Source organism: Streptopelia decaocto, assembly GCF_964273445.1.
Source record: "Streptopelia decaocto genome assembly, chromosome: 5".
Classification (NCBI taxonomy): domain Eukaryota; kingdom Metazoa; phylum Chordata; class Aves; order Columbiformes; family Columbidae; genus Streptopelia; species Streptopelia decaocto.
In genome coordinates, this window is record NC_138659.1 from 22,300,993 (window position 1) to 22,445,171 (window position 144,179).

General features: G+C 38.3%; 3 protein-coding genes across 9 annotated transcripts; 1 reads left to right on the top strand and 2 right to left on the bottom strand.

Moving 5' to 3' along the window:
* Positions 1-13,625: 13,625 nt before the first annotated feature.
* Positions 13,626-49,035, bottom strand: AGL (amylo-alpha-1,6-glucosidase and 4-alpha-glucanotransferase). Of its 3 annotated transcripts, XM_082052914.1 has the most exons (35): positions 48,762-49,035; positions 48,181-48,330; positions 45,503-45,713; positions 44,435-44,601; positions 43,780-43,983; positions 39,169-39,350; positions 38,816-38,927; positions 38,390-38,510; positions 38,109-38,211; positions 37,921-38,018; positions 37,177-37,316; positions 34,563-34,750; positions 33,665-33,788; positions 33,179-33,367; positions 32,430-32,593; positions 31,777-31,878; positions 31,399-31,551; positions 31,168-31,318; positions 29,908-30,032; positions 29,685-29,797; positions 29,424-29,558; positions 28,813-28,943; positions 28,080-28,216; positions 26,310-26,443; positions 25,401-25,576; positions 22,922-23,024; positions 21,441-21,666; positions 20,885-20,996; positions 20,360-20,495; positions 20,111-20,223; positions 18,717-18,928; positions 18,061-18,158; positions 17,429-17,516; positions 17,204-17,337; positions 13,626-16,936 (listed from the first exon to the last, which is right to left on the bottom strand). In XM_082052914.1, the coding sequence occupies exons 2-35, from the start codon at positions 48,260-48,262 to the stop codon at positions 16,819-16,821; spliced, it is 4,782 nt and encodes a 1,593-aa protein (XP_081909040.1). In that variant the 5' UTR covers positions 48,263-48,330; positions 48,762-49,035; the 3' UTR covers positions 13,626-16,818. The 3 variants fall into 3 exon arrangements, with proteins under 3 accessions (XP_081909040.1, XP_081909038.1, XP_081909039.1); XM_082052912.1 differs by lacking the exon at positions 33,179-33,367 and having other exon boundaries at positions 48,762-49,034; XM_082052913.1 differs by lacking the exons at positions 33,179-33,367; positions 48,762-49,035 and adding an exon at positions 48,424-48,600.
* A 9,723-nt stretch (positions 49,036-58,758) lies between these two features.
* On the top strand, positions 58,759-77,271 carry FRRS1 (ferric chelate reductase 1). 5 transcript variants are annotated; one of them, XM_082054470.1, is made up of 16 exons: positions 58,759-58,938; positions 64,000-64,195; positions 64,418-64,554; positions 65,650-65,744; positions 66,437-66,587; positions 67,327-67,506; positions 68,403-68,501; positions 69,017-69,164; positions 69,716-69,832; positions 70,669-70,784; positions 71,073-71,159; positions 72,126-72,223; positions 72,402-72,460; positions 73,155-73,298; positions 74,210-74,271; positions 74,369-77,271. In XM_082054470.1, exons 2-16 carry the CDS (start codon positions 64,000-64,002, stop codon positions 74,459-74,461), a joined length of 1,782 nt encoding a protein of 593 aa, XP_081910596.1. In that variant the 5' UTR covers positions 58,759-58,938; the 3' UTR covers positions 74,462-77,271. The 5 variants fall into 5 exon arrangements, with proteins under 5 accessions (XP_081910596.1, XP_081910594.1, XP_081910598.1 ...); XM_082054468.1 differs by having other exon boundaries at positions 58,759-58,923; XM_082054472.1 differs by having other exon boundaries at positions 58,759-58,923; positions 70,702-70,784.
* Positions 77,272-80,236: 2,965 nt separating this feature from the next.
* PALMD (palmdelphin) lies at positions 80,237-104,355 on the bottom strand. Its single transcript, XM_082054473.1, has 8 exons — positions 104,138-104,355; positions 99,275-99,355; positions 94,705-94,835; positions 88,427-88,541; positions 87,540-87,573; positions 87,335-87,445; positions 85,507-86,604; positions 80,237-81,351 (listed from the first exon to the last, which is right to left on the bottom strand). Exons 1-8 carry the CDS (start codon positions 104,180-104,182, stop codon positions 81,308-81,310), a joined length of 1,659 nt encoding a protein of 552 aa, XP_081910599.1. The 5' UTR covers positions 104,183-104,355; the 3' UTR covers positions 80,237-81,307.
* Between the last annotated feature and the right edge of the window lie 39,824 nt (positions 104,356-144,179).

A 144,179-nucleotide genomic window follows, 5' to 3' on the forward strand; every position in this document is an offset into this window, starting at 1 on the left:
TTCCTCCAGATGCTAGGACTGGGATGTGTGTTTTGGCACTCAGGGCTTGCCAGTCAGAGTGTAGAGAGTTTCAAAGGTATTCGTTGACTGTTTCCCAAGCCAAGCCTGTCCTTTCACTCCGCATAGCAGTGAGAAGTCACCACAGGATGTGTCCTCATGATGCTAAGTCACCAAGGTTGCACTGAGTTTTCACTTTCAAACACAGAAGGAGGTAAAGTCCCACTCCTTCAGCAGCTATCACTAAAAGGAATACCCGGTTAACAACTTCTGTTCAGTATTCTTAACATTTTTTCACGGTGAATTCGAAAGCTCTTCACTGTAAGGAAAAAAACAGCTTACTTGCTATAGACAGTTAGATCCTCAAATCTCGAACAACGTTTTGCATTTAGTTTCAAAATAATAAGCATGCCCAGAATGATATCTGAAATAAATTAAAAATTAAACTGAGAAATGCACAACAGTTTTAACTCTAGCACACATTCATTTGGCTTAAAAACTCCCGTAGTGCACTCTGTCCTAGGATATGATGATATCTGTTATTTACCTAATATGACAGTACACACAATAAATACAAAAATACTTAATGCACCTAATCCTGGTGGGGTGGTGGTTTGTTTGTTTGTTTCTTTTAATCCCCATGGCAATAGTTAGAAGTGCAGTATATTTAGTATAGCTACATTTTCAGGAAAAGCTACACTCACCAGTCTGCAACTCTTCGACTGGGATAGACTCTGTCAATGTCTACCAACATTACCCTCAGAATGCCATCAACTCATCCTCAAAACAAAAGCATCTCACTTCTGTTTGGCACTCCCATTGCATGGCAATAGATACAAGTGCAGTAATGGATTAAATTTGTCATAGATAAAGCCTCAAAACAGCTGATGTATCATACATCCTCTGGTAATGCAAGTAGTTATAGAGCCCAGTTTGCAAAGACCACTCATTACAGATAGCATATCAGACAAAGGACCTAGAGGCTGAAGACAAAACATTTCTACCAAAGCCTCTTAACCTTTCCTTTTTGACCCTTATTTTTTTTCTTCACAATTAATCACTTTCCTGCAACATCACTGACTCCTCCATCAGACAGAACATGATCTTCCTGTGGGAGCTGTGGCTTACACCAACTCCCTGGCTTGCAAAGTCAGTTTATAAACTTTCACATCCTTCAGGCAAAATCTGCAGTCCTGGGGCGTGATTAACAAACCAGGCCTTGGAACATCTAAAATTCTCCATCCTATAGACCAAGCCAGAGATTACATAATTTTTACTAGACTACGGCATCTTTGTTTTCTTAAGTACTTGACTGTCGGGTACTTCGGTTTCCCATGCAGTATTCAAGGACTGGCAAAATGAGTGACATATCAGCAATTATGTGATTTCCTAGACAAAGTAATGACATGGGAATACACACAACTCCTAGGATTTTGAGGAGGAGAAACTGGTTCGGAGCACAGTGAAAACGGAATATACAGAGAAGCTGAATTCCCATCATTGTTTCATTATCATGTATCCCTGGGCATAGGGGGCACATAGAGACCTGAGCATAGAAGAGAATGCAGAAATTAAGACAGCATAGCAACAAAGAGCTCCAGACAGATGAGGGACAGCCATGGAAGCAAAGCCTGTTTGCAGGGAAGCACAACTCACAGGGTACCTCCCCATGAAATGGAAGAGAGGAGACCCTGGTGTGCACACAAGCCACTCAGTTTACAAGACTGAGAAGTGTACATGCTCTAGAAATTGGATAAATGCAGCTGCCCTCAAGATAACACATTTCTCTGAAATAAATAAATAAAACACTTCACGCTAGTAGTATTCGCTTCCATATACTAGTCATGAAAATACTTTGACCTCAAAGTTTACTTAATTACAAATACCTAGCTAGTTAACTAAGGCAAAGATCATGTGTTTTTTGAAGTGGTCACTCTTCTCCTTCTGTCTAATTGTCCCCTTGTCTCTTGCTATTAGTCATGATGTTAAGCCTTAATGTAAGATTATCACCTTTTGGAGGCGGAGACCAAATATCATGTCTTTGAAGCACAATGAATCCTAATTAGGTATAATCAATAATAATTATAGTTGTGTAATGGAAAATGGGAAGGTGAGGAAAAGGAAATAGCTGAGATCATAATAATTACTTTGTATTAGAACTGACAGGGAAAACTAGTGTGAGAAGCTGGCCACCTTAAGAAACAGATACCTATTTATTGGAGATTTCCTTAGAGCTGAAATAGTTAAAATGTACTAAGTGTCACAGTAAACATAACTTGAACATTAACAAGCCCTGGAAGTGAAGCTATATTTTCTTTCGACTTGAGGTATGTGTATCTCTGAGGGTTTTGCTGTGGTAACCTCTTTGGAATGAAGCAATTACCACCTACATGGCAAATTGGAAGTGTTACATTCCTCTGCTAGTAAACCACTCCTCATTTAGCCAGAGGACAGGGAGGAGGGGGTGACTCCAATGGAGAAAACAGTCAGAGCCACAGAGTATCCTACTGGGAAGACAAATAAGCCCAAGGTGTTAACCTCACAATGTAAGATTTACAAGCCCTCCACATGGAGTGTAAATCCCCTGTATACCCATGAGATACAAGGTAATTTGGATAAAAATGGAAATTGAGCTCCATGACACTTCTGATCTGATGCTTTATGTTCTTACTGACCATTGAACTCTGGCATTCCCAGGAATGTTGCTCAATGCTGTCTTGCTAACAATATTTTGTTTTCTGACAGGCTCACAGTTAAATGCTACACACTCCAATGATAACTTCATGCTACAGTTATTTTTTTGCTTTCCAATCCAAGGAGAAGTTATGCTACATCTGTGTAATGGTGTCAACATATATAAATGTATACATATGTAAATAAATGAATATTGGCATGTATCAGCATAATGCTACCACTTCAAGACTCAAGTTTTACAATTAAAATAAGGTTTTACCTTCCAAATAGTTGTGGATAAAAGGCAAGAACTTTAGAATGGGTATGTACTTTAAAGGAAGAGAAAGTAGCACTGCACGGACACAAGCTGCTTAAGTTTTTTAAGAACCATTGTGTTAGTCTGAACAAGATGGGAGAGCAGCAAAAATTTCACACATACTAGTGTTCTTCCTAGTCTGGCTAAAAAACAAAACAACCACAAAGCCAACCAACCCACAAAAAAAAAAAAAAAACAAACCAAAAACACAAAAAAACCCACCAAAGCCAAAACGCACAATTCTCAGCCTTTAAGTTGCAGTTCAACAACCTCAGGCAATCTCCAAGACCAGCCACAAATGCTCTTAGATCTCTAACTAATTTGACATCTATGTTTCAATCACCATACAAAAAAAAAAAAATCCTATGTAAACCCCATTTTTTCCTCAGTTGTCTTTGTTACTGTTGGCCCATAGCCAGTTCCTACACTAAGAGAGTGGTACTCATGTTGAATTGCACGAATTCCTGCTTTTGCTACAACCTGTAGGTTTATACTAATGCTAAACAAAGCACTTTGATGACCCCAAAATCATCAGATTCAGTTGTGAGTAGGTGTAAGATGACACAGCTTTTATTTATGACTACAAATGGTAGTAATACGGTGATGAAAACTCTTAGTAGTAAGTAGTGTAAATCAGGCTTTTTAGTGCCGCCTTAGATTGTGGCCTGAGTGCAGGTCACAGGCCACTTATGATCTTCAGTGCAATAAATCTGAATACAATTATATAACAACCCTTATGGAAACATTCATTTACTATAATCCGTTAATTTAAAGACTTTCAAGCTTAGTATGATACTATACACAGTATGAAAGAGACTGTCTGTTAACATCTTATCAGCCTTTCACAAAATAATAGCATCTTCATAGCAACTGTAATTATAGAGAAACAGTAATACAAATATCCTCAATACATCTTTTAATTAGGTTTGGCAAGTGAAAATATTTTGGAGAGTCAGCTCAAGGTCAGACATCTAAGGACCACAAAGCCCTGACTGAGGATTCCCACAGTAACTCAAGAAAATGCAGTATACTATCTGCTATAGCTGCATACTCATACTATTCTTGGTACTACCAATACATGAATGAGTGTGTCTGCTTTAAAAGGGTTAAACCACACCTATATCCAGAGTGTAAGATTAATTAGATACTTGAATCTAGGTCACTGTGTATAGTTTTCAACATTAATTAAAAAAAAAAAGTAATACAAATTGGAATAAAGAGAGAATAGAAGTGAAAAACAGCAAAGGAGAAGAGAAAAAGGAAAATACAAACACATCTCAAGTCAGGAAAAGTAGCTGAGGAAGAACATACATCTCCTAACTACATAGTCCACAGGTTTTAGATGTAGAGACAGATACTTTCAGCTTCTTGTCTAAGTTCACAGAAAGACAAGCTTCATCTTTAATTAAAGAATAGTTAAAGAATCTCTTCTTTTTACATTTCCAATGCTTTCTCCATCAATGTGAAAGTCAGGAGTGTGTGACTTCCAGTAGCAGTAACAGAAATGTGTGTTTCTATCATAGCCTGTAAACCTGTGGTCTACCCATCCAAAGATCTAAATTATGGAATAATCTTTTAAAAAACATTCAGCCTGCATTACAGTAATAAATAGATACAACTTTCATGTATGAGTTCTTCACATGCCATGTAATTTTCTACAAAATGCAGTATGGTAAATAACATCTCCAGAGGTATTCAATGGATATTTGAGCTGTTTCATTAAATAAAGACATATGATGATCCAAAGAAAGATCTGTCCCGGACTTTTTGAAACCTTTGTGACATGTTTCAGAAATCAGTTTGGAGATGACACCTGAAACAGCACCCAGAAAGCTGCATATAGTTAGGTCAGAGACTAGCAAAGGCTGTGAGGTTTCCTGATGGCTAAACATGATCTGACAGAATTGAGGAAAAAGGAGCTGTAAACTGTAGGAGATAAGGTGTTTGGTAAACTAAGTATTTAACTATAGGTAGTGCAATCTAAAGGCACAAACACCAGAGGATGTTCAGGCCTATTGCGAAGCATTGTGAGATTAGTCATGGTGTAAACTGCTGTATGATCCCTGGCACACGTACAGTAGGATTACATATCAAGCACATACGGAGGGTGAATCCAAGGTCTTGCCACTTTTCACGACAGCCCTCATGACAGGGCAGATAAAAGTAGCTCCTGATGAGTGCAGTGCTCAGACAAATGTTAGTATTACTGGTACGCTGTGGGAGTGACCTGAACAGGTGGAATTAACGCTGTATGGGTAGGAAACAAATTCTTGCCTTCCTGTTTTTAAATGTTTGTGTTCTACTGTACTTGACACTGTAAGATTATTGTCAGCTACCAGTCACCCTTCATCAATATGTTAGCAAGAAGAGGGGTTATTTTTCTGTTAATAGTACCACCAGCAATAGAAGCAGCAATTTTTAGAGATCACATCCAGTAACAGAGGCAAAATCGTTGATTCTTTGCTTAGAAGACACCTTCTCAGCTAAGTAGCAGTCTGGCTAGTAGCATTCTTGTTATCAGCAGAAAACAATTACTAATTACTGATTAACTGGGAGGGCAGTGAACGTGACAGAACAGGAAACCAAAAATCAAAAACCTTTCAGAAAAGCAGTGTGTTAACCAGCTAGCACCAGCCATCATCCACTTCCGCATGTCCTGAAGCTACCAAAAGTTCTCAGGGCACAGCAGTCACAGTTTTCCAAGAAAGGAAGTTTAGGCCACAGAGGCACCTACATATTATTCAGATGTCTCTTCAATTAATTCAGAGCAATCCTTAAATTCTTAGCATTGGACACAGACTAGTGTGACTGGTGTGTACTAATTACTGTCACAACTGCTTAGTATTTCAAAGCATTCTCACACCTGAGTTTCATATCAAAACTGTAATGTAATATAATAAGGCCTTAATAGTAAAAAATGCTAAAGATATAGTATTCTTGACTTCTACTGCTTTCCCCCATGTTTGAAAACATACATACATCAAACATATATACATGTTGAAAGAGTGTATTTATTAGCAGCACACTGAGTATATAATTTAGCAAATTAGAGAACGCTGAGAATTAACTTTATGAGACAAAAGTTACTATTATAGTAATTACTATTATAAGTTACTTTTGTTTATGATGTCAAAAGAAACGTGAATTTCAAGCACATAAAACCTTAGAGTCTGCTGCAGTACTTATGTTTCCAGTGATTCTGATGATTTCTGGGTGAAATTCACAGTAGTATTTTAGCTATACTGAAGAAGGGTGAAGTGAAGGACGGAGAAATTGGGAGTCCTCTTTAAGACACCACAGTGAACTGGCTGAAGAGCTAGAAATAGGGTTGCCAAAATAACACAGGATTTTGACTGCAGTCAGGTAGAAAAAGTTTTTTCAACCTGTACAGGAGTTCTTTTTACCCTGAGATTTCAATAACAAAAAAAGTATTTTTCAAAAGTGAAAACCAGATGACAATTGAAATTAGTTTGTAAATGCATCCATGGTGACAGTTAGTTCCTCAAGCCACTCTTCCCTTCTGTGGTCCATCCAGAACTCCTAGTCAGACTACTGTTCTGTTTTGGTATAACATCATTAGAGTCCTATGATTCTGATGCCTGTTAGGATATAGTATCCAGTTGGGGAGACAGAAAAATAGGACATAATGTACTAGGGAGTACAAATCTCACCAGGCAGTTGGCTGAATCTCCAAATCAAACTACATTTTGACCACCACTATCTCCTTCCCTCCATCTTCCAGGGTCTGGAAATACAGTCCATGGACAGCTGTGTCCAAAGGGACTCTTCAGTTGTTACGTTTACTAACATAGTGGTAAGAGACTGCAGATTACCTTAGCTGCACAGCCTCAGCCCAGACATTATGGCCACTCCATGAAAACTTGAGAATACTCTTCTTGTTCTTCATTTTGCTGACTTTTTCTTCAGTCTCACATATGTATTATTTCATTCCAGGCTGAATGGTGTGCTTTCTGTTGAACAAAACAGTATTTTTTATTTGCTTACAGTAAAACTAGAAACAAAACCAAAACCAACCAAACAAAAAACCAGAACTAAATTATCTTCAAATCTAATTGTTTTTTATTGTTGAAAAAAGTTTCTTTGCAAAGGCTTCTCATAAGCTGTAATGCAAATACCCACTTTTGGCATTCAGCTGCGTCATCTTGGAACTGATCTATTAAAAAAGATAAAAACAATTACTTCAGTGCAGCAATAATACAGGTAGTTTAGGCAACCTCAGTTTAATAATTTAAGTGAAATTATATAGGATTGCAGATCTGAAACTGATACAGTTGAAGAGCAAAGTATTAAAAGCTATTTTACTTGTCAAAAATCTTTCTGATTAAAGGCTTTGTAGCATGAAAACGGTTACAAACTGATCTCTTGTTAGTCTAACCAAAACTATTAAATTGTTTTTCTTTTGTAAAACATGAATATGAGGAGCTAAGATATTACTGTACAATGAAAAACTACAAATAATGCTTAAAATAAAATAAAATGCCTGTTCTTTTTCAAAGCTTGTACAACATAATAAACCTTTGTTATAATACTGTTGAACAGTAGGTTACTAAGTTACATTTGATAATTTGTTTCAGAGAGGACCATGAAAAAAAATCAAGGCAAATCATACAATCTAGAAAATATTCCCATTTATTCAAAAAATGGGAAAACAAAATTTCCAGAAATAAAAAAGAAGAATGTCAGCAATGTTCCCAAATCCATGCTCTGCTGGGCATCAGACGTTGTCTTTTAAAGAATATTGCCAACTTTCAACAACTTCCTCCTTTTGCCCTCCACTGAAACAGAGCATCGTACAGATCGTCCATAGGCCCAGACTGACGTTAAACTGCAGCTTCCCCCCCCATTATTTCTGCAGTAGTATGGCACACAGCCACACAACACACCAGAACTCCCTCTCTTTCCCGCCTCTTCCCCTCAAAACACTCCACAGCTGAGGAAATAGCCCCCTTGTCCCTCTGTGTCCTCATAAGAAGTCCTTCTCCCTCTCACACCCTCTCTTTAACCATCACCACATCTCTGACTGTCCTGAAGGACTCACCAACCACCAAGCAGTAGGATGCTCTATAGATGATCAGGCTGGAGTTAAAACTGAAGCTGAAACACAGAGGTTCCATCTTTCCAAGAGATTCTCTTCCCTAAGAACAATGCTACTTTTTAACTTCGACTCTGGCAACATAGAAACACCCACCCCCCACAATTAAATGGGGCCATTTATGTCCAAGGAAATGAGGGAGAAGGATAAGAAGCAAGATGATAACAGCAACATTCAGTTTAGAACAATTACTTCCTCACTGATAAAAAGTATGTGCTAAAATGTAGAAGAAAGGTTTAATTACTGACTGAAGGCTTCTCGTCTTATCTACTAAACTAATAAGCATTTACTTTTTGAACATTATAACTTTCAAACTTCTATAGGCATCTTCCAGCACATACAGAACAAAATTTTCTAACAATCTAGGAACCCTTCATGTTTTTAAGGAATTTTTGTGTAAAGGTCAGCTTTGAAACCATGGCAGAAATAACCAAAATAACACCTGTTTGCTCTTACTAACACATATACCTTATCACCACCTAGCTTTTATTTGCTTTTAATATTCTTGCAGAATGTTTTCTCCAATTTGATAAATCCAAAGTACAAAATTCCATTAGCTTTTTGGGAATACAGCAGAATTTAAAGTCAGTTCTGTTAGATTGTCACTGACTTTCATTTCAAGGAAGGCAAAAACTCCCTATGCATGACTATTTTAAATAATCTATTGCGACAATGTATCCAGTCACAGTGGTGTAGGCTCCTTACCTTGGAACAAACAAGTTTACAGTGTTAATACTTCTGACTTTTACCTGATGCTTGCAAAGGTGTATAAACCATTTAAATCCAAAATTATGCAAAAGTAAACCTGAAATTATTCAATGCATGGAAATGAAATTACCCTCTATTTACTCTAATCTAGCTGATAACAGAATCTGGTGCTTAAGTTTACTAGAAAGGTGCCAGGAGGCCTTGGGAAATCTCTGGAGTGACGTGACTGTACCAAACGTGCCGCTATGGCCCCAGAGGCCTGGGGAGAGACCTGGGGCAGTGTTGGCCAGATACCCATTACAAAATGAAACTACCTCTTTAATAGCTGTCACAGTAAGTCTGATTAAAGACTTTACAAATCACAAAATTATCTGGAAAATGTGGTGTTCCCACTCAGGTTCAGCAACTGGAATAACTGTTAGAAAACATAGCCCATTAAAAACGTGTGAAGCTGATGGCTGGAACTTAAAGCTGCAGGACAGCTGCACCTGCATTTTTTCAGCTACAGATTCTGTGTTGTTTGTTTGTTTGTTTGGATTTGTTTTGTTTTTTGGTTTTTTTTTAAATTATATATTATATAAAGCTGTTCTGAGCCACTTAAAATGATCTAGCAGTTCATATCACTACTTCTATTATTTTTTCTTATCATATCTCAAAGCCTGAGTCCATTTAGATTCTTTCCTACTGCTGGAATTCTTATCTGGACCTTCCCATTACTGGCTTTCATTCTTAGAGTACAGCCTTAAAATTATCTTTCACTAAAAAATCCCAACATAAATCTCAGGTCTATGAATCTTTTATGCCCTATGAGAACAAAGGCATTAAACACAAACTGCAACTAAACCTAAGCACTATGCAATTTTTCTGAGTCCCAAATTATTAATTTTCAATTACAGTTTCATCACCTCAGCCTCACTGTTTGCAGTTGATTGTCTGAGAAAAATACAGTGTGCAAGCTGAATGTCACTAGAAAAAATCCATGTAACGAAACACTTTGCTTAAAATAACCACAGTTATGGTGAAAGATTGCTCAGGCAGAATTATTTTCACTTTTCACATTAAGTTTATTTGTACATAAAACAGACAAGGAGGTAGATACAAATATGAGTAATCATTAGATGAACTATAACACAAATAATAAATAAATGCCTAACATAAACCTGGTTTCATATCCTAGCATTTCCCATTCTTTAGGAGATAAATGGATTATTGAACTTTGCAATAAAACAGATTAACAGATTCCTGAATTTTTTAATACCGAAATCTACTCATTAGCTTCAATTATCACCTTAAGACATCAAACTGTCAAAGATCTATCCCTTTTCTCTTCCCTTACCTGGGAATATATTACTGAAACATTTTCTAAACATCTAAAAGACTTATTACGATTTTTGACCTATAGGAATGGAGATTTCAACCTTTAAAACACAGACAAGCAAGTATGGCTGTACAGAAACACACAGACTTTCTCAGGAGGAAGAACCGCAGAACTGAATCACCCAGCCCAACACTAGCATGAGCCTGAATAACAGAAGGTGGCAAACCGGCGCCACCCTCTGCTATGAAGATGGAAACGTTAATTTTTCAGTTGTAATAAAAAGTTGCATTATTCTCACCCAATCTATCATCCCCAACTTTCTACTGAGATGTTCACCTCCAGCCAGCCCACAGTGCTCATCTCCATGTTACCATACATTCAAGTAAGATCTTTCCTAACATGTCACCCGTGACGTTTAAATCAATTGTTCACATCCACAGAATTTATATACCAACTTATTTCAAAATTCTACTCCAAACCCTCCTTAGGCATAACACTACATCTTGACAAGAACTAACCTACTAATGTCCTCCAGTGACGGCTCTTGCTAAGACAATGTTACCTCATTATTTTACAACTCTTCAGGGTGTTATGCAAGCAGCTGTGAGCCTTACTTTGGCATTTGGAACCAATGTTTCATTGCATATTATTAGAGAAGATACCACTTTCCAGGTCTAGGCTGTATCAGGACCTTCACAGACAACAGTCATAAGAAGAATGTGGAAGAAATTATTTAAATGCCTCCTAAATGTACCCCACAAAAGAACAGATACTTCATTTTGTAGAAACCTTTCCCTTAAAGATTTATTTTTGCAAGTAACATCTCCTTTCAGCTTTCCTGAATTTTTCTATGTGATCTGGACTTTAAAAAACACTTGGAAAAAAAAAAAACCAACTTAAATTATTATCATTTAACCCACTTTAGAGCATTATACTTTAAAATAACTGTACTTACAAGTCTGTGATTCCTAAGTGACTGCAAATATCTTTCCTTAGAATTACTTACAAGATGTCATCTTACGTTTCTCACCACAATACAAAATTAGGCTCTAGTTTATTTGCCAAAATCAGACTTAGAACTCAGAAATATAGGAGTCTATGTTTGTCAGAAAATTTAATACATGGAACTTACCTCTACTAGTACTTGAAGTCTGGGTCATCCAATTTAAGACCCTTGCCAGGCTGCATCACAATTCTCTTCTTTTGTGGCCACCTTTCATTCTCATTGCAAAACTACACTAAGGAGAATAGTGTCTCCATCTGGAAGTGTACCAGATGTGTATTGCTGGGGCACACACACATGGGGAAACACTCCTGGGTTTCACAAATTACATAAACTTACATGATTTGAGGTAAACAATTTTACTACTTGTCAAATACAGTAAGTGATACCAAACTTCATCTTTATAGTACTCAGAGATTATGATACGAGGTGAACAGCCACCTGGGAATGAAAGGTTGTGCACAGCATAGACATCACAAAGAGGTAAATATTTCTGAAAGAAACAGATTCAAGGAGGCATTACACAATGAGACAAACACATCACAGGCAACAGGACCGTGCAAGTGGTTACAGAAGCTCAAGAGATTGCAACAGCACAGACTGCTGATAGTGCCTTCTGACTAACCACCAGGGACACAGTTTTCTTTCTATATTGCTCTCAGGTTCATTTTCCTACCAACACAACTGCTGGCAAGTTTGCCTGCTAATTCTGCTTTGAAATTTGACCCTGTGAGAACTGGTGATTTGAACAAGTAACAAAGAAGTTGCACCTTGTTCAGGATTGTACATGCTGTTCACGCTCTGAAATTGACATTCCCTTTCCCAATTTTAAACGAACATTGCTCCACTTGGACAGCTGCACTTTTATGCAACACTCAGAACTAGGAAGCCTCTGCTTTAATTTGGTAAACACCTCTGTGAAAGATCAAATGCACAGGTAAGTCTCACAGACTGGGAAGAACTCTCAGGGCTGAGCTCTCCCTTATGCTGTTACATCAAAATGCCAGGTGTATAAGCTCCAAAGTTTGCAAAACAAACCAAATACTCATAGGCAAATCCATTTTTCTTCTTACTGTTTACAGGCACATTTGAAACATGTTTTCTTTCAATGAGGGCATGTTTCACCAGTTTTCCCAACAGAGGTGGAGCTCACCTATAATGAAACGCTCGTCACTCTGGATGGTGCTGCACCTGGTGGTGGTGTTGGTCAACGCCTCAAGCGGTCTCATGAGACACTTCTAATGACTGGGCTGATGATGTCCTAGCAGGGTTGTGTTTTGACAGTCATTGCTCCTGAATCATGAGGCGCTGCGCAACCCTGTGGCTGGCAGGAGGATACATGGGCTGTGTCTACAAAGGGCCGCTCGCTCAGGAAGAGAACTCAAATAACCTTTAAAAAGTGACCTAATGCACAGCAAGGCAGTACTCGCTGTAAATATCTGACACGCTTAAAGGCTAGTTTGAGCACGCGGTTACATTTAATTGCCTATTTACCCACCTGACCATCACCCAGTTGCACTGCTCAGCCCTGTGGCGCAGGTTCCCGCCCAGCAAGTGCCCCCAGCTCCCGCAGCTGCCGACCTGGCTCCCACACACAGGGTGCTGAACCCCATGCTGCCCAAGCAGCAGCCCTGCCCTGGGCAGCCTGTGTCCCCTCTGCAGGAAAGTGGACGCGGGGCCCCTCCCTCATCGGCCCCTCACCTTTCCCGCCACCAGGCAGGCGGTCAGGCCGGCACTGTGGAGATGGCCTGCAGGACCCCCTCAGGCATCCCCCGCAGCCTCCAGGGAAGGGGAAGCCCCTTCTCAGGTGATGAGATTACCTGTCATTCTGGGGTGACCTGCAGTAATATGGCAAATTTCCCACCTAAAGATGTTTCCCAAATTGCTATGTGCAATCCCAAAAGGGGCTGTCAGCAGAAAGCTGCCTGGTCACCACTAACCATCCATTTTCTCCTCAGTGGAGCTGCCTGAGGTGCCATGAGGTTTCAGAGGTGGCAGCTCTGAGGTCACCAGCTGCCCCTCTCCTTGGCAACTCAGCAACCAGTATTTTTACAGTTCTGTAATGTTTTTTCAATAGGATATTTTAAAATTAAAATATTATACAATAGAAAAACAAATTTCTCAAAGGAAATGCTTGAACAGAAGATTAGAAAAATCCTGATCTATAAAGCATGCAATGAACTGGGGTACTCACCAAACATGTTCTATCAGAGCCAGCTGTGCTGTGAGACCTTGATTTTACAAAGCAGAGCTGGAAAGTGGAATCCCTTCTCTATAGTGACAGAAATTTTGCACAGGAAGTTAACTAATAACTGCATATCACTTGGGCAGCTGTTACCAGTTTACCTTCGGACTGTTCTCTTTGGGAATTTGCAGTACCACGGCTTAAAAGTACATAATAACTTGCAGCAGAAGGGATATGCAGAGCTCTTCTAGTCCAACCCCACTCAAACACAGCTGAGACACTGACACACACATAAGAATCTGGGTACAGAGGTCAAATTGATGAGGTTTTATTTTAATTAGCTGATCGTTGTTAGCACTTTTAAAAATTAATATTTGACCTGAGGAGTTAATGATCTCTCTGATGTGTATAAAATAACAAACTGAACAAGCAGCATCGTCTCTAATACTTGACTTTTTTCCCAAACAACCAAGTGAAAAGGTTAATTTTGACTGAATTAAATGATTTTATTTTGTGCAGTTCAGAAATAAATGAATAATGACATTTTCTAAAAATCAGTTGTTGCTGTGCTAGACAGACATATGTAAAACTCATCTTTCCATTTTACATGACAACATGCAGTGCAAGAGTGATACATTATTTTACTTGAATACTCAAGTTAATAATCTGAATAAATCAAGAGTTATTAACTGTACGAACACTGGTAACAGATAAAATTATTTCAGTTGAGAGGAAGAAAAAGAAAAGTCTCAACACCATATAGATCAAGAAACGCCAACTGGAACACAATGGGATCACAGTTGTTACTAAGTTCTTTAGTTTATTTCTAAACCAGTTTTTACTGATTATAACTCTGCAGTAATAAAAGTTTTTGAGTGTACAATATAAATGATACTAATGAATGAAAATACAGTTCAGGATCAGTCAATGTAAGTCAGCTATTTTTAGGGGATTATGACTTACGTATAGAGTTCATTTAGATTAATATAAGCTCATATAAGTGTTAAATTTAACACTGCTTTCTTCCCTCTTAATTTTTAAACTATCCGTCTTGACGAAGTATTGAGTAGCTTTGTGATACAAAAACCAAACAAAATCCAAACAAACAAACCACCATTAACCCCCCCAGTTATAACCTCAAATCTTGCTTTTGTTGCTACTTCACAGAAAAGTCTATCAATATGATACATATTTTTTCCTATTTAAAACATCTGTCAAAAAAAACTATGCTCAACTAATCAGTGCAGAAGCAACACAATATATGGGCATGTTTATAAGTTCCATAACATACGTATTTTTGTGTACACAGTGATGATTTATCTTTAAAATTTTACTGTTAAATTAGAAAAAGAAACTAGCAGTGACAAATATGCAGTCTCTATCAGCAGTGCAGTTTACAAAACAGTGGAAAGTTATCTGTAATAACGTAGGAAGGTTTTGATGAATAATTTTCTCACTTTTTTTTTTTTTTCCCCCAACACTGGCAGTGTTATTGCCAATGTTTATAGTTTGACACCTTGTGGAAATCTTTTTCAACAGTCATCATAGCTCTTAAGCTGCAGTTCCAATTTTAAAGTGTTTTCATCAAGGAAGAATTTGTTCTGCCATATTGCTCCTGCTTTCTAAACCACAGGAGCTATAAGACATACCTTGAAATAATAAATAAGAAATAATTTTCTAGGAAAACACTAACAAGCTAGTGATACAGTAGGACATACACCTCAACATAATTAAAAATTTTGGCAAGTTCAGTACATTATGAAAAACATATGCTTCTTGCATATTAAAAAAAACCAAAAACCTGTGGCAGACATTTCAGTTACGTTTTTGATCCAATGACATCGGTCACACATTGTGTCAAGAAAATAAAAACTTCCCAACCCATGCACTGCAGCAGCTCAAAAGCTGAGGTATAATATAGACCTTCCCTAATCATAACTTCTAAGTACTGAACACTTCAGAAAGGGAGTTCAAATACTTGTTACCTTTCAAATACATAACATGAATATAGCCACTTGTTACAATTCATCTGTCTTCAGCCTATTAATTTGCCCTTCAGTGTATCTATCTGTAACACATCTCTGAACAAGACGGCACACTTGCACTGTACTTTAAACAGGGTACAGAAACTTGAAAATACAATAAAATCTTGACCTATGTGTTATTAGTGCATTATAATTACATCCTGCGTGTATTTTTTCAACATATATTGTCTGACATTAAGAAACGCGATACCAGTTTTGCTTTCTCTCCCTGTGATGTGGGAAGTGCTATCAGCCTCACTTTCTGCCTGTTTATTACACTAAAATGGGGAAAAAAAAAAACATTAAAAAAAAAAATCACATGAACAGAGACTCGAGAATTACCAACTGCTCTTTATGTCAGCCACCCTTCAGTTTGGGAACACCGAACGCACTTTGCATCACCTTCACTGGATGCAGTTCCCAAAGACCCCCACATAGAGGCAGCATGCTTATTCCTAGTGGGGTCACTTCAAAAAGGCCTAAAAGCCTCCTCTTCTCTGGTGGCAGGGTAGTGTCTCTTCCCACTGATGTTAAGTGTTTTGACCCACTTCACTGAAGCCAGGATTTTCTTAAGAATAAAGGGCTAAGGTGACCATACTACTTCAATAAATTAATTTAATTAAGCAGTCAAGCACATTGGCTTCTCTATCTTTGGACTCCCCTAACATATATGCACATGCACATGCTTCTTATGAACTCCTCACGGTGAAAAAAGATTTAAATGAAGAAATAAGTTTGCTACATGGCCCACACTATTTAAATAAATTCAAAAATTAATTACCATAGGATATTACCTCATTATTGCTAATAAGTTAACCCTCAAAGTAGCTTAAAGTTTTCAAAGATTTTATATATAATGTTGGTTTATTACCGTATTCGTAAACTTTATTTCTGTGGTTGCTTAACGGAGTGTTCAACTGAACACATACAAAAAATTCCTTATAACATAGTTCAACAGAGAGACAACATATTCTGCCTTCATTACTGTATGGTGCTATAGCAGAAAGCATAACAAATTCAGAAAGCTATAGGTTAGTCTACTCCTCTTTAAGCATGCATTTGCAAAATATCCATTTACTCTTAAAGAGACAAAGAAAAAACATAAGAGCTGTTCTTTGTATTTCTAGCTCAGGAAAGAGCCACTTAACTTTGCTACATTAAGATTTTGATTTGAAAAGCCTAAATAACCAAAACTACTTAAAATTAAGTTTGTGCATATTCTTAAAATCGCTCCTTACTAGAAGTTTCTGCATCATGTGTGCACTGCAGTTTTATTGTCATGGCCTGATTTTCAAAAAACAACCCAAGCCCCACACAGTCGTAGGGCACAGGAGCTGCCATTACTCAGCATCTTTGAAAGTCAGGACACAGCTTAAGTGATTGTGCGGAACAGGACATTTCCCTTGCAATATAAGCCAAGAGTCCATTTATGCCCAATAAGAAGACCACAGAAGTTTCATCAAATCAATCAAAATAAACTTTTACAAGTCATAAAGGATTTCAAGGATAACACCGATTGACCAGGCCTGAGTTTCACAGCTAAAAGGGCAATACTGTCCATTTTCATTGGTCAGTTCTGGAAGCCCTTTCCAGGATGATCTGATAAAAGAAAAAAAAAACAAACAAGTGTAGTTGTTAGATTATACCTTGAAATAAAAAGAACATTTCACTTCAAAACCTTTTAGAAGATTATTCCAGTAGGAAAATGAACTGACTTGAGATCTGCAATAGCACATATAGCAGTGAACTTTGTATGTAGAAAACAGACACTATTTATATGACAGATCTGTACTTTTACATGAAATTAGATAGTGGATACCGCTAGCTCGGATGAATATTTTGAATCTGTGTTAATTGGTGTCTTACCTTTCAAGGTGAACATAGTGGCGAGAAAGAACATTCTTAATCATAACTACAGTTTTTGCATATATCTCTGGACCAATCAACTTTGAGAAGTATAATTTGGCACGAAGAAAATATCCAATTGGCCACAGCCATTCCTAAGTAAAGAACAATATGAGATTAGTATTATAGCTGTCAGTTTGAAAAGGTGACAGCACTTTTTCTAAAATTGAAGAAACTGGTTCTTACAGGTCCTTGGTGATAATTAAATCCTTTGGCTACGTTATAGTTGTCGTTGTCAAGAGCATTATCATATACTCCACAGTAAACCATATCACTACAAGAAAGAAAAAATAAATTATGCAAACAAAGCCTTAACAAAAATGATACATAAACACAAAAGGCAGAAATGAATCACAAATCTGTCATGGCATCTACAATTAATGATGATTAAGTCACAGAGGTCTCCATCAGGTTCTGTATTTTATATAACAATGAATTCTAAATATGGTTTGAACTAGTGGGAAAATGGTTCAAGTCTTCAAATTATTTGAATTCATAATTTTGCCCTTATGCTTTTACACAAACTGTAGCACTGTGCACTATATCATATATAAGTATGTATCAAGATGAAAATTCAACATATTTTATGATACCAATTTTAACTTGCTTAATGTGTGGCATCCAAAGCCACCTGGTGACTGTGTACATAAATAAAATCAATTGCGTGGACTTTTAGAACAGCAAAATAATTGTTCTGGAAGTATTTACTGCAGCCTTTTCACAAGTACACATGAGCATTTTAACAAAAGAAATAGCACAAATAATACCCACTCTTATGTTTTCTAATTAACACTTATTCTTATCTCTTCTGTACTTACTCAGGGTCTAAGGTCTTCATGCCCAATGGACCAAGCAGTTTTTCCTCTGCTGTCTGCAGAGCTTTCCAAGCTTTCTCAGGTGTGAACAACTCAGGGGCCTAAAACAAACATTTAAGGAGTAAACTCTGTGCATGTACACACATAAGACTGTGTATACAAATGCAGATGATCTCAAAAAGCCTAAATTTCATTATTACTGAATCAACTTCTTGAACCTACAATTCAGCGTAAGCAAGAACACAGAAGCTATCCAGTGGTGGTTTTAAATTTTATTTTAAATACACTTGCCAAATATTATTGCTGAAGCTCTTTAAAAACCAAACAACCCACCCTTATCAGCTAAGTTGATGAGAAAAGTGGCCTCCCAGACCTAACCTTAAAAGACATTCTGAATACGGCAAACACTGCAAATTTATCCTGGCTATAAACTGGACAACAGCTTCATTTAGTTAAGTCCTGCCAAGGATGTATTTTTAGGACTTACGCCAAGATCGACCAATATTAAAGGCATGGAAAAGAGAAGCTTTCAAAAAGTTATTCTAAGCAGTGTATGGTCCTGATATAATGCCATGCAGATAAACCTTACAACGCAAGCTTAGAATTTTCATTATTATTGAATTAAGTGTGAATGCTTCTCCCCACTCCCCTTCACTTACCACAACCATTGCTATTGTAAAATTTGGCCTGAGTTGGTAATCACACCATGGACTTGAAGCTCCATAGCTGTCCTTATAAATTCCACGTTTATGAACAAGATTTGGATGTTTCTCATTAGGATCTGCTGGGTTCTCAGAGACAAAGAATAGCCTTTCAAAGTGTCCTTGAATTTTTCTGTTCCACTCATCATATGTGATAGTTTCCTCCTTTCCTGCAAGATGTTACATACAGGTTTTGTTTTCTGTAAACAGCCACGGTGGTAACACCAGAAGTATGCTTATGGCTATTTTTACTGGTTTGCATATTGAAGCTTTTTTAAGATACTTCTAACACAAAGGACATAATAGCATTGCAAAAAGTTATTATCCAGAAGTTGAATTATACTGCAGATCAACTTCAACACATCCACTTTTTTTTTTTTTTTTCCTTTTTTTTTGGTTTTCCCACACAACATTTTCTACCTAGCTGGGAGCAAACAGTATGCAGTACTGTGACCTGTAGTAAATATTTAATTGAATAAGTTTAAATTTGTAATTAACATGTCAGCATGGTAATGTGTCAGCTCTTTTATAGTACTTGATATACATATTCTTGCTGTTTTGGAGACTTCAAAGAGAGTGTCAAAACGTTAGGATAAGTGTCACTTTCGAAGCTTTCTCTTCCTGAACTCCTGACGCTTTACAGGAGAAGACCAAGGATCACCTCTCTCCATCTGGTGATTCTCACAAAAAACACCCAAAACCCCTAACCGCACACACACACGAAAAAAAAAACCCAACAAAACAAACTTAGTCACATTTTCTAAAATAGAACAAAAGAACCACTAAATTAATGGTTTTCCAATATTATCCTTTACTGAAGAGTAAAAAGGCTTTACAGGGCACATATATTCACTTTGGCTGGGTAAGCTCAAAGTAAAGTAACTTTGTACCCAGATTAGTAACCCTCTGAAATATGCGGGACATCTAAAGATACTTATATAAATATTCACAAAAAGTCATTTTCTGTATTGTGAATATTGAAAAAATAAAAAGAAGAAAAAAGAACAGAATAGTCTTGTGTCATTTTACTTATTCTTGTAATAAATAGATACATATCATAATACATAATAATCCTACCACTTACATCCATTTTGAGAAATGGTATTTAGTCTCCAAAATTCCTTAATGCATGGAATAAAATCTTTGAAATCTTGACAGGACAATAGCAACTCTTAATAAATTTCTGTAGTAACAAAAGGTTTTAATCATATAATTTCCCAAGTTTTTCCCCTTTTACCCGTATGCCTTTTCAGTAGTTTGATAATCATCCCTGGTGTTATATGGCTACCATTTCATTGTTTTAGTTATTTTTATACTCCAGTAATACAGTTATGAGATGTGCCTGTTTTTACCTTGTCTTTTTACAGTAACTCCACGGTATGGAAACACATTTTTCCCAGATAAATCCAGCAACCAGCGAACGGTTGACTTGCAGAGGCCAACAATTTCCACAGCAGAGCCATCTCTAAAACAATGATGATTTAAAAAAATCATACCTGCAGCAGTTTGCTAGCACATTGTAAAGAGCTTATTTTTAAAGTGATTAATCTCAACTAAAAATATAATTTAAAAACGTCCCCCCAAAAGCCTGGCTTTTGTACCTTGGAGTAGCTGGAATTCCTCTATTGCGAGCTCTGTCGCTCTCTCCCATTTTATCCATCCAAGTGCCACAATTGAAGCGGTTCCCTCCAAAGACAAAGCCCGTTTCACGGTCAACACCTGCAGTTACATTAAAACCTGCCAAGCAAGAATATCGTGTGTGAAGTTTATATCTTAAACAAAACCAAACCCCAACTGCCCAACCCAGCCCAAACCTCTAAACAAACACAAACCTCCTAAGTGAACAGCAAAGCCTCCAAACAAGAGATCTGAGGTTTCTGTTTCTGTAGGAAACTGTACTTCTTAAGTGAACTTAAGAAGTGCAAGATAACTTGCACCACAACATATAAACAGTTGCTGATAATAAATAATTAATTAGGCTTTTTTTTAAACATTGAGTGTATTTAAAGTACTATAGCTTAAGTTGCACTAAACAATTTTCAAAAACACACTCAATAGCTAGAGGAAAAGAAATATAAAATATAATCATCTTTTGACTTGCAAAGCTAGTATTCTATGTACGTTACCTTCATCTCTCATGTTTTGATCTATCTGTGGACCAGCATTCCTTTCTCGGAAATTTATGCCTTCCATGTGCCGTTGCATTGCTTCCTGTATTACTTCATAAAGTGGCTGATCCTAGATTGATCGCATGTTTGGATGGTATGTGAAAAGCAAGATGAAAAGTGAGTAGAAAGCTAATATCAACGTGCAAAGAGTAGTAATTCTTAGCCTCTAGAGTTTATGATGCTTCAAAATAAAAGCATCTAAAATTTCAGTAGCAGCTTTGTCAATGGCAACACATTGTATATAATTTTTAATATAAGCATTGTTTCAAGACAAAGAGCAAAGAAAAAAATTTAGAAGCTCATGGAATTTTTTTCTTCATTCCCACCTCCCTGCACCTGTCTAATCTTATGATGCACATGTAGTGAGATGTGCCTAAAATACAGAATACTTGTGCTGTAATCAGTTTTCACCATTAACAGCAGATAGTGACAGGTTCTTGTAGCCAGAAAAATTACATCCTTTCCTTAAAAGTTTGTAGTTGTGTTAAGTACTTAAATCAGAACTATTATTTACCACAGTGCCTGGAGGTTGAGGAGAAGAGTCATCTCTTGGATACATCCTGGAAACAGGACACCTGAGAATGTCTAATCCATTTGGAACAATTTTACAGTAGTCCTGGATACACTGAAGCCACCACCACACAGCATCACGGCAGTTGTATCTGGCATGTGTCCCCTGGCCAAGCAGATTGGGAATGAGACCATGCCTTAAAGTCCCACCAAATGCTAAAATGATGTTTCTAGAACAAAAGGAAAACATGGTCTTGACTAAGTTACTTTCAAGGCCATTATTGGACCAAGTATTAACTACAAAGCAGTCGAGTTTACCTTAATAGCAAGGTAAGTCAAGGAAACCAAAGGGATCTTAAAGACAGATGCCAAAAGTTTGTTGTTGAAAGCAATTAATGACTTCATACAGCATGAACTTATTTTACAATAAAAATTCATCTATTCCCTACAAATTCCCCGAAACGAATATATTAAATCAGTTTGTACAACTCATACATCTGCTAATATGTAAAAGCTAGTTGGCTTTTTCATACATAGTGTTACAGAGCCTAAATCCAAATTGCACCGAGGTTACAGGGAAGGTTTTTATTGACATTGTTTATGATTACCCTGGTATCCATTCTGATGGGTGGGGTGGAATGGGGACGGAGGGCAGGAGTAGATGGGAATTTCCTATTAAAATACAGAGAGGTGACAGCAACTGAGGTTATGAGAAGTTTCATTTGAGAACCGCTGCGCATATCTTGCAGAAAACATGGATTCCAACCAGCTTTAAAAGGGAATAGAACACACTAGTAGACTGCAGATCTTACTGCATGAGAAAGGTAATAGTTGGCCAAATGCACAACAGCATAAATACACTCTCAATTAAAACAACTAATTCTTATGCTTGTATCATGTGGTGAGCTTGATGCAAATTAAAAGATTAATGGAAATATCAGATCAATAGATCTGGCTTATATCTGGCTCATTTGTCAGGTTAAACATTTACATACAGATATCAGATTGTAACAATCCAAAATTAGTTGATTTCTAGTATTAATAGACAAATACTAGCACTTACCAAAATCAAACAACAAAAAACACCGGTATACATGAAATCATACTTTCTCCTTAAAGTAGTATTCTCTTGCTACTTCAAATTTGTAAAGAAATAATTTTGAAATTATTGCTCAGCAACAATGATGCAAGTATATAGGAAACACAATCACTTTAAGGACAAGCAGTAGTGTTACAGGGGTTAAAACTACCTTCTCAATAAAGAACATCAGCTTCATATGAGTGCTAAGAAAGCAAAACAAAATTATTTAAGTAGTGCTTTTAAATCTGCTTAGAGAGAACTCCCAAATCCATCTGGGTTCATTAAAGTTTTATACTGCACATGAACAGTTTCTAGCAGCTTGTGTGTCATCTCAGGTTTTGAGAGCCTGTCTTTTTCTTAAGTACCTGCAAAAGCAGTAAGAACTAAGAATAAGTCAGTCTTACCTTGCTTCTAGATAGCGCCCAGTAACTAACATTAGACCTCTCAGTGCAATAAAGGTATCCCTTCCCCAAGAGCGAAAAATGCCAGAAGAAAAGTGGGGTAAACCTAAAAAGAAATGTCATTGTTCATTTCATTTATTGACATGGTAGAAATCTCGAAGCACACATGTATGTGTAAAAATAACCAGACATAAACATATATTCACATTGATAATTTTTTTCCTAGCTTAAGTTAACAATCCTTTAGATCAAGTTCTTGATAAAATGAAATAAAACCTCATTTTAGAACCATTACCTCTAGAATTTCAAGACCACACAACAGAATTTCTCACATCAATAATAAAGTCACATTTTAATCTTTAATGAACCACTTTGTGCCATCCTTTAATTAAAAACGCAGAAATAAAACTATAAAACAAAAATCCAGAACTATGACTTACGTATGAGAGTTGTGTCAACTCAGTTGCATAACAGGGATAAGACTGGAGAGCTGAATTCCTTCAGCCCAAAATTGTTCTCAGCCACTATAAAGGAACCCTGTTTCTCTTTTCCAGCAGCTTCTAGTCCTACATCTTACTGCAGACATTGTAACTTGTAACCTTAAGAAGAATTCTGACTGATAAAGCCTAATAATTACAACAGTAAGGTCAATCCTTGTCTTTCCTTCCATTTATTAACTTTTTCAGTCTAACAAATAAAAGATTCCATATGGTAAAGTAAAAATTCCACATGGTGAAGTTTCAAAACAGTAGTCTCTCGGAACATTCTAACTTCTATAACTTTTCCAAAATACTTGTGAATACTCCAACACGGCCTCCACACTTCCACAGTCTTACAGTACATGGCAGCAGCACCTGTGAATCACAGTCTATGCACAAGTTACCAATCTCAGACATGAGTACCAGTGAATACGTGAAGGGAATATTTAAAACCAAACTCTCCAGTATAATTAATCTTTATGACCAGTTTCAGGGAACATTGTGCCTCTGTGCTTCTAGGTAACACTAAAGCAAGGAAATGGAATGTTACTAAAAGCAAGAAACTAAAAGCAATAAAATTCCATGAGAGAAAAACAGACAGCAAAAAGAAGAAAATGAACACCCTGGTGAGAGAGATGCCATAGAATCTGTGGATGTTAAGTTTCTGTGGTTTCAGAAAAGGAATGAGCCAACTTCAAACAAAAATAAATTAATTCCAAGCCACTAAACACAAAACATAATACTTCTGACACAGTAAAGTGCTCAATCCAAGGACTGCCAGAAGCTGGCAGAACATTCAGAGGTATAAACAGTATTTGCTGATTGCTTTTATGCTCTTTCCTTCTGGTGACTCTTTCAGATCAGGTGTTCTTCTGGTTTGCTAATGGTTCTTTTTCTGCAAACTTCTAAACACCAAATTCACCCTTGACCTCCATTACAATTCAGTTCTTAAATATACTTAGCATAATAAGTTTATCTTTTTTAAAGATGAATTTATCTCAAGCAAGTCCTCTGGAAAGAGAATGTACTTGTGGATCTCCATATGTGACAGAAGAAGATAAAACTAAAAAAACTTCTAAATAAAGTGCTTATGAAGTCCCCCCTTCCCAAAAGCAGTAATAAAAAGGTGGAGATTTTTTTATTTGTTTGTTTTTAAATCTTAAACACAAGTTAAAACACCGGTGTCCTGGTTTTGTTAAAAAGAAAACCAATTTCTCTTTTAGTGAATTTTCCTTTCAGCTAAGTTCTTAGTAACTGCACTTTTCTGAAGTTGGATACATCTTTTGGTAGACCAAGCAACGGTGTGCGAGGTCACTGATAAGAATGCACCTCAGGTATTTACAAGGTGGAGCGAATGGAACAGGTGACTGAAACTGACCCATTAAGTATTCCATCCCATCCATGTGATATTTCATATAAAAGTGGGAGATTACAAGGGTGTCATTCTCTTCGACTATGGCTGGCACCTGGGGAAGACCCTGCCTGCTGTCCCTGCAACCTGAGGCCTAGTGACAGACCCTGCATCCTTGAATCCAGTTCCGATTTGCTGCAGAGTCCAACCCAGGACTTCCAGGTGCCTGCCCTGAAGTTGCTGGAGCAGTACCGAGCTTTGCTGGGGAATTCAAGATTGGTTTTGTTTATTTTCTATTATTTTCTCTATTTTATTAGTAGTATTAGTAAAACATTTTCAACTTTTTCCAACTTGCAAGTTCTCTCTCTCTCTTTGCCCTCCTATTGCCTTTCCTTAGTGGGGAGGGAGGGAGGGAGGGTCACGGGGGGGAAAAAGTGGGGGGCGGTTAACAAGACATCTGCCATGGTTTATTGTCACCCTGCAATCAAATGGTGACAACAGGGGAAAAGTGAGGAAAACTGCTGCCTACACTGTACACACAGTTGCTGACATATGGATACCAGAAACAATCAAGACAATTTTAATACAGTTACTATAAACAGTTGAATTATTTTGAAAGACTTTTTAAAAAAATAACATTGTTGTCACTTACCAGCTGCCAAGGAAACACAACACTGTTCTTTCTCATTTGTAATCTCATTCAGCCGATAGGGAACATCATGTAAGGAAGGAGACAGATCTGGCAGACAAGAATATTTTCCTATCCCACACATCTGGATTGACCCCAAGGAAAGGTGTTTAACAAATGTTGATCCATTCTGCACAAAGCTGTAATTCAACATAATTAAATTAAAATAACTTTACATTCAGCAACACAGTCTATAAAATGTACTTTCGTTCATTTACAGAAGACTTGAGTATTATGCATAATAAAAATAATAATCAAGGAGTTAATTTTAATATTTTGCATTAACCAATTTTGTTTGTAAGCTTTAATTTGTAAATCACTTTTTTCTCCAAAAGTGGGTGCCCAATGTTAGTGTTAAATATTAATTTTTAATGCCAGTAGGAGTGTTTATGTCAAATACTTCCCTTTCCAGGACACAAAGGAGAAACAGAAACTAAAGATGAAACATATTTCAAGAACTAAGGAAAGAGCTCAGATAATGAAAGATATTTATCTGTGTTAATGAAGAAATGTTGAACAAAGCATCTGCATCATGTCTGATCTGTTGTATTTTTTTTTTCCCCTGAACTTTAAAAGAACAATTGCATTTGTATTAAAATAAGAGTAAAAAAAGTTTCTGAAGCCTGGCAAAGAAACAATGGCTTAAGGTTTCCTCCTCATACTGCACAATGCCATCAGTAACCCTGGGTAGATATCTGAACTCTCAGCCTTTCAAACCACCACCATTAGAAAATTGATTTGATATTCACTACCAATTTTAGCCTTCTACATTGGACGAGTATGAAAATATTCAAATTAGACTGTCCAGCAGATAAAACTTAAAAGGTGCAAACATACAGAGCTGCCTCTATAGCTCTGACACGCCAAGCATACCTAGACATCTGACGCCATCCCACATCCAGAAGCGTTGTGTATGCACCCACTAATATGGCATCAAAGTAACACGGGATGAGGTAACGTGGAATTCTCTTTAGGTAGACAAACATAGCCTTCAACCATTTACCAACCTATTAAAACACAATATTATTAGAACTTGATAACACTAGCATTCAAAACCCAGTGCTTTCAGGATCCACCTAGTTAAAGTATTTGTTGCAGGTTTTGTACATTTATTACACTCAGGTTGTGCCCGACCACCTCAAACATGAGGTGATCTTCAGTTATTAACACCACCACTAGCATGCAACCATTCATATCTAAGTTGTCCATGCTAGATAATTGTAGTAGAATTACTGTATCCTCCTGCTCCAAAATTTCAGCTGAGAAAGATGAACTTTAAGGAAAGTAGTAGTGAAAAATCTGTACTATGACATAAATGGACAAGAACATCAACTATAGAAAGAGATGAGACTTCACTAGTCTTGTAGCAAATATCTCAAGTTATTAAAATTGAGTAGCAAAGAAAAGCTGCAACTCAAAAGACATCACTAAAATCCACGTGCGGGTATGAGGTTTCTCTCTGCTTAAGAATGCAGGACTGAAGAGATGAAGCTTGAGACCAGAGACAGAAAAATTATCAGAAGGCTAAATTAAGTACAGCCACTAGTGAAAATGACTGCGGTCTAGGACTTAGAAGTCTGGAGCTTCACCAGTGACACCACCTTGTGATACTGCAAAATGTTTGACACCTGGGAAGTACTTAGCTTCATTCCTTCTCGTAGTGTTACAGAACATCATGGCCACCTACTAGAACATCATAAAAGAGTTAAATATTGCAGATGAAGAAAGTATGTATCCATATATTATGGAAAGTTACTTATGTAAACAGTGAAATTGTAAAGTTTAGTTTCATGTGACTTTAGTATAGCTATAGGTGCTTTATTTTCTGCAAAACAGAATGAGACACCACAAACTGAGAACTCAAAAAATACACAGAAAAGAAAAAGCAGCAGTCTTTGAAAAGCAATAAGTCTGGCAAGTATCAGACTAAGTTCCTTCCTAGAAAAGCTCGGTCTGAGGTCGGATTCAGCACTCACTTCAGTACATTAGACTGCTTTATATCACTACACTTGAATTCAGAAAAAAATGAAACAAGTATGCTAAAGCCTTTACTGTTATATCCATCATGTAAGCTACCCAAATCAGGTCTTCATCTGTGAAATTAATAAAGCAATTGCCATGCAGGAAAATAAAACATGACAATGAAAGAAAAGGAGTGTATTACAATGCAGTTACACAGGTAACTTGAATGTCAGTATTTCCTGTCTTCTCAGTGCACGACTGTGCAATCTTACTATAACTGTACCACAATTATACATGCCTCAGTAGTATTGAGGTCTCTTTTGAAAAAGTACTTACTTAAAAGAAATGGTCACCTCATTTTCATTTGAGGAAAAGTAACAAACAGGGAAGGATCCCTGCAGGCCTTTACGCAAGAGCTAACAACCCATTCATGCCGTACTTATTTTTCTCTTCACTTCTGCAGTCTATTCTTAAATAGAATTGAGGCATTAAAACATATTAACAGTTTAATCCCTTAGAAGAAATTGCCTAGACAAGAAATATGTTACAGACAGACTGAATTTAAAAAAAAAAAAAATAAAAAAAAAAAAATATATATATATATATATATATATATAATTGAAAAGGAAACAAACTAGTAATTTAAAACACCAAAGTCACCAAATAAATATTTTTACTCACTTCTGCACAGGCTCCTGAGCGTGAAATCAGACGATTACTGACATAATCAATCATCCAGTCTCCAGATCTTAAATTATCACAAAATGGATGACCCAAATCATTCTTTGGTCTGATGTCTGCCATCACTGACATTAACCCTGCAGACACAAACCCAACAGTGTATTAAAGGACACACCACTATCACAAGCATCAATTACAATTCAGGAGGAAAAGGTAGACAGCAATAGATGCTTTAGACTGGATTTAATTGTGTTACTTCTCCTGATTTGCAGAATTAGTTAGGGTACAACTCAGTTGTATTTTCCCCACCGTACATCCTAGACAGTTATGAAAATCATTGTTGAATAGCTAGCACGATGGAATTCATACATTTGGATAAGTGATCAACATTCCTCAATAATCTAGTAATGCTGAGGGTTTAATTAATGTGACTTTTCACTAAAGGTATATGCGTTTTCTTTTTATTTTAAAAGCAAGCACATTGGTGTTAAAATACATATTGAAACTTAATTTTGCAGCCCTGAGTATCAAGACAGAGGGTTCTTGTTTTAGTATGTGATCTCCTGGGTACAAGACCGACTAGTCTCAAGGTCAAGCAGAAAAAGCACCACCTTAGTGTTTTTTATCCAAACAATGTCACTAGCCATAAAACAGTACTAAGGTATCATCTAGACTGAGCAGCAGTACTTTACTTTTTTTCTTCACAAAAAAGAAAGGATGCTGTAACTATTACCTTGGAGGCCTGCGTACTTCAGCGGTGACCAGTTTGGTATATTGTAACAACCTCCACCGTCTTCTTGTTCTTCTGACTCACACCTATACAGTACTTGATTTAGGTCAGCCAAAGTTAGTTTAGATGCAATACTGAAAAAATAGTGGAGAAAAAAAATAAAATTCCAACCCGAAAAGCAGCATTAGCAAAGAAACAGCAAAAGGATTTCACAAACAATTCTAGTTTCAGATTTACATTAAAATAATCACATATACACAACTCTCTCACCACTTAATCTTGGAAATTAAGAGCCTGATTTTTCAGATGTTCTGCTCAGATGTTTCCCTATTTATAAACATAGTATTAAGTACAAACTCTGAACAATCATACCCCAACACTGACACGCACTCCATGTTAGTCTGTCTACTTTAAGCAGCAATTACACAGAACACAAACAAAAGAGCCTGGCAAGTTTAACTCTGCTTAGTATTATACGTATAAAGAGTATCTCAGAGGCTTTTATTGCACTCTGACAATGCAAATACATCTGTGGTAACAAAAAACCATCTGCCCTTAAAGTGGGTTCCCACTGTAGCTCTCGGTCCTACTTCAGAAACTTAAAGAATACTCACGAAGAAAATAACGTTTTTAATATAGGCGCTGAATGATCATCAGGAAGACTTCCAGATTTAAAATGAGGGCTGAACTGGATCAAATGATTGCGGAGTACACCAACAGCCTCTTGTGCCTTTGGGTCAAGGCTAACTCTGTAAATACAAATGCATAACTTGTAGAAATATAGCACTTAGAATAACTAGTCCCAAGTCTCAAACCAGAGAACCCTATCATTCTATTTTAACTAACACAACCATTTGAAAATTATAATAACGTACCTGAACACTATTATACTTCCTGGTGTTAATCTTTCGAATTCTATTTCTTGAACAAATTCATTTGGGCCTTTTATGGCAGTTCCTGCTTGCTTTATAATTTTACTGTCTTTAATCTGAGAAAAGAAAACACATTTGCAACTGAAATTCACTGTCTTTTTTCTAATATAAAATATCACGAATTACAAAATATTACATCAGAACATGGGTGAAGGAGGCTAATTACCTGGATATGCTCTCTGAGTTCCACTGTGAAATTAGGTAATCCATTTATAAAATGTTCATCTTTTTTGTAAGGACTAGCAGTTCTCTCAATAGTCCTAGCCTCAAGTACTACTTCTTCTATTTTTCCTAAGAAAAGTTAAATCATGTTGTAGCTGTTAATATACTTTAAATGAAAAGTGATTCTTTTGAAAACATGAAGCAAAACCTAGAACTAAAAGCCTAAATATTCAAGATACAAGTCTCTGTTGTACAGTTAAAGAACATCTAGAAGTGACAAAAACATGTGGGGAAGTGTTTTAAAATATCCTATAAACATTTCTTATCAGTTCATTTGCTGTATTGTATTTAAAACTGCAATTTTATTATTTTTTAATAAATTAACCATAAAATCAGTCAACAATTAGTGAATTACAACCTGTCTTTTACTCATCACCAGCACTGCTGGTTTCCTTGTTATCTTTTTGGAGACTGTATTAGATTGGCTTCCAAACTGCGGCTACGGATGGTTTATCTTCTAAGTGTGACAACTTATTAATGTTCAAATATTTTCTCTATCCTTTCAGTAATCTGCAAACTAAGGTATACAAGTCTTGCAGCCACTTGTGAACATCTTCACATATAACATGACTGACTTTAAAACAGGCACACACATGCACTGACAGAACTGAGTATGCCTAAAAAGCCAGTCTGGAAAGCTTCTCTTCAGAAATACATCCAGGTACTGTGTAGAAGTCATTATACTTTATTATTAAGCATAGTAAATACTTTGGATATTTGTTTAATAGTATGTATGTGTTACCTATATGTTATGTTTACATTACCTTACACAAAGTTGTTTCTCATTAAGATGTATTTTAAGCCCACAAAATAAGTCATATATAAGAACACACTGACAAATACAATGAGATTTTAGCCTTTTTTCCCCAGTATAGCACTTAATAAATAGTAATACCCCCAAACAATTAATCATCTTGCTGTCAACTATTTCTTACCAGGTCACAAACAAGGCAGTAAACAAAACCACAATCTAATGGGGAGCCTACAGCAGGAAGTATACTCAAGATGTATGTCTTTGAAAACGCTAAGCAAGATACATTTGCTATTGTTACTTCTGGTGCGTGCGTCTTAGTACAAATAATATGAGAGTTTTCAGTATATAACGCTTCTTTTGATTTTATGTGTTTTACGTTAAAACATACAGAATTAGAATAACTTGAGTTTTTTTGTACACCTGCCATCTCTTGAAGAGAAATCTGATTACCTGGGATACACATTTCAGGTACTTCTTTACTGTAGAAGGAAGTTTTAGGATCCCTGAAGGCAGTTCGACTTACAGCCACAACAGACTGGTGTGTGTTAGGGCAATGTCTTGTCACTGCCACTATATCTTCATCAACTTGATCTACGTACACCTAGAAAAGACACACCATTGCAACTGTGCTCACTCAGAACATAAATATGGAGAAATTGCAGTGTTACCCTCACTTCTTGCCTGATTAAAGCCTTTAGCCCCCAGCTCCTGATGCAGCCTGTTTATGGCCAGCCTTCCTGAAAGAATTCCTGTTTGGAAATTTACTTCACCAGAAGCCAGGTGTCCTGCTGGATTCCACTTTGCGTAAAACCTCTCTTCAGATACTACAGAGATCTGTAAAGAAATTAAGATTTAAGCAAATATGAGCTACTCCGCAAAAGAAAACCAGCTGGAGGTCTCAACTATATAATCAATTCAAATTTCATATGAACTTGGATAATCTGAAGTAATGCCAGCCAGTAAACTGCTTGAGATTTCAAATAAACAGTTAAAATCTATGTCCTAGGACAAAGTTTACATTTTAAAAATTAACTTGGGAGTTAAACTGTAGATACATACCTGGTGTGGCACTAGTTCGTCATAGCCTTTGGTGCTTCCTGTAGCACAGCATGCCATGGAAACAATCATTGCACTAGGAAGAGCATCATATGCTGATCGGTGCTACATTTAAAAATAAATAGGCAATAAACAGTGAAACAAAGATACAATTCATCCCTCCCCATTCAGCATACAGAACATATACTCAGTTTAACAGAGGAATTGCTATTCACATGATCATAATTTTCTCAATCACAAAAGAATTATTGAAAAATACACTACAAATGCACTAACAAAAGCAACCTCAGAGAAACCCTCAAAAATAAGCACTCCAATTCCCACCATTCTCTATCACTCGTTCCTGTAAAACAGGAGCTTAGGAGAACAGGTTAACAAGCAGAGACAGAACCACTTATAGTAGCTGGAATGAAAGAATCAATACAGCTTTAAGTAGCTTTACGTACTTTTTCCCTTGAAAGACAGAAGCTTGAACGTCAGAGGGAGTAGTTATAAAATTTTTTTCTGTGCATGAAAACTTGAAGATCTGAAATATGCTCTTCCTAAATATCACTCAGGAAGAACATCCAGATTGCACCAAGCCCTCCCATGGTTCAGAAATATCAATTCAGAAAACATTCAATGTAAACTTTGTTTTTTTTTGTTTAGGTGCTCACCTGAATTGGACATTCATTATCATGCGTAATATCCATAAACAGTGCATGAGCAATAGCTGGCATCAAAGGCCTCAAACGTGGCTGAACAAAAGAGCCAACAGGTTCACCTCCAAAACGATAAACTAACCTTCCCTCTTCATGGCTATTATAAGCAGTCATTGCCTCTAAAGAACAAAATACGTAAGTGTTTGCATAAGAATAACTACCATAGAGTACAGCATGCACAAAGATGTTAATGCAGCATTTGACAGTTGTTACTTTGCTCACTCACAAAAAAAAAAAAACAAAACCAAAAAACAATCACATAACTATATTCTCCAATGTGGATCCATAACCTTGGAGTATTCCATTTACTATAATATATTAAGGTATAAAAAGCTAAGGGAGGAAAAAAAAAAAGGAGAAGAAAAGCAGAGATCTAAAACTGTTTCTCGTAGGCTTTAAGAAACGTGACATAACTCAGACATGATGCATCACCTGCATAGTAGAACTGTGCTATAACTTTTTTCTCTCACTAGAATAAGAGTGAAATATTTAACCTGTAAACTAATGCAGGATGTCTCCTCTTATCTTACAGCTAGTACTGTATTTTTTGCTGAATATCAAAAAGTTGTAATACAAAACCTGTACTTCCCATTACACGGTGTATGAAATTAAGAGTGCATAATCCAGAAGAAACCTTTGGCTTGGAAAAAGCATGTCATCTATAATCTCTCTTTGGAAAGAGACCACACACGCAGCAAGCCTACCTCTTATTAAGGAGGTAATGCCCAGCCTATTCACAAAGATATTGTCCAGCTCCTCATTTCCCGTGAACAGTTCAGCCACTACATACAAATCGGCTCGCAATTTTCTAGCTGTGTCCAGCATGTACTGCAAAAAGCACAGCCAAAAAAGCCACAAAAAGGGGAAAGGCAGATATAAAAAAGGACAAGTTTCAAAGCTAGGCAAGGATTGGACAATAGGAAAATGCCATGCAGCAAGGACAAACAGAAAGCCAAAAGTAAGGAACAAAAAAGTTGTTACACAGAAGAGGACACACAAGCATAAGGAAAATCAAGAATCAGCACAGAACACAGGAGAAGTTAAACAGAAAACAAAGAAGAGATAATAGCATAAGCAAAGAACACAAATACGTAAGAAAAACAAAAAAAAAGCATAACAATGTTAGTTTCACATTAAAAACTCCAAACCACACACGACAATCCTACATAATTTTCAATTGCTTATTGTACCTCTAATCAGGCTCGTAATTCCCAGTCGGTTGACAAAAACATTGTCAATGTACTCACTGCCCGTGAAGAGTTCAGCTATCACATAAAGATTAGGTCTGACTGATCTGGCTGTTGCTAGCATCTCCTACAGATCATAATACATTTTTAATACAAGAAATCCATTGTCAGCTTTGTATATGCAATCATTAACATGTCTTAATCAAACATAAATGAGTTATTCATATATGCAGTTCATTAAAAAAATATCCATAACAGGTAAGATTCATAAAACCATCTTCATATTTTACAGAGATTATGTAAGGACTGAGAAATTCTCTGAAGACTTTAAGCTAATTACAACTTTGTTTTCAAACAAAATTGCAACTCAAAATGCAAGAACAAAGGTTGAATAAAAGAGATACCTCTTAAGGCAAGAAATCTGAGTAGGACTTCAGATTAAGCCTTTGAAGTTACTATTCCAAAAACAGTAGCAGTAAATAAAAAGACAGTAAAAGTTTTGAACTGGCTGCATTTAAGAGCCACTTTTTGTGGGCAAATCAACATGTTTTAGAGAGCTCTCCATAGATTCAGGTAAGCTCTGTAACCAAACTGAAACTAAGCACTAATGAGTTGCACTACTTGAATCTATTAAAAGCTAAATTTCTGGATGTAGTCAGCTCCATGGTAAACAATAAGCACTATTTCAGCTAAATTGGAGAAATAAAAGATACAATGGCTACACCACTCTAACTGAAACCCTATCTAAACATCACCAGTCAACACTTGGCTTATGCTAAGAGGAAGATTCATTCACACCTGAACTCTGCCATGTAGATCCTGCAGATTTTGTCACAACAATGTAAGAACTTATTTCACAGACAGAACCTGCTTTATAGCAAACATGATTAATTTTGCGTACCTCAGCTACATGAATTGGTGTTGAGTGGCAGTTGTCAAGACGAACACCATGGAAATATTTGGCAGTGATTTCAGTGTATTTCTTCATATGTGCCCAGAGGTATGGGCAGTCTTCAGGTTTATTACCATAACGCAGTTTCACACTGTCTCCCCAACAAATAAGCTCTCTTCTCAAGTAAACATTTGAACCTGTAAGAGAAATTCACTATAGTGTGTATATATATATATATACACATATATATATATATAGTATAGACCATGCACCAAAGTTAATAAGTGGTATTTCATCTTTTACTGCTGAAGAGCAAAAAGCCACTGTGACGAAGAGTAAAAACTGTAACAATAACCACATCAACTCAATCTATATGCCTTACGCTTATGTATAATTTCAAACTACTTCAAGGGAATATTTAACTTCTACAGTGATACCGAAATAATTCTTCAGATTGAAATAAAATTCCTTTTAATTCTTGAAAGTAGTATAAAAACTGTACTTGAGAAAAAGAAAAAAAAAACAGCAGCAAACAAAGGAACAAAATCAGCAGTCTCATTGTTTATCCTGGCCAAACTTAAAAAAGCATCTCACTGTGTTACCATTAATAAACTGCCACAGCTGCAATTTAAAATTTTATGTTCTGTTACCAGCCGACTGCAATGCTGTAAGGCAAGTTTCCAAAGTACCCATGCAGACAGGCCGCTTAATGGACAAAGTCTCTAAATAATTTTGTGTGTATGAAAATATTTATCCTCTATCTAATCTAGTTTTATATGCTATTTTTCGCCTTCTTTTTGATGCAATCGATAAAAAAAAGTTTAAATCTGAGTTTACCTGTAATACACTTACTGCACATAATATACTGAAGGAGATTTAACTGCGACAATCAGTAACATCTAAAAAGTTACTTCTGTCCTATATATATCACATATTTGGCAATGGTAGTAATATAATTTAAAAACCAACCAACCTCACCAAGCCCCCATGTTATTTGCAGTGTAGTGTTCAGGCACAACCATGGAATTGTGAATCATCAGACCCCACATAAGAGAAATACCTTTATCTTCAGCCATCAACCTTTTGAAGGTCTATTTATATTTCTGTTATGTAAACCTGATCAAAGCATAAACAGGCTCAGCATCACTCAGGACAGGCAATACAGAGCTACTCCATTGCTATCTGCTACTCCTAGACCAGCTATAATGATGCATCACCACAGTTATTTCAGTGGTTGAACCTTGAATTAGATCAGGAAACTGGTTCAGCCGAAAAGTAATCCTGCCTTAGCAAAGAGATTATTTTTCAGCCAGACTAATTTCCTAAGCTCACATTATGGACACTGAACTGATTTGGCCTACAAAATGAAAGACGTACAAGAGTGAGCAGCTAGTAAGCAAAGAGCAGGGATTTTAAGTCACCACTACTTCCAAAAACATTCACTTAAGCAGAGCCTAACTTTTATCTTTGCTAATGACAACATAGCTACATTGACAGAAAAATTGGCTTTGGATATACGCCATGATTTTTTTATGGGCCATTTACAGAACTGGCTGCATTTGTTTTGCAATTTATGTATTTGTGCCTTTATGTTTCACATTTTCACACTGTATTGTCAGCTACGATAACGTGTGGTATAAAACAAAGGTATAACACAAACATAAAGCACTCAAAAAGCTGTAGACAAATTAAGAGAGAAAACTCAGTAATGGAAGTTAAGTATGCTAACTGAAGCCAGTGACTGAAGGAAAAAATACAACAGTCTGCTGAGAAGAAATGGCAATTAGCTGAAAGGCAAATAAACAAAAACACCCTTGAAATATCTATTCTCTTCATCCGTGTGAAAGAGGAAAAAAAAAAAAAAAAAGTAAACAAATAGCAGCAAAAGGGCTGTAGACTGTTTTGGAGAAATCAGGTGTTTGCTAACTCCCAGTCACTCTGGAGCATCAATCAGGTTAGCGTCTAAATGAGATGCAACAAACTCTAAAATATACTTTTTAAATTAAAACGGAACTGGCCTTTGTTTGATTCAGTTTACAAAGTGAATAACTACTCTGAAAACAAGAGTTGTCAACCTTGCTTTTTTTTGGATATCAGCAGAGTTTGAATACAATATTTTAGTGAATGGTGAATTCATACGCTATCTTACTTTCACAAGTAATCTGCATACTTAGCTTGGATTAATTGCATGATCTCTTGACTGCCACTGGACCTCTCAAGGATCCAGTTTTTGCTCACTAATACATAAAATACTGTCCACCTTTTATTGCATTAGTTTTCTGCCACATTGTCATTGTCTTATGGAAATGCCACTGAGCAGTGGTATTGGAACAAAGCACAAAGTAAGCAAAGAGAATGACAGAAGTGAGGAAGCAGGATGCCCCCATTTCAGTGGCAGAAAGCTGATAATTTGCCTATCAAATCTTGCAAAACTAACTCAACTCCCAATTCTTACAGTTGTTCTGTATGCTGAAGGGCAGATAAAAGTGCTATGAACTGACTGTCTGCTGTTCTGCAGCTTCACAGAAATACAACTGGAAAAAAGACAGATTAAGTAAAATCTTTTTTGCTTTGGCTAGAATATCAAAAGGTTTATAAAATGATTCAAAGTTATTTTACAAACCTGGTTCTGCAAAATTTCTAAGAGGATCATCTCCCATAACCCAGCCATTATGAGCCATAAAATAACAGGCTTTATCTGGTTGATGTATCATAGTTTCTTCTTCCTGAACAGTCAGCTCTTTGAATGGGTAAGTAAAATACCTATGGAATAGACAAGCTATTAAAAAATGAAACAAAACAAACACATAATGTAACCTAAGCTGAAAATATCTGTCTTTGAAATTAAAATATCTGCTATGAAGTGACTTGTAGATAAAACAGCAATTAAAAAAAAGCAGCTGCTAGACTAGAAATGATGGGGAGTTTTCTACTTTATAGCATGCCTCGAAGGAGGAAGGACAGGTGTTGCCACTATTATCTTGGTGTCAGCTGGTAGTGTAAGATTAGAGTCCCAGCTCTTCAAATACATGAATGGCATCAAGTACATCAAACTTGAAAGGCACAAGCTTCCCTAGTTCCACCTCTCTTCCACCTACAAGAGCAATTTGCACTATGTAAGGCTTCCATGTGCTCTGAGCATTGTTTCATGCACTCCGGTCACATTTGTTTACTAAACAGTTATTGTTGTTTAAAAAAGATAATCAATGCATTGAGTGGCATTTGTACCCGAGAAAGAAACCACAGGCCTGTACAAATAAATGTATATTTTAACAAACTTTGGACTCACTTTACCTGGATAGGTTGTAATACTTTCAAAAAAAAGCCACAACCCAAACAGACAACAAGCAAAATTCAACAACAATACCTGGTAACTAAAGGATGTTTTCTACTGATAGGACCCTTCTTAGGACCATGACCAGCCAGTCGTTCATAAACCACAGTCCCCACAAGACAATTGACAGCCTAGAAATAATTAAACCATGCATTATCATAATGCCTTCATTTGTTTGCAATTTAAAAAAATTCAGCATTAAGACACAGAAATTATAAGACCTGCTCTTGATGGTGATTTGTTTGTCTGTACTGTTCAGCATTCAGTTCCTCAACCCTCTTGCGAAACCAGTTACAACATTCTTCTATTGCAGCTGGGCCATTACTTAGCAGGAGGACATTAAAAGCAGAGAACAATTAGAATAATTTATTTTTGAAACATGCAATATACCTAACTAAAAGAAATGAAAAATCAAACTTTTCCCATCTCTGAAAATAATTTCATTTATTTGGTTTTGCAAATTTAACTTCGTGATTTTAATTTGTAATCAATAGTACAATACCTGTGTGGTATGAATGTTGCCAATGCTATATTCATATCTACAGTACAACCAAGTCGTCTGTAATCAGGGTCCTGAACTATTTGAAGATGCTGATTTGGATCGGATTTAGTGCTCATTTTACCTAAGAAGAAGATAGAAAAGAGTATTCATAAAGTAAAAACAGGAATAACATTTAAAACATACACAACTTTTATGCTTCTAGCATAAGCAGCATATGGGTAGATAAAAGCTTTGAAGGGGTGCAAAATCTTCAAAGGCTTTACTAGCCCTCAAAGCATTCTTGTATGCTTAAATCATCATGGGAGATTTCTCACATAGCAAAAAATTGGATTATTTGGTTTTGCAGATCACTGTTAAGTGTACCTATAAGTTTCTTGAACTATAAATATATAATCCACATGCCTTGGCAACATACCCTTTCTTTACCTTGAGTTAGAAGGGCTTTAAATTGCTGCACAGCTTTGTTAACATCCACTTGGAAAAATTCCCATAGTTTAATTTTTGGATATATATCTTCCCAAATTATTTTACGGATGCACTGTAAAAAAAAAAATTATGTTAGATAATAACGTTGATGATTAATATAATTATGAAAACCTAAGTGCTTGTATTGGTTGTTCAGAAAAAAACCAAAATTTCAGGAGTAAAGTGTTATTTAATTAAATATATCTGCAAAGTATACATCATTTTTTGTGCGCTTCCACACCCTTAGAAATATTAAAGGTTTATTCAGCTATTTATAGCATGCATTAGTTTATACTTAGTTCTCATTCACTTACATTCAGGTGATTATCGTTTTCAATCAAGGGAGGGACCCCTTTGGCAATACACTTTCCATCAGCCACCATACAGGTCAGGTGCCACAGAGCTCTATCCAAGACCCACGCTGGCTTCAGGTGAGGAGAATTCACAAGGTTATAGCCACACTCCGGATGCATCCTGAGCCATTCACTGTTAGTGGCTTATTTGAGAAAGGGCATGGGAGGGGGGAAAAAAAGTAAGTACATAAGCTGAACACTCAGCTGTTTTGTACAAACATCTTAACACCAAGAATTTAAGGTACTATGTTATGTATAGCTAGTTCACATTTCGACTAAAGTTTTCCATACCAATAGAAAATCATGTCTTATGCAGAGGTGTACATCACTGATAGCCATTTGTTTTGCAACAAATAAAGTTGCAGAGAAACTTTTTGTTAGTTACATAAAAAAATGCAATAGTATGACCAGTTATAAGACACTAAATAAAACAAACAAAAAACCACAATGTACTTTTGTTGCAGGAAATACATCAAATAATGGACATTAAATGTTTTGTGTGTTGAAGGCCAAACATACATCTCAAAGCAACCTTTATAAAAAAAATAAACAGCTTAGGCTATCTTATTCTTCAACTCTATCAGATGCTAAGAATGTACAGCCAGAGAGCATGACTGCACACACACATAGACAAAAAATAATTAATGAAAAATGTAGTTAAATGGGTTTTAAGAAAGAATTAGTGGTGACACTGTTGTGTACATAACCAGAAGTGGTATCAGGGAGGCTCGCACAGGAAGATGAGTGCACTGCCTGGTGTGGGCAAATGGAACACTAGTTCACATCCAACACTGGCTCTAGTTTCTTAACTTTCCCTGTAGTATCAACAAGTACCAGAAGATATGCTGAACATTAAGAATAAACTCAAAGACGGTAAGGAACCTTCACCAGAAAATGAGTGTGATATTCTAATATAGACAATAGTGTGACTGCAGCAGTACAAGTAAACATATACATAGAAAGAATTTTTATTTTGGAAGTATGACAATGAAGAAAAAAAAAAATCCTCAAAAGTTAATTTCCATTTTTTGGAACTGTCCTAAACATTGTTTAACAGAAAATAGTCTTCATATATTCTTTTGAATGAATCTCAGCAATTGAAAAACTAAATGTTAAAAAAATAATGGCATGTATAAGAACAAGAAAAAATGTACTGAGGTTTTACAAGGTTCTTTAGAAACAGAACATATCTTATTATTCCAAACAGTGAAAAATATAAGTAGTACTTCACACAAGCAAAAAAAAACAAAAAACCAAATGATTATATTTGAAACATGAACAAAGAGCCATTAGTGTGTCCAAAATTAAAGCAGGACAATTAACACCTAAACCCCAAGTTTGTTTAGTTCAAAGAAATTCAAACAAAAACATCAAATGGAAAGAAATGAGTGTACTCTCTCAATCTGTAGTACGAACAGCTCTTCTGAACACCCTCTTACATTACATCTCAAGACCATCATTAACATGGCAAAATTCCATGTTTATAAGGTCAAACCATTTGTGGAAATTAATATCTTCATGGTATAAATGCCACCTACAACTAAAACCGCCATACTTATTTTGAAGTTACATAAAGCAATAAGCAGCTCAGACTGTTAAAGGCTGTTCTAGGCCAGCTAGATCCCCCTTCTCCCTTTTTAAAAATATATATACTACCTCTACTACTCCATTCATCTAGCAAGACCCATGATTTTCTATAAAGGACTTTCATGAGTAAATACAAGGAATTCTAAAGAGTCAATATATTATTTAAATCTAAGATGTTATCATGGAAAAAAAAAAAAAAAAAAGTCAACAGGCCTTCCCCTAATTCTGGTATGGAACAGAATGATGTTTTCTGATCAGAAGATAAGCTCCAATGATTCACAATATAACACACACACACAAAAATCTAATTCTGCCAAAAAAAAAAAAAAAAAAAAAGACTGAAATATCACTTGTGATTACATCTGTTACAGCTAGGGAGAAAATACAGGAAAGTATAAAAACATGGAAATATTATGATGAGGAGTGACAGAAAGCAATTTCTAAAATTTATTACATTCTCATTTAAAAGAATAATTTCACATTTTTCAAAGCACTAATTCATAGTTCTATAATTTAAACAGAAACTTGATATTAATATTATGATGCTCACTGCCCAGGACGTTTTTTTTCCCCTCTCCCCTTTATGAAGCTGAGAAAGGGTGGTGTTTGATGCGATTAGTCAAGTGCTTAGAAATGAGAGTTACTCAAGTGTTAAGTTGCAATTAGACAACAGTAGCCTTTTCTGAAAGATAAGGTAGATACAATTTATTTCTGTTCATTTTATTACTTTATATGATTTATTACAGCCACTGAAAGCTCAGAAAATAATAAAAACCCCTCAACTCTCCTATTTCTGTCTCCTGGTAAAAAGCAAATGCCAGCCAATACAGCATTTTTGGTTTTATAGCTGCACAAAGATGTTAACATCAAAACCTGATTCCCACCGTTCTCTACTATGCAAGTGGTCTGTTCTCCAGCCCGGTGTGAAAACCAAACACCTCCACTTGCCCATTTATTGCTGCACGCAAGCTGGCTGACTGTACCCAGGAACAGAGGGGAAGCATTGCCAGTTCTGTACAGTCGTCACAGCCAGAAAGCAGAAACTACCAACAGATACAACCACCATAAACTGAGGGGTCACGGGCTGTACAGTTCCCGGCATTAGAGGATTTACTGTGAGACACCTTAAGCTTTTAATGCAAACACACTGCAGAATTAATAACTATGTGCAAGTATCCATAATCTACTCACAACTGACTACACATTTTGTGTCTTTTATATTCAAATACTTCTATGAAACATGTTTTACAACTAAATCATTCTAATGTGCAGGAATTAACTAATTTAACTACTAGGAATTACTGTTCAATTAACATACAAAAAAAGAGGTAAATTGCCATCTAATCAAGATCCAGACAAAACTCCCCCTGAAAACTATTTGCCTATTTTCTTATTTCAAAAGCCCCCAAAAAAGCTCCACAGGCATATACAACTTTATTGTTTACTCAGATGTTTATCAATGTATCTTTCTGCTTATGCTATATTTGGTATTTAACAAAGTTTGGTGTCAGCTGTAAATCAAGAGTCTTGGTTATAAACCTAAAAGTGTTAGAGAAGTTCCAGGGCGGAAAGAGGAGGAATAGAGTTTGAAAGCAGGAAACAAAGCCGTCAAGGATACATTGCATAATGACACAAGTCAGTACCACGGCCATTTGAATATTTCTGTCCTGTTAAGAGACACTTCTAAACAGCCTTTCACCACAGTAAAAATGTTTAGTCATCCATCCCAGTAAAGATTACTTTGAACTCTGAATGTAAACTGAAAAAGTCCTTCTACAAATGTAGCTAATTAATGTGACATTTTCCTTCTCAAATATATTTTGGAGTCTAATAATTAGACTTTGGTATTTCCGTCCATAAAAACATCCTCCTTGGTAGCACACAAATATACACAGTAAAAAGATAACAGGATCTCAAGCACGTATGAGAGAAACTGAACACCCAGTTGGTAAAGTGCAAGAAATTTTTTGTCCAAAATTGGGAGAATGTTTAAAAGCCCAATTCCCTCAGACACGCAGCCAATAACTATACTTAGTAACTTTGCAACAAACAGACAGGACAAACAACAGGGCCCACACTGCATTGCAGACTGATTGGACAGGAATGTTTGGCAGCAGTCAACACCAAAGAACTAAAGCAAATAAAGCTTGAAACTCACAGATATCTGTGGTTAGGGTTTCTCAAAGGACTGTAACATCAAGATAATCATGTGTTGTATTCTCTGCTACAAGAATGCTAATTATTCTGATCATTAGGATTACAGCACAAGATGAAAACTGCACTGTAAACATAATCAAAGTAAACTCATCCCCCAAATAATCAGCAAAATTATGAATGATGAAGTACTATGATTTACATTTCATCAGATCATACTGAAGAAAAGCCACTGTCCCTCAAGCAATTAAGTAAAGCCTTCAATGCGTTGGCATTTTCTATGCTTAAAAAAAAAAAACCAAACAACCCACCCCAAACACAAAGCTATCTTTTTTCTTCTCCTTTCCCCAAAGACCGAGCTGTAACATTTCCTTCATTGCTTAATCCTACCCTCTTGTCCCTATTCTTTTTGTTGCCCAAATTAGAGCACTTTTAAGCAGCTACAGGAGTAACACCCTGTTTAACAATAAAATTCTCAGTTTATGTCCACCAAATGATTCATAATGCATATCCCATTCACTTATGTGGGAGCTGCACACTGCAGATCATAAAAATAAGCATATTATAAAAAAATAGACACATGCACAGTTCATTAATTCTAAGACTGGCTCTATTCACTCAGTAATAATACCAAATTCTTTTACATCTGTTATGGAAACACATCAGTTATAATTGTAAAGAGCTGTCCAAGATTTGAGAAATTCAAAGGCAAAGACAACTAAGTTGCTTAAAGCAGCTACTAAAAGATGGGTTCAAGAGGGAAAAGTTAAGGGAAATAATTAAATATAATCATGGGACCAATCTGGTAATTAATACACACAAAAATCATACCAGTATGATTGTAGACAACATCTGTGATACAAAGCATATTCCATTCATTTTTCATTTTTTCCACAAGCGCTCCTATATCACTCCAAGTGCACTTTTTATCACGGCTTGAAAATTCCGGATTTACTTCTAACTGATCAGCCAACGAATAACACGATCGAGACAGTCCAAGCTTCTGCAGTGGTGTAAAATGAATCATGTTGTAACCTAGGTAATAAGAAGCCATTTATTTAGTACTTAAAGCTAGTGTTTGAAATAACCAGTGTAAATTAATCTGAATTTCCCCCTTGAAATTCTACATAACACAAGCTTTAGGAAAAAAAAAATAAATAAATATATATATATATATATATATATATATATATATATAAAAATCACACTACACTGTCAGTTCTACAAACGTCCAAGTCTATCTGAAGTCAAAGCCATAGAACAGAAGTGGTTTCCTGTATTAGGAAATCCCTGTATTTTTGCACCTCTGCAAATATTTTAATAGTTTGACTAACTTAATCTGTTCACTAAATTTAATCTAGTGGAAGATATTTAGTTTACAAACTGAAGAACAAATGAGCTGTTTACACTGAAGCTCTTTAGTGTAACTTTGTTTTTTGATGATAAGGCAAAAACGTACATCCCTTTTTATGTGTGTTGGCATTACCTGTTTCTTTTGCAACTTTAAGCCTGTCTTCCCATTCATGAAACGGTCCCAGACACTTAGCAAGGAATGTCTGGAGTGTAACACAATCCAAAGGTAACACATGATTATCGGCTCCAACACGCAAAATAGGATCCACAACTATGTAACCTCCACCACTTTTTTCATTCCTAGGAAAAAATAATTTTCATTGGTATAGTAAACACCCAATGTACCATTCAGTTTCAGAAAGAGAATCGAACAAACACACCTCTTTCAAGAACACAGTAGCCCAGTACAGCAGTTGGGGGGAGGTGGGGAACAGGACAGCAGGACACCTGAAGAAATTAGGAGACTCTGAAGAGATGCTCACCTCTTAGGCATCATCTCTACCAGACTTACAAGAATATAACTGGGATACAGAGCTTTAAATGCTCTGCAAAAGTGAGATACTTTTGTTATTTTCTGAGACAGAGTACTGGTTCCTCTTAGGATATGGAAAGCAAGAAAGCAAGCATGACTCCCCATCTTTTATACAAACACCTCCATTTGGAGCACCCTCCTCCAGAAGAGACCTGAGCTAAGTGCCCTTTAAAGCCTAAGGGAATTTAACCACAGATCTTCCTGAAACTCGGAATACCACACTACAGTCAATCCAGGTACTGGCACTCACTTCTTGCACTTCTGTTGAAGCAAAGGAGGAAGTAAAAAATGTGAAGTAAAGAATGACAGAACTTCTGTGCTAGAAAGACAGAAAGCAATCTCCAAAGTTGATGAAGAAAGTAGAAATTAATCATTCAGATACTCAGGATGCTGATGACTTCAACTTGTAAAAATGGCTTGCCTTTCCAGCATTCACAGAAAACTGACCAACTTTGTCCTGGATATTCTCCAGAATATTTTTTGCATCAGAAAGTATTAAACAACCATCACAGCTACTGTCTTTCATTAGCAGGTTCAGATAGGCCCCACGGTAACAATTTGAAAAAATGCCTGGAAAAAGTGTGTTTATTCTTCACAGTGATTTCTTCGGGTTAAAATGTAAACCAAGGGACAGACTGCACTTGGCTGCAAGTATAGAATTTCACTTACCCAAGACTGAAATAGTACTGGTATGATCCAGAAATCTGGAGATCCAGCTTGCAGTATTTATCAGAGTCATCTTCTTTTCCTGTGGGATTGTGCCATGACAGCGTCCTGAACTTGTGGCGATCAAATACTTCTCCAGAAGCTGGATAATTTGTGTACACAGTAACGGGTTTGCCTTGAAGAGTTGGGCCCAAGCGGAACTGTAGCTCGAAACCTCAAGGAAGAAAGATAAAATCACGTTATCAGAAGAACTAGATATTTCTATTCTGTAATTACAAACCATATTTTGATATTGTGTTAAGAAGAAAGTGCATCAACATATCCACCAAGAGTTTGAGCAGAATGGTGTATTTCTATGGCATCATCTCTCCCTACTTTACTAACATTTTTCTTTGCACACTTTACATATAGTTTTCCTTTACTTACGTGGTACTATTCAACTCCTTTCCAATTTGTTCCTCTTTGCTATATAAGAGTCTTTAAATAAAACACAGCAAAGCACCAGGATCATCACACTACATACAATTTTATGCAGATTTTGGATTATGTACTATTAAAGTATTTAGGTTTACCAAGTGTATATATTAAACAGACCCATGAAAAATCTGGAAAATACAGAAATACATTTCAAAACAGGAAATATTTCAAATCCCTTCATTCTCCATTGAGAGTTCACTAAACAATGCTACATTCCTTACGCTTTTAACTGTAAAATGAAATGTACTTGTGTGTAATCTACAATGAACAAACAAATTGTTAAACTTTCAGAAAGCTCAACAAACCAAAGGAGTTTTGTATATGTGCTGCAGGTCGCATGCACATAGAAAGAACAGCATTTAGGCTTAAGATACCCATGATAATGAGAACAAAATTAAGTTGAAATATTAGGACCTGAAACCATACTGAAGTCTGTTCAGCTGGATATGAAAAATTCAGTTTAGTCAACAGGTTTCAAAATAGGTTTCTACTTGCATATATGAGGGCCACCATCATGTGCATGGCTAATTACAGGGTCCTTTCAAGTGACCAAAACAGGTGTAAGTGTTTGCACAATAACTTTTACTAAATTACATGCCAGTCATGTAGTTATCTGTGGTGAGATGCCCGCTGGCCCTAGCAGTCCACAAAATTTGGAGTAAAAGAAACCTGAATATTTGTAAAAAGAGAAAACTATTAAAAAACAGATAATTAAAGTGTGAAAAAAAACTGAACAATGACAAGTTCCAGTATCTTAAGCTGAAAAAAAGCCACTTGCTTATTAAGTAGAATCATGGGGACTCTAATAGCAGAATTCAATATCTGAGTACATTTAAATGCAAGTCTCACCGAGCTCAGAGTTTGTCTTATTAATATAATCACCACTGCACCAAACACCACTATATAAAGCATTGCTTTTAGGGTATGGATGTCTGTCTGGTAAACTGAAGCTCATTTGACTGAAACCAAAACAAAAAAACAACACAACTTTTATCAAAAATCAACACTTTTGGAAGGTTAAGTACACTCTCCTCAGCAGCATCCTGACATTACAGGGATTACTAAAATTAGAGCACAGGGATATATGCCATTGATATCTTATTTCCTGTAACAGTTATACTGACAACAGGAATGCTGTGCTCAAAATTAGCTATGCCCTCTCAGAGACTGTTACCAACAGAGGCACTTTAAATGTTTGATAGCCACACATTTCTGTGTGACTCCTTCCAATAAAATGTACACAACTGGAAGGATAAGTTATAAAAGGAGGTTAGGGTCAACTCTGCACTTGTTCACTAGTGACATTTTCTTAGATTACATTGTCAGAAAAAATTGAAATCAATATAGTTGAAGATAATTCTTTTTCTCAAAAATCAAAACCTTGTTCCTCTACCAAAGTACTTTGATATTAGGTTCCTAGATCAGTAGCAAAAAGTAATAAGACCCGTGAAATTTCATGAGTAATAAAAATTGTTGTATCATTCAAAATGGTTTCTAAAGACAGTGGCTTTAGTTTTATGGCCTGAATTTGCTGAGCAGCATAATAGTGGACCAATTAGTAGTCTGGGTTTGTTGTCTTTTTTTTTTTTTTTGGCAAATAAACTGAAGAACACTTTCAAATAGAAATAATGTCAAACTCTCAAAAACATGCAGCCAGAATACTAACATAGCACAGCTACAAGAAATCTGACAGGCAAGATAAGCTTCAGGAGGAGCTAAAGATACCGTATTCTAAAACATTATCTCAGAGTTTTCAAAATGTTACTGATACATCTCAAAATAATAACATTAAAGATAGGGTGCTGCATAACACATTGCAGATAAATACTAGAGAGCTTGACTTATGAGGACAGGTTATAAAAGGAAAGGGCCTAAAAATCGCTTGGCACTTTGTTCCCATGCAGACTGATGGCTCCCAGCCCATCTGCCCTCCATTTCTCAAGGGTTTTATCTGTCAGACCAAACTGCAACTGGAGCCTATAGAGCTCTGCAGTCGAAGCAAGCATGTCAGAAGTTATTAAACACTGAAACAAGAAAAATAAATTAAAATAAACAAACAAACAAACGACCACCACGGCAGGCTGAGCTCCCTTTCCACCGCTAGCCGAAGAGGGTGGCAAGCTCCCGGACATTCCCTCTCAGCCGGCCCCGAGGGTTCCTCGCCGAGGAGCAGGAGGCCGAGGAGGCCGCCGCCCCGAACCCACCTTGTTCCAGCCTGAAGAGGGTCTTGTCCAGCTTCTCCATCTCGCCGAGGTGCAGCAGCCGCGTCTCCTTACCGCTCGGCATGGCTGCGGCCGCCGGCCCGGCGCTGCTCCCGCGCCAGGAGACTCACTTCGGGGAGGGAGAAGCGAGCCCTGCCGTGAGGAACAGACAAAAACCCACAGGTCAGCGGGGACACCCGCAGACGGCGGCCGCTCGGAACGCCTCAAGCCGCCGGTCTCGCTTACATGTTCCGCAGCCCCAGGGGAGAGAGACGAGGCGCTGCAGAGCGGGGACACGGGTTCGAGGCAGCTGTCAGGAGGCGCCCGGCCCTCCCCCGGCCGGGGACCGCCGCCGGCAGCACCCTGGAGCAGCACCCGGAGCAGCTCCCCGTCCCACAGCGCGACCCGGCCCGCAGCCAGAGCGGCGGAGGTGCCCCCGGCCCGAGCCGCCCCGGGGGGGGGGAGCCTGACACCTGTCACTCTCCCGCTCGCCCCGGCGCTGCCGGGAGTCACCGCCAGGCCCCTCAACACCGCCCTGCCTCTGCGGGGAGCGCTGCCCGTCTCAGCCGCCCCACCATACTCACAAGCGGGCCCGGAGAGCGGCGGAGGCGCAGCTGCCCGCGGACGGTGACAACTGCCGAGGCCGAGCGCAGCCGGGGCGGGGGCTGGAGCAGCCTGTCTGTCCTCGCCTGCTGCGGCAGCCCCGCGCTGGGCCGACCAGGCAGGCGGGCAGCCACGCACTCGCCAGCAGCCGCGAGCCACTCGGCGGCACCGCTCTTTAACTCCCCTTTTCTTGCTTTTATCTGAAACAAACTTTATTGGTTCCGCCGCGGCCGCGCACGGAGACGGGCGGCGTCTGCTCAGCTCCCGCGAGAGCGCAGGGCCCGCCCGGGCCAGGATGGGCCTGCCCCGCCCCGCCCCTGCCGGGCACGCCCCGCCCCGGGAAGCGCCCCCTGAGGGAGCTGTCGCCTCGGAAACCACCGCTGTCCCCGGCGCTGTAGCGGCGCTGAGCGAGCCCCGAGTCCGGGCCCCGGACACCCCGGCTTTCGGGGAGCGCAGGGCGGGGGTGTCTTATTTCCTGCCTTTGCTATAGAACCCACCAGCGCCTTTACACACGGCTTGTGCGTGCCGGCACGAGAGGCCGCCCCTGAGGGAACCAGGCACCTGGAACTAGAGCTCCGTGTGATTTACCGGCCATTCCGCTGAGGAAAACGGGACTAAGGGCTGCCTGGACAGCCCGGCTGAGGCCTGCGGGCCCAGCCGCTCTTGGCGCGATGGGGACGCCGCTCCGCGGGCACAGGGGCCAGCGGGGCACCCGGCGCCAGGCAGCGGCTCCTGCCCCATGGGCTGCGCTGCAGAACAAACATGATGCCAGCCGGGCTTAAGTGCTATATATAGTGCGTGGACAAGGCTACAAGCTCAGGGGACCTGTCTTTGACCAAGAGGCAAGGTGGCTTAAAACAAACAAACCCCAAACAAAACCCAAACACCACCCCCATTCATTTGAAGCACGCTGTCATCTGAATCGCTGTCACCAGACAGCCCTTACCATTGCTTTACACTGCAGAATGCCTGGGACAGTTGCTCCAGGCCTCTCACCCCTGAAATCATGAACTGCACCCCACTGTAAAGGTCAGCCTTCCAGCTCTGGAAGGTCACTCTATTTTTATGGCCTAGAACTACGTCAAAAAAAAAACAACCCTGTACTTCTCAATTTACAGTCACTATGTTATAATGTTTATTATTTTTGTTTATTTTCAAAGGTGGTATATTTTGTGGAACTGGGAGGAGTCTGCAAAACTATTTAGGCTTTATTTCCAGTCATTCCATACATAAGCTTATAACATTGTCTTACTGCAATGTGTTCATCCAATTCTGATAAACTCAAGGGCAGCGCAAAGGCCTTGATATTCATGGAAACATTTCCACCCATTTCAAACTGAGCTTGCAATCTTTCGGTAGCTATTTTTTTTTCCTTCCTCCTTCATCCTCTCCTCCCTCTGAACATTTTAATAAATCTGTTTGTTCCTCATTACACTTAGTGGTTTTTTGTATTGTTGAGAAATGTTTTTCTGTTGGTGTAAGTAAATATGTCAACTTTTATGCCCCCTGAAAATATCAGGATCCCTAGATAGACTGGCGAAAAATTCCTAGTAAAAGCCTCCTGTGTGTTTGTGCAGCTCACTAACATTAACTTCAGTGAGACTCATTCAGATGTGGTTCAAATATGATACTTCCAATCTGGATTATTTTACACAGATATTTCTTGGGTGCCCAGCAGGATTGTCCTCTCTTCCTTGTCTTTCCTGAACTACTCATTCCTTACTCAGCTCGCTGGCCTGCGTGCTTTGTATACAGGACAGACTCGCACTTAGCAGAGGCCCAGCTCTCCTGACATGCTGTCTGTTTCCTCTGAATAGGACATGTCCTAGTAAAGGAGATACAACATAGGAATGGAAAATACAAGAAGCTCCCACAGCATGACAATCATAGGAACGAAACCAACAGACACATCATTGAAAGATCTGGACCATCTCTTTGCTATAGTCCTCAGCACGCTTTGGTATCCTGAAGTGACTTTGCAATCAGTCTGCCAGAGTCTCGCCTCTTCCCCCAGGTTTGCTGTTGTCCTGTCACAGACTGCAAATGGGGTGTGATTTAGAAATTTCATAAGCTGCTTATGCCATGAGGAAATAACACCTATGTAGCCAAGTCCTTTGCATAAATAGCTACCCCAAACCACATGCTGTGAAAAGCAAGAAAATACCAAACAGGTATTACTGAAGGCAATTTTACCACTACTACTAAGTTTTAAAATGTAACTGGTTTTCCCTATTTGATAGGGACACTCAGCCAATTCTGATTACTAGGTTTGTACTGCCACAGCTTCACTATACTATGCATTCAGACAGGTTTTGAAATGTATCCACATTTATGAACAAGGATTTTTAAGTTTCTCAAGACAAAAATCATTAGGACCCAAACTAGTGTACAACCTCCTCATTCCAAATCCTGAAGCAGTTATTTTGACCAACACTTGTGACTGTAGCTAAAACAGATGTTAACAGTGGAAATGAAGGACTTGATCAACTACACAGCAAACAAGCTCCTTAACTACTACTAAATCACTTACTAATTAGAACAGTATCACTTCATTTGCCTTCAATTCAATATAAAAAAACCCACTATTATAAACATACTGAATGAATATAGCAGGTCCCTTGATTAATTTTAATCAGGACAGCAGAGCAGACTGCTATTATCCTTCCTCCATTAACATCACCTTTACACTGGCACATCCCTTACAGACTTGGGGCCTGTGTTAATTTAGCAGACGCAAATTGAGCAGGTGTTCTGTATGTGGGAACCCCATGGGCAAAACATCAGTGCACAAGTGCTACCATTTAGCGTTGCAGATATTGTGTAGGACATGGCCAACAGCAATCACACACGGCATTTGCTGCACTGGCATCTAAGTGGTGGATTTCACAGTGCCATTTTATCCTCAGTTTGCAGTCTTTCTGTGTGTGATATGATATACCACAGCAGGAAAAGATCAATATAAGAGTGGATACCATATCAAAGTCATTATCAGGAAGTAATTTTCCAGCATTTTCAAATAAATTAACACCAGAATTCTTCAGTCCTTTTACAAACATTGTCCTAGTACTGTCTCCCTTCCGACCTTCTCTTTTGCAACACAGGATTACACAACACTCATCCTGGCAGTGGCCTCAATACACTCTGGAGAGCATGTTCACCGGGTGTCAGATCACACGTCATGTTGCTTATGTCTGTTGTAAAGGTTATGTGTAGTAACTTAGAAAACTTACAATGACAATACTATTTTTTTTTTTTAGTAGTAGAACAATAGCTCCCAATGACAACAACAGAAGCCAACTAGCACAGAGAGAACTTAACTGAACTTCTAACTAAAATTATAGGCAGATTCCTTTGGCCTGTATGCAGGAGATATGAGACCGTAAAATTTAAAGTGATAGCACAGTTTTTTCTCAATGCCCCACACTCATGACCTGTAAATTCATGAATTAACACTGTGCTATTGTTCAAACAATAGGAAGCTTCAGAGATGTTGAATCTTCTGTCAAGCTTTTGTCTTCTAATGGGGAGATCTCATCCAGAAATGCAAACCTGATTTTGAAAGAAAGCTGCTTTTCTTTAAAACTCTATGTCTGCAGTTTGATTAGACTGCAGTTTTTTTTCTGTGAGTTAGATCTTTGCTGTGCAGTGGCTGAAAACAAGTGCTGTTCTTAGGCACATTATGTGCCCAGCAGACATTTCCATATGGCCTTGGACATTAGAATCCAGTATTGAGAGAAAATATTGGTCAGAACATGGAAGTAATCACCTGCAGCCTATTTTTTTTTTTAATATCTTCTAAATAGCTAAACAGATTGCAATAGCCTCATAGGCAGGGAATAAATAGTAGGCTAGAATAAAAATGTCTGTATAAATAAGAAATCAAATGAGATAGAGAGGCTAAGACACTAGCCTATGCAGTTTGTTCTTACTGAACACGTAAACGCCCTTTCCTCTAATTTCTTGGCAGTGTTGTTTGACCTTTCAAAGATGAACCTGGTGTCATCATGAATTTTTGGATGGCAGAAACATTTATGGTTTGTTTTTAAACGCAGCTCAGCCATTCTTTTACTGTGTGGCCTCAAATAATCAATGCTCTCTGCTTTAACTTATGTATCAAGTTAGACTGCTGTTAATTTTTATAGAAAATTGTAGAACTCAATGCATTTATCTTTAAAGTAGTCTAAATTTTATTATAGTTACATGTAGCTTTTCTCGTAGTTGCTTAAGATACATTTAACTGTGCGTTAGCTAACAGCATCACATTAACTTGATATAAATAATCTTCTGCAAATGTGGTAACTTGGCAAACAAAAATTTAAATGAAGCCACTGAATGTTATTCTCATACCATTCAACTTAGCTAAGTGTAAAATAAATTCACACATACTGGGCCAAATTTTGTTTTACAAGGAGAACATATTGTACCAGTTTGCTGAATCACTACCAGCACTTTTATCTTCCTGTAAATTGTTCTTCTTTCTACTGTATCAAACTATAGTGAGAATACCATGGATGTTTTACCGGTCCATTAAAATAATCCTTAAATCTTATCTAGACAGCTCTTTAAGCTCAAATGATAAATAACTGAGTGGACCTGTGTCTGTTATATAAAATTGGCATCTGATTTTTAAGCAAAGAAATAACTATGTACTAGTCCCACACAGCCTGAGGTTATCTGAAAGCTAATACTGAGGTCTGTGGGCCGTAGTGATTTAAAGAGTCTGCCACGCTGTGGTATGTTGCAGATGTCACCAAATGTGTGACTACAACAAACATTTGTTTTAAAAGATAATTTTCATATTTTCCTCATCTTCATGCCTCGAAACAAACCTTATTTCTTACTGACAAATCACTTTCAGTCCCAGACCTCTTCTCAACCAGTTTTTATATTCTACCACCAAGTTAAACGTGAGCAGAAAGATCTTGCAAGGGTGGTTTGCACTAGAATGCTTCAAACCTAAAATTCAGACTGACAAATATTTTGCCATATAGAAATAATTTACAGTTGAATTATTACCAAAGGCTGCTACCAGAAATTCCAAGTCCTTACTTAATGTTTGTCTTATTCATATTATCAGATCTTCTGGCTAGCCATGAACTTGAGCTTAGGAGTGCTGCTCAGAAGTAGCTTGCCCATAACTGGGCAGCAGCTGCCAGGGGAACTCACAGGACGCAGGAATTACTGCTGTATGCTGGGGCAAAGTGCTGCTGCGTAGTTCTTTAGAGTATCTTACCTCTGTGCAACCTGCTGGCTCTCCATTCCAGCTGAATTCTTGTTGGAGGATGAATTGCTGTCTCATACAGTAGTGCAGTATTGATATTTTGCCTCTGAGTGTGTCAGTGACATATTTGCTGGGTCGCTGCAGGTGCTGTGCAGTAGGTTCCCCCAAAGTCTGGAACTTCCTTGGAGGTACCAACTTGCACAGATGATATACTAACCTGGCTCTGCAAGAGGCAGCTTTCCACACCATCCCTGGACCGAGTCACTTTACACCTCACTGTGCTCATCAAGTGAGGATTGCTGCTTATAGCACTTGAAAGCTGGTATGAAACCATCTAATCTCTTTTTGAAACTCTCCTATGTTGGATATGCCTTTTACCAGCTCTGTTATAGCCTGATCAGTTTATTAGCTTTTGGAAGTCTCTGCAAGCATTTAGGTGAGACTTGCTAAAGTAAGAGCTAAAATCCCCACAAGCATTCCTACCAAGCACACACAAACATCACCATACAGCTCCTACACAGGGGTACTGAGCATGTACTAACCAGCATGTTGCTCTAACCAACAGCATTGCACATCATGGATCACCCCTACAGAACCATTGCTTGTGCTTGAGCTCAGAGCAATCTCAAACTCCACAGTCTGAACAAAGAATGCAGTTGTAAGGCATGAAGGAGACAAATGGAGAGCTGCTGAGAAGAAGGTGAAAAACTGGAAGTGGGTTGTTTGTGAAAGGACCTCCGAGATGGAAAAGAGTGGGAAAATCAGTTCCTAGTCTGAAGGAAAGTTAGAAGGAAAAAAGCTGTGGAGCAGAGGTGGAATTGAGATTGGCTGCCAAAGAAACTGATCGGCACGCAGAAAGGCACTGTATGAGATTTGAATTAATCTTGTAGCTCTACATTATGAATTGTGTAATCAGGTTTAAAGTGCCTTAACCTGAAGCATTTACAGGTCAATGCTTTTGCCAGCAAGCTCTTTGCTCCCCGTGAAATGGAATAATAGCATCTCATCACGCCTTGCTGATATAATAAAATTAATAATTTTTAAAAGCACCACAGAAATTATGAAAAATATAGAAAACTCAAAGTTAATAATTCAGTACTTTTAGTAGTTTGCATCAGATAAAGCAATGTCCCACATCCCTTGAAGTCGGTAAAATTATTTTACCGCAGTCCTTTAACCATTGATTTAATTGTGCTGTGCACTGAATTAAGTGGAGCCTCTTTCAGAAAAGTGGCAGGTTGTCATTGCATCATAGCACCTACACAGGCATGGCTCAGATCATATCAGGGAACCAAATTAAATTCTTTCTTTTCAGTTAAGCAAGGAATTGTGGGGGTAGTTCAGCTACTGATGTGTCAGAATAGAGATACAAAAACAAGCGGGTTTCTATGTAGTCAAGAGCGGAAAACCTTATTTTACTTAGTGGCTACTGCCACCAGGTGGCTAGTTAGTGCAATTGACTGAAAGCCGTAAAATGCTTTTTTATTTTAAAATACCTCTGGGTAAACAAGCATTGTATAAATACATTTCCAAGTGTGAATTTTTATGTGTGACATAAAGTTTAAAAACAGTGAAAGTAAAAAAGGCTGATTAGTAAAGGGGAATATAGACAAAAGAGAAGCAGACATAAAAAGGATATTTCTGCAAGTCAGTGGAATACATTTATCTAGTTTGTAGGTTAAGACTAAGTCAGTTGATAAAACAAATTAGTATGAAACAGTGCCAAAGCTCAAGGGAAAATAATTAATTAATTATGGGAAAAATATGACATCCTACATTGTGACTTTTATCATCTTTTATTTCCTTTTAGATGGTCAGGATTCCTCCTTCTTTGGAGGAAAAAAGCATACTCATATTACTTTGGTAGGAAAAAAGTCTTCCTAAGATAATATTATTATTATTTCCTAATACATATTTAGTAAGATAATAATGCTGAAAAGCTTGAAAAATGCTGAAGTCTAGTCTTGTAAATGTGGGATACACAAGAGGGAGATGAATAAATACAGGTGTCAGAACTGTTCTCTTCACAGGAAGACCAGTATCCTGCATGTATTCGACAGAATCTAAATGCCCTTTTTCAAACACATGTGAATATATGAAAACAGAGGTAACAAAAACTTCTTAGATCCAAGTTATCCATCATCAAAACAATCTGATAGGTATTCAGTCTTTTTGCACATCAAGCATTTGAACTCAAGCAATATTTCACTGTGATAATGTTGCTAGTAGCATAAAGAAACCATTTGCTTAGTGAACACATATATGAAACTTGGGCAAGGGCTGACCTTCTAAAATAACACAGTTTTTGCTCTATAGTTAGCTTAATACCTAAGAGGAAATTTAATTACAAGGAACCATGTAACAACATGGGTTCTCTTCAGACCTAGCTTCAATGGCTTATTGTTTTTTATATTATGTTTGGCTTGAAAAATACCATTATATGCCTTGGACAGCACAATATTTAATTTCCAAAATTATATATATTCTACTTAATTGTTTCCTCAGTTCTTAAGCAACAGAAATTCCCCTTTATATACTCAGTGTGAAGTCTCCCTTATGAAAGTCCTGGTGCTTTCAAAATAACAAGCTGACACTTAGTTCCTTGAGATCCTGTAACAAACTATGCAAAAAAAGTCATCAGCTTCTTTTCATGTTAGATAATGTTCATTTGCCACTTGACATTGTCATCCTCTGACATAGTTCAATAGTTGGTTACACAACTTTATCTCTCCTCAGGCTTGCAGGAAGATTAAAAAACAACCACGAGCCCTCTATATCTCTGATCATTTGGTTAAGCTAGAAACTTCTGCTTTGCAATACATACAGAATTATTATGACCACACTAACAACTATAATTGCAGTACACCTTACAAATAAGATGCATCTGCAGACTTTTTATAGTTCATATATCCTAATGCATTTTATTTCTTTGATACATATTGGATATTGACACTTAACAAATTAGCATGCAGTACTCTTTCACAGAAATATTTTCATTAAAGCTGTAGAACTATTGAGTATTATTGTTTTTTTGTCGTTGTTGGGTTTTTTATTAAGGATACGAGTATGTTTGCAAACTGTGTCCTTCCAGACAGATTGGTGCTTGCATGTGCAGGAGGAATATGAGTACTTGTACTTAGTAGCTACAAAGTAATTTTGTTTTCCTGGGAGAGACAGGGGTTTTCTTCCCCCTCCCTCCCCCCCAGTTTTCTTGTTCTGTAGCTCTTTGGCAACAGCCAATACCTTCTAAAATAAGCAAAGCTATAAAATGTGAAGCAAAACAGTATTCCCTCCCTTATCTGGTTTACCTTTCACAGATAAATGTTTTCTTTTTTTCTCTTAAACATTGACTTCAGTTTCCAACAGGACTGTAGCTTGCATTTCCATCCCTTCTTGTGGGTCTTTATGAGGAAATTACTTCCGTATATTAATATATTTATAACAGCGTTTCAGAAGTATACACCTCATCTTGCCCATGAGCCAAGACCCTAAAATAAGATCTTAAAAATATTTGGATATTAATTCCATTATAACCTGTGCAAGTTATGAACCTAAGTATTGTGAAGAATATTGGTCACTGTGGTCACCAGAGTTTTCATACTATAAATGTATTTATGTTAGTATTTGTCATACTAATAATGTATCTGCAAGGAAGGCGTTTTTAATGAGCATAAACTAATTAGAGACACACAAGCACTTAAAGAAGCATGTATGTATTTGGGCTTATGATTTTATCAAACTCTCTCATATTTTGGGGACTTTATGAACAGCTGTTGCAAACTGATGTTCCCCCCCTCCAGCTAAGGGGAAATATCTGTATTTAATTTTAAGCTATTGATTATGCATGATCTTTCCTCAGGTGCTGTACACTTAGTGAGATATCAGCTTCCCAGTGACTTGCACAAGCAAGATAATACAAGTGTAACAGTCAAATAATTTGTCTGACTAGGCAAAATAGTTCATTATGGTTTTTCAAATTAAATATATCTTACAATATGCTATTGCAGAGTAACTCTAAGGTTAATGTTGCCTTTATAAAAACTGAGAAAACAGTAGAACGCTAACAGAGCATTTGTAAGCCTGCTAGATTTTAATACCTAGTGCTTTTCAATAAAATATGACTAAATTAATAGCATTGGGATGACTAGAACTGCTCAGACTTGTTAATAAGCAACTCAATTACCAGAGCCCTCCAGTCAAAGTGTTTGTTAACACAAACATCATGTTTCTATTATATGGGAGGACACTATTAAATATTTGCCTTTTTTTGTGCTACTTTGATTTACGAGCCATTGAGGACTTGGAATAAGAGAAAAACACAACTCTGAGAAGCCTGTGGAAGTAACCGCAGTTTCTGCCAGCAAAACCCACTTAGAGCCAGTACTTATTTGCTTTCTTGATAAGAAAAGCCTGATTTTGCAAACACCTTCAGGAACACGACTGGCCACGCAGATGAGTTCTGCAAGCTTTTACAAGGACAATCTCCCAGTAAAACCCCCAGCGCAAGGCTCCAGTTGCAAAACCAGGACCTTCACCAACACCTCCGAGGTCTGGAGGCTGTAAGGAAACTACGTGCCCTTAACACACGTCCCAGGACCCCGGTTCTGCTGGGGATTCACAACCGGCAGCAACTTACGCGAGAACACGGAGCGTCTCAGAGCGGCCGGCCCGCATAGCCCCGGGGGGGCCCGCAGCGCCCTCTCCCCGGCGGCCTCCGCCCAGCCCAGCCCAGCCCAGCCCAGCCCAGCCCAGCCCAGCCCGGCCCGCTCCTGCGCTCCCCGCGGGGAGAGGCTAGAGCGGCAGAAGGGGCGGGGCGGCCCGCCCGCTGCCGTTTCCTGCGGGAGCGGTGCCGGAGGGTAGAGCGGAGTTGCGGCAGCTGGGGCGCTGGTGGAGCTCAGAGCGTTTTGGTTACACCAGCGCCGGTGAGTGCTCAAAGTGTAGGTACTGCAAGCTTCTTGAAAACTACACGTTTAATAGAATATCTACAGCAGCTGTGAGGCAAATTAAATTCTGGTGAAGCTTTTGAAGCACCTTGTAGCTTCTTCCTTTCACACAAACGTTTCTATTGATATAGAAAAAACTCTTAAGCATGCTTGCCTGATTGAGTAAAGGTAAGTTATGACTTATATTATCTGGAAGCCAGGCCAACCGCGTTCCTCTTGTATCTTGTTTGTTTCTTAACATCATGTGAATATTACTTTTTTTTTTTTCTTTCATTAATGTGTGTAGGAGATAACAGTACATTAACTGTTACAGCAAATGTGTTGGATTTGCTTGTTTGGGTTACAAGCTGTCATTTTTAGGTCAGCCTGCAACTTGGGGTTCTTCATATGGGTAAAAGTTTGCAGGGTTGGGGCCTTAAAGATTATATGCATAAAAATTATACACATAAAGATTACATAGTGGGATATATGGAGAAAAAAAAGAGACTTATTGTATTCTTTGAGGTAGTTTATTCCTCTTCTAAAAGAGAGTGTCTCCTTGATGGGAGTAATTGCATAGCAAGCCTTGAAATCATGCTGCAAACTTGTACCAACTTGTGCTTTGACGAAAAAGGTATAAAAAATGGTGGCTTGCTTGGTGTTGTTCCCCCCCACCTTAGCTGCACCAGAAGATAATTAAATTAATTGCTTAATTTGAAACTCTCTTAGATCTGTGGAAGCACATGACTGACAAAGCAAAGGAAGCTTCAGGATTGGTGCTTCATTACAACTTAATGCACTTCAGCTGAAGTGTAGGGGCTGATATGCGCAGCCTGGGAAGCAGTATAAATCGTGTGCTCTTATAAATGTTTCCTTTTGTGTGTGTACTGTTTCTTCTTTCAGACAAACTTCCTCTGATCCTGGGTATGATAAAGGTTAATACTGTTAAATGCAAATCAAATAGGAGAGGTTACAATGTAAAGTGAGTTGTCTCATTATAAGTAGAAAGCTAATAGCAATTTTACTCGGACTTGATTGTTGTAACAGAAGGACTAGCTGTAAGGTAAGTACCTACACTTGAAGCGTTATAAAAACTCTTTGAAATGTATAAGCCTTGATGTTCTCTTCGAACATTTACTGAGTATGAAGACCCAAGTGCCTCAGGTGTGTCTATTTTGTTTTCTTGTGGGCATGAGGTTGTACAATCAGTCCTGTATGGCTGTGTTCTGACGATGGAGCCAATGTGCTCTGTAGCACATCCTTGTAACCCTGATGGGGGCATTTGCTGGTGCACCTATTGCATGGTGTGCAGCTGGCAGGCAGGGTGGAGGAAAGAGGTTGTTTGTACTCTCAGGCCTTTGGTTAACACAAGCATTTCAGTGTAATGCATTTATCTTGGAAAACAAGTCCCTGGATAGTGCAGAAATACTTCAACTCCCTGTTGCTCAAATGATAGTAAGTGAACAAAAACAGTGGAGAATTGCCAATTGAAAAATGCTGCAGGAATTGGCTTTTATGTTTTTTAACATCATTATGATTCAGTCCTAAAGTCAGTTATTCTTATTCTTCTTGACTACAGGGAACTTTACTGTCTGTTAATTAGTAGGCTGCCGCTGATGAGTTGCATTTCAAAGAGCTGTAAATAAACCACTACAGCCAAATCTTCTCAGTATAACTTGCAAGCAGAATCTGTCAAGAAGGACATATCTGTGACTTATACTAAGTTATAGTGGAAACTGAGAGTATTAGAATGTGAAGTAACTATGTGTTGGTTTTTTTTTTTTTTCTAATTCACCTGTGTGTGTGAGAGGAGTAGAATAATAGAGTAACAATTCTGTAAGATGCAATAGCTTTGGTCAGTCTCTCAGGTCCCTCTTGATACAGGCAGAGAACTGTTTTTATTTTTACTTTATTCTTTAAAAGTCATTTATTATTTTGTGGTGAGGTTAAGCATGTTTCACGTATTACACTTCAGCTTTCCTGAACTTAACCTCGCTGTAACAAATCCTTTTGCCATTAATCCTAATGCTTTTTATTTGGGGTTGTACGCTATTGTGGCTGTAGAACTGCAGTCAGAGAAAAGAGGAAACCATGTAATGGCCCAGAAGAAGAGGTGACTGTTTTATATGGGAGTGACTTGCTAGTGGTTGAGTTCTGTTGATTGGTTGGTTGTTTAGCGAAACAGATGATTTATTGTGCAAATACTTGGCTGAGAATGGATATAATTGCTTATTGATCTTCAGCTTGAGTATAGAGACAGTTTTTCTTTTCCCTTCTAAGAATTGCTTCTTGCTGATTCATTAGTTTAATTATGTGTCTTCCTTAGGTGCTTTTTTTAGCATTGTTCATTTTTGAACTACTAATGATGTGTGCTCAGCTTTCCAGACTAACTCCCTTTTTCCTTCTCTTGGCCCAGCTGTCAGATCCGTGAGGGCACGACATACTATTTTATTCTTTTGTAACAGGTACTTTTTTAGAGCCAAAGGAGACATCTTAACCTGCTTATATGAGGAAGTTATAGGCATCCCTTGGATTTCCCTTTTTTCTTCCTGTACATTCAGATTTTGTATCCTTGTCTTTCTTGCTGTGATTGGGATGGGGCTTGTTTTGAACAGGTGTTGGCTGAAGGCTGAGGTGGTGTGTGCATGTTGTAAAAGGGGGTGGGGAGGCACAGTGAGGTGCTAGCTGAATTGGGGGCAGCAGATGAGTGATTGTAAACTTCTGGTTTTGCTTATTGCAAACTGCAGTTTTAACTATATTCTCCCGTATTACGAAAAGGTTTTTACTATGGTATTTGAGTTAAAGTTTAGAATTCTTTAATTTGAAATTAAAGAATAATTTCTTAGAGTTTGACCTATTGTATTGTTTTGTTTACAATGACACTTTAGGAGATGTCTTCCTAAAAATACAAAATTAATCTTTAACCACAGAATGACTGATGTTATAAGAGTGCTTCCCATCTTCGTCTTTTGCTGTGTAAGTGGAACACATGGTGTTGTAGCATATTACCAGATTAAAGGAGGAAAGGGACTTTTCCAGGCAGCTGAGTAAGTGTTGTTTGAGGAGGGCTAAATTTTAATATAGAAATTACTATTCTTTATAGGATCTAGCCCCTATCATTGAACATGCATAGAGCAAGCTACTCTTCTACAATTAACCCTGTTTAAACAGGAAAAGGTGTTTTAAGAAATTCCTACTCAGTATGGTACTTCTTTCAGATTTGGGGCTTTTTCATTCTCTTCATCTCTGCTTCTTCCTATTCTGACAGCTTTTGAGTCAGCTGAGTCTGCCCAATAACATTTTGTTTCATTTTAAATCACTACCACATCCTCTGCTACTTAAACTAGAATACTAACCTACTCTTGTCTCTGCAGTATGCAGCCTTATCTCTTCTGGTAGCAACTTGTTTTGAAGATTTCACTGATATGTATTAAAGCTGTTTTGATGCCACTGTAGTGCTAAATCTTAGTCCTTATCTTCCTATAGGCTTCCTTAACTTATGAATAAAATCATGTGGATGTAAATTTGTGACAGTTTGGAGAAGTGTTGGAACTAGAAGGAAAGGCATACTTTAACGAGAAGTAAAAGATATTATCATAATGTTATCTTGAATATTTGGGAGGAGGAGTTGAATGTGGTGTGTGTGTGTTTTTTCCAGTTCAACCCCCTCTCATCTCTGATTTTCTTCTATTTACTGGTGTAAGTTTGCTGAGGAGCTGTTTTGTTGAAGTACAAGTGTGGCATCTTCCTGGATATTGTGGAGTTTTAGCACTAAATGTATGAGAACTTTGGAAAAGTTAAGATTGACTCTGAGAGTGTGCAAGACTAAGGACATGCCTTGTCTTCATTTGGCTTCTTTTTAGGTATCAGAGCTCAGTCTGAAGTGACTTTGTGCTTTTTCTATCTTTGCATCCATATGTGATGTTGGGGAACTTCATAACCTGATACTAGTTATCACTTGGTGCAAAGTGGGCATGGCTTTTCCAGAAGACAAACCTACTTGTCTGGTGTGTGTTCCATTAGAGCTGATAACCCACTTCTTGTGCCTAAGGATTGAAAGGAGGTTTATCTCTGTTCTACTGGCCTTTTGGACATGTAAACGCTTTTTCTTGCTGGCTAAGGTGTTCTGTAAACAACAATACAACTGTAAGCCCTGCATTCTGCTAAGGAGTGAAACAATTACCACAGCTTTTTTGAAGACAGGATTGTGGCAGAGCAAAACATTAAAAAAGAATGCTGAAATTAGGGCTCATTAACTGTTTGGGTCGTACTACCTACATATTTTTCATGTATGCTGTTCCCCTAATGAGTGTGTGACAAGCAGGGATATTGTTTGAATAATTGACTGGAAGTCCAATATCCAAATGGAAGAGTTCCAAGGAAGAGTCTTGTGCTTGTCTGCAACAAACATACATATTTATTTGTTTGTATCTTTATACCAAATTCCCACTCTTTTGCATGTATAAAATCTATTTCTGACATGTGACAACTTTAGCTTCCCTGCAGAAAGAAGAACTTGTTACTTGGGAATTACTTGTCATATGTGAAGAAATAGACACGAGTTGTGGAAACTGAAGGCAGTCTGTAATGATGCAGTTTGGAGCTGTGATTAATAAGAGTGGGCTTGGTACTGCTAGCTGTATAATTCCTAACTACTGTGGACCTTTATACATGAATGAAACATGTTTTAAGGTCAATCTGTCCTGTGCCAGGTATTTAAGGGACTTGGACTTTTTTTGGGGAGGTTGGCAGGGGGAAGAGAACAGGAGAGTTGTAAGCAAAAGAAATTTTAAAAGTGATGTCAAAATGTACTGAGAGAAGTAATCCTCCCCGGTGGATGGAGGCATCCATCTAGTGTCTATACTCTTGATGGCCTGAAACATGGTATCTGTGAACATTCTTGCAGAGTCTGGCAGTTATCAGAAGTACACCTTCCCTTTAGCTTCTGCAGCTGGGAATGCTGTCTTCTCATGCATGCCTTTAAATTTCAGTGTTCAACTAAATCTTCTACAGGTGAGTGGTGACCTGTAATGTAAATGTTTGTATTTAATTGTCTGTAACTCTTACTTTATATAGATGGAGCTGCCTGGTCTTGCTTTTGCTGTTTGGATGTTTATTTGCTTCTGTGCATCTGTGGATGGCTATCCGAATGGAAAAGTAAGAGAAGCCTGCACTAGCATGATACCTTGTCATGGTGGCTCTCCACAACTGTCACCTGAGCACACAATTACAGTGGATGAGACCAAATTTAAACCAGGGGACAACATAGAAGGTATTGTGTCAGTCATAGCTGAAGAGTTTAATTTACTGTTTCTTTGTGTTATAGTACGACTTCACTCAGCTATACTTGATTTATCTTGTTGAATCTTGTTCATGTGATCCATTTACCAGTCATTCAGTGCCTGAAAAATGAGTTTCTGGTGGTTATTGGAATATTCTGTTTTTTTTCTCTGGAGAATATTTCAACTTCCTTTTATTTTTCTTCTTACTTCAGTTCACCTGTCTGGGCCAGAATTTGAAGGATTTTTCATACAAGCCCGGGATGCAGATCACCTGGATAGGCCTGCAGTTGGTTCTTTTGTGTTAGCTGACCGGAGACTTTCTCAGCTTCTGACATGTGGCCGTACTAAGGTATAGTGTGGTGTCTGAAAATGGGACATCAGGCACCATGTCTGTAATAGGACAGAGCTAAGCAATGTAGTCTTCTTTGAGCTCAGGGCGTCTCTAAGGAAGTTGGTCTAACTTGAGGTATAGAGGCCTCAGTTCACTGCAGCTCTGTCAGACTATTCTTACATTCTTATGAATCATTTAAACTAGCCTGGTGGTAGAAGGCTATTGACTGCTGCAGGAAGATGCAGCATTCATAACATAACTTCTATTCGTGCACGATGAATATAGTGTATTCCTGGTTATTGTACTTAATATGACAAAAAGGAGGGCATGCTCTATTTACTCTGAGAAGAAGAGTCATCAATTATTTTCTCTGTCCTTAACAAGCATGAAAAATGTTTTACAGCAAGGAAAGTTTAGGTCAGTTATTGTGGTAAACAAACACTAGAATAGACTATTTTCTTTAGTGTTGCTCTGTCAGTTACTGTGAATGGAGCCTTCCTAGTAACAGGTTAGATCACAATCTTCAATATCCATTTTGCCTCGTGCAAGCAATGTGAACTGTGGGTGGTGTTTTAGCAACCCACTTGAACTTCGTGAACATGTATTGTCATCTGAGCTGGTGTGGAGAAAGTTCTCAATCTGCCTAGATGGGAACTTAATTCAGTGCTGTGTCTGATCTTTTTGTTTTGTGCAAATAAGTCACTGACCCCAAGACTGCTTTTGGGTTTTGTCCTCTGGAATAGTAGTTCTGTTCTCGCTGTACAGTCATTGTGCTGTCCTTTCATGCTTTTACTGTCAAAAAATAGGGCATCATCACACCATTTCTGCATAAATGCTGCAGGGACCTCTGTCTCATCATTGGAGTCTTCTGGATTGAAAGACCTCTAGTTGTTCCTTTGAGTCTTAAAGTTTGTTAGTATGTGTAAGTTTCAGTGGTAGATTTCATTGGAGTTAATGATGACTGACTGGGGAAGAGCCAGTTGGATTGTGTCTGTGCTGTTTAATGGGGCAGTGTCTGTTTAGGATTGAGCTGCAGCCTGTGATGGCTGCGTTAGCTGAAATCTCCTTAGTGCGTATACACTGTGTTGCTCTTGAATATGTGTGTGTTTTCAGAATTCAGCTGTCAGTCACACAAGTAAAGCAAAAAAGAAATACATAAAAGTTTATTGGATTGCTCCTGGAGATGCACCAAAACGTGTACAGTTTCTGTAAGTACACTTACCATTACTTCTAGTTTATTAAAATGCAAATAAAGCACACCTGTATGATCATCTATGTCAAATATTGGCCAGCAGCTGAAAAGTATGCTTGGTCTCATGGACTGAAAAGTTGACACTTCTTGCTTACTGCAGAAGTCTACATTAATGTAGTCTTTTTGTTTGTTTGTTTGCTTGTTTTGGAAATATTGGAGATCATTAGTTTGTGTGTTGTGGGTTTTTTTTGTTGTTTGTGGGTGGTGGGGAGTCGGTAGTAGAAGGGGATTCAGAGTCCAGCTTCTTAGTTCTAGTTAACTGCTCACTTGTCATGCCTATAATATAAAGTGTTAAGAATCTTATTCTGTGCTTGTACCTAACAAAATGGTATGTATACCCTCTTATTATACTTCTGCCTTTTTGGGAACTAATGGATAAAAGTTATGCAACTTTTCTCTGAGGTTGTAATCTGTGCCACAGGCATGAGTGTTCTTTATAAAGAGTAGAACATGCAGTAGTACATTTTCAAATGATTTTTCCACTGAAATTTCAGATAATATCCTACTTTATGCAGACCTTTAATACGTTTTATGTATCAAAGATGGTGGTTTACAAATAAGTTGCACAAACTATAGAAGTGGTTCCTTTCTTAAAGTAACAAGCAGCTCTTGATCTGTACAATAGTAACTGTGTGTGTTGTGTTTAAGAGCCACAGTTGTGAAGAAATACAGGACTTTCTGGGTGAAGATTCCTGGTCCCATTGTTTCTCAGCCTAATGCACCAACCCCAACAACACCCTTGGGTACAACATCAGAGGCTGTATCAACTTCACACCCTGTTTCCCACTTATCAAAGCCAGTAAGTAATTATAAACCTAAGTAATTCTGTCTTTAATGCTTGTGATCAATGGAATTTAATGAAATCGCATCGATACAGCCTATTGACAAAAGGGAGAGATGATGGGTGAGTAATTTGGATATCAAAGACCAAGAATATAGACAGCTACACTGTTGTGTTATTTGAGCTGCCTAAACTTGTGTGGGTTACATTAAATTTTGTGATAGCACGCATGGGTCAAAAGGTTGATACAACATTTAGAACTTAACGGTCAGAAAATATTATGTGTGTCTGGGAAGAGAAATAGGAAAAGATTTGCTCTGATCTTGACTAATAACTTCCTATTTAGTAACCGCAGGCTCAGAAACTTCCTTCAATGAGTTACTGTGTTACTGGCTTCCATTAATCATAGAATTGTAGAATGGTTTGGGTGGGAAGAGACCTTGAAGTTCATTTACTTCCAAATCATTGCCATGGGCAGGGACACCTTCCACTAGACCTGATTGCTCAAAGACCCAACCAGCCTGGCCTTGAACACTTCTGGGTGTTCAACTTGAGTAAAAGTACAGCTTGGAGCTTACCACTATTTTACCTGCCAGTCCTGGGGTAATTGTCAGGATGGGTTAAGAGATTGGCATGCAGACATAGATGGCATTTCTTTGCTGTTCCTTGTATGCTTTCTTCTAGAATGGGATAGAAAGGGAGGAAGAAGAGGGAAACTCTCATTGCTTCTGACTTATTTCTTTGCTTAATTATCTAGTTTAATACATCTGATTGTGGAAGTATGAAGTTCTGCATTAGGAACCCTTCAAACTGTGATCCTGGAAGTGCTTCCTGTTTTTTTCTGTCCTTCCAACAAGAGAAGAGTTCAGTACTTATTGAAATGAGTGGTCCAAGTGAAGGATATTTAGCATTTGCATTGTCCCATGACCAGTGGATGGTGAGTGTCCTATTCTACTGCTTTAGATGCTTTTGTGATATTAGTAAAGTTTTAATGGTACTCTAGCAAAAGATGCAAACAGAAAACTGAAATGCTGATAGATGTCAAACAAGGTAACGTTCCTCCCATAGTGCTGGGAGTGTTCCCAGGCTGCCTTTTATAGGTGGATATTCAGTTTTAGCTCAGGCCTCACTATTTGCAGTAGAATTTCCCTGGAGATATCCGTGTTGGCAGAATCCAACCTGTCTGCACCTGGTGGGAGGGAGCAGTCTTGCTTTGTTACCTAGACAAAAACTCTCGCCTATCAGAAGCCAAGTTGCTATACTTTCTGAAAACCATTTGCACTTCATCATTGTTTGTACAAGAGTGACTCCATTCTATCTTAAAGTGTTTAGAGATCCTTTTTTCTAATTGGTGTTAAAATGGACGATGCTGTTGACAAATGCATAATCCATAAAATAACTGTTACACAAAGGAGATGCTGTTTATATTAGTATTTATGTCCCTAGTGCAAGAACACTTGGTTCTTAACACTACTTGGTCTTTATAGCTATGAGGAAAGCCAATTTTTAACTAAAGAAGGTATTTAAATAGCATAAGTGTCCATGTGTATCTTGTCTGGCTAATTCAGTGCATTCTAAATAATTAAAAAAAAACTTCTGATAACATGGTTGTTACCTTTGGAGGGAGGGTAAATCATGATGTGCCTTACTGTGTGTCATCTCTTTGACTTAATGTGGTTCCACTGTAATACCAAAGTGTTTGAAAGCTGAGAAATAATAACTTAACAGCTAGAGAATTCTGTCTTGGGTCTTGTTGCATATATTAAATCAATAAATAAATTTGGAGACTGCTTTTTATTGCGCTACAAATATTTTTTCATTTAAACTCTCTAGGGTGGTGATGATGCATATGTGTGTGTTAGTGAGGACCACCATGTACATGTAAGCACTGCCTATTTGAAGCGGCGAAGTCCTCCTGTTCTGGATTCAGAGGTACATTGGAAAATAACTTAAGACACTTCCACAAATGTGGGTTTGAAGTAGTGAATGGCTGGCTGCTGCTTTGTGCTTTTATTTGCACAGCAGCTGTAAATGGTAAGATGAATCCATAATTCTTGAAGGTGAGATTAGTTGGGCTCTTTCTTCCCTGGAAATGTTACTTTTGGAAGTTTAAATTTGGTTTTTAAAAGTCACATTGAGGAACTTTTTGTCCATTATTACTCCATCCCTTTGGTAGGACTGCAGTTGCAATCAATATATCTTAAAGGCTGGAAGGGAAGGGGAGATTGTTATGAGCTGGGAAAGTTTGTGATAATGAGTCCAACGCTTATGTTACTGTGTTGACTTATTGACATACCTTCTAAGTTAGTATGCAAGAGATTTTCATCCCCCTCAATCATTGCTGGTTTTTTTTTGTGTATCACTGACACTCTTTTGCAGGGTGACTTTTAAGCCAATTACTCTCCCAGTCTGAAAACACTGGGTATTGAATGTTTTGTGTTTCACAGAATGCCCTTGAAGATGTATCATGGAGACTTGTGGATGGCGTTCTTCAATGCTCTTTCAGAAGGAGTATTCGTCTTCCTGCTTATAAAGGGAGATTTGATCTGGATGCGAGTTACTACATCTTTCTGGCAGATGGGGAAGCTAGTGATGGTAAATCTGACTTGCATCTGGTTGCCTTTCTTTGAACAGCTCTAAATGAGTTAGTAACCTGTATGTAAGAGATAGCTTAGCTGAAAATTAGTATGTGAACTAAGGACTCTGTTTTCCAAGTTTGAGGTGCTTAGTCCAGTCATCTTTACTACCTCTCTGGATCATGGATTTGCTTTTGGAAGTTCATCTTACTCCTATATGTGTGTTGCACGCCCACTTGATGTGAAGAACTGTTAGCTTCTTGAGAGCTGGCCACATCTTTTTGAAATGGAGACTAGCATCAAAGGGAATTAATTATTCTTTACCTCTTGTGTGTGTTGTGGAGAAGGCTATTTTCTGTAGAGGGATGAGTTGGTTCTTGTACCTTAAGTGTGCAAGACACCTTAGGTTCAAATTTTGATTCACAGACTTCTTACCATATTGCATGCCAGCAATTCAGTTTGTATGACTATGCTTGGTGGTCACAACAAGGCTTTAAATAAAGCATAAGCACATTTTACAAGTGCCGTGGCTTTCATCAGCCATACATAAACCACTTTGTCACTGCTTAGGTGGACTAATACATAAACATCGTCGTCAGCCTCTGATCACCAATGGAATGTACAATGTCACAGGCCTTCCTCAGGATATTGGAGGTTCCCGGTCCCCACGACTTATCAAAGCTCATGGTAAGCTGCAGCTTCTAGTTTTGTTTTCCAGTTCTAGACTTGCTGAGACTGGAGAGTTAGGTTTTCCTCATTATTGCAGAGTAGGTATTTCTTCTTGTCTTTCTGGCACTCATGTTATAGATACTTGTGGCTGGCAAGATCTGAGACTGAAGAAAGAGCAAAGATTTTAATTTTTCATTTAAAGAACAGTGTTTATGAGATTCTTTTTGCTCAGGAAAATGAACCTGCCTTTGTCTTTTCCCTTAAATTCATAATTAGGACTTGTATCTGTTTACCTTTTTCTCTCTGGCTTAATTTGACCTAATTGTGTTGTTGGTTTAATTCTCTCTGAAATGGGGAAACCACTCAGCTGACAGTCCAGAGCCATTCAAGTTAATGAGAATATTTTCTCTCACAGTACTGAACTGTAAAGCAGGCCCATGAGAGAACTCTCTCTCATTCTTTGTGAAACAAGTTGTTACAAATGTCATCTTCCATTCTCTGATGTCGAAGTTGTTGGCAGAACAGCATCTCACCAGTATGTACTGACTGTACTGGTGCACATGAAATGTGTGGTAGCCAGAGCTGCTCTGTGCTGTGTGGGCACAGTGTGGCTGTTTTATATGGATGTCATCTGCCTTCTAGCAAGATAAATGCGGGCAAGTTGTAGCCTGAACCAGGTGATTAAAAATTACCACTGGTATATTCTGACCATATGTGCATCAGCTAAACTATTACCTAGTCTTTGAAGCTGTATTCATAAGCAGCTAAATTATTCACGTTTACATGGTGTGTTTGTGCGTGTGTGTTTGCTTGCTTGTTTGTTTATTTATTTATTTATTTATTTATATTTTCAGGAGCACTAATGTTTGTTGCTTGGGTTACCACAGTTAGTATTGGTGTTATTATTGCAAGATTCTTCAAACCTGTCTGGTCTCATTCATTTCTGTTTGGAAAGGAGATGTGGTTTCAGGTGGGCAAAGTCTCTCCATATTTCCAGTTGTATTTTCTAGCTTCATTGTAAGCAGAATTATAAACCTGCTAGATTCAAGAAATAGGAGATTAAGCTTAGTGTGATTTTTATCTTTCTTTAATCTCATAAAATGGAACAATTACAAAGCAGAAGTTCACCTGCTTTGCTGGTAAAAACAAAGCCTAAAGAGGACACTAGGTACATATTTAACTGTAGATCTGTTGGATGTATTTTAATGGTGTATTAAGAAAGCTGTAGCATTTCTAAAAGCAAACGGAACTTTTCTAGGTGCATCGTATGCTTATGTTGACCGCAGTCATGCTTACAAGCATTTCTTTTGTGCTGCCTTTCATATACCGAGGAGGTTGGAGCCATGTAAGTGTGTGCTTTTTGTTTTGTTTGTTAACTGAAATGTAAAGGTTGGACCAAATGAATGAGAAAGAGGTCCACTGATGACTAACTTGTTAGCACTATTGTCAAGGAAATTGCTGTGAAACCTACCCTAAGTAGGTTGATTTCAAATCCTACCAACACAGAAGACGAGTGTTTCCTCCTTTAACTGCAATTGCAAAACTTTAATAATTTCCTTCCTTTCTCTTTCCTCCAAATAAAGTCCTTGCTAACAGTTGCTTTGCATACTAAATCAGTCGTCTTCACGTTTTCTTAAGAAAACTAGAATTTTGGAGGGGAGTACAGAAGGGTCATCTGAATTTTTAACATGGTAAATTCTCTGGGAATGTGGTGTTGTGAACTTGGATTTGAGTAACTGTATCCAGTGATTACACTTAGCCTTGTACATTAGTATACCTCTTGCTGTCAACTGTGTAATATTTGGTGCAAGGTAGTATCAGAAACTGGGAAGTCTAGAGAGTTTGAGTTAAAGGTGGGAGAAGAATGTGGTCACAGCTATGAGCTAGGGAAATGGGATAGAATGTTTTAGGGTTAAGAATAGAACAGATAGGGTGGTGGGGAGACCAGTGCTGGGAGGAGTTATGAAATAGGCCTCTGCTGAAGACACAGGGTTGAGGATGAAGAAGTTGGAGCATAGCTTCTGTAGTCATATTGATCTCTGCTCTTCAGCTAGTAGAATTTCCCAATACAGCAAAAAGGTGAGACAAACCCTGGATGGATTTACCAATATCTCATGCTGCCAGGGTGAACCATCTCCATCCAGCTGCAGGGCAGCTTAGTGTGTCCTGTCAGCTCTGCCAGTCTACACACAGTGCTGCTCTGCCATTGTAACTTACTAATACAAGTGTAAATAGAATTATCAACTTCTTGGTATTTTTCCTGTGTCCTTATATAGATGTGATATTGAAAGAAAAATTGTCCTGTGCTTAGCAAGCAGGTTTTCATCCCTATCTTGGCTGTACTGTGATGGCTCTGACAATCTTTCAACCATTGATGGCAGGCTTCAGACCATCTCGTCATGCACCAAGGTACTCATAACTAACTCATTAAGTTACAGCCACAAGAATTAAATAACCCTGTTTTTTAAAAAGTATTTTCTATAGTACATTGAAAATATATATTTAAAGTAGGTAAAATTGTCCTTTGATTGAATATTTTTTTTTTCCAAACTATATAATCAATAAAATTGTTTTTGCTGTTTTGTAGGAGGCACTTGTTTAACTGGTTTCACTGGAGTATTGGTACAACAGCTAGAATACTAGCTGGTAAGTAGGATTAATAGTTGTAACTCCCTTTAAGTGATTTAAAGGAACTTCATTTGTTGTCTGGGCTATTCCTTGTCTAAACAATCTATGGACATCCAGTCCAGGTATCTCTGAAGATTCTTTTTCTTGCTGGCCATCTTCTGCTTGAGTTTTAAGTGGCTATCAGATACAGCTTTAGGGAGAAAAAGTGGCTGTGTAAAACCACAGAGATTACAGACAAATCTGAAGAATTTCTGTAATGAGGACCCCTTCTTATCTGGAGTGATTGCTTTTTGTCTTGGAAGATTTGAGGACAGTGTTCTTACAGTAACATAGTTCAACGTTATTTAATGGGAGAGGGAAACTCACATAGAGAACCAGAACCTGGGTTTAATTCTGTCAGTGGTGACAAGTTTCCCCAGGCAGCTTAAGCACACAGATTGGGGTGACTGTGATCTTGCTGGTAGTCACAAATGCTTGTGTTTGTGTGACAGGGATGTGAGAGAAAACTAAGCAGGATGAAAACTATCTTCGCCTCCTCCTTTCCTCCCTGCCTTCCCCCTCACACTGCCCCCAAAACCCCACCTTTTAGCTCCATGAACTCCTTTAACCTCATTCTCCAAGCAGTTGTATGCAGTTCATGGGGAAATCTATTGCTAAAGGTGTTGAAAGCTCACAGTACAATTTGTCTCTTTATCTTGTTTTTACTGACTAGTGGTGACTATGTTCTTGGGAATGGATCTACCAGCACTTGACCTACCAGACCCGTGGGACACCTATACAATGATTGCTTTTGTAGCTTGGCATGTTGGTATTGATGTTCTTCTGGAAATACACAGCTACTGTCTCATACGTAAAGGTACAAACCCAACAGAACTCCCATTGTTACCTTTCTTGCCAAGTATTGTAGTATGCAAAAAATGTAACAATGAACTGAATTTCAGGAGGTGTTCTTTGACTTCTGACTTGTAAGCTGAAGGTAATATCTCTTGAGTAATGGTGTCATATCTTCTCTACAAACTTTAATGTGGTTTAAGACCAAAGTGTTGTAGAAAAAATGGTTTTATGCCTTTTAAAATAGTAGCCTCTTATTTCTCAAACCACAGTTCACGGGGTCACACGACTTGAAATGTGTATTTTGCAAGAATCTATTGCTTTGGAAGTTCTTGGCTTCACTGGCTAGTGTCACTGAGAGGAGATGACTGTGCACATGTCAATGATGTGTATCTCTGGCAGAGATGAGCCATCTGCAGAACTAAAGAAGCATGATTAGTTAAGAGGTTGTATAAGGTAGCATGTGGAGAAGGAGTGATTATAAAACATGTGAGTTTAGATTTAACTGCAGTAAATACTTCCTAGAAACAGAAAAATCAACTTGAAATGTTTGAACAATGAATGTTTGCATGTTGGCTAATAGAAAATACTTTTAAATGAAATCTAGTTATCTTAAAGTGAAAATATTTAGATCAAACAAATGTTTTGTTCAGCTCAAAACTCAGTGTTTTGATGGTTCACCATAGCAAAAGAGACAAAATGTTTTGCACTTTGATGTCCAGAATTTACTTTTTGTAGGTCAGCTCCAGAGTAACTTCTCACTTATGCTGTGATAGTACAGGTTATGAAATTGTGAATGAGACTTCCAAGTGCTTTTCAAATTTGATGCTGTATAAGACTGACTTAGTCACAGGATCGTGACTTCTGCAGTAGAAAAATGAAAAACACTGTTCCTCTTAAAAGCAAGCTTACCTTTTTTTTTCTTCCAATTAACAGTTGAAGTGATAGAGGATGACAGAGTACAGATACTGCAGTCACTCACATCTGCAGAAGCAGAGGTAATTCATAATTTTGGAAATAACTACTATGAGATGGTATGATTCTTTGTTTAAACCAATAAAGACTGACACTTCTATGGCTTTTCTTCTCTTGCAGGGTCGTCTGTTTAAACAGATTGTGTTAACCATCTATGTCTGTGGAAATATAGTATTCCTCATTGCCTTCCTGGCAGCAATCAACCAAATATGAAATCAGTAATTGTGAATTTTGTGATGAAATATCGTGTACTTAAAACACTTGCAAGGAATGCTTTTTTTTCCCCTGAAAATGTAATTGAAGAATAATAGCATATGTGCATCACAGTCAGTGTTAGGGAGAACTTGAATTTAAATCTATAGAGGATGCTGCAGCCTGCAAAAGCTGTGTTCTGATGTGACTTTTAATGGGGGAGCCTTTGCCTGAGTAAGGAATGAAGTCTCTGGTTTGTTTTAAGCACAACAATTAACTTGATTGAAGCTTACAGGTTAAGACGACTGAGATGATGTGCTGAAAATGCAATTTTCATAGTCTGTTCCCTAAACCTTTTGTGAATATTACTGGGAAAACTGAGAAGATTGATTCTGACAACTTCCTGCTCGTGACAGTTTTCTACATTTAAAAAACCAAACAAGCCCAAACGACCTTCAGTGTAGTAAAAAACTGTCACAAATGCAGGTTGATGCATGAGCTAAATGCCGTTGTCTATCTTTGCAGTTAAATGCAAAAATTATTCTCTCTGCTCTAAGAGCAGTGCACTTACACAAGCATATGGGTTTGGGAACTTCAGTCCTTTAGTAAAACCACCATTTGCCTCATTCAAAATACTGTTGTGTCCCATCCCCTTCAGTGCTTCTAAACCATACAGAGAAAACGCATTTGAAATGTAAGTGCATTAAACCCAGTTGTTTTTCTCTAAAACTCAAACAGGAAGAACCCATCTGTGTGTGTGGATTTCTGCGTTTTGCTGTCTTTGGTTGCTTATGCCTTCTGAATTTTCTGTGTGAATAGGATGGGCTTATGCTACTTGATGCTTAAATGGAGGTGAAAATATTTGTTCAGGAATGTTGCATTTGTATTTGCACTTTTGAGCAAAATATAGATAAGGATTTGGTTAAAATTCAGGAGAAGCTGCTTTGGTTAATATTAAGTGGGAGTACTTTGAGCTAGCACATCTGGGAGACAGAACTGTCTCTATAGGAATATGCAAGTGTTTTTTTTTCTTGGTTAACGAAACATTTATCTAAATACATGAACTGGGTATGAGGAATGGAGAGAGACTATATTGTTTAACTTTTTTGATTCGTGATTTGCCTGTGTATGGAAGGACAGACAGTCTTGAAATGGCATCTCAGAAATGAACATTTAATATGCCATACAATACAGTGCTTTGCACTTGTTTTTGCAGCTTTGAACAGTATGCTTCCACACATCTTCATTTTGATTCTGGAAAGCATTGATTTTTAGTCATAAGGTTTCAAAATATCTTCAGCCTGGGGCTACTAAGGTAGCTGGGAATAAAGGTGTTGGAGTATTGCATAGATAGTAAATAGTGAGGGCTGGCTTGGTATAGACCACTACAGCAACATCTCTCTACTACCCGATGGCCACCCCTGTAATACTAGTATGTGTGGGTCAGGTAGTGGTTCTCTCAGTTTACTAAAACTGTCTGTTTCTGTCTCTTCCATCTCCTCAAATCCACAGTAGTGCCTCTTGCCGGGATGAGTCATATTCAGAAAGCTACAAGTTTGTTTGTGATCTTCTTTTTGGCTGCTCAAGTAACTGGTTCAGCCATAAGGGCATTTATAGAGCTGGGATTAATCTCTTTGTCGGCAGCAGACTGCAAGTGAGTCTAAGTTGAATCATCCCCATTCTTCCTGGAAGCTGGGAAGGGGGGACTACAAATGAAATATGGCAAAAAAACAGGCTGAAAGGAAAGAACTAAGTGGCTAATTGTGTGGGTTTGTGTTTTGTGGAGTTGTTTTTTTATTTTTTGTGGGGTGTGTGTGAGGGTTTGTTTTTGTGTTTTGTTTTGTTTGAGAACTCTGATTTCAAAAGCCTGGGAATCAACAGGGCCCATCTAGTGCTAAAGTTTTAGGGGACTCTTTTGCATAACATGAGTTTATAGAATAAAATCTTTTAACATAAGCACAATTGATGGCTTTTAATTTAAAGGTCAATGCCAGATTCTTTCTGTAATACAATAGCTATACTGTGTTGTTTCATTTGCATGTGGCAATGAACACAGGGGTTTTTAAAACATGAATGTATATATATTAATAAATTTTGTCTCTTTTAGTAAGGTGAAAACACTATCAAATAGAAACTAGAGAAGAATAGACTTGCCTAGTAGCAAAATGGATTGTATGTTTTCTTTGTAGATGTTGTTTTATAAATTAAAGCAATATAAATACTTCCTGGAGAAACTATTATTGAAATGGAATGTTAAAATAGTTTCTCTGTAATGCAGATTTTCCTCAAGAAGAAAAAGAAAATCTCGTTTAACATCTAATACAGCTTTAAAGTTGGCAAAATCGTCAGTTACTCTTTGGATAACTTGTTCCTTCCCAGCGGTAGCAATATTGTATAGTTTCTTCTGTAAGGCCTTATGTGTGGTGTTGTAACTAATTTGATGGAAAGACTTGTTAATTTTGTGTGATGTTTGTTCGTGCTGTGACTCCTGCCATCTTCTTTCATGACTAGTAAGAGGAAGCAATGTGTCATTGTATTCTTGTGACTTCCAAAATTACTGGTATACTCCTTTGGGGGAGGAAAAAAAAGAGTCTGTGGAAGTGTGTGATATCAGCAGGAAGATTGTGACAAGCGGTTTGATTCTAGAGACAATGGTGGCTGCTGTATATTTTCTTTTCTTGAATGATAAAGTATTATACAGAAGAAAACTCCCATTGCTTTGCTTCATAAAGGAATCTTGCTGAAGTCAAGAAAACTCTTCCACAAAAAGAAATCAAGAAGGTTTCAGTGTTCTCTTTTACTCTCAGATTAAACTTGTGGTGACAAATCAACATTAGCATATTTCTTTCTGGGTTCTAGACAGGCAAACACTCCCAGTCAAGTAGAGACTTGTGATCAGTCTCACACCAAGTAGTTTATTGTTTTGATTGAGTTGTTAGGTGCAGCCTTCAAACTCTGCTCCTCTGTTCTTGACTTAACAACAACTCACATTTCTTGCATATGCTTTGAATGAAAGCTAACTGATGCAAATAGCTCAAATGCAATGGAATTCACTGCTACTTTGCTGTACTCAGGTTTTTTTTTTTTTTTTTTGCTAACTGATGTGCAGGCTGCAGAATTAACTAAGAAAACATTTCTCTTGTTTCTCATCCTTGCATTGAATGTTACGCTGTTTTCTTTTTTTATGGAAAATCACAAGTTGGGGAGACTTCACGTATACAGGTTAATAAAGGCCGTGTTTTCCTGTACTGGGTTTTGGGAAGGCTGGAGAGAGAGAGGAGGTGGTTGCTCTGCCTCTTGTGTTCTATGGCGGTTTGTGACACTGCGTGGCGCTGGTGTCCAAAGAAATGCTTGCTTGCTTCAGTCTGTCAGAGAGAGGCTGAGACATGTAGAGGGTGTCCAAACCAAAAAATGTTACTAGATGAACTTTTAAATTCAAGCTTGTTCATACAAATAGACATTACAAAATGGATATATTTACTTGATTTCTATGCTTAAGCTTTTGTTTGAACAGTTATGGCCTGTTTTCTTTTGTCATGTGTGTAAACTGTGCTCTACATAGGTACATCTCTTTCCAAGCAACTGAAGATGAATGGCAAGCATTGAGGAAAAGCTGCAACCTCCTGCACTGAAATGCAGAAATTAATATCTTGGTGGTTTATTTATATGACTCCAGGGATGGCTAAGAGGGATGATCTGCTAGCAATTCTGAGAAATTCGCTGCCCACATCAGTCTGTTCCCATCTTCTTTAGGGGCTATGTGTGAATGGGGGAGCTGTTGCATTCACTGACCTGAGGAAGTGGCACAACAGAATTGGCACAGGACAAGAGCTTTGGAACACACTTAGCACCAGCTGTTGTAGCTCATACCTGAGCTGATTCAACCACTGTATAGCTTCTGCTGGTCTTCTTCATGCTGTGCAAAAGTAACTTCACATATTTCAAACCACAAAAGCTGAATATCTGCATTGCACCGTCCCAGGCATATGTGACAGTCATCCTGGACAAACTGTACTGCACCAAGAAAGAATCCAGCTCTGGCTTTGTTTCAGAGAGACTTCTATTTTGCTGGGCCTTAGAAATTGTTTTGATTCAATGATGGACTGAAATTTTGCATGGCATCTGTGCTGGCATGTGAAAAAGATGGTTTGCTGCCTTGTAATTCTGTTCTTGTTGACACAGGGTGTGGGAAAGCTCTGGGGCTGCAGTGCTCGGATGATTAGCATCCCTTCTTCCCAGAAGCACATGGCTCTTGAATGCTCTGTTCCTCCAAATTAATGATCTGATATCTGTGTGGCTACATAGCTAGTGTGTTAGTGTGGGACAGTTCAGATTCATCTGGCATAGACTGAGTAGTTTTTCTATATGTGACATTAAAATTGCCATATGGCAAAGCAGAGATCTGCTGAGCCCAGTATTGTCTCCAGAAGTGGTAATGAGTGCTTAGAGCAAGACGTGTGACAAGGCCACAGTGATATTTTTCTCTTCCCAGCAAGCTCTCCTTGCTGCTTGGCAGATTCTGCGCAAGGATGTTCTAAACTAGAAACTGCAGCTGCACTGTGAACTTTTGTAATGGTTGGATTTTAGCTATGAAACATGCAATGAATTATATAAAGAACTATTAATGCTTTTGCTCTCCCTTTTAATTAGTTACTCTCAAAGTACTGCTTGTTTTTGTTTTAATGATCTGTATTTTGTTTTTACCTTCCTACTTTTATCACAGTCCTTTAGGCCACTCATGCCTGTGTCTTACTGTCTTTCTCCCTGTATAACTGCAGCTGTATTTAGCTGTTTTTTTTCTTCTGATAATACTCATTATCCATCTCTGTTTGTATCTTCAGAGGTGGGCTGACCAAGCTCTGCTGAAGCTGTAACTATGAAATGTATTGGTAGTGAACTTCACCTGTAGATTTACTATGCATTCTCTGTTCAGTCTCCTTTCTTTTAAACTACTTTGAATAATACTGCATTGGCAACAGCATTTTTGTTCCCTTTTCCAGATAACTTAAGTTTAATAGCACAGATTATTGGAGAAGTGTCCATAGCAATCTGCTGCTGTTACAAAAACTGCTTGTGATTACTCCATATCACTCTCCTCCTGTATAACTTTTTGGTGTATGCTGTTAAGAACCTTTGAGAAGATGTAAAAATAACAAACAAACTCCAGCAACAACAAAACCCAAAGAAAGAAACAGGATAGACAGAAAAAGTGTAATATAGTTAGATTTATTTGTTCTTATCTACTATTCCAATCTCCAGGTAAGCATCTCTGAAAGGTCCTAAAATTTGAGATTATTACCTGATTCAGACTGGGAGCCACCAAGTGTTTAGAGGCTACAATTCAGCTGGTTACTACCATCGTGCCTCAGTATGAGGTAGTAGCTTCAGTTTCCTGCTTTGAAACAAGGAAGACCAGCAAAAAAAGTTATTATTTTTTTGCTGGTACATAATTTGAGTCAGCTATACTGGAATAATACAACCTGAGCTTTATCTGTTTAGTGACTTGAATTAGGCTAAGATGTAGCAAAATAAAACTACCATACTGATTTGAATATAAGGATGTAGTGCTAAGAGGCACTTCCTGCTCCCCCTGCCCCCCAAGAACTATGTACTGGAAAATCTGACTTGCATGTGATTTTTCTAGGTATAATTGTATCTTATGGCTGCTTTAGGGGCCCTTAGCTTGTCCTTCATGTGCAAAGAATTAACTTGTTCCTTGGTGAGAGCCTGGGACTTTGCTGGAGGGCTGTGCCCAGCAGTGGCTGCACCTCTAATAGACCTTGTCTTGCAGCTGCAGGACAAGCCATTGGTGACTCTATTTCTGATGGGAGGCTTGCATTGATTTTAGCTTCCCTGGTCAGTGGAAACCTGGTTACTGAACGGTGGAGTTGTTTTGTGTGTGTGTGTGGTGGTTTTTTTGTTTGTTTGTTTGTTTGTTTGTTTTTTTGTTTTGTTTTTTCTGGTTTTTGGTGGGTTTTTTTTGGGTTTTTTTGTGGTGTTTTTTGTTTGTGTGGTGTGTTGTGTGTGGTATGTTTGTTTTTAATGGAGAGGCACTGCCTGTCTGGCAACAAGTTTCCTGGAAAAGCAGGGCTTTCTGAGCAAGTAAGAAAGTGAAACCATGTTTGGAAGGTCAGGCTGTTCATAGTGTTCTGCGCAGGATTGGTCTGCGAGGTTATGGGTGGGCAGCATGGGTGGGGAGGGATTAGAGTCTGAGGATGGCTATACTGTTACATGTAAAAGAGGAGGGTGGGTGGACTGTGGAGCTATAGGAGGTGGCTAAATATTTAAATGCTGACTTGACTATTTTTGGTTGGGTTTGTTGTCACTTAAAAAGGAATGCTTTAAATTTTGGCCAAGATGGTATGCTTGGAAATCAGCTTTTCTATTTACATTTCTTCATGTTCTTATCTCTCATGTGTAGTTTTTAATTAACCAATGTTTTTACCAGAAAAATGTTGGAATGGCATTTTCAATCAAAATTTGGTAGTTTGGCAGGCTTTGGTGTGAAACTATGCCATGTGAAGTCTGTGGAGTTGAGTGTTCATCTGCTCTGTGTATATAGTAAAAACATATTCCAGATTGTGGGAACAGGTATGCACATGTCTTCATACTTAGATGTACACTGCATTTATGGTGTTAGGTAATTCTCCATTACTTTCAGCAAATCCAGGATGTGATTTGTGTGTATGTGGCAGTTGGTCAAATGTAAAAGTCTGTTAAAGGATTATGCAGAGGGCTGAACAGCCTGGATGCATAAAAGAGAGGAGCAAAACAAGCATTATGATCCAAAAAAGGTGTGTCGAAGAAGCTCTTCTTAGCTTTATTCTGCTTTGGGTAGTAAATTTTACTTCTGTGTCATTACAGCTGTTAAATCACCTTTTTTCCCAGCTTTGCCATTCTCATCCTCAGAGCTGAAAAGAGAAAACAAACAAGTCATTGCATTTTAAGACTGACTTTCCATTTCTGATGCTAAATCTCCTTACTTAGAAAAATAAAGAATAAACATACCTCCGGTGGTTAATCCAGAAGAATAAGCATTGTTTTAATGACATAGAAAGAAATCAGTAGAAGGCATTAGTTCTGGCAATTTTGCAGTAAAGCGAGTATATTAAGAAATTACTTCATTATCACGACTTGAAAATCAGCACAACTCTTCTCTGTTTTGTTTCTGTTACCTTCACTAAGGCATTGCAGACAGATGGCATTGTCCTTGACTAGATGCTGACGGATTAATAGGATTCATGAATAATTAAACAAACTCTTTGTTTAAACCAAACTCCTCAGTGGGAGCTGTAACTGTTTGGAAGGCTCTTTCTTTTGTGTTGATGTTCACAGGAAACTTTCCACTCTTCCTGGTGTAGTGAGTCACAGCAGGAGTTAGTCATGTTCCTGATGCGAGTCTGATGGATAACTTAGTATCTATATGAACATCAGTATGGCTGTTTTCTGTAACTAGGTATAATGTGGGTTAGTTTGAAAGTGACAGTACAGGGCAGATGATTAAATGTTAAGGTTATTTTTAGAATGGCAATGTAATGCTGTTGTTTGATAGTGAGAACCTCCCCCAGCATGTAGTTGCTCTGAGAATGCAGTGGCAATAATCTCCAACTCTCTGACCTGTTAGTTTGAAGAGTCACCCAAAATAGCATGTCTCATTCCTTCACCCTGCATATGTCTCCGTGCTGAGAGGGTGAAAGCAGCTGTTTACTTGATTTATGCATGTCAGCAAATGTCCAACTTGAGTTATGCTTTGAATGCTGAAGTTATTGCAAGTCAGAAGCATCTGAGTGTAACTTTATATCATAGGGCCACATGTTAAGCGTAGCTCTCAAAAAGCCCTGTGTACTGTTTGCAGACCAAGGAATCCTGAAGGATTCGAGTCATGGTTGTGGTTTAAAAGAAAAATCAATCTGGTGCTTCACTTACAGCCAATAGTCCTTTTTTGTATTGCTCTCTGAGTTTCAGAAACAGATGGTGTGCATTAATCTATTAAAAAGCTTTCTATGTTACTTTTTTCAACACAAGTGGAGCTAAGTCTCCATTGTGTTTTCTGAAGGTTGCACAGATTTCAGTGGTAAGAAAAAAACCCTGGCTCATCTAGAGTAGCTGCCTGCCAAAAGCCTCAGACCTTAATGTCCTGTGGGAGCATGTTCCACACTGTCAGATTTTACTACCTATTCTGCCTCAGTTTTTCCTTTCCGTATTAATTCCACCATGTTTAGCCTTTGTTCCCCCTCAAGGACTTCTAATTTCCCTAGTGAGTATTGAATCTTTAAAACATTTGCACACTAATGCATTTGACTGAAATTTAGAGAAGAAAATAAGCCCTAATAGTGTAAAACCCTGGTGTCTTAATTATAGCGTTGTCATCCTTCTCTCTGTATGTTTTTTCTGAGGGCAAATAGTTTGAGATATTGGTACCCCACCAAGCTCATGGGGAAAGGACAATTGCTCCCGTATGGAAAGAGGCATGTCCTACATTTGTCAGTTTGGAGACATGCTGAAAGCTTCTAGTTTAATCTGCTGTTTCTCTATATAGATTGGAAAATGGAACAATTCCTCTGCCTCTTAGTTGTCCTTGGCCATCGCTAACTTTTTCAGTAACTTGCTCTGAAGGTTCATTTCTTTCCTGAAAGCAAGGTTGTTACACAAGGGACCACCTCCCTCATCTGTCCTGTGCTTTCCTGATTTCCATTTTCTTTCAGGGAGTCCTCAGCGCCTGATTAGTGTCCAAATGCTGCAATTGCCTCCCAAAGCTTTTGTTTCAGAGAGGATTATTTTTTTATTATATGGTTTGTTTTAGTAATGAATTATGAGGTATAAAAAATAATTTTGATTCTCCTCTGGTGGTGTTTAGGGTGAACCTGCTAGGCTGGGCATCAGTGGCTGCCTTGAAAACAGTTTATTTCTCTAAGAAACAGCTCTGTGTAATACATTGTTCTAGATTGAGGAGGCTTTCCTGGTTTTGTTTCTTCTTTAGAAGTTGCAGGAGGATTACAAGACTGCTTGGGAAAAATTGAGTCACTTCCTGGCTTTTTCCACTGATCAAAATGTCTCAGGGAGTGGCAATAAATAGGTGGAGGGGTGAAGGGGAATATGGCTTAGTTCCAAATTCTACTGAGCATTTAAGACACTCAGAGGCAGTGGTGAATGTTGGGGTGTATTTTTGAGGCAGTTGCCAAACTGCTTTTAGTTTAAGTGGGACCTTTTTTTTTTTTTTCCTAATTGGCTATTTTTTCCTTGGTAGAATAATTGTAAGTAAATGAGAGAGATCAAATACAGAGTAACAGAATGGATTCTCAAAAGCCTTTGCTAGATTTACACTTTGTTTTGCACTGGCATCAAAAGAAAGAGAACACAGATTGCTCGGAGAGTCCATGAGTGGCACGGAAAAATGAAGTTTCAGTTGCTGCTTTCAGGAGACAAAAAATAAGCCAAGTGTGTTACAGATAGAGGTGCTCAGCTAACATCTCACGGCCCACCTGGACAGTCCTGCCAGCTCATAGTTACTTCTTGGAAACCTCTCTCCTGGGATCTGTTCTGGAGCACCCACATAGGGACTGTAGGATGAATGAATTGTTTCAGGAGCTGGTGGGTGGGTGAGGGTTGCTTCTCTGTTATATGCCTCTCCATGTGTGATGGGAGGATTAAGGGACTGTCCTCAAAACATAATGGGCTGGAGCTGATGCTGGGGTGGTTTATCTTGGCTGTACCAGCTGCTTCTGCTTTCAGTCTCTGGCAGCAGCCTTTGGTCCTGAGGACCCAGGGAAGTGCACAGGTGGCAGGATTGGTGCTTGAGAGGAGCAAAGGTCCTCTCAAGTGATAGAAAAGTGCAGTGGCCTCATTGATCAGAAAGGCTGGGCAATGCTGCTGGAATACTTCAGGCTGTTGTGTGCCTGATTGCACAAGGCTGATACTCCTGTAAGCTGAGAGCATGATTTACTGATCAGCTCTTCCCCATTAGTGCATACTGATGTGAAAATACTTGAAGCTCTTTACATGATTCAGTGGCCACCCTCTCTCCTGGCTTTACCTGGATCATAAAGAAATGCTGGGTTGCCAGTGCAGCTTTAGGCAGGGTCCAAACTTACATTTTTTCCTACCAAATTGGAAAATTGTTCAGAATGTACTCTGGAGGAGGAGCAAGGAGACTATGTGGGATCAGGACCCTGATCTTCCTGTGATTCAAGCACAGTGCTCTTTCCTTGCAGTGGAATGTGACTGCTGTCTGAAATCTGATTTTCTGTAAATATACTTAAATGTAGATAAATTGTATGTGTTAAAGTGCAATATAATTGTAAAGAAGAGCCTTCTGTGTTTCTGGAAGATCTTCCTATTGTTCTTTCAACCTTTTATTATAAAACTTTATAGTAAGAAATAGACACCTGGAGTATTAATAGAGTATAAAAATTGTTACAAAATAACATTATGGACTATATGGACTAACCACATGCCGTGATGAAACTGTTTCATTGTCTTTCAGAGGCTATAAAAATATCTAATGCATGTTAACAAAAAATATTAGAACTTGCATAAACATTGTCAAGGCAAGATTGGCAATGCTGATTCCAGAAAAATGCAAAGCAAAGTTGGTTATTAAACAGTCTAATTTAAGGAGCAATTTGAATTATCTAGGAAGTAGTTAGAATGCAGATAGGCACAAAAACATTCTAACAAGGAAACAGTGTTAAGAAGCAATGCTGTTAGTTACCTGGTAGGAATGAAAACTAATTCTGATGATTGAGGTAGCACTAATGGAACTTTCAATTGTCATTTGAAAGAGAACCACTTTTAATCTTTGAGGATTACAGAAATGGCTTTTCTGAGAGTTTATTTTTCAAATTTTGATATGGTGACTAGTGCGTTGCTAAAGATGAAATAATTCCAACAGTACCGAAGTGCAGATTGGCATTCGTTAACAAACAAGAGCAAAGAAACTATTAGTAATTGCATATTAGTCCATGAAACAATCCAAATAATAAAGTGAGACAGTTGCTAGCAGATAAGAGTGGTATCAGTTTGCTACATGAGCAAACAGCAGTGACGTGATTTTCCTTTTCTGTTACCTGTTAGTGAGGGATCTTCAGTACCGTCTCCAGACCCCTGGCTGTGAAGATGAGCAGGGTGTGTTGGTGAGCTCAAGCATTCCTCTTGTTCTTGCCGGGAGATGGAATTTTTGTGGGGTACCTTGTTCAGGCTCATGCTCAGACCACTTGCAGCGTTCGGCTGTGGGACCTCTGGGAGTTTCCTGCTCGGTGGCTGATAAACCTGACTATAGTGGCCTATGGGATGATATGCTGGTTTCTCAGATTTGCTGTCATCTTCATCATCATCATCAATGATAACTAACTCTGCACGGATAACCCCATCGTAACGTGACAACTTTTGATCTGCTTCTGGATCGTCATCATCAATGCGCTGATAACCCATGAAAATCATTGTTACTGGTTCGGAATCATCCACGTAACATGGTACAGCTTGGACAACGCTGTATTGAGCATCTTCCTCATCTGCAGGTGCGGAGGATGTTTCATTAGGATGGGAGGGACTTAAAAACCTTGTCTCATTATGTCTTTCCTTTGTATTCTGGTAAGGTTTTATTTCCTCATGTGCAGCTTTTCTTTCTTCGTTATGTATCATCCTGTTCTCAGGGTTAGTGTGCACTTTCTTCTCTGAGAGGGGAAGTACTGGGGAGGGAGACTTTGACTGTATTAACTTTGGAAGATCAAGCCCATTTTCTTTATGTTGCTGCATGAAGGGCTCTGATTTGGAGGAGAATTCTGTCTGATGATTGCTAAATCCATTCAATTCTCTTCTGTGATTATCTTCCGGTTTTGGTCCAGGAGCTAATTTGTCTTTCTGAGGAGTAACTGGCCTGCAAAACTTGTTTGCAAACACAGGCTCATGATACTCTGTGGGAGACTGGGAATTTTTTTCAGTTGCCTGCCGTAGCAGGTCTTCCACCTCAACAGGAGCAAGTTCATCCATCCCATTTTGTGTTGTGCTGCCATTTGAGGACACTGCATAGACTGACTTCCTGCCATCATCATAGACTTTAATTCCTGTCTCTTTAAACTCCTTTGAGGGAAGAGGTATTGTTGATAACACCGTATTCTCTCCTGTCTTCATGTCTTTTTCAACTTTAATTTCCATGGCAAACAATGCTGTTGAAAGAAACAAATGCTTAAACTGATAATGCAGCAGCTGCAAGAAATATCATGGAAGAGTTCTGACAGCAATAGAGAATGACTGTTAGCACAAGTTTTCAAATATGTGAATTTGTCACATGCATAAACAATATTGGATTCTCACTTTGAATGCCCCTTCCATTCTGTCAAAACTTGAAGTGGAAAAAAAATGCCTTTGGATCTAATTCTGTGAGGAAACATAAGCTTCTAAAGAGCCAGTTTTCATTACATGATTGAGCCAGGTTTAACCTTGGTCCCTGGTATTGTACTGGGCAATAGCAGTTGAAAGAGCTCAATGCGCTAGAAGACTAGTCTTGGGCCCTCAGAAAGGTTAGGAGGCTTTGTGGTACTTGGGAAATAACCAGACTACTGCTGGCTGCCTGGTACGTGTAAGTGCAGATAGAAAGTGTGAAATGTGTGATATGAAGGGAGGAACGACTTAAAGTTATGCCACGTGGAGGGATGAAGTGCTGGAAAGAAGTGTCAATGTTGAAAACACTTCATCCTTATTTTCAATGGCATGGACCTTACACTGGTGTTCCACCTCTCGGTTTTGATGACCTCACTGATAACATAACACAGCTTAAATGAGAACAATATTGTCCCACATCTGTAATGTTTATCCTGGCCTTAAAGTGTACCAGATTCAATTAATAGGAAATCCTTGCACATATTGACACCCTTTGAATTTACTAATAAGCAGTACCTTTTCTCTTTTCTTCATCATCAGCAGCAGCATGTGGTGTACTTTTCAGTGCAGAAGGCCTGAAAGACTTGGGAAGGTCGGGTATGCTGGTGTATATGTAGTCTGCTGCCTCTGAATACAGAAGATCCACAAAACATTTAGTATGTTTTCAGTGACTTCTGCAATAATTTTTTTTTTCTAAATTAAAAAGAAGTCCTAAACATACCTTTTTCAACTCCTGTTTTTTCAGTCTTCACAGACTAGGAAAGAGAACCATTGACAATAAGTGTGATTAGTCAGCTTTAAGATGTTAACTAGACAGTGCTTTGCTCTACCTGATAGTTCTAACTTTTTGTGTGCATGCCTTCATACTGACAAGGGGCTAAAAGTAGAAACTGCTCAGGGAGAAAGTGAAATTTTGGTGGTCTTTTTTACTAATATGCTTCCAAGCCATGCAGGGAAGGACAGGAAATTGCAGAGTGTTAGTCAGCCTCATGCTATGGCCCAAGCTGGTTGCCTTGAAAGATTTTTTCCAAAGGCTCTGCTTTGGCTTTCCAGTTGTGTTTATCTCCCTGCATGTCTTTAGAAAGTGTTTGTGTGTAAGAACAACTGGAGAACTGAAGTTTAGTTTCATCACTATGTATTTTTATACAGTTTAAGATGATTTTCCAAATATCAAAATGAACTTCTGACAATGACTAATGACTGATAACATGAAGTCATGTTTCACTATAACCTGGCTCAGTGGTTTGGAGCAACACATGATGTGGTTTGTCTGGGCACATCAGCTGAAGGAGCCTGGATGTATCAGCCTCTGTACCTGTTATGTCTGTCCCTGACTGAGGTGCAAAGTTGCTGTCAGTGGCAGTGTTATTTTGTTGAGGTGTGCTATAGATGAGCAATGATAGGAATTGCTCTGCAACATCTGTAAACAGGCAAGTGGAGATGTTTGGGCACTTGAACAGTATAACATCTTGGCCCCTCTTGTATTTGTGCTACTGTTACTTTAGACTAAAGCTCATGACCACTTATAGGATCCAGCTAGTTCCCCTTTCCCTGGTTATTATGATGAATAAGTAATGAATTCTACTTCTGGAGTAATTTGGCACTAACCTTTATTATGTCTTCTGTTGTTTTCTCAACAAACTTGAGTTTCTTTAAAATTGCTTCTTCCTTTGCTGATACTTCCATTTCCTCTCTTTCCAGAGCCTCGATTTCCTTCTCCAGTCTGCAATCACAATTCCTTTTGATTTAATACCAGGCAGAGAATAACATTGCAGATTTGACTACATTGTGAATATGGACTTTAGTGTAGCTGGTTCTACTTACCCTGACAAACTTTGCTCTGAGATCAGCTTATAATTTCATGTGCATCAGGAAACACTATGAAATAGTATTCTCATTTAAAAAAAAAAAGTACCTGCCATAAATTCCTTCTGAGTCTACTTTGAAAACAGTGGCTGATATTAACTTACTTTTTTTAAGAGGGAATAGATAGTCTCCCACAGCATTTCTGCATCTCTAGGCAAGTTTTCGCTCCTACATTGTCTCAAGAAATGTAATTACTTCATTGTAATTAAGATGTAGGAATCTAGTATGCAGACACCAGGGTTATGACTTTAATTGCTTGTCTCCTAATTTTGTATGTGTACTTATGATGAAAAGCAGCAAATTCTTTTGTTGTAAGAAAGTTGGAAGAATGTTCCTGTGCCTGGCAGTACTTAAAGAGCTAGAATACATTGCCTCATATGCTATATTTCAATATATGTAGCCAAGCTATGTTCAGGAGGATCCCCTGTGGAGGAAAGTTCTAGTCAATCTATAACTAGAAGCTACTATTTCAGAAGAACCACCTCTATCGATGGAAATTAAATTGCATTCATATTTCTGAGGGGTAGAACAAGTATTACTTTTTTTTAAATACAATAATAATGGCATTTGCAAGTATTTTTTGTAGGTAAAACAGCTCTTAACTAATTTTTTAGTATAAAAATTAATACAGCTAAAAATCATAAGTGATGTGCTTTGCAGGCTACTCTTATGAAGTGGATAACGTCATAATTGTGTGGATTTTGAAAACTAAGCAACCTGCATAGTGGGAGGATGCTCAGGAGACCACAGTTTGAGGCTTTGTTGTTTTCTAGTCTGTCTGGGATTGAGAATGTAGAATTTATAAGCACCCAGGATGCTGAAGGGACTTTGAGGAGGAGTGAGTGTGTGCGTGTGCAGATGTGTTCAGATGCAAGATGCCACGACAGTTCTCCCTGGTTTTGCATGTGTGAATGTGGCTTCTAGGCTTTCAAAATATTTTCCTTTGGTAAAAGAGGTGTAACCATGCTTGACTGACAGCCTGAAGCTTGGTTCTTCAGGGGACAAAAATCTCGATTAAAATGCAAGATATTGCTGATGTGGGGTGGGTGTTATTATAGTGTTCCTGATAGACTAGAGCTGGAGTTAGCTACAGACTTAAAAATACTAGTAAGTTTTAAGGATTCCCTTTTGGGGCTGTGTATGAAGGCTTTTACAGATGTACACATTTCAGCATTTTATATACCTAGTTCTCTGGGAAGAGTGCTAATACCTTGTTTCCGGAAAGCGTTCCTTTTGAGCGGAACAGCAATCATGTAAAACACACTGGTCCAGCACACTGAGGACGGGCAGCTGGGCAGGTTAACATTTGCAGTGTTTGCTCAAGTAGCATCCTCACAAGTATTACCCATGAATTTGCAAGAAAAAAACTGTGTAGTGTCTTCTTTAGGTGTGATACATGTTGCATCAGGTGCTAGTAGCAATGGCTTTCTAAGAAGTGATTAGGTGATATTTCCAACACTAAGAAACAATTGTTAAGGGTCTAACATGTAAACTTCTAACATGTAAAGAGGGGGAATAGGACAGTTAATGTGTGGTTTTTCTTCTATAACCAGAATGTTCAGCTGTCTCTAAGGTGGTTCAGGCCCCTCGCTGTTCACTCTTTGGTTTTTTTGTGTTGTTTTTTTTTTTTTTTTTTAGTTTTTTTTTTTTTTTTATTTTTTTTTTGTTTTGTTGCTATGAAGAATGAAACTCTCCCTTTTATCAAAAAATGCCCAAATCAGAACTGATTAGTAGACATGCATTAGCTCTGTTTGACACCTGAGTAAAGAATGTTTCAAAACAAAGGTCCCATTTAGGATTGTGATGGAAAGGCTTGTGTGACTTCTGGAGATAATCTGCCTACAATTGTCTGTACTCTCAGCAGAAAGAAATAAAGACTGGTCTAAAGGTACTCAAAAAGTCTTCAAAGTGATTCTGATTTTTTAACTGATGGTAAAGCTTGTGCAGAATAATCATCAGAGTGGACAGAATCTGTCTTAATGAAGTGAAGTTTAATAACCAGATGCCCAGAAGAAAGAATTCTGAGTTTCAAAATAACATACCTTACTGCTCCTGCATGATGTGGCTACATCATCAGTTTAGCAATCTTTCATTTACAGGACTTTGTTAGCTTGGGTGCTATCTATGGCATAGCAAAAGCACTGAGCAGGTACTGTATGGTATGTATTTTGTACTTTTAGTGGACTCTGTTCATGCTGACCTAGTTTTCTGTATTGCTGCTGGCTGGTTTGAAACTGGGATGGCTATGTCTAAACAAAACAATGATATGTGGAAGGGAGCATGGATATTTTTCTAGAGGGCTTTACTAGACAACTGTTGAGAAGTGGTAGGAAGTATAATTTATAGTAAAAGGTGCTTGTTGTGAATAAACCTGCTTAAATTCCTAGTTCAGTGGGAAGTTCCCACATAATCCAGGTATGTTCTTCTGCCTCTGTTCTACAGATGTAAAATCAAATATCCTTGTCTGAGCCCTCTGTATTGTGAAGATAAAAGCTGCAAAAGACTAAGGTGTGTAGATGGATTATAAGAGTAAATATATTTAACAAAAGTATTTCTTTTGATATAAAGGCCTTACCAACCTCTGTCTTTAGAACTTCAGCAATGGTGAGTTAAGTCCTCTTAGTTCAGAATGGTTCAGAAATGTAATTAGGAACATTTCTATACTGATTTTCATTTCTAGGGTGCATTATACCTGTGAAGTTCTTATCATAAGAGTGGAGACAGCATGTCATTTTGTGTTATACTTTTTCCTCAGTTAATATTTTCATTTGTCTGATTCATTTCACTACAAATCTGAGATATTTCAGATGTGCGTCAAGAAGTAGGAATAATTTTAAGGAGGAAGCAATTTGGTGGAGCTTCCCAGGAGAAAGTCACATGCAGGAAAAGTTAGTTAGTAACACTGGTATTAACAACAAATGGCTGTGGAAATACTTAGCTGTGAAAAAGCAATCAGTTGCCATGAAAGAACAACATACATAAAAATAAAAGGGAAACCCTTCACAGGTTCCAATAAGCAAGTGTAGTAAAACAAATAGCATTATATTCTTGGAAAAAGAATTATATTTTTAATAAGAGAAAGGCCCGTAGCTACCATCAAGCACATACTTATTGCAGTTTTTTCCACTATAACACTTAGAGTTGCAAGTAAACTTATTTCATTTTCATTAGAATTTAAACTGCTGATTTATGGTCAGAATATTAGCTATCTAGATATACAAATATTATTTGTGCTTGTGATTAACTGAATCTGGAACTATGTAGGAAATTTGTATCTAATACACTTCTCCTAAATGCAGACATATAAACAAAACTAAAAAAAACCAAAACCACACACACACACACACACACAAACCCAAACAAAAACAAAAACCAAACAAAAAACCCCCCACAACACACAAAAACAACAGCAAAAAACCCACAACCAACCAAACAAAAAAAAACACAGTAAAACATACTTGGTGTCCTTGCATCCCATGTACATGGGAAAGAAATTCTAAAATGTTTTTCTGTACCTGCTGAATGTCAACCATGTCTCTGGCAACAATTCTAGTGGGAAGGCAGCAGGTGCATTGCTATAGTCAGGCTGTTACAGGCTCAGGTGTACATTGAGTGTATGAGCTGAGGAACCTCTGCTTTGTTTGGTGCAATGGGTGTGCTCTTGGCCATGGGATGCAGCACTAAATGTGTGGTCTTCCCATTCACAGTGTGCCTGCATGTAGTCCTTGGGGCTGAGTTGTTACTTCAGGTTCTAGGTTGTGATTTTAGAAAGCATTTGGGGACAAATGATGGGTTTGGCACTTTCATTTCTCCTTCCATAAAGCACAAATGTATTTAGAAATCTCCATTTAAATGCCTATGGACATATTTTAAAAGACCTGGAAGCTTCTAATTCAGACAAACTTTAAAATTTATAACCCCTTTGCAACTTTTGGCTCCAATTGAGAATTAAAGCAGTGGCAATATTCCTCTGTGATTCTAATTTACCTACATGAATTAAAGGAGTTTTTCAAGTCTGAAGCTCCAGCTGGATTACTGTTTTACTATTTGTAATAGTGATAAATTCTATTAATGTTAGAAAAAAGTTTATATGGCTATATTCAGAGAAGTAAAGCTCACTGTGTGTGTTCAGTTTTGGTCTCTGAGGAAATAAAAAGAAAGGCCACTGAGCCGACAAAAAATTCAGGACAATAACAACAAAAACAGTATCAAAAAACTCTGCAACTGTTGTTACAAGCACAGGATTTTGTGAGAAACAGGAATGACATGTGTGGATAATCAACTCTATTTGCTGAAATCCCTGAACTAGTATTGTGGGTAGGTATTTAAGTCCTAATCCTGCATTCCAAGTCTTCCCAGGGATAGGACAGGAGGGACCCATGGCCAGTGCTGCTGTGAGACAGCTCAATTGCAGTGACTTAGGTGCAAAGAACCCTGAAGGTATGTTATGAGATGACAGACTAGATTTAGAGGTTGGAGATATGGTGCACTTCCTGTTAAAATAATGTCACTGTTTTTAAGGCACTTGATATGTCAGGAGTTCAATCACTTTCTTTTCTAGTGGCATAGACATTCACAGACCCCTGCTATAATAGCATTGCTTGTTCTTTACTTGGTTGTCATCAAATGAATTGAAACAGTGTAGGTTATGTCAGGTGAATAAAAGCATCCTTTACCCAACATAGCCACACACCAAATCCAGTTCTTGACTTGGTTCTGAGATCTAAGACAAAAAAAAAATAGTAGTTTTAAATATCTCCCTTTGCTAGATTTCTCAGGGCATAAAGGAGATCTCTGCCCCATGTGGCTCTTTCCTGGTGGTCACACTGTCACAGGGACCCCTTTATGTGTCTTTGTAATCACAACCTGCTGGGATGTTTTTAGAGCAGACTGTCTGCCTCCTACCACTGCAACAAAGAATTCCACAGAGGTATGTGAAAAGCTATTTTGTGGAGAAAAGTGCTTCCAAGCAAGAAGTCAGCATAATTATAGGACAAGGTGGCACTAAGCTGCTGCCTGTCAGCCAAGAGAAGTATCGTTTGTGTCTGAGAGATGAAGTAAGGATGAAAGTGGGTGGGAGATAATGGGAGGAGGTAATCTTGGTGACAACTTTGCCAAAAGAGTGTGTGTAGGAGGAGAGTGGAGAAAGAGGAAGGTATGAAGGAAGATGCTATTGAACTGAAATAAAAGAAGCAGCCTTAAAGGATGGTGAAACCAGAATTTAAAGAAACAGGAACATTTTGTCTTTGTGTGTGTGCTAATGGGTAGTACCAGTCAGTATGCCTGGACCCAGAGAGGGAGCTGCCTGTGTACAGAGCCCTGTGGTATTTGGGAAAGGTTAACTGCAGCTAATAAGCACCTTGAATCACGTCCATAGTAAATAAAGGAGTCATATATGAGACTGTCTATGCAGTATAGTGTTAGCCATATGGGGTAGGGAGGCACTAGGCAATGAGATTTGTAGGAATATCTCTAAATGATATAATAGAAAAAGGCCTTTGCTATAACAGACTTCTGGGAATAGAGAACAGAACTTGATGGAAGAGAAAATAAGGCAAGCGATACTAATGAGGCTAGGCAGCTGGTACTGCTCTGAAGTGCTGTATTATAGTAGAATGCTGGTATTAAAGGCTGTGCAGGACCTAGTGAAACTGAAGTTTTAAAACTATTTACTATTGTTTTGAAATTCTGATTCATCAATTGCTTTCTCAGAGCAACACCCATATACTGCAGTTTCCATCTATTGAGTATAGCATGAAAGGGTTAGAGAAACAAATTAGAGAAACAAATACTATGCAAGATATTTTTTGTGCAGTTTGATAACATTCACAGTGTAGAAGCTTGCACTGTGTATTCTCTACCTCTAGAGGACCAGAAAATATAACAAAGATTGCTTTACTCTGTGTATTAAACTGTGTATTTTTAGCCCTTGCTGACATTTTAGTCTTTTACAAAGTAAGGTAGGACTTTTAAGGAGGGACCATTTTAACCCAAACAGAAGGGCAGGGGTTCTACCCCACCTGAAAATTTCTTGTTCCAGCTCATGAGTTCGTTGTTGGTCTTCTCGATTCTGCTTTTGCATTTCTTCTTGCTCTTTTGGAGTTAGAGAACTAAGGCCGTCCAAGAGCCATTTTTCTCGCAAGGCCTTTTTCTGGTGGGAAAAAATACAAACAAGTGAGTGCACTTTGAAAGTTAGATTATTCAATCATTTACTGTATTTGTCTTCATGCCATAGGCGTGATCCACAGTCTTGTGTTGTATCTAGCATAAGGCAATCTGGCAGTGGGGAGTGTTGTTGAAAGAGAAACACTAAAAAGCATTTGTGTTTTGAGATTGTTCTTCAATGTCCTGTTTTATTAGTCTACCCAACAAATATGTAGAGGATGTCAGTTGCTACATGTAACAGGTTAATATTTCTTAAGTGGATCCAGTGATATGTTTGTCCTTAATAAAGCAAAATAGTAAGAGGTAGGAGTCAGGGCTCCTTAGAAATCTCTTTCAACAGGGTAAAAACCTTGTATGTGTGCTTTTTTTCATTAACCATGAATTTGTACTTTAGATTCCTTGAGCTGTCTGATTTCCATGTTAGTTGTTTTTTTTTTTTTTCCTCCTCTATATAGTTCTGTTAATTGTAGGATGTAGCTAAAGATAAAGTTGGGTTTTGACTACTGCTGATTTAGGGCAGAGCTGTGTGGCACTGGTGAGAAGGCTGCGTTAACCTCGGTGCTGGTTGCAGCAGCAGTTGGAATTCCTGGCTGCATCCTGTGCGCTGAGTCACTTAAACTGTCACTTCCTACGCTTTTCTGTTTACTGTATACTTTACATGGAGTTATTAGTAAGGCCCAACAAAATAAGATTTTAATAGAATGGTTTTACCTGATCTGGTAGATGCATGTGGTCTCACTGGCACAACTCTTATTTACCATAAAATACTGTTTTCTCAAGCTGGAGGGAATACGGTTATTAATTCCCTTTCAATGAAGCTGATTAGATTTTAATAACAGCTAGGGCTCCTAGAAAAGTGACATTTTAATCCTGCCTGGACCTGAATTAGTCTAGAATTACTGTTTCCAAAAATCTATAATTCCAATGGGAATTCCAGAATAGCAGTGCGGCTGGCACTGTGTGACCTCGGAAACTGATAACACCCATTGAAATCAACAAAAGCTTCATGTATGTATAGGATTAGGCCCAAGTAAACAAACTCCCTAAATATAGGCATAACACAATAGTGTTATTTTGCCTTTTCCTAAAGTAGTTTACTGCTGCTTCCAACTAAATGCCATGAAATATTTTTAATCTAATTAGCCACTTCTGAAAGAATGACACACCACATAGTCTGGAAACAGCCTTTGAATAACAGGCAGTTTCAAGGCTACTTTGCAGAGGCATCGACACAAACCAGTGCTGGAGCAGCTGCCTCAGGGCTGTCAGGTTCTCTCTGCTGTCTGGTATTTCCTTTTGCTGTAAAGCATCTCTAGCTCAGTACTAGGTTGGGCAGGTGTTAAAGTGCTTATAGGAAAGCACTTTCATTTTGCATTAGGCTTGATATGTTAAGGGAAAGGGATACTTATATGTTATGATATGATAAGACCCTGAGAATGGCCAGAGCACTGGAAAGGAATCACTTTCATAAGCCCATGGTCACATGAGGAGTGCTGCAACAATATCCTGCAAATTCTGTTAATAATGTCCTACATGTGCTCCAGGTGTAACTCCACTGCAGTCCTTAAGGCTGGACTAACACTAGAAGATTCATCCTGCCTGGAAGGCAGAGGTGTTTTGAATTTGCGGGTCTTGCTTTCCCAGTGATATGGCTCTTCTTACGGCATGTTGGGTGAGGCAGAAATCACTTTCGCTGTTTTCACAGAAGATACAGTTCAACACTGTTAACTCCAGGAATAAGAATGTGTGTGACCAGCAGCTACAAGGTGGCACTAACAGAGTTCAGGCATGTCAGAAACCAAAATCTTAATAAGCTAAACTAGAAAAGCTTTTGGTAAGTACATGCAAATCAGTGCGGACTACACTTCTCAAGCAACTCTGGTCCTTTCCTTGTTGCTTCAGTGAGAAGGATTCCAGGTAGGAGGAAGAGTTAGTTGCTGGTGCATCTAGAATTACTCGAGGATGGAATTTGACTTGTACCCTCACTAGCAACCCCCATTACCCCTTGCAGTTCCATGAAGCCCTGTCCACACCAGAGTCTATACTTGCGTGCATGTCCTCTACTTCATGTAGTAGAGGTGCCTGTTTGGGGAATACATGATCCTTTTCCAGTATAATTCTACCAGATAACTAAGACCTGCTGTGATACCTCATCTATCTCTTCCAAGTAAGAAGTTATCTTGGGGAAAGAAAGTCATTGGGAAGCCAGAGCAGAGACTCGCATTTACAAAAAGGAAATACTTTCAACAAAAAAACACAACAAAAACCCCCCCACAGAACAAAGCAACAACCTTTTAATAAACCTGTTGCCAAGGGTTATAAATAGGAATGAAGGACAAAATGAGAAACAGGATAGTGATATCCAGCTAACAGGAACATCTATATGACAGTGAGATTTACTAACTTGCAATAGTTTCCTAAGGGACAGGTGCGAGTTATGTTGGATAGGTCATGGAGCTCCAGATTTCACCATGTACAACTGGTAGGAGTGTAAATGAGTGAAATCAACCTGTGCAGCTAGGGAAATGAGCCCTCGGTAAAATTTGCTGAAGTGCATAAACGGTTGGAACTCTAAATCTGTCTTAAAGTGATTTCTGCACTAGATTCTTGTGTTTGATTCTGTCAAAATACCTGCATTAGTCTGAAGCATAAATGTTTGTTAAACGATGAAGCTTCTAGGGCATTGGGCAGAGGATATTCATAGAGTAATGTTTCATTTGATATTAGGTGCCTGCCTTGATATTCAGTTGGAAAAAGTAGTCTCCATTTTGGGTGCTCCAAAAAAGCTAGTAGTACGTATTTATTTATGCACCATACGTATGCAATTTAAATGCATGTTTGATTCCTCTGCTGAGTAACTCCTCTACAGATGCTTGATTTGCCTCATATGCAATATGACTGCTTTTAATTTAAAAAACTTTTCTGCATGATACCTGTATGATTTTTCAGAGAACAGGAAAACAAATCATATCCTCTGTCCTCTTCCAAAGGAAGAGCATTTCAATAATATTTTTCTGTGTTTTAGCTTCTGTAAAATTCCATAAAACATCTTCAAAATAGGTGCAAGTTTAGTTTTTGTTTTCTTAACTTTTTAGCCCTGTTTTACCTATTAATGTTAGCTGAAGGCATGTACTAAATCTGTAAGGAAACTGTCCTAGGACTCTGCTCACAGCAGTGGTGAGGATTAGCGGGTTGTCTAGAACAGATCAGTTTATCCTTCTTAAAAGAAGGGCAAAAGAGTCATTCTGAATTTATAGGCATGGAAACTTGAAGAATAAATTGCAGTACCCAATGTACCCATGTAGTGAGATAGAGGAAGGCAGTCACATGTTTGCTGTTCATTAGTTACCTGACATGGAACAGATATTCCCCTCTCTTTAGGCAAGACATTACACAGTTGGTCAAGTCAGTCCTTATGATCACTGCCTAACAATAAAATGGAAGCATGGGTGAGTTTTGCTTTGGCTTGCCTGGCCCAGCGAACTAGTTTACCATCACTTCTCATTTTTTTGGCTTGGCACAAAGAAGAGGGTAGATGAAACCCAGGACCAGGTGTCTATTTTAAAGAAGAGCCTCTTTTAAATATGCTTCTCCCACATTTGCTTAGGGAGACACACCATGCTCCTGGTATCGTATTCAGAATCTTTTTTGAAACTGTTTATCTCCTGACATAACTAAAAGGGTATGTAAATACCAAGTCTTGCATATTTCTAGAAGCATAGATTTTTACCTTTTCTCCCTAAATTACAGGTAGTGCCAAATTGCAACAGACATTTAAAGAATGGTGCTGTTAGGTAGAAATCACTGCAATCTCAAGTGTCTACAGAGGGGGATCCTCTGGTATCTTAGTAATTTTGTTTTTATAATCCTGAGTTTACCAGGCCATATTTCAGGACAATATTTGCAGCATTTATGCCTTTTTTTTTTTTTTAATATACAAAGAAACAGCATTATTTTACCAAGGAGTCATTTAAAAAGCTGATAAAAGGTAATGGCCAATTAAAAATAGGCTGTTTTTTTGTGTGTGTATTGTGTGTTTTTTTTTCTTTCAGAAGTCTGTGATGAGACCTCATGATTGTGCTGCACCCTGTACCTAGTGAGGCTGCTGCACTGGAGCTAAGGAGTGAACACACCCAGTCTGAAATGTGAGGCTTAATTTTCAGCTGTGAGTTATTCCTGGTTATGATCTCATTATGTGCCATGAAAGTGATCAAATGACATTAGCTCCTGAGTGTAATTTTTTTTTTTTCAAAGGGTGATGCTTATTAAAGTCAAATGGAGTCCTGGCGAGATTCCAAAAAGCTGTGAAAATTTGGTAGTAAAAGCACAACTTAAATGCAAGAAGATTTGCATTCCAAAATGCAAACCCTTTATTTATGGTGGAGGACTTGAGACTATCATTAGTTGCATAAATCCAACACTTACCTTTAAATGTTGGTGTTTCATTTTTTCTTCTTCTACTTTTAGACGTTTCTGTGTAATTTCTTCTTGCAGTTTTCTTTTGTCCTATAAATTAAGAGAGCAATAAAACTTTGTTTAGAGAAGTTACTTTTTGCAAAAGCAAAACGTTTGTGTTCTTCAGTAAGATGGAGTCAATCCATGCAAACAAAGCTTGTACGGCGCTCAGGCAGCGCATAATTCTTAGCAGCAACAGCTCATGTGTCCTGTGCAGGTGTGGTTTCCATTACTCTTTCTCTGAAGTACATTTAAACATGTTAATGACCACAAAACAGTGACGATCCAAATCAGAAATAATTTTACTATTGAGAGGGATAGGGAAGAAAACAGTAAGAAATAATATTTGAGCATGATCATACACGCAAAATGAGGTTAGAAATGGGTCCTGACCAGAATTCCTAGGGCAGCCCACACACGATTTAGGAGACGAAGGAGTCTGTGTGGTCTGCACTGTGCAGCTGTGATTTATCACTAAATTAAATGGGCTGTTGGTGAATCCAGCACTGAGCTGGATAGCTGACTAATAGCTGAAATAAGCAGGAATAAAGACATAGAAATATATTTTATTAGTCTCATAGAGGTGAAGAACACAGAGAAATGCAATATGCTTTGTATATGCTGTTGCCTCTCAATTTAAAAAAGATTTTTCTGTGTAAAGGCTGTTTTCATGACTGCTGAACTTCAGAAGGAAAGCCCTCAAGTTGTACTGATCTGTCATAGTGCGACCTTAATCCTTTTTGCTACAGTTTACAGAAAAAAAGGAAATGGGTGAACAGTCCACCTTTTCTTTCAATTTGAACAGATTACTCTTGTTGTTGGTGTGTGGTGGTGGTTTTTTGTTTGTTTTTTATTGAGTCTGTTTTCAGACAACTATGGTTTAGGAAGGAGTTAAGTTCTTCACAAACACAGGAAGAGATTTGCCTTTTCAGCCCACTTGAGGAGCACAGCAAGTCAGTGAGGATGTGCTGGGCACGGGGCTGGGAGCTGTTCTCAGGGTTTCCCTGGGATCTGGGATTGGGAAACACGAAGAGCTGTAGTGTGCTTGGCTGAATCGCTTCACTGCTACTTGGACATCAGAAAGCAGCAGTGGGGCCAGAGTCTATAGGGACACTTTGTTGAAGGATAGGAAGTAGAAGAAAACCACCCAGCCTTGTGGAGAATAAGTGTCAGTGATCTCTTTTGCAGTCTGAAGTGCAGTGCATCTATAAATATCATCTGTACTTTACAATTTTTACTTGGTGTTAGTTTGCTGCTTTAATACACCAAACAGAGGAGGTAGGGATCTTGCCTCAAGGTACATGCTGCCTTCATCTCTGTAGTGGTTTTGAGTTTTGAAAATGCTCTTTAATACAGTTAAAGTTGCTGATGTAGGATCACTACAATATGTAATTTTTCTGCAATGTCCCTTTTAGAGACTTTATTCAAGAGCTGCTGTGCTGGATTTTACTTGGCCAGTCCTGGTTTTGGAGACATAACATCTGGTCTTTGATCTTCACACCTTTCTTTAATTAGGAGATATTCCTGATTTCTTTGTGTGAATGGCCTTTAAATAACCTATAATTAGATGAAAAAAGTGTGACAAGAGCTTGTGTTTACAGATTGTTACAATTCTTAAGAAAACTGCTTTTTTTCTTTAGTAAAGTTCTGGATAAGAGTCTTAGCCGGACCATGAACTTGGTTTATACTATTAAAAATATTATGAGTCAATTTAAATGTTCTTTTTGTACCAGTGGAGATGAGTTCTAAGAGTTTGGGCAGTCTGAAATGAGGAGTTGTACACAAAAATCTTGTGCAGAAAGAAATCAGAGTGTAAAGGCACAAATAACTGCATTTGAAATAAACTGTGTAACAAGAAACTTATTCAATAATGAAACTTGTGCTTGTTTCTTTTGTTAAAGGACTATGTTTCTTTTACAGTGGATTTTTTTTTCAGAGTTTTCCACTTGTATCCTTTGGTGTTCAAGCAGGTTTTAATTTCACAGGTTGGTAATAAACATCCATTACACAATTATCCAGATTAAATAGGTTGAAATGGTTTGTCTTTTATATATCTAGTCAAAGAAAGCTGAAGGTCTAACGCCAGAAGGTAAATTCAAGGAAGATTTATGAGGAACCTTTTTGAACCTTGTTTTGCTAGAGTAATTTTTGAAACCTGTTAGGACACCTTCTACAGTATATTCTGCTATGCTTTGTCTGCAAATAATGTCTTACCATACAAAGCTTTGTCTATGCATCTAATGGACTAAACGTTTATTCCTAGGTAGCTAAGGGATCCATACTTCTGCTAAACTTTATACTCTGCCCCAGTAGATAATCAGGTTGCTGGCAGAAGCCCTCTAATCCTCTCTTACTATGCTCTTGTTAATGTGGGCAAGATTTGCCTTTTATGAAATAACACCTTCATCCCTTCCCCTCTGTGCATCAATGCAAGGTGAGACTTGAGTCTTGGTCCTAATTTTCACTCCTACTGATACATTTTGGAATCTTTCCTGATTTCTGAGCATAGAAAAGATTTGTGTTCTAAATTGGATCTGTCTGAAAGAAAGGGAAACACATCTATGGAGCCGTGTCTTGTGGGATCTTGTGTGCCAAGTCTGTTGGTTTGTGTCAGTGTTCCCGAGCGATGCCACTGTTGGTCTGCTGGATCCGCTTGCAGATGCCATCTACTGTCAAAGCCAATGGAGCAGCTAATGGTTTAGCTGATGTCTTTTTGTTTTCATATAGTTTTCCAGAGGTAACACTTGGTTACTTTATCTGGAGGTATGGACACTTTAGTCTGACATGAGACTGCAGAAATGTCATAATTGAAAACTTTAATAACAATTTAAATTTTCCATAATTTCTGTTTCCATATAGAATGGAGAATTTGATGAGAAAAGATTAAGCCTAAGGTGGTTCTTAGACTGTTTTGTCTCACAGTTTGCCATGGCCAATGCCAAAGCTTTTGTATTTTAAGATATGACAGTCTCTCTAACAAAATGGAAACATTTGATTTTTTTTTTTTTCACTTGTTATATTCTATATGCACCAGCAGCAGGTGAAACATACATAACAGAGAAAAACGGTTCCTTTTCAGAGCCGTGGGAACATCAAAATATTAAAATAATAATAGAGCTTTCCTTTTTGCTTTGCTACATAGAGAAGATATGAAAATGATTTGAAAACCCCTAGTGGGAGTGCCAGATGCTGTAAAGGAGCCAGGCATTTAACAACAGAAACCAAGCAGGTTTTAGTGCAGGTGTAGCTGTTTACTGCTCAGAGCACCCCGTGCTGTCCTTTGTTGGGTCCTTTACAACACACACCTTGTGCATAGTGCTTGAGATTCTCAGGTGTGTTGCTTGGGACAAACCTTCCCAGAGCCACTGAGTAACTTGTAATTGTAATGTGCTCTTTTCTTAGACAACTTGAACTGTAGATTCTTAAACCTGATGGTAACTTCACCTTATTTAGACTCCGTTGTTTCTGCAGTGCTTTACAATGGATACACCGTTCCAACTAAATGGTGTCGATTAATGAGAGAGAGCAAATAGTTCTTTTACGCAGCAAGTGCAATAAATGAAATCATGGCAAGAACCCAAATGTGATTTCCTATTTCCTGTAAGGCAAGACACTGGAGACTGTCACAGTTTCTTAAAAAAAATACTTCTGCAGTATTTGTCTGAAGGCAAAGCTGCAGCCAGAGGACACTAACCCTGGTACGTCATGGGAGCCCTCACCACCAAGGGTGCTGCCCTGTCCTCCTGCCAGACATGGGGAGTATAAAACATTGCAAGGCCCCTACCTGTCTGGGGAGCCAAAACATTGCTTATCTTTTAAGCCCATACGCCAGAAACAAAGTCCAGGTTGTGAATCTGGTTCAAACACCGTTAGAGTTAGGCAACACATTTATCTTTGTTCCAATAAGGTATCTTTTAAGACTGTCAGCTATTTATTCAGCCAGTAGTGACTGGTTCACAACGCATCCATGATGCTAAGAGTGTTTAAAAAAAAAAAATTCTTCCCATTATTTGTTTTTAAAGATTGCCTGTAACGGTGAGTGATCCTTCTGAAGTTTTCCTTTTGTTCCAAAGGGCCAAATATTGCTTCAGTTTAATTCTTTTGTTACTGAATATGTTTTGCTAGAGATATCAGAGGAAACCTCAGATTTAGCCATTTTTGTTATCAGCTTATATTCCTTTAAAAAGTAATTCAGTAGTTCCTTTAAAACACAATAAATATTTTCAATCAGACTTCCCTTGAGAAGAGAAACTGAAAATGTTTTCTAATGTCTTCAGCATAAATTTCACTGAGTATTTTTTTTTCCTTATTCTCCTGTGAAAACTGACAGGTAGGAATTTCCTTAATCTAGGCTTGTCCTTTTTTACTTTTCAGACAGCAAAGTTTGATAAATAATCAGTAGTTCAGAATTTGGATTTAATTCCACAATGCAAACCTAAAAGTCTTTTATCTCTCTTTCATTGTGAAATGGGAAAATTGATTTGTTCTGGAATTCTCTCGCTGCCTTTTGACCTGCTGTCCTTCAGGCAAACATTCAGCTGTGATAATAGTAATATGTATTTTAGACTGTCCAGTAGTGATTTGCACACATACTTATGCTGCCTTTAATTTAGTTTGAAAGTGCAATACAACCCATAATAAAGTCAGTACAGGCAACTTTGCTGTCTTAAAGCAATGGTTTATAAACCAGAATTAAGTAACAATTTAAAAAGTAACAGTTTCAAGCAGACTTAAGTCTCTTTCCTGGAATAAATCATTCTGCAGAAAACACACAGTAGCAATAGCATTTTTTTTTTTTTTTTTTTTTAAATATAGGGAGTTACAAGCACTTACTGTTATGGCCTGGAATCTTTCTTTCAGCAATTCGTCTTCCTCCATTCTGGAAATCAAAAACAGACAAGTACTGAAGGAAAACAGAATGAGACCATAAGCAAAAAGCCTTCTGGTGGGGCTATAAAAAAAACGGAGGTGATTTGATCCAATTCCAGAGCAGAGAGAAGGCAGAAATTTTGACTTGTCAGGAGAGTCCCACAACAGAGGAGCAGCTCAGTCCAGGCAGACACATGTAATGAGGGTGTGGAGAAGAGGCAGCCGTGGAGAGCGCTGGCATGAGTTGACTGACAAGTTGGAACAGTGGAGCACAAGCCCTTTTCCTTCAGAAGCTGCCAACTCTTTGTTTTAATGTGCTCAGCTAGCATGCCATTGCTGCTTTAACTGTTACATGCCCAAACCCCAGTCTTCCAGGATCATGGTAGAAGTAATTTTTTAATTATGTTCTTGTTTCTCTTTGTTCCCCTTGTGTATGCCTCTGGTGATAAACAGATATTTTAAACTTATTAAGTATTCCTATTTCTTATGAGACTTATTTCACCTTTGTATTTTAACCTGCTGTAATGTTAGCACTGTAGATACCACGTTGGTTTTTTTTTTTGAGATGGCAGTTTTAAATTAGTTTCCTAGATGAAATTTTTAGGCAAGCTGTATTCGTAGCTAGCAGAATGTTTTAGAACTGCTAACCTAAATTAAAATAAACTTTAAGCAGTCAGGTCTGTCATAGAATGTAAGTGTTAATCTGTGCAATTACTGGTCAGCTCTCCAGGACTCAGGGAAAGCTTTGTCTAAGTAAGGATTTCAGGATCATCATTTCAGTGTTACCAAGATGAATCTAAAATACCAGTGGCTCTTACTCTGGATTTCCATTCAGCTGACTTGGAGGGTTTTTTACTGTGGATTTCTGCTGAAAACAGCATTATGCTCCTTAAGAGGTGGCAAACATTTTGACCTTTCCAGCTACATGAGTGGGAGTCAGCCTTCCAAAATCAGTCTAAGAAACTTACAAAACAAGTGGAACTGCCTCTAGTAAAATGCAATTGTAGAAAAAACTCTAAGCAAGGTAAAGCTGAATTCAAACAGCATAAAGATGTAATGTGAATCTGGAATACCTTTGTTACCCTCAGTATCATGTAACTTAAGCCTTTGTAAGGACACCGAGGAGAGTCAGTCAGCAAACTTGTTTTTTTTTTTTTTTCCTGCTAATTCACTGAGATGACTGAACTCAGCAGGATTTGGTGAGGGGTTTTACTTTACACGTCCATATAGTGACCTGGATCTTGGTCACAAATCTGGCTAATTAATAGCAAATTTGAAGATGTTACAAAATTGAACACTTGCTGGTGGGGTTACATCCTCATAATTCAATATGAATCAATATTTAATTTCAATTTTCACCTTTTTAGTATGTCATCACTCATCCATATATGGAAGTAGACTATCTCCCTCCACATTGCGATTAAGGATGCATTAATATTTTGTTTATACTGTGATCCACCCTAAGCTTTTGTTCAAACTTGCAAAGACCCCATGTTTTATTCTCCAGTGAAGACTCTTTATATATATATATATATATATATATTTTTATATATATATTTATATTTATATATATATTTATATATATATATAAATATATATATATATATATAAATATACGCCTCATTTGGTCAGCACCTGAAATTAAAAAAGTTACCACATAAAAGCAAGTGTGAAGTTCAAAGGCAAGTGTACTGAGGGATATCAAGAGACAGGTTACATGGGAATTTAAACATGTTCAGTTTATGGATCTGAAAATAAGTTCAATCACTGCACTGAATTGAATAGATTCTTGCTGCAGAAGCCAATAGAAAGACAGTCTTTGTTTCAACTTTCATAAGCTAGTATAGCCTGTCTTATTGTATTTTGGAAAAAAAACCCCACTTAAATCATCTTCATATTCTGTGAAGTTCATCTTTAATTTTAAGTGTGTATGTGGACTTCAAAATGTTTAAAAATATTTAAAGCAGAAAATTATTACATCAGAAATAAGGATGTCTGTTTTGGTCCAGAATCTGTACTGTGATATAAATGGGTTTCCATTCTCAGTGGGTGGAGAAACAAGATCAGTATTTCGAGTTCAAATTAGAATCAATGGGATTGCATTGCTTTAAATTTTTATGTTCTAAAATATTTTCTTTATGCTCCAAAATATTTAAATGCTTTTAAAAACATTACTTTTGGATGTTACATATTTACGGACAATAATGTGTCTTTTTCTAAACTAAACCTCTAGATTTTGAAGTAACCTGAAGATGGTTCCTAAAATGTTAGTTCTCTTTTTAACTGATCATTACTAAGAAAGTATTTAAAGCACACTTTTAACATTTCAAATTGTTTAAATCATATATATCCCCTTGCTAGGAGGGATTTGTTGTTCAGTCAATAGGTTATTTTCCAGTTATCTTAATCCTATTCTAAATGGGATTTATGTGCAAGAGAAGAAATGGACCAGCTGTCATTTTGTCTGTCCCTTAAGCCTGCTTCACCAATAGGAGTATCCACGGTGTTGTAGGTTAGATCAGTGAATCTGAACAGCTGTGTTTGCAGTCCATGGGATTCTTGGAACAAGGTTTTTCAGAACTTGCCTGTCAGAAATATATCCAGAGGAAACTACCAACCCATTCTGCAAGTTTGAGCAAAACTGTGGCTGGCAACTGTATTATTTTCCTTTTGGCAGAACAGATTCGCTCAGTTATGCAGAAAATGTTTGTTGGATCACATGATGAGTCATACAGGTTGGATGTTTTTGGCTTCATTTCTTCCTTTGTTAATTTCAATTTTGTGCTGGGTACCTAATGTAGGAGTAATAATGAGAATCTAAAGCACAAGGTGAAACAGTTGCATTATGAAGTCTTAAAGAAAAATGGGTGGGAATTTAGAAGAAAGCCATATCTTGAACCATAATCTAGAAGCAGAACCACAGAGGCACTTTCACAGCTGGAAATGCATGTTCCATTGTCCATTTCTGGAGCAAAGTCTGAGTACTGGCATGGAAAAGTCCTGTCACTTTAGAACTGTAGCGGCTGTCCCTGGCCATGCTCTACAAACAAAAGCATCCTCAGTTCTACTCTTACTCATGGGACTGGGGTTTCTTTTCAAACAAGTCATTAACCTAATACATATACAATGAGTTATAGGTTACTGTAGTAGTAAACAATTGCTTCTAAGAATCATCATCTCGTTAAAGGTAAGGACCATGAAGCTTTCACTTTTTGGAAGATGTATTTGAAGTGAATGGATTTGATCAGATTGTTATCAGTTGAAAACACAGCTTATACCTTTTTTTTTTCTTTTGAAAGACTTTCTCTTTAGCTGTATGTTATTTCCCAAAGAAACAAGTTTGTCTCACTCAAGGGCTGGTTTAATGCCTTCAAAGCTGAAGGCATTGGTCTGCAAAGTACTTCCAGCTGTTTCAGTCAACAGTGTTTTCATGTTGCAGAATAAGCAGCAAACAGCTTTTGTCTAGGGTACACCAGCTAAAGAACTCTTTTGGGGTTCATCTTGGTGCTATTGTATTTTTTTTTAGCTAAAAAGCTGCAGACAGGTAAACTTCTCAGTGACGGAAAACTTGGACCTCAGTAAATAAAAAGTTTGAAGTTCAGAGGAAGAGTACTAGCCAGAAGCAGCACCTATTGCATTAAATTTGTTTTACTTTAACTAGATTTCTTTCATATTATAAAGAACATATTTTCTTGTATCCATCAAGTCACAAATTCCAATCTAAACTGGAAGGTGTTTCATGAAAAATGTATGTTAATAAAGGGGAAAACAAGCTTTGAATTGATGATAACCTAGAGGAGTGGAGTTATAAACTATCCTCAGAATATAATTTTATAGACGTGTCTACATGCAAATCTATATTTAATATAGATAAAATTATTACTAATGGTTTAAGATACTGGGTATCTTTATGGGTACTTGTTTAAATATTGCATCTAGGGATATATGTAACTAAGACTAGTTGTGTGTAGCAAGTCTGTGGGAGACTTTCTCATTGTTTTTTATTTCTGTGGCTCATACATCTATGGCTTTCTAGTCTCTCAGTTTCTGTTGGTCACTAAATCTTTAATGCCACGTTTAACATGTGGGATTGCTTGACCCTTATCAGGTGAATAAAATTTAAGATTCTTTCTTTTATACTTTAGTCAGAATCCAGATTATATTAGCCAGTATGCTTGAAGATATGTAATAAAACAGGGTGAAAAAGAAGAAAAAAAGCCTCCTATCTCTCCACCAAATCATACAATATTAGAAATTAAAAAATGTGTGTACATTTTTAGGCTTAGAAGAAGTTCATAACAAAAACTGCCAGCTCTCAGGAAGGATTAAACTTTTACCTTGAAGGCAAATTTTGAAGAAGTAATTCCCTACTGGGCAGGTCTTTCAACTTTAGAAATTTCTTGGATCCTCTCACTGAAGGAAAACAATATCAGAGTATCTCAGTTTTATACTCTTTTATGAAGCTAAATACTACCTGCTTTGCTTGTTTGAGTAGACACACCCTGAATCTCTGTGAGGAAAAGCCTTGAACTATTATGTTTCAGTTGGTACAACTCCCTTCCTGTTGCTATTCATAATTATGAATATATTAAGCCTTTAACATCAAACTAAAGAAACAGCTGTTGGTCATTGCCTTCAACTGTTTAAAAAGCATTTATTATTTTAATCATATTTTATAATAAATCTGCTTGTCAGATATCTTCCAATATTGTAGAGAAGTTTTAGAATGCAGCTCAGGCTCTGCTGTCTCTTCTGTGGTAGGTGTGTATACCATATGCATAGTGGAGCTGAGCTACAAATGCCATTATGCTAAATGCAGATGATGTTGCACGTATTTTTGAAAATTACACAGTAAACTTTGTCAATGTTTATTGATTAGTTTTTGATTAGTTAAACATGTTTTTTGTAGCTTTTCTCATGTTCCCAGACACTTGTAAATTCTTGGCCTCATGTATTTCGGAAATGTTTATGAAACTCTGAATGTTTGTGGTTTTCCACAGCAGCTTTAACAAACTCTGTTGTCTCTCATTTAGAAATCACACTTCAGCACTTTAGTGAATAGCTGAAGTATAATTACTATGATGATATTAAATGTGAGATTGTTAATGGAATGTGTTCAGGTGCCTGGATAAGTGATAAGATTGTGTGGGGGTTTTTTGTGTGTAGGTGTGGTGTGGGTTTTTTTTTTTCTTTTAATGTAAACTTAAAACCACAAAGACTCTGAAATACTCAGGATCAGAGCCTTAAACATGTTGTGGAATGCATTGCTTGCAACCCAGCATTTTCCAACTGCTGTAGATACGCGCTTCTAAGAATAGTGCAGAGTTTTAAATCCTACCCAGCCAACTGCGTGGGGAATTTTTAGCAGGGCTCTGAGAAACAGCTTTAGTGGTTGTGTGGTTTGGTTGTGTTCCATTAAGCGAAACCAAATACCCCATAACCAGGGCCAAATTGTGGGGAAAGTAACAAAACTTACATGGGTACTTGCTATCCATAGACAAGTAAACTCCATGACATATTCTCGTGATTCTTGTTCTCTGATGCTCTTGGAGAACAGAAAGAGAACAGTAGTGGCGGTTGGGTCCAACAGGCCTCGGTAGGATTGCAGAGCGAAATTAGGGCCTTGCAGATGTATTTTTGTAAGTGATTTGTGCCAGATGTGACTTCTCTGAGTACAAGTGCTGCTGGTGAAAGCCTTGGAAGTATAGGTGATTTGTCTAGAAGACAGACCTGAAGTAGGAATTATTTAGGAGAAAACCTTTCTTCTGGAGCTGGGGGCCTGGCAGAAGGGGCAGGGACAAGACCGAAGGTGGTGAAGCCATTTAGCAAGTTTTTCTGATGAACAAACTCTTGTTTGCAGGCTGAAGAATGGAAACTTTGTAGGTTACATCAGCTGATTCCCATTTCCCGAGGCATGGGCAGGGTGCTCACCCTGTTCCCCTGGGAAGCTGCCTAACCAGCCTCTGCCCGTAGCAAGGTCTGCCCTGAACACTGCAGCTCTGGTGTTCTGCAAGATGGGATGAACCTTATCTGATTGCTTTCAGCAGAGCAAAGAGGAATTACTGCATTCTTCACCTGCAGTTCCAACCACTTTCTTCCTTCTGACTACCCTGTGAACCAATTGAATTTGCTAATCTGTCAGGAAAGCAATTTAAATATATGTTATATATATAAAATATAATAATTATTTAAAAAAAAATGACCAAAACAAAACACAAACAAAAAACCCTTAAACTCCCGAATAAATGATCTCTGCTCTGCCAGTGAGCTTAAAGGGAGATGAGCAGTAACAGTAGGGAGTACAAAGGAATGAATTCTGTCTGGGAGATGGTATTCTTTTGGCAGCAGTGAGTTGCTAGATGAACTCAGCCATCTTGCAGGCCTCAGGCTTACCTTACCACAGTGGTCCAGGGACCATGAGAAACCTTAGACTGATGTGTATAATAAGCATGTATGTTTGGCTATTTATCTGAAACTCGAAACTGCCGTGCAAACATGATGACCTCAGACCCTGGCAATCCTTCCTGTGCTTCCAGATACTCAGTATCCTGCCCTGTGGGTGGGCAAAAAATATCTCACATACAATTTGTTTTGCGTAAACCTTTCCAAGTATTAATGGAAAAAATACAGGATAAGATTATGCAAACCTTTATTGTTAGCGGGACTGATAAGATTATTTATGGCAGATAACACTTGTTGCAAGTCCAGGCCTATTTTCTTCAATGAAGAAGACCTATCTTTTTTGCTGAGGAGTTTGTTATTTGGAAGCGGTGGCTGAGAAACTCCCAACTTGTCAGTCATTTGAACTGTGAACTTCAGCTGTCTCCTGTTTGTTTGCAGTGCTGGGTAGGTCATCCGAATAACATGGGGACTCGGGCGGGATGGCTGACGCCTGCTACAAGGAGCACTGAGCGATACAGCGCGAGCAGCTGGAGCTGAACAGTCATTCAGATGCCTGTGACAGTGTGTCACCAACATATGTCTTTCAACAGATTCAAGTATTTCACTTCTGCTTCTCATAGCACTATATCTTTACCTAACCCCTTACCTTTGAGTGGTGATTATTAACTAGGAGCAAAAAAAACTTGGTCTGGTATGGTTTCCTTTATTTTTCTTGTAAGATTTGATTGTCAGGATTTCAGACCTGTTTCATAGCTACATTGTCTTACCAGAAAGATGATAATATAACTTCCTGCTTTTCACCTGAATCTGAAGTAGATCCTCTGAGTGGTATCTGTTTGCTTGGTATTCACTAGGGGGAAATTACATGAGCAATCTGAACTGATCTAGTGGCTGTGTGGCACTGAAAAGAGGCATCCTTGCCTCCTAGTCCTGGACATGTGTCCCCACAGCTTACTTGTCTGTCTGCTTGCTGAATCCACTCACTATGCTAACAGGGATCTAACCCAGCAAAAAGGTGGCTATTGCTGAGCTACTGAGTCCCATCATTGGCCAGGCACATCTGATGAGTGCCAAAACGTGGTAAAGGAGGAGGGTAGAGGGTGGATCTGTGGCTACTGGAAAATGCAAAGTGGGGGAAAGGGCAGTGGAAGAGGAGTGAGGAGTAGGAAGAAAGGGAAGTGGTGGTAAACTCTTAGATAAACTAAACTGTTAGTATAAATTTACATTTACAGACTATTTAACACAATGTGTGGAAACTTTTTTTTTTTGTCCACCTGAAGGCTGAATAGACCTTTCAAACACTGTGTTGGCAGATCAAAGGTTAATATTTTATCACCATTTATGAATAATGCAAAAAAATTATCCGGCCACAAGTTGCATGAAAAGAATATTTTTGGGACTATAAAAGCTCTTTTCTTGTCATATCAGCTGTGGACTGGTTTTTTACCCAGTGACATCAGGAAGGCCAAGCTAATCTGCAGCTCCTTAATTAGATGTAATTTCTGAAGAGTCTCTTTGCAAATTTCTCCTCAGCCTAGCAAGCAGGACCTTTGGTTGTTTGGGAGATCCATTATAGTCTTTGTGTAGATTTCTCACTGTCCAAATGCACCTGGAGACTGATGGCTTTTGAAGGCTGGAGTTGGATGCTCTTTTAATTATCTATTTTAGTGAAGGATTTTTACATTTGAAAATGTCATTGCATTTATCTTGTAGGTGAAATGACTCTTTGAAAAGGGTTTTGATGCATAGTGTTAATCTGGGAAAGGAACTTGACAGGTAGTTTCTTACTTCACAAAGTATTACAGTGGCTTCCTCTAAGGGGAATCTAGCTATATTCTCAGACTTACAGGTAATGGAGTTAGGAGACTTCAAGAAGCCAGTTCTTGGGGTTTCAGTTAGAAACTTAATTCGTGTTTCTTTCTTGTAATCATCACTGGATTGGACACAACTCATTTTGCTGTTTGAAAAAAAAAAATCAAAAACAGCCTAGCAGTTCTAGTTAACTGCTATTATCCTTTAATTTAGTTGGTCTGTTCTCTTATTCTGGTTAATGCAGCTCAGGATTGTAACAAAAAATTGTCATTATCTCATGGCTGCTCAGCACTTGTATGACAAGTTTTCTGTTTCCAGTTTCCAGTGGACCATCGGCAATGGGAGAAGAACCAAGGAATGAGTAGCACACGGTGTAATCTGTCCTTTCATTGAAGGAACATGTCAGGGTAAGTGTCAACATATTTTCACATAGTTTATACTTCAAACACCAGTAGAAAGTTAGTAATAAATTTATTTAAGCATGTATTTCTTTTCTGCTGAGATTTGAGTGGTTTTTATTTAAATACCCTTTCTCCAGTTGTATGAAGTATATGGTATGTTCATGTAGGTTCATGTTAACACTTGATACTCTTAGGAGACAGCCACTTATCTAAGTATTGCTTGGAACTTAAGCCATAGATCTCAATAACTCTTACACTGATTTATTATTGAGCTGTTTGATGTTATAGCTCAGAAACTGAAGAACTGAAATTAGATCAAACAACTTCAATAACATCAGTTTGGATCTCTAGCTAGTAGAGGAAGGAGCTTTTGGGCCCTAATGATCTATCTGAAGGAAATGTCAGATGAAACACAGCTGAGGGACCTTAGTTCTTTTTAGTCCTAAGAAAGGTCATAGAGCAAGATCTTATTATTCAGAATCAGTTATTTTTACCAGTATGAAATTTATTTTGTGGCTGACACATTTTCATTTAAAATGTGTTGCTCATACATAGAGACTTTCATACCTTTTGAATGATATATGCTTATTTCTTATACAATCTCTTAGCTTTTCATTAGTTTCATAGTTCTGTAAATATCTCAGTTAAAAATACTGATAGGCCATGATTTCAGGTTCCCATTTTGACTACTGGTTCTAGTACAGTAGATGAAATAAAATAAAAATGAATTTGCATTTTTTAAGAGTACTTGCCATCACCACCACAAGTTGAACAATTTCTGCAGTTAAGTGATGTCTTGAGGGTTACCTGCTCTTAACAGAGGCAGAAAATGGCTTTTGAAGTAATCGTTTGGCTTCAGAGTACTTCAGAAACAAGTTCCCCTTATTGTGAGATCTGATCAATGGCTTTCTGAAGCTGGGTTAAAACATTTTTTTTTTTTTTTAAGGTATGTGCATGAATTCTTCAGAATTGCACCATAGATCAGAAAAGGAGCAATTTCTACGCATTACCGCAACTCTTGGATATGTTTAGCTTAGTTTATGTTCAGGTTGTGATGTTGGGACCTGTCCTGAAAAACCAGTGCAGGTGTGTGTTTGGGATGTTCAGAGCTGTTGGTGTTCTGTGCTTGCACTGACTGTGTTGTCCAGAGCTGAGCTAATGCTGCCAGTTGCTTGCTGCCATATGTAAATCAGCAGTTAAAACTGACAGTGCAGGTAGTGGAACAGGTTTGTTCAGTGGTTCCTGCTAGGGGTTAAAACAACTCTTCTAACCCCCTATTCCTTTGACTGCAGCCTTTTGTCTTAATTGCTTTATTATTATGATAGTGTCAGCAAAACCAAGCTGCCAGCTGGTACTTTCTCCAAACGACGTCTGCTTTCCAAAAAACCTTGTTTGAGCCACAGCCTCTGTCTCTTCCTCCCACTTCTCCCAGACATTATCCTAATCCTCAATCTTTCTCCTATCCTATATTAATCCTATAAACCCTGAGCAGATCTGTTCTCCTCTGTCAGTGTTTGGTGTGGCAGGTCCCACTCTGCAGGGTGCCAGCTCTGTGTGCATGGGTTGCACTCACAGGCTGCAGCCAAAACTGACCACTGTGTGAACCCCAGTTTAATTGTCCCTAACCTAGGCCATTAGGAAACCCTCAGAGCAGATTTAAGTGCTCTGAGAACGTTCTGAAAATATTCCTTACATACTGGTTCCTTAGGTTGTGTTGTGTATAATGTTTATGGTGTAGGACTGTCACTGAGTGAGTGAAATTAAATGCCAGGTTTGAAAATGACATGAATAATACAAGAATAAATGTACAGTACATACTTTGAAAGATCATGAGCATGACTGAAGCAATTAGTATTTTATTCTGGTTATGTAGAGCTTTCAAAGAGAAATGTAAAACAACAAAACAACTCTTCTTGTTTCTTTACTAGAAAATTACATTCAATTCTCTAATTAACCTTTTCTTGGAAGTACTGAGTCACTTGTGGTTTTCTGTTTCCTGTAGGTAAAAGCTACCTGTAGTGTAGCTTGTCAAAAACATTTGGTATGAAAGGCAAATATACTAGAGACTGCCACAAATCCTCCTGTGCTAAATCAACACTTTCAGATCCACTTTCTGTTCTGCCTTTTTTTTTTTTTCCCGTCTCCATATATTTCCATCTGAATGCTTTGAATGAATCCTACAACCTATTATCCTAGATTAACCTCTTAGCTGTATTTTTTTATCTAGTTTTGCCTTTACTTACTTGACCTTTTGAGTGATTAGCCGACAAACTTTGGTCTGATTGACAGGAACACTCCTAGCTGGTGAGACAATGACTAATCTCTCTAATTTATGGTTACCTCTAATATCTAGATACCACCAGTTTCAGTTATGGAAATGGAATAAGAATTATTTTAATTATTTGGCTTGTATATCTTTGATTATTCAATTATTGTGTAATTTAATGATTCTAAATAATTGTGCGCTTCTGAATAATGAAAAAGTTTACAACAATTCATGAACAAGGTCCCATCTCTTTCCATGTAGATATAGGATGATTAATGAACAGTTTGAGATCTGTCCTGTATTCTCATTTATCTGTAGGCTAAATTAGTAGTCTGCCTGGGTTAATCTCAGCACTTTGGAAGTTTACAGAGAGTCTCTCATGGCATCTGCCTCTAGTCTGCTTAATTAAAAAACAGTTAGATTTGTCTGATCAGGGGTGTATGTGTGTTTTGTTTGTTTTTTCTTTCCTTTCAAGCTCCAGTTTGCAAGGCTTCCATCAGTACCAAAAAAAGCATTATGTAGGAATAGCTGGAGATCTCTATTTTCCTTTGGGACAGTAGTAGCTGCTACCACAAAACCTTAAAGCCTTGGCTGTGGTTTCTCTCCTTTGCAGATATCACTTTCTCTTGAATGGTGAGGAATAGTTTTTTCTTCACCATTCTTTAGTATGATAAGTAGAAGTGTAGTCTTCAACAGAAAATGATTTATTCTCTAGCATATATTGCAGTTTAAAATTCCTGACAGAAATGTGCATTGCCATTAAAAGAGGTAGATAATATGACTCAGATGTTTTTGGCTTGTCAGTCTGTCATCAGTTCCAGCCAAAGTGTCGGGTAGGCTGATACAAGATCTAATAAGTGACATAGTGAGTACCAATACATGGGAAATAAATTCTTTCACTCTTAACTTGATGTTACTTCTGGGAAAGGCAATAGAGAAGATAAATTTTCATTGATACCTTAATTAGGAACTGAATTTACAGAAAGCCAACAGAGATTGTGAGAGCTAAAGAGTAAAGATGAAAGTTCACTGGCATGGGGTGATCTGGAACATGACCAGACTGTGTGCTCATAACCAGCATTCACTTAAATACTGTCAAAAGGCAAAAGAGTGAAGGTGGGAGTAAGACTCTTCCATTAAACTAAATTTATTTAAGATTGATACCTAAACAGTAGGTTTATCTCTTTATCTATCAGTGTTTTGTAACTACTATTAGATGAATGAAGGCAGGTAAAATTATTCAAGTTATTTAGAAACAAGTTTCTTAATGAATAATTGAAAACATTGCTCACAGGACAATTTAAAAAGGTATCATATTGATAGTTTTTCAGTTTTCTTCTGAATTTTCACACCACTGGAAGAAATTTTTTAAAAATGTGACATATCCAAATTTGCTATTTGTCACAGGAAGGTGGTGTTTTTGGCAGTCAGCTGTCAATATTATAACAGCATCTACAGTCCTACTGTACTGTTTACAGAACATATTTACAGCATGTGTTTGTTGTGACAGTTGTTGAATCCACTTGCTTGCAACCTTCTTTGTGGAACTTTGTACATGTTAAGCTGTCTTTTATAATCCAGAAACAGTGATTTTTCAAATGGGGACTGGATTTATGGGTTGTTTAGTGGTACGGGTAATGAAATGTAAGTGTGAAGACTCTGTCACTTCACTGTCTTATCACAAGCCTAGATGAAGTGTGAATGAGTTTCTGTAAATCAGGAAAATCAACCTGTTCCACTGTGTATTTCCTGCTTCCTATCTGACAGATGGGGATAATAGTCCTTTCCTAGCTCATGGGAAGGAGTGCCGTTATTGATTATGGACAGCTCCTTCACAGCCATTTAGATGAGTCTGGATTCAGAAACTAGCCAAAATGATTGTTGGTCATTTGGTAAAATAAACATCAGAGGAAAACAAACAAACAAACATCCTTTAAACAGATTTTTTGACTTACAGATATCTATGCAAAATAGCAATTGCAACTGGACATAGTGATAATGGAATATTGCCAAAACAGTGCTACCAAAATGCAGCAGAGAGCTGAAACAGCTGCATGATTCCTGTTGAAAGCCCTGGAAGTCCCAAGCAAGTGCTCACTGTGAAGTATGAGCTGCCTGTCTTTCAGATGGTGCCTCTGTTCTATTTTATTTCTGTTGCAATAGGCTGCTCTGCCTTACTGGTCTCCATAACTTAATCTTTTTAATGAATTGTTTTGGAAGATGCAGACCCAGCAGCAAGCTAATATACTATAGTCATCATTAGCAAATGTGATTTGCCCTTGAATAGTCTCCTATACTAATCATTTTATGTATCACCATCCTTTTTCAGGAGTAGCGGCACTTGCTAAAAGCAACCTGTCCCTGTCAGTTTGCCAAGGGGTCCTGTCGTGTGACTGAGTATCTCACATAAAATGTCTCTGTGCAGCTTGGCTGACTTCACAATTCTTTGCATGCTGAGACTGTTTGAATAGAGTGGTCTGACTATCTTTACAGAGGGCTGTAGTTCAGATCTCATCTAGTGCCCTTTCTAAATCAGCAACCAGACTGATGGTACGCATTAGCAGCTGACAGCACTTGTTTTGGTGATGAGAAGTGACACTTTTCACCCTGGGAGACTGGAGGCTGAGCCAGGGGCTGCCATCAAATTTCTCCTCAGTCACAGCAGACCCTGGCTGGTTTGATATGCAGCAGAAAATGCAGACAGTAAGCAGAGCTTCTGGTAAAGCCTTGTCTCCCTGCATTCAGGGTTTCCTTAGGGGTCAGCCTGTTGGCATGAAGATGAACTATCTGTCTGGGAGGAACAGGACTTCTGCAGCTTGGCAGAATCACCATCTCTGTTATATTGCAGCAGTGTCACTGCCTCCGTTTAATCTTTGTGACAAGGATGTTGGCTGCAGCAGGCACAACTGCTATTTACAAATGCGTTGCTTGCATGACAGGCTCAGCACACCAGGGTAGATTTTCAAGAGGGCTCAGTCAGCTCCTGTGATGCTTACAGCCAGTTTTCTGAAGACCTAGGACAGGGAGCTCCAAACAAAGAGATGTAGAAACTGCCTCTAACAGCAGTGGAAGAGCTGTTCTGTGGGCAGCAAACACCTATTTGTGCAAGGAGCAACCACAAGTTCTCTTGTTTTCAGAGGGGCTGTTTATTGGCTTTTGAAATAAAAAATGTGACTTGTCAATAACTGAGCTTCTTGTTGGTATTGAATTCCTTCTGCCCTGATAAGTGGTAGTTGTTGTTGTTAGATTATTGTATGGTGTAAATACAACACAAGCCACAATACTGGGCAGAAGAGAACACCTCTCTCTAGCTGTCTGTACGTATCAGCAAAGTGTGTATCTGACTGTAAAATCCACAAATCCGGATATTCCCCTTATGCACTTATATCTGTAAATAACCCCTCCTTCTTTCAGAGAACGGACCGCTAACGGCACACAGTCTGTACAGAGTCTTTTACAGGCAATGAGGCACCTTGTGATCTGGTCATTACAAACACTTGGGCAGGCAATGGTGCCAGGGGTGAGCTTACAAACTAAGAAAATAAAAGGGCCCTTCCTGAAAGGTTTGACTTTGAAACTGTGATGTTTTGTATGTGCTACCTTTTCTGATAATGTTAGAGACCTTATCTATACCGGGCAAAGTGCACTGCTAGAAAACACGTATTTAATATACTTTAAATGACAGACCATGATTCAATGCTTACTGTGACCAAAGATCATCTAGAGCTAGTTGGACTGATTTAGCCTTCCACTCCCTTGACTTTAGCTGTAAATAGATAACTTATTTTTTTAACAGAGCTGTCTGTATTTATTCTAGACAATAGCCTGTTTTGTGGTATTTATAGTGTTGTTTTTTCTAACAATACCTTCCAGTTTGGGATGGGTACTGAACATTTCTCAGTTGGAAAGGTTACAAAATTTAATGGGAAAGGTAAAGCATAGTGGGTCATGGTCCTGAACACACAAAATATGAGAGTAAACTGTTGTTTCTGATGAGCAGTCATAGGAAATTGTCAGAAAAACATGTCTGGTAGTGGGAGATTTTTCTAGGCTATAGGTCTGACAATGAGCGAGATAAGCAGAAAATTAACCCCAGGAAGGGTATTTAAGACCAGAAAAAAACAAAAACAAACAAACCCATAGAAAAACATACAGGAAGCCCAGTCCTTGGTTTTGATTAGTCTGATTTGGTTTTACTTTTGGTACTATTTCATGTCTAACTTATAGATGTGCCTCAGTACTTCTGGAAACATTCAAATAGATCATGCTTGAACTTCTGGAAGAGATCTCATTATAAATGTAACCTGAAGAACACATAAAACAGGAAAGAGATCATTAGGATTGGAGACCATGATGAACACTAGGAAAAAACTAACTAATATATGAGAAAGTAAGTTGCTGAAGAAGCAGTATTCATGATCTATAGTTTGGTCTTTTGTCTGGCCATCAGCAGGTACATAATAACAGAGCCTGAAAGCTCTTTGATCAGCAGTTCGGCTCCCACGCTGGGAATGAGGCAAGGCTTGCTCAGCTGATACCTCATTCTGACAAATATATTGAGCTACAGGGTGGACATAGAGTAGAAGTCAGTGTGGCATTGGTAAGAACAGTAATAGGGTAAACCTCTACCAAACCTGTACAAGTATAATAAGACCATGGAAAAGTTAACCAACAGCACATCTAGTATTTCTTGTTCTGCTGGAGTAAAGCAAGCACTTTCCAAAAAGGAAGCACCGAAACTGGCCTTGCTCCAGGGACGAACCTGCTGGGGCTTGTAGATGTCAGCTGTCTGTTGTGGGTGGGTAGATTCTATACATGTTTCATCAGAACCTGGCAGGGTCTGCGCTGCCTGGGAAGAGGGCTGGGTTGTGTTCTGGCAGGTAAATATGGGATGACACAGTAGCTTAAGTGTGGAAACAACACAGTTACGCTTTCTTCAGATTGCATGAAACTCAGTGAGAGCAGAAAGACACTGCTTGAGCTGGGATTTTAATGTAAGAGAGAGTTCTCCCTCTTCTGAAGTCCTGACATAACAGTTCTTTCAGAGGGTACTGGTAGATTTCATTGCAAGTTTTTCTGCTGAGTGAGATTAATGTTGCCAGGGAATTGTCCACAGGTGCTTGTAAACCATGGCTCTGAGAGCCGTGTGCGTATAGACCACACTTCATAGTTACCGATTGTGATCCTTCCAGCCTGCAGCATAGGGAAATTAACATTAATAACTCAGTGTGGCTAGGACTTAATATATGGAACATGATCCTCAGTTTATAGAGTTGGGTCCTCTGTGTTCACTTATTCGGAACTCGCATAAGTACCCCAAATCTATATATGTATAACTATGACAGAGTTACTTCAGGTTTCTGTCAACAATGCACAGAATCAGGTCTGGTAGCTGTGAGCAGCTCTGGGCACTGTCAACCAACATGAGGTTGCAAAGAGCTTTAGTCCCCTGAGTTACAGCACGAAGTTTGCTCCTGGGAGTGAGGTGGGGGGAAGTAGCTTCATTTGTAGAGTTCAAATTTGTTAAAGAAGCTTCTGGCTGTGCAATGTAATTTCTTTATAGCATCCACTGGGATATTGCAAGCTTGGGCAGAAGGAGGGGCCAGCTAAAGAGCTTAGGAGCTCATCTGTACTGAGGGATCCAGCCAAAAGAACATTACTCTTGTAATGCTTAAAATTGACTGGAAAGCTAGAAGTAATTTTCAGTGGCACACATAAGGTAGGTTTGGGCTCGTTCATAGACTCCTGAGGGTAGTTTTCTAAAACAGTGTTTCTTTTGGCTTTCTTCTAAAGATGCACATTCAATCTTTATCCCCCTAGAATCAAGTTTGTAAGGAAGATTATCATCGTCTGTTATTTTGATAGATGTTGTAGAGTTATGCTGCAAATAATAAATAACCTGGATCTCTCCTCTACCTGGAAGCTCTTGAAGAGCTCTGTGTAGATGGGAAATATCACCTCTTACTGCTGTTCAATTCTCACCTCAAAAGGTAATTTCTGTGAACCTCTTGGAAAGAATGTGTTTATTTTGAAACAAATTTTTGAACTTCAACCAAAAATCCCACTTAAGGGACAGACTGTGACCATGTTTATGCTCATTTTTGCACGGATCAAAGTGCATGTCCCAAAACAGCAGCCATGCATTATTAGTTTAAGCATCCCTAAAATCTAATACTTTAGTCATATAGACACATGTAGTAAATAGACACAATTTCAATTTTATTTCATTATGTAAAAGAACATCTTGAAATATAAGGATTGGTTAGAAAAAATTCTCATTTCATTTTAAGGTTTTTCTCTTATGGAATTTGTTGACTCTTTTTGCACTCCACTGAGCAATCCCAGAGCATGGTGATCTCTATTTTGCAGGGAACACATGAAGAGCACCTACAAGTGAGGTATTAGTAGTTCAAAACATATAATTACAAGCTCTGTCTGGGCAGATTCAAGGTCAAGCTGGTTGCCTCAAGGCAGAGAATCTTTATGGGAAATGTCAGCTAAGGATTAAGGCTATAGCGGAATATATTCACCCCCTGTCCAAATATAAGACAAACTGCATTAATTTGCTTCAGTGCATTGAATTACTCTGCTGCACAGTTAGGAGTATCTGCCAAGAAGATTTTATTTTGAGAAGATAAATCTTTGATTTCTAGCAGCAGCATGGGGACAAATGACAGTCAAGGCACATCGTCATGGCTATTCTGCAAACAACTGGGAGCTCTGCACTAGCTGCATTAAGGGAAAAGGAAATGTTTTCTGAGTCTTTTAGCTTTCATTTTTTTGTTAGTCAGCCATTACCAAAACAAACAAGGTCAAATTAATTCATTGGCTATCTTTGAAGTCAGAGGAGTTATATTTGTACTAAGTCTCAAGCTTCTTAGTATAAAGGCTGTGCTGAATCTTGCAGGAGAATCCCTTTTTGAGAGCTTTTTGCTAATGGAATGCAGTGTTTAGTGTGGCTTTTCATTATTCATCATGAATCACCCTGCTGCCTGTTCAAAAGCTGCATTTGCAAAGAAGTGTGTTTGCCTTTTCTCAGTTTTCAGTGAAACCTTAAATTCTCATGAAAACAATTGTGCTTGGGCCACCATTATGCTGTGGGTTAATGAGAAGATGGGTCAACTAGGATAAAGGTCATATCAGTGGCAATGTTTTTTTTCCCTTACAACTTTTAAAGGTCTCCTGATGCCTAAAAAGCGTCATAGGGTTCCTTTTGCTATTACAGTGCTGTCTCTTTACCTCATCCTCTCTGCTGTCTGTAAGAAGTCAGGATAGACGCAGTATCTTTGCAGTCTTTGACCCAGGTTACAGTCAGGGTCACCAGCAGGGAACCTTCCCTTTCTCCTCACTCTTAATGTAGGGACAGATTTTATCTACTTCTTAAGCTGATACAAAAGGTAGTAGAAGTTTGTACAAATGTTTGCATGGTCCCACTAGGATGAGCATAACCCATGTTCAGATTGCTTCCACTGGCTGCTTCATATTCCTTGTGATGGCTTTTTCCTTGAAGAAATAAATTAGTTTTTCTGCACCTGGTAATCCCCATAGTAGATTTTTCCTCAATAGTCTGACTTTAGCATTACATTATAATGATTTCAACAGAACTGACTCTCATCCCTTAGAACTTAGAGTAAGTTGCAAGTACTTGGCATTGCAGTCTATGTAGCAGACAAATACTTAATTTCAAGTACTTGCTTTTGGGCGGCCATCACAGTGAATCTCTAACTGATGGACAAACCCAGACTTGTCAACAAACGTTTGTTGGTTTTCCCACTTTATTCTCTTCACATAACAGCTGCTGTACTTTCCAGCTGACTGTTTCCTCAGCCAGTGCTGCCAACATTAGCTGTTTCCAGACTAATGGAAACTTTCTTCTGAATGAAGCAAGTTGTACTGCCATCTATTTGAAGATGGAAAACATTTGTAATCTTTACATACAAAGAAATAAGATCTTACTATAAATATAGAAACAAAGCACTGTTTATGCCCAGATCTCAAATACATCTTTTGAAATATCAGTGAACTGGAAAAGTATTTGGGAATGTGAGGGAACATGAGTGCTCTAAACATCTCATAACAAAATGCAAAACATTATGCTTTTATTTTGCTTCTTGAGCTCTTTATTCCCATAGGAGATGGCCTTTTTTAAAAGGAAATGTGGCCAAGAAGGTGTTTAAGAAAGAGCACAACTGTAGCCTGAATTGTTGGCTTGGCCTTATGTTCTAGATAGAGGAATGGAAGATGAATGGATTCACAACCAAATTCCACTGCTCTCATCAGCAGAAACTTTAGAACTGGTGCAGGGGCTGCATGTCAACCTCCACGTGCAACTGTTAACCTGCAAGGATCTCTGAGCCTGTTCTGTACATGGGAGTGGTCGGGTATTATGGTGCAACCACAGTAACAGAGATGTCTGTAACGTACCTAAGAGAGACCTTGTATAATTTTTGTGACAGGCATTCGTGATCCTACAAATCTGGCCATTTTGCTCTCTAGTGAATGTTTTCAGGCCTCCCGAAACAGCATGACTGCTGTCTTTGTTCTTCTTCTACACTCAGCAGAGGCTTGCATGGTATTTTGTTCAGCATATGAAATGCTCCTTTTGTGTTGTTTCTCAAATTTGTCTGTTGTATGAAATAACTTTATAGCTTAGGCAGTTTTGCACATTCAGAAATGCCTCAATTAGAAAATAGATGGAACTCCAGAAATGAAGCTACAAGTAAATGGACATGTTCAAATATTCCAACTTTCTGTGACAAGCTTCAGTTAGACCAGAACATTTACTGGCAGACCTGTCAAGTCCTTGCTGTGTCAATGATCTCCCAAAGTCTGTTTTATTTGTTGATTGCCTGCAAATTGTTATGGTATGCTCATTTCAGGGATTTTATTGCAGGTCAAAGGTAAATACAGTGTTATAAAGTAGACCAGGAAAAAATTCCTCTTATCCCCTGATTTAGTTTGTCCAGAGGACTATGTTGACTTTTTCATTCAATGCATGGCTTGTGCAGAGTAGAAAATGATAGATGGAATTGAGAATTAAACTATCAGCATGCCACCACTGAGTTTTAGTTCATTTATATCACAATAAATCCATAATCAAATATTTTTGAACCTGTTTGGATTGCTTGACACTCTTTAAATGTTAGACTAATATTATTACCATCTATTAAGCATGAGACCTTCCTATACTGGGAATATTCCTTATCAGAGCAGGGTAATCTTCCTGTTGAAAAAGCTCTCAGTCAACAGATGGAGTAGGAATCTCCCTAGCTGATGGCTAATAGATAAGTGCTGCTCATTAGTGGTTTCTCTTTCATACTTACTGCTTGCTATCTAGCCTTTGGGAAACCTGATTCTTCTAATCTGTTTAGCAATCAGTACGGACAAAGGTACCTAGAGGTGTGCAGGAGTTAAATAGAACAGGAACTTTGTTGGCTCTAGCATAGCCAAGGGAACCTTTCCAAAATGGTAGTAAGTGAAGGTTTAGTGCTATAGGTAGAAAAATCCCCCTATAACCACACCTTCATAGTGTTTGCTAGGAATCACGCTGTCTGCTGGCATGTATGGAAATATACAGTACTGGAGAACCTGACACTGTATTTCCTTAGCTGACTGTGAATTCTCTGTGGAATTCCAAACCTTGAAGTGTCTTTAAACAAACAGAAGCATGTCTCTTGAGTCTTAAGTCATGGGCATATTCTGTTAGTACCAGCTTACTGTGATTCAAATGCCTCTGTAAAGTTATGCTGTTTTGTTACAGAACATGCCACTTGGAAACAGCTGGATGGGTGTTGAGCTATGATTGCTACCACTGAGTCCTGCTGTGTAGCACTGCTGGAAATTGTGCACACCAATAGACTGTAGTCAAACAGGCTGTTATTGCTGTCACTCAGAGGCAATGCAAACTTTTCCTCAACATTAGCCTTCCTGCCCTCCCCTGAACTCTTCTACCTTCAGACTCTCATGATGTGACCTATTATGCCTTTTCTTTGTTGCTTCCAAGTACTTAAATTAGTGGAATCATACAGGCTCCTGTTGTTGCTCTGTGTGTAGATAAACTTTGCTATCAGTTATATAGCTGGTCGTGGCTGATTTGTCCAAGTCCCACCTGAGGGTGATACGGACAGTGCCAGGCAATGGCAGTGCTGCTGTTTGCTGTCTCCATTTTGCTCTGTATAGCCATGTTCTGTGCACTTCTGACACAATCCCATCTGGTATTAAAAAAAAATCACATGCAAATTGGAAGAGGAATGGCACTGGGGAACTGCTGAGAAACTTGAAAACCTTTATATTCATCTAGGTCCTAGATTTCTGAGAGGAAATTACCATGATACTTCAGCCAACAAGAGCACAAAGACACTGGGACAACTTTATATGTCCTTTCTTCAGGAAAAAAGGCTATGGAAATCAATGATTGATTGTTGGAAGAAGCTGCCAGAACTCTATTTCAGCCTTCTCTGTACCTGAGGTTGGATTTATTTTAATTTGTAAAATGAGTGATATTTTTAAAACCGAAGTCAGTGAAAATCTTCGCCATGTATTAACCTGCATCTGCTTAATATCTGAGTAATTTAGCAGAGCATTAATTTGTTGAGATAGACATCCAGAGATTAAACTCATTACTTGCCCATATTCTTTAGAAGTTTGTGTGAGAGTGTCATTCCCACCAATTCCATGGATAAATTTCATTATAAATGTAATTTGATTTTAGTATCCCTCTGTCAGTGGAGATGGGCATCTCCAGAGGGCACTGTGACTATTCCTAAAATAGACGAGTTGCTTTCTGGAAGTGGCCGCCGACTCCCTCTGCTGACTACAGAGCCTCTTTCTGCTGTACTAGCTTTTCTGTTGACAAAACAATGTTGTTGATTCTTTACATACATATAAAACAGACTCAAAAAACCAACAATGCAGGTTACAACAAGTCTAATGTGTGGGCAAAGAAAAGTCCACAGACGTTGAAAATATGTGAAATCAACATTTTAACATGAAAAAGAGCATTTACACGGCTTTTTCATGTTAATGTACGTTCTTCCCCCCCTAATATGAGCATTCAGGAGTGTTAACTCTACTGGACTGTAGACTACTGTCAAATCTAGGAAAACTGAAATACCATTCTGGAAGGGAACCAAGCTATATCTGTGTCTATTATCACTTTGCTGATGCTGCACAGCCCAGTGCCGATATTTCTGACAAACCCCACCGCAGGCAGGTAGGGAAGAATCTGCCCTTTTCTTATGGGCCTTACCTGGTCTGTGGCAACTAAAGATTGGCTTGCATTCAGAAGCACGAAATATTTTTTCTTCTATTAGACAAAGCTTATATCCTAATTGTACTTGAAAATTCTGGGAATAACGACTTAATCCCTGCTGATTGATAGGAGAACTGAGATTCCACATTCTTAGGTAGAAATAATAGCCCATGGTAATCTGTGTCGGAAAACTAATCAAATTTGTAACTAGGCATATTAACTGAAAAAAAACCCCATATATTGTGTTACATATATTATTTAGATGAAATAATGAACACTAACAGCTATAGTTATATGAGTGAGAAAGAAAAAAGCATATGAGAAATTTGATAATTTCTACATCAGTTCCCAGTTCATCTGCTTATTTCTCTAAAACTGGCAAATATCTCTACCAAAACAAAACCAAGACTATTTATGTCCAGGGTTCTAATTTACCACAAGGCAGGCAAAAATGACTGTGGTAAGTTTTCCTTCTTAGAGTTCAGCCTGAAATGAATATTCTGGGCATCCCTCTTAAAGCAGGATGTGAGGGAAAGGTAAACAGCCAGGGGAGACTTCTTCATGTGAAAGGAAAGCCTCTCTCATTTAAAAGAAGCTCCATCTGTGCAGGCAAATTCTATAGGCGTGGTGGGGGATAGGGAGAGGGGAGAGGCAAAACACAAGGAAGAAAACTGGAAGAAGAGAAATTGAAATAAAAGGGCAATCTGAGTATATAATGTAGAGATGCAAGATACAGAAGATTGAAATTATCTGTTTTCAGCAATTTAAATAGAAGGTTAAGGTGCCAGAGGGTTTGAAAGGTGAAATAACCAATTTTGAGAGTGAGAAGAGCTGAGCAGGAGTTATAATTTATGGAGGTTAGGGACTGAGAAGTTAGGTCAAAATGAGCTTCATGAGAATGTGACTTCTGATAATGGCATTGTCATATAAGATAGCAAAAAACCTCAGTGTGGGGGATGTTTAAGGCAATCTGCTGCTGGATATAGCTCTGATGTCCAAAGAAGATGAACAGAGCAAGGCAAAAGTTGTCTTTGATTATAGTAATACTTCTTTCCTAGTGATGGCTCTCCTCACAATGCTTTTTGCTGCCTTTCCTGATCATACGGAATGTTTAAACTAGAAGTGGCTAGTTAGAATCTTGTGTAAAAATAAATTGTTCTAGTTCTGACAGTGAAAAGTTGTGGTTTAAATTAAAGCCAAACCACACGATCTGTATGTCTATGTAAGCTGTTATTATTGCTGCACATGGCTGGTTTGCTGATGGCCAAATCAGCACAGTGACCACAGTGTTTCTTCTGTATTCAAAATTACTGTCTAACAGTGTTTAATGTCACAGAAGCAGGTTTAGAACAGTTGGATTAAATTTAACTATATTTCAGTATTTCTTCCTTCCTGCTTCGTCTTTCTCTCCTCTCTCTCCCTGTTTCCCCCTTGTCTCCCAAGAACAAGTATAGTCGCAGTCACACAGATATTTTACGACTTGTGTAGTTGTAACTTTGAAATAGATACTCAACTATTGTGAACCGGTACAAATGCATTGAAGGTATGCTGGATTAAACCAAGTATTTCTCTGTCCTGTCCTCCCTCATCCGAAAGCACAAGAACTCATAATCCAGATCCACACCACAACTGTAGATGTATAAACTAGAATTTTTTTTTTAGTAAGTAAGAAAAACAGAATGGAGAGCAGGATCAAAATACAACGGGAAGACAGATTTTTATAACCACATTTCTTAAGAGTAGTATGCAGCCTAGGCAAATGTTAAGAAATTGGGGTCTTACCTTTTTTGTCTTTGATGTTGAGAAACTGACGTATCAGACTGCATTTTGGTGTCACATTTATCAGTACGACTTTTCAAATGATGACAAGGTAGAGGGCTGTAAGAAGTGCAATCTGAGATGATAAATCCTTTTGATGCTGTGTTAATGAGCTTCATTCATGGACATATCCATCGAGGTGAAGCTTGGCCTTCTGTGGGGTTAAGAAAAGCAGATGGAAAAAGATATTTTAGAAATGTCCATGGTGGGAGTAAGAAATACTTGCTGACGACTTTTCCTCTGATAAATCAGTTGTCATCTAAAGGACCTACTCGCGTTGTTTGCTGGTTATAATCTGGTAAATATTTAACTTGCTACATAAAAGACTTGGGGCTGTGTGATTTATAAGTGGGTGTAGCCCTTACTTTGGCATTTATTGTGCCCGTTTGTTCTAGACATAACCTAACTAAATTAGCAGGTGAGGTAAAGACTGCAGTGATTTACTGCAATTTCTGGACAGATAAAAATGCTAGGCAGGTGCTAAAGGTTGCTTTTAACAAAAATTGTAAACTATCATATCACAAACTATTTTAAATGAAATAAATGTGTTGGCAGTCCAGGACAAAACACAGCAAATGCATTCTAGAATTGAACTTCCATGATCAGGAATGTTAAATTTTCTTAGAGACACAGTGGGAGGACTATATTGGATATGGAATCAATACATGTTTTGTTTCATGCAAAAAGCATATAGAAAGCAATAATTTCATGGCACCTGTTTGATTTTTCTGTGCCAAGTTTCATGACACTTTTATTTATCGATCTAGTGGTGTATAAAGAATGGCAGGAAACGTCGCTCTGTATTTGACAGGATCCCATACCTGCTCCGTGTGCCATCTCAGACTGCACAGGCTTCAGCACACATCTCCGTAACAGAGAAAATCTGAATCAAATCTGCAAAGGATTTGGGGCAAAAGAGTATGTAGTCTCAAATATTCAAGTTGTATATTAGACAAACTGAAAAATCTGGAAAAGGTGCTTCTCTAAACAGATACGTCAGGAGCAGAGTTAAGGAAATGGGGAGGTTGGGAACAGGTCAGAAATGTGAGGGGCTAGTGCCACTTACAGTGGAAATTTTAAGTCTTAGGGAATCTGGCTTGTCAATCTACAAACTGTCATAGAATAACACAGTCTTTTTCGTTTTTCCATTTTGTTGATGTGGGATCTTTCTGAGATGTGGAGATGTTCAAAGGCCAGCTGGGATATTGTTCTGTGCTCTGTCATGTGAGTAAAGGTAGGCTGGCACAGGTGCTGGTTAGCACAGAAGTATCAACCGTGTGGCAATCTGGGTCCAAGTCTGAGATACTTGTTCTGGCTGAGACAAGCTTTGTTCTGCAGGGAGGGTACCCCATTTCCCAGGGGTGACCAGGATTACCAGCTGTAAATAAGCCCTTTGCTGGTGGAGTGGTCTGCTGACTCACTAGTCCCAGAATTCTGACCTCCTGCCAGCAGAGCTGAATGCTGGGTCAGGGTACAACCTCCTGGCCTTTCTTCTTGAGTCATTGTCCCATCTTTTGGGTAGGTAAACATAAAAAAAAAAAAAAAAAATTAAATTTGTAGGTGTCCTTTCTACACTTGGCTGGGTAAAACTCCTAAAACTCCTTTGCTTCTTGTGCATATATTGCCCTTGTTATTTGTCCTCAGGAAAAGAAATATTTTAAATAGTAGTGAGGCAGTAATTTTAAAGGAGATTTAAAAAATAACCTTTAACAACACTGACTTGAATATCGACTCCTTAATTCAAGTTTTACATTTTTAGATTGCATAGGAACCTAAATGCTCTGATTTTTAAAATATTTCCTTTAAAAAGAATTGTGCACATGTGAATCTTTCCACAACATCTGTAGTGCATGTGGCTGGAGTGTGGTCCAGGTCTTGATAAAACGCCTTCTAAGAGTTATATTTCAAGTGTCACGCTGACAAGGCGTGAACTGGTGTCCCCCTCTCCCTGGTCCCTCTGTCACTGTGGGGTGGGCAGGGCTCTGCTGGGCGTGCTGGGGCAGGGACACCCAGCGGGGCCCTGGGATACCTATGGGGCACAGCGCGCCAGGGCCAGGAGCACTGCCCCTGTCAGATAAGAGAGGAAAACAACCCCAAATCCCATTTTCTTGAGAGCAGGAGAGCAGTGAATCTCAAGCTTGATTATTGTTTAATGCCTCAGGACACAATTGTTTTTAGATCCATGTAAGAGCCCTAATTCACACAAAAAAAAAAAAAAAAATAGTGCTTCTTACTTGGTCAGAAACAGTATAATTTATTTTTAAATATTTAATATTGTTTTTATGATCTCTAAAAACATGCATGTGGGATGATTTTTTTTTTGCTGTAGGCCTATCAGCCTTTAAAAAGGGGATCAGAAGTTTAATTATGGTGTTATAATTATGTGCATCCCCTATATATTTAATAAAGACTTACTGTGTGCTGTGTTCAAGCATTACTCACAAAGGTTTAATTCTGGTCTACTGTGAATGTTTTGGGCAAATTTGAGTAAACCAATACCTGAATAGTAACACTAAAAGTGGGGTGCGAATGTTGTGCCTTAAGGACCACAGACCCTGTTTGCTTTACTTTATACTGAAACTTTTGTCTTCCTGTAGTAGTGTCTGTAGCTTGAAACTATCTAATATTATTTGTTGTACTACAGGAATTTTGCTTGTCTGAAGAGAGTTTTGTTTCTGGAACTGCTACAGAGTATTATAGATGTGATGATACTTTCTCAATTACTTTTGAGTCTTGCTGCTACTGTAGTTTAACCTAAAGCAGGTTTAAAGCAAAAGAACACCTCTCCTCCTCTGTAAGATATAATTTTTTTACTGTTACTCAGTTTAACCAGACCAGAGAAGCAGTAACATGGTGAGCTGGCACCTGAACAGCTCAGGGCAACTGATGGATTTACGCTTCATTAGTATTTTGTTCAACTGATCAGATATGAAGGACAGTAGCAAAGTGTGTGAAGTCTCTTCTACACAGTTCTGGTGAAGCACCACCTAAGTCAGTCAAGACCTCTACATACTTAAACTTCCTTAAAATTGGAGTATTTTATGGAGATGTTGAAATGGAAATGTATAGCTTGACTTAATGGCTCTATAGATTTGCAAATGTCACCCATGATCACCAAGGAGATTGGACTAGATGATCTTTTGATGTCCCTTCCAATCCCGAACATTCTGTGATTCTGTGTGAACTGATCCACTGCAATGGATAAAAATGGAGGGTTTTTTGGCACTGGATTGCCTTTGGAATTAGTATTCTTGAAACTAATTTAAAGTATACACTTAATATATTGTTCAATTTTGTTTTATATGAAGGTGACACCTCCAGCCCTCCACTGCCCACTGTGCCACTTTCTGTGCAGCATTTTCCTGTGCAAAGTACCACCAAACTTCCAACTAAAACACTGAAGTGCTGATCTGATTGAATTTGATTCCTGACATTTGAAATCTGGGATTAGTTGCCCACTTCTTGAGTGTGTTGTAAACATTTCCAAACAAATAAACAATTGTTAATATCTTCTGTCTTCTCACAGAGTTCTGAAAATAGGTGCTTTGAAGTTTTGTTTCTATGTTTAATTTTTCTGATAAAAAATAATGTTATTTCTATTTAGGCATGTCAAAATTGCTTTGGTTAGTTCTGTGTGAGAAAGCGTACATACAGAAAAGCTGAGTGTCAAAGGTCTTAAGCCTGTAAAAAAAATATTGATTATTTTTGTGTGTGTGTGTCCCTTGAGTGTCACAAGAGAAAGATCCAAGACACTGGAGAAGACAGTCCTCTTGGAGTTCCGTTCTGTGGCTCATGCTGTGGAGCTGCTCTCACTCACTTAAAATGTAAAAGCAAATTTTTTCCTCTTAGAAGGAGTAAAATTACTTTAAATTGCCTCATTCCATTATCTCTAATTTTAAAAAATTGCCTGACCATCTGTTTGTCTTTCACATAGCATCACCTTCACTTTGGAAGATTCATCCTGGTTCCACTTTTCAGGGGTGCATCTTTCAGTGTAGTACAGAATGTCTTTTATTCCTCTGTACATCCTGCTGTTAGGGTCTCATACAGAAGAATTTATAATGTGTCTAGATTAGTGATTTAGTTCAGATCAAAAATCTGCTTCTGAAGCCAATCTGCTTGTCCTTGCTAAATGTGCTTTGATTCACATCATGGAGTAGTCTTGGGGTGCTTTATTGGACGTCTTTCAGATCAAACTGGAGAAGACAATGTGTTCCAAGAGCACATTTGATCACCAGCTGTGTTCAACTCCTAATGAGACCTGATTTGTTCTTGCCTGAGGTAATCCCCCACAAAATGTGCATGGTGAGGATGTCAGGTTGTCAGCACCAACCACTTCATGCCACAGCTCTGTTTCTAGTGGAGCCTGGTCCTTGCTGATGTGTACATGGCCTCTGTCTTTTTAGTATGATTCCTTTTAGCAGAGGAGGTGTCTGTCTCTTTGACCTTGGAAGTTCTTGTGGAAATGTCTCTTAACAACTCTGTTTCTGTGAGAGCACACATCTAATTGCACTTTCTCTATTTTAGAAGTGAAGGAGGAAGGAAATAACTTCTTTGCCAGAGCCCAGTCTGAGGTTTTGCTGAATACATGGCAGAGTGCTCAGTGCCAGGGTTCTGCTTTGGCTAAACTAGAGAAGTTGGAATCAACTGTGTTTGCGTTCAAATATCCCTCAGAATATTCCCCGAGTGCTCCATGGAGCTTAACAGGCTCATCCCTTCTATGAAAGTTGGGGAGTGGAGAGAAACACAAAGGGAGGTTTGCTAGCTAGCAAGAAGGATGTGACAAAACAGAGCGTTCTCTGCTTATGCTATGTAAATAACCATTTCTGCAGTCTTCTGGGATGCATTTTCATTTCCATTTTCTTTCTTGCCTTCCCAAAAACCACCTCCCTAGAAGAAGTGATAGAGGTTGACCCTCCGATGTCATGTTTCTTCATGCAGTATCTTTTTTGAGAAAGCTCGGCTCTAGTGAGACTAAAAGAAAGATAAATTTCAGTAGTGATGAACTAATGCAGTCCTGATGGCATACTCCTAGACTGGCTGGGATTTAATGGCATGGCAGTGTAGCAAATTTCTGGATTTCTATGAGATAAGCAAAATACCTGCCCTGTACATGATGCTATTAATAGGCTGAACTTGATTAAATCAGAACAGAAGCAGTTTATAGACTAAGGCAGGTATACTGTGGAAACACTGAATTCAATGTTAGTGACACAGCAAAGATTTTTAGGTATAAGTCACAGCTACAGGAAAATAAAAAAAAAATAAAATAGAAAGCTGCACACATTAGCAGATTGGATTATTGATGCTTCCTCAAGGTTGTGTTGTTTGTTTTTTTTTTTTTTTCCATTTCTTTTTCCTGCTCTGTAAAAGCTCGGAGTTCTCTATAGTTTGCAATGAACTCTGAAACAGAAAGTGCATAAATGTTAAATAGCAGTGAATAGTTTGGCATCAAATATTCTCAGTAAGATGAGAATATTAAGTCCTTGTAGGACAGTTCAGAGCAGTTTAGAGGTGATCCTGGTTTTCTAATTTTGACCATGATTTGGCACTTACAATTCTGTACTATTGTTGAAGCTGGCATTCATTGATATACCTGAGGTTCATGTGTCTCTAGCGCCTAAGAAAAGGAAGTGATCTTCCATGAGATTTAGGGCAATTATTTTGTGGAATTTAGGTAATCTGTGGTAAAAGCGTCCTTCAGTTAGTTCAGTCCAAGCAAATGGCTTAAGCTGAATTTACAAAATACTTGAGGTGCTTTTCAGTTATGAAACATGCTTGTCATGTTGGTTTCTCACTGGAACTTGGAGGCAGGAAATAAACTTCAAAGAGATGTTAGTGTAGCAGTGTGTTATTAACTCCTCTTTGCAGCTGGATGAAGCCTTAAAGAACTTGGGATAAAACTGAACAGTCTTAATGAAACAGCATTTTAAAAAGAATGTATTATGTACCGAGTTAATAGCTGCTTCAAAAATTTGCTTCATTAACTGGGAAGTATTAAAAGCTCAAAACCACTGTGAAGGATGTGTTAATCAAAAATATTAATGAAATGTGTTGACCTCCAGATATACGTTCCCATGCACAAATACAAGAGCTCTGTAATTGAGACCCATTAAGTATAGTGGCTATATTGGCTGAGCTAGCAGCCTCAGGTGCTGGTGGGCATTCAGTATTGGCAATTTTTTGCTCTGCTGACTATATAAAGCAGGGGGATGGCAGGAGGGAAGAAAGCCTTAACAGCAATCCAGTCTTTACTAATAGGAAGGTGCTTAATATGCAAATGAAAAGCTCTCCTAACTCCTCTTCCAATATAGATAGTAAGTGTATTCAGTCTGTCCTCGCTTTCCTCCTGTTAAAAGAAATTTATTATTTGAGACTGAGCTGTGCAGATTTCTGTGCTGCTCAGTGGTTGTGCTACAATACAAAGATCATAGATCTCATTCCCATGTAAGGACAGTTCTTTCTTTCTGTAGTAGAAACTCATTAATTTTAATACACACCAGCGAAGCAGCTGAGTGGGCTTTGAGGTCTCCTTCATAGCAGCATGTCGTGTTGCTTCTGCACCACTGAGTTCATTATTCTTTTATTAAGAAGGCAAGGAGGAATACAGGGTGTACAGACCTAATGCTACCATGCTCAGACATCACAGGGCATCAGTGCTCTCCAGAAACATAGAAAACTTGCTTGAAAAGTGAAATGAAGCATTTTTTTGTTTGTTTGTTTATTCCATGAATGAGGAAACATGTGGCACATATTTCTATATGATTTGCTATTTCTCTTTTCCTCCTTACTCTAAAGTTACAGAGGTCAAGGCTAGAAAAACTGGCTGTGTAAGAAATAAGTACTAGTGATGCTATATAGGGCAAATAAAGTACTTGTCTGCATTTCCTCTGCTAACAACTGTATGTAAGATGTTTCCTCAAGCCTCCAATGTTAACTGTGCTGATGTAGTTTTACAAACATACACATTTGCTTTCTGTGTTGCTTCTTTAGGATTGAGACTTGTGTCAAGCCTTGAGAGCCCAGTTCCATTTCTGCCAGTTCCTAAATGGGTCTGAGAGTCTCAGCCCACTTCTGCCAGGATGCATGAGGGAGGCATTCATCTAGTATTTGGGTCAGTGAAGCTTTTTAGGGGAGGCACGCAGCAGTAGTCAAGACCTTAGTGTATTGATTCAGGTCCAGTTCAGATTTGAATTCAAAATGGAGGTTTGTTTCAGCTGCCACATTCTCCAGCCTCTTTGTCCCACCTCTTTTCTATCAATCCATGTATAAAAAGCAAATAAGCAATCTGTAAATTTCAGCACACTGTCATTCAAAGTTAGTGCTCAGGCAGAATAGGTGATCATTCCTGCATATCCAACGTTAGCCATATTTTTACTTTGTTCATTAAAGAAGACTCTATTTAATTTCAATTTTGGTTCTGCAGAATTTCCCAGGGCTCAGCTGTGGGGATTAAATCCAAGCAGTTGTTCTTAAAGTTTGTAAGACCAAGTCTCTCTTCTTCTTTTCTCTTTTTACATTTGTATCTCCTTGCTGTCCCTGTGTAAATAAGCCCTTTTTTTTCTGGTTTGCCTCAAGACTTTTCACTTCTAATTTACAGGTCCGAAAGTCTCATACTCTGAAAAACACGCACTGCAAGCTCCAGCAGAGGCTTATCCAATCTACCTCTCCTGGGCAATTTGTTAAGGAAAAAGAATGAAGGCAGGCATATTGCAATGTCTCCCAGTAACCCCATGCTTTGTCTCCCTGTAGGTGACTGGTTAGTGTCCGGTCAAGGAACGCACACGTCAGTTGCTGTGCTGGATGACAGAAGGTATCTGCTGTGTTTGCTTGTTTGCGGTTCATATAGAACAGAAATGTTCTGTGCAGTGTCTGTTCTGCACTGGGACCTGGGGTGCGGCTGCCAAGCAGAGAAGCAGGCAACCTTGCATTCTTGTCCTTGTTACCTGCGTAACTGGTTGGGTGAATCCTTTGGTGGGAAGACAATGCAGCTGAGTGTGTTTTGCCAAGTAGATTTCAGTCTGGCATGAGCGGACACTAGAGGGCTCTTGTGAGGAACACAGAGTAGACAAAAAGCCAAGCATTGGAAAGGCTGAAAGAGATAAGGCTTTCCTGAGGATCCAGAGTGACGTGCTACAATCTAAAGATGAAGCAGAATGTATTGTGTGCATTGTTCTACCCCATGTCTGCATTACTGTCAGTGCTTTCATGGTTCCCTGAGAGTTTTATCAGCCATCAGTAATCGAAATTTTAGCCAGATTGATGTTTCTGAATCTTTACACAGTACTCTGGTTGCCAGTCAAATGGGAGGGAGGGGAAGGTTGTGACCTCTTGGAAGCAGTGTGGCCTTGCATCAGTGTAAGGTGGTTGGAAAGATTCTCCTACCTTTTATCATTGACCTGTCAAGCAGAAAATCATATTTGCCCCAGAGTAGGTAAACAACATGTTTATATTTAAGTTAATCATTGGAAGAGTTGGTAACATTCATTTACTGTAGGAGGAATGGTGTTTTGCATGACCAGATATCTGCATTCCTTAAGTTAGGAGGACATAGTCAGGACCCTGCTGGCTGGCATGCTGAAAGTAACTGGCTTGCTATCAAGAAATCTGTGGTAGATGCTTGAGGAGAGTTGGAATCAGAATAGTAGGTCAGAGTGTGAGAAGACACGTAAATCAAAATCCTTCCTCTATCTGAGTGCTCAGGCAAAGGGAGCTGGATGCCTGGCAATGAGGCTGGATAAATATTGTGGGAGTGTGGTAGCTGGAGAGAGTCTTGCTGCTTGGACTAAGTCAAATCCTTACTGTGAAATATATCTTCATGAAAAGTACTGAGGCTTCTTACTCAAAGAAAAATCTCAGGCCCAGAGATAGCCGAGATTTAGAAAATGTCAGGTTTTATGAAAAGAGACAGATGATAGCAGCACAGAATGCAATAGAAGACAGAAAATTCCTGGGTTAAATAGCAGGAGACCTGCCCTTGAGAATTGAATCAGAGTTCAACATTTCCATGTCATCCTCCACTTCAGCAGTGACTTTTGAAATAAAGGTTTATGGTTCTGGGAATAGAAAAGAAAACAATTATTTTGCTCTGTGTACATGTGTTGATCTTTCATAAGCTATGCAATAAATCAGCTAAGATATATTTTCTGTGTGGCATCAGAGAGAAACAATTCTGCTTCATTCTTTCAGAACCAGAAATATTGTATTTTTTCCTCAGCTGTTTAAATCCTTCTACCAAGTCCTACCCTCTACAAATAATACCTTCCTAATTCTTGTCATCAAAACCTGCTCTGTGACTACTGCAGCCTCCAAGACAGAATTCAAGTTATACCTTTGAATATAATGGGAAATGCAAGCCATGCACATGTTAGTTTTTCAAGATAAAAGCTTGACAACTGATGTCTGCATCAAAGAAGATTGACTTGGGTGCTTAAGAAACTAATGTCTTTGTTGTATGATAGAAAAGTGCTGTCTCTGTGGCAATCTATCAGCCTGTGTCTTCCTGTAGGCCTGTTTACTGGTATTGGGAAAGGACAAGATAATCACTGCGCAGGGGCCATTTTCTCTAGATCTGCTGGTTTGTATTGGTCACAAAACCAGGGAGCTGGGTTTTAACACAACCCTTCAGAATAGCTTCTGCAGAGTATCTGTGCAGTCCTGGGGGAAGCAAGCATGTGGCTGAGCGCTTTCAGGACATGTACCGTTACGAGGTAGGAAGGGGAGACAGTGAATCAACACCAGGTGACAGCATGCTCGCAGCTGCTGTGGGTATGCCTCACCTCTATGTTGGTACCATTTGGAAACAGGATTGTGCATTTGTGTGATGGTAATTCTCAACTTTGGGAGAGGTTCCACAAGCCAAGCTATTCCAATGGTGTTATTTTAATGTTTACTGACAATGCTCCCCTTACAAACTTGTAGGAATAATTTCCTGGATAAGCAAATATAAATGGCTGTAATGCACTTGAGCATTGAATGCTTTTCTGCCAACAGAGACTACTGAATTAATGCTTGTTACATCTGCAAAACCCTCAATCACCTGGAGGCTTAATTTGAAATTTCAAGGACAGGGGTACTTCACGCTATTGAACACTTAAAGAAGAGGTGCTGCAAGGAGGAGCAGGGACTGTACCAGCCTTCGAGTTTCTGTGTGGGATGGGAGTGCAATACACTTCAACTGTTTTCCGGAATGACAGACTTAGTGCTGCTGTGACAGGCTCTGGCTCTACAAATCTTAGCTATTGTATAACTTGGCCCTAGTTAGTTTGTAGAGCAGAACCAACTCTTTTGCCTGTAATTCCCGACGCCTAAAAACAGTGGGAATTGTTCAGCCCTGCTCCACTGGACTACTTTGAAAAAAATGAGGACAATAGTGTTTATCGTTGTATTTGCATAAGCACCTTCCCTGTGACTGTGCGCACCATGAGTTTCTACCCAAGCACTTGCAAAAGATGAGATTCTGGGTTATTCTGATTCTGTTAGTTGTGATAGTCAGTAAGGGCATTTGCGCTAGAAAAAAGGGAATATTTCCTTGTGCAGACTACCCAGTGCAGCTCAGTGTTATGGCAAGAGAGCAGGCTTCAGAAGCAAGTTGGTTTTCCTTTCCATTCCTGATAGATCCTACAAATAATAGATGTCTGATGGGTTCCTCTGGCTGGTAAAAAACAAACTCAGACCACTCAGTAGCACCAGTAGGTGATATCTGGAATTCTTGTTTACAGAGAAGCAAAGCCCTTATGTAGCATATGTGCAATAAAACAGGAAGAGAAAATACCTTAGTGGAGGTTGGAGGGGAGGAGGGCAGTGGGGAGATACCTACTGCTACTTAGTGTCCAATGCAAACTAAAATCCTTGAATAATGGAAACAAATTGCTTAATATCCATACAGCACTTTGAAGATCTGAAGTACAGTAAGTGCTATTACTTTTACTACAGAAGCTAAAATTGCTCTTCTAAAGAGATATATTGGAGTTTTATCTTTAAAATATTGTATTAGAAAGGCCTACATTATTTTTTTCTGAAAAGGAATGAATGATATGGTACTTTTATCAACATAGGAATAAAGCATTCACAATTAGACCCTCTACTTTGTGTAGGCTTGGAAAGGAATTTATGAGTCAGCATAAGGTGCCATTAAACATATTTAAAGGTAGTTTAATAATAGTCTTTTCACATCCTTTTAGTGCATATGACTCTCACTTTAAAAATTAAAAAAAAAAATTGCTCCTGGAGATTGAGTGCACTGTATTCATGCTATTCTGCACCTCTGATTGTAAGTACTACTATCAGGAGGGTGAACAAAACATGACCATGAAAATGGGCGTCATAATTGTGGGCTGATACTGCGAGTGTACGTTTTCCAGAAATACTAATTGGTGTGTGACAATGGTAAGCACACAGATTGTCAGGATGTGGCTGTACTGCTCTCCTTCAGAGCCCTGTGTTCTAATAATCAAATCTTTGGTGCCTTTTCTAATGGACAATTTCCAAGACAGCCACATATTGTTGTGTCTGCTGTTATTCCTTCAGAGTGAACAGAAATATCGTGACACTGTGTCTTGTCACAGTCAATTTTAAGGCTTTAAACATAGAATTGTTTAGGTTGGAGAAGACCTTTAAGATCACAAAGTCTGACCATTATGTAGCACTTCCAAGTCCACCTCTAAACCATGCACCACATCTACAGTCTTTTAAACTCCTCCAGGGATGGTGACTCTGCCACTTTCCTGGGCAGCCTGTTCCAATACCTGACAACTATTTATGTGAAGAAATTTTTCCTAGTATCTGATCTAAACCTCCCCTGGCACAACTTGAGGCCATCTTATCACTTCTTACTTGAGAGAAGAGACCAACCCCCTCCATGCTACGAACTCCATTCAGGTAGTTGTAGATAGTGATAAGGTCTCTGCTCAGTCTCCTTTTCTCCATGCTGAACAACCTCTGGTCCCTCGGCTGCTCCTGATCAGACTTGTGCTCCAGACCCTTCACCAGCTTTGCTGCCCTTCTCTGAACTCTCCCCAGCACCTCAATGTCTTTCTTGTAGTGAGGGACCCAAAACTGAACCCAGGATTCGATGTGCAGCCTCACTAGTGCTGAGTACAGGGGGACAATAGTTTCTGTAGTCCTGCTGGCCATACCATTCCTGACAGAAGCCAGGATGCCATTTGCCTTCTTGGCCAACTGGGCACACTTCTAGCTTGCTTTCAGCTGTCTGTTGACCAACACCCCCAGGTCTTTTTTCTTTCCAGCCACTCTTCCTCGAGCCTGTAGAGTTGCCTGGGGTTGTTGTTATCCAAGTGGATGATGTGGCACTTAGTCTTGTTGAACCTTATACAATTGGCCTCAGCTCATTGATCCAACCTGTCCAAGCTCCAAAAAACCACTTTGCTCTAATTAGCAGCAGGTTTAACATGGATATGCTGAAACTGTTGTACCCTTGGTTACAAAATATTGCATTGCTGGAATGACAAAACCTGCTGGTCACTTACTATGGAATCAGTAACATTGTCTTTACATCTTTATATTTTCTGGGCTAGGAAGGACCACCATGGCTAGGTATGAGGATAAACATGATACTAAGACTGATATGACTTCATGTGACCAGGCCTGGATTTTGCTGTGGGTGGAGAGCAATTCTTAGAAACAGAAAATCAAAAGGTAGGAACTGGCAGCTGAACTTCCTGCATTCTTTGAAAAGCCTTCTCTCAGAAATCTCTTCAAAGGAAACTACCTTTCCAGTTTTGTTTTAAGTAAAGTGAATGATTTTGTTTTAAGTTATTCTGGGACCTTTATAAATATACAGCATAAATTAAATTATGTTGTATGTCTACTTAATATTCGTTTGATTTGTTGAGCAGCGTTTAGAATTGCTTTCTTACAGTACATAAACATAATATACTTACAGGAGATTAGACAGATTCTCGGCTGAAACAAAGTGTCAATCTGGAGTGGTAGAATGATAGCCAAAGAAGGTAACATTTTCAAATAATACACCTCACTAAAGGAATTTTACGTTGTTTCCTTTGAAAATTAAATGCTGGCTGTTTTCTTTGCTGACTCTGCATATTGTACTTTATCACGTGTTCTTGCTCATATTGTTCATTTTACCGAAGATAGATAGAAAGAAAATCCTATTGTACTTGAAAAAAACCTGCTTTTTCTTGATTAATTTAAGTAGTGATATACATGACAGTATCAGAAACTGCCCAGAGCCTCCCAAACTACCTCCTAATAACAAGTATTAAAAAATAGTATAACTTTTATTGACCACATTTCCTTCTGAGATATTAAGATGATGTATACACATTTACTGTGCATGTGTAAATGTCTGCAAACCTAATATGAAGTTATCAACTTAGTCTTGTGTTCTGTTTTCAGTGGCTGTGTTTGCAGATCATTTAACAAAAGGAAGAAACTAGTTTTAATAAATTTTTGCTTCATATATATGGTGAAACTGTGCAGATTGTAACTGATTTGTAACTGTAATTTGCTCACCTGTGTTCCTCTCATGGTTTCAGTTTGCTATGGCTTTATTCTTTACAACTCATTACAAGTTGTTTCATAGCATTACTGTGTGCTATTGTGTACTTGCCAAGTTTTACCCCGAAGGTATTTGCATTTCAGTTCTGAGTGAAAGTCTTCCCATACAGTGGGTGATTTGCAAGGTGCTTTGTGATGTTTGGTGATAAAAGATGTTATGTAAATTATCTTTACCATGTGGCCTCTTCATGTTTCCAGTTCAAATCCACTGGGAGAAATCTCCCTGAAACATCAACAAAAGTGGATCTGTTCCACACGCAGCCCATGGCAGAGTATTCTTTTGGTTTGATTAGTCCTCCTATAGAAGTTCAAATGTATTAGGCATAAGAAGAAGAAACAAAGCTTCTCAAAAATGAAGATCACTCTACAATGTGTTTGGGATGTGCCAAAAGCTGTTCTTAATAGAGAAAAGCATAACAGATTTAAAATTGTCTCGATCGGAGTGAAAATGACTTATAAGGATGCTTTTACAAATCATCTGGAGTTTTAGGTCAGTAATTTGCTGCAGAAATGCTCCAGACCCTGCATATTCAAGCACATGTTAAATTTTACTAATATTGCCTTTTTGCTTGTTGCTGACCACTGGTGCACTGATACGAAAGTAAATGATGACTGTTGGTGTAGCTGCATTCTGTTCTGCTTTCAGATGAGGGAAACAAGTACTCCTACCCATGGGATATGCTGATTGCCATGCCTGCAATGCAGGCAGTTTCCTTCTGCTGCTTACAGAAATCATGCCAAATTCTTTCCATTGCAGCCTTTTGCAATCTGAAAACATTTTCAAAATAAAAATGATAATGCCAGTGAGAATGAACTCCTGACAGCAGTATAATGAAATATGTAGGAGGGAGCACTCAATCTCCAGACTCTGAAAGAAAATTTAATTCTACCTCCAGTCCTGCAAGATGTGGTATTGGACCAAGGATTTTCAGTACAATGATTAGCAACAGTGTACAGTCTAATTCATGCATGGTGAGAATAATCCCTTCTGGTGCATGCAACATTAATACTCCAGGGTTTTCTCCATCTGTTGTCACATATACGTAAAGTGTAACCTCTTTGAGGCAGGGAGTCACTTTAGTGTTACCTGCATAACTGTGCCTAGCACAGTCACACACTGTTAGAGGAATATAATCACTACTGTAGTACAAATAACAGGTTGTTTTGTTTTGTTTTGGTTGGTTGGTTGGTTTGTTTTTGTCTTGGAGAAGTCACAGGAGTGAAGGAATAATAATATCACTCCTAGGTATATAGTCTACTTTCTAAAAATAGATGTATTTTTTAATAAATAAGTGCAGGTATAAAAGTTACCTCATTACTTTAATGAAGGTTCAGATTTTCACATAATGTAACTTGTGGAAACCTAGTGACAAATGTACCAAACAGCAGAAGAAGAGACTTCCTGTACTAGTGGGAAGATAAAAACTAAACAATTCTGGTACCTGTGTTGAAGGTAGGAAAGGAAACTGGGCTCTCTGATGGCTTTTGGCTCTGGGGACATGTGCCATCAGTGTGATTTCTAAAACACAATCCCTCAAAACTGCCTGGGCAGAGGTGTCTCTTCCTTTCTTCCCGAGCACTAAGAAGCTGGACTGCGTTTCTTCAGCCATGTTAGGAGGAACATTCCTATCTCTAATCCTGCTGCGGTAAAGAAGGCAACTCACATGATTATATCAGTGTGAGATTATAGTGTTTCTGTTGAAATTTTCATAATTCAGACATATTATTCAGACACATTATTCAGACTGGAAGGAACAAGGAAGGGGATGATGGACTTTCTGTTCCTTCAAGTAAAAACTGTATGGTTGTTGTATTTTTTTGCTCTTGGTGTACTGAGTATCCTCAACAATTAATTCCAAGCTGCATTTTTTTTTGCTTATTAGTAGATCATAAAGAAGAAATAGATTAAATTCATGTTTGTGTATTTACTTATTCTTTATTGTCGTGCTAACAACCTGCACTTTCTGAACTGAGCGGTGGGCATTTCCCATCAGTGTGTGCTGGAAAAGCAGAGGACAGCGATGCCATCTCGTTTGCGGCTGTGCTGAAGTATGTGTGTGCTGGGCTGATCTGACGGGGAGAATTACATTATTTTTTGGGAGAGGCTAAGATGTGGCTTTTCATTTTTTTGGGTGATGAACATCTCTTCCAAACACATTTCATAAAATATTCCCTACTGGAAGAGCTTTGGTAAATTGCTTTTGCGAAGAGACGCTACTCAAAGGATTTAGAAATGCAGTTGGAAATGGAGTTTTCTCCAGGAAAAAACATTCAAGTGATTTTTTTTATTTTTTTTTCTTGAAAGATTTTTTTTTTCCATCCTGAATTAAGATAAAAAAACAAGAGTTCACAGACTCCCTTGGGGTAAAAACTGTGTTTTAGGAGAAGGAGGCTGAAAATTTCAGTTCACCTTTAGCTGCTACCAGGCAATGCCCCTGCCTCTTGGGAATGGCTGTATTTTTCAAAATCCTTTCAGTTCTTTCATGCAAGCACTTTTTAGCTGATGGTATAGTTCTT

Bases quoted from the DNA above. Each gene is read 5' to 3' on its own strand.
- AGL (XM_082052914.1), bottom strand. From the start codon at position 48,262: ATGCCGAGCGGTAAGGAGACGCGGCTGCTGCACCTCGGCGAGATGGAG. The intron at 25,577-26,309 runs GTATGCTTGGCG...GTTGAATTACAG, and splicing joins GGATGGCGTCAGATGTCTAG to CTTTGTGCAGAATGGATCAA. The intron at 21,667-22,921 runs GTAAGACTGACT...CTTTTGTTCTAG, and splicing joins GGGCGCTATCTAGAAGCAAG to AAACATCATTTTAGCATTTG.
- FRRS1 (XM_082054470.1), top strand. From the start codon at position 64,000: ATGGAGCTGCCTGGTCTTGCTTTTGCTGTTTGGATGTTTATTTGCTTC. The intron at 66,588-67,326 runs GTAAGTAATTAT...TTAATTATCTAG, and splicing joins TTTCCCACTTATCAAAGCCA to TTTAATACATCTGATTGTGG. The intron at 68,502-69,016 runs GTACATTGGAAA...TGTGTTTCACAG, and splicing joins CTCCTGTTCTGGATTCAGAG to AATGCCCTTGAAGATGTATC.
- PALMD (XM_082054473.1), bottom strand. From the start codon at position 104,182: ATGGAGGAAGACGAATTGCTGAAAGAAAGATTCCAGGCCATAACA. The intron at 94,836-99,274 runs GTAAGTGTTGGA...TTTTCCCACCAG, and splicing joins TGAAACACCAACATTTAAAG to AAAAAGGCCTTGCGAGAAAA. The intron at 86,605-87,334 runs GTACTGCTTATT...TTCTTTCAACAG, and splicing joins TGATGAAGAAAAGAGAAAAG to CATTGTTTGCCATGGAAATT.